Source organism: Magnolia sinica, chromosome 15 (genome assembly GCF_029962835.1).
Source record: "Magnolia sinica isolate HGM2019 chromosome 15, MsV1, whole genome shotgun sequence".
In the NCBI taxonomy this organism is placed as follows: domain Eukaryota; kingdom Viridiplantae; phylum Streptophyta; class Magnoliopsida; order Magnoliales; family Magnoliaceae; genus Magnolia; species Magnolia sinica.
Genome location: NC_080587.1, coordinates 42,789,389 through 42,933,567, shown reverse-complemented (window position 1 = coordinate 42,933,567; position 144,179 = coordinate 42,789,389). Strand labels below are relative to the sequence as shown.

The 144,179-nt window shown below is 40.0% G+C and overlaps 3 protein-coding genes and 3 long non-coding RNA genes across 10 annotated transcripts; 1 reads left to right on the top strand and 5 right to left on the bottom strand.

Moving 5' to 3' along the window:
* The first annotated feature begins 32,011 nt into the window (after nt 1-32,011).
* Nucleotides 32,012-76,097, top strand: LOC131227153 (uncharacterized). 2 transcript variants are annotated; one of them, XM_058222877.1, is made up of 4 exons: nt 32,012-32,177; nt 35,183-35,330; nt 37,784-37,911; nt 75,798-76,097. In XM_058222877.1, exons 1-3 carry the CDS (start codon nt 32,123-32,125, stop codon nt 37,860-37,862), a joined length of 282 nt encoding a protein of 93 aa, XP_058078860.1. In that variant the 5' UTR covers nt 32,012-32,122; the 3' UTR covers nt 37,863-37,911; nt 75,798-76,097. The 2 variants fall into 2 exon arrangements, with proteins under 2 accessions (XP_058078860.1, XP_058078861.1); XM_058222878.1 differs by lacking the exon at nt 75,798-76,097 and adding an exon at nt 75,443-75,765.
* Nucleotides 76,098-85,883: 9,786 nt separating this feature from the next.
* LOC131227367 (uncharacterized) lies at nt 85,884-87,846 on the bottom strand. Its single transcript, XR_009162228.1, has 4 exons — nt 87,691-87,846; nt 87,478-87,593; nt 86,227-86,404; nt 85,884-86,048 (listed from the first exon to the last, which is right to left on the bottom strand). It is a non-coding gene; the product is annotated as an uncharacterized LOC131227367 (long non-coding RNA).
* A 3,508-nt stretch (nt 87,847-91,354) lies between these two features.
* On the bottom strand, nt 91,355-91,856 carry LOC131228210 (uncharacterized). The gene is made up of 2 exons (XR_009162754.1): nt 91,805-91,856; nt 91,355-91,715 (listed from the first exon to the last, which is right to left on the bottom strand). It is a non-coding gene; the product is annotated as an uncharacterized LOC131228210 (long non-coding RNA).
* A 15,025-nt stretch (nt 91,857-106,881) lies between these two features.
* LOC131226916 (pentatricopeptide repeat-containing protein At4g19220, mitochondrial-like) lies at nt 106,882-109,222 on the bottom strand. The gene is made up of 2 exons (XM_058222619.1): nt 108,661-109,222; nt 106,882-108,461 (listed from the first exon to the last, which is right to left on the bottom strand). The coding sequence occupies exons 1-2, from the start codon at nt 109,220-109,222 to the stop codon at nt 106,882-106,884; spliced, it is 2,142 nt and encodes a 713-aa protein (XP_058078602.1).
* Nucleotides 109,223-128,728: 19,506 nt separating this feature from the next.
* On the bottom strand, nt 128,729-129,238 carry LOC131227902 (uncharacterized). Its single transcript, XR_009162587.1, has 2 exons — nt 129,085-129,238; nt 128,729-128,996 (listed from the first exon to the last, which is right to left on the bottom strand). It is a non-coding gene; the product is annotated as an uncharacterized LOC131227902 (long non-coding RNA).
* Nucleotides 129,239-133,033: 3,795 nt separating this feature from the next.
* LOC131227901 (uncharacterized) lies at nt 133,034-135,010 on the bottom strand. 4 transcript variants are annotated; one of them, XM_058223738.1, is made up of 4 exons: nt 134,832-135,010; nt 134,170-134,323; nt 133,933-134,032; nt 133,034-133,202 (listed from the first exon to the last, which is right to left on the bottom strand). In XM_058223738.1, exons 2-4 carry the CDS (start codon nt 134,214-134,216, stop codon nt 133,062-133,064), a joined length of 288 nt encoding a protein of 95 aa, XP_058079721.1. In that variant the 5' UTR covers nt 134,217-134,323; nt 134,832-135,010; the 3' UTR covers nt 133,034-133,061. The 4 variants fall into 4 exon arrangements, 2 of the variants coding, with proteins under 2 accessions (XP_058079721.1, XP_058079720.1); XM_058223737.1 differs by lacking the exon at nt 134,832-135,010 and having other exon boundaries at nt 134,170-134,441; XR_009162585.1 differs by lacking the exons at nt 133,933-134,032; nt 134,832-135,010 and having other exon boundaries at nt 134,170-134,441.
* Nucleotides 135,011-144,179: the final 9,169 nt, after the last annotated feature.

Here is a 144,179-nt window from a genome sequence, read left to right as displayed (position 1 = left end):
AGTCTGTGCTCCATTTTAAGCTAAGTGTGCATATTTAATATTCTCTTTCTTTAGCTTTCCTTATTTGATTTTGTTCCTGTATTCCAATCTTATTTGAAAAGTAGAATTGTTGTATTCTGTCTTCTTGGAATCAAAATCAAATAAGAGCTACGCCCAATTGGTTTAATTTAAAATCTGTTAGAACTTAGAACCATTATAAAGAGAGTATTGGACATTGAACTTTGACATTCAAATCTCTACTCCGACTTGGTTCTTCTGGGCTGCTACAACGAAGGAGAAACTCAGGTATTTTACATTTATGCAATTTACTTTCATTTGGTTTTTCTTTTGGAATTTGCCAGAAAAATCTCATTATATTAGTTATCTGAGGAGAGCCAGGAAACTCAGAAGAGGGGTTTTTTTTATTGTGTAAGCCCATGGAGAAAAACACAATTGTGAAGGTTTTTGGTGAACCTGAAAAACCTATCTTTAATAGTGAACATTGATATCCCCTGTGTGAGGATATTAGGAGTGGAGTAGCACTGTGTGGCTGTTGTTGAACAGTTGGTGTACACACAGGCGAACCACTATAGCTCTTTGTCTTATAGTTTGAATGCTTGCTTAAGTTATCTCTTTTCATTCAGATTTGTGGAATATATGTGTGGATGTGAATGTTGTAAAATTTACATTTCAAGCATAGTGGGAATGTTGTAATAATTTAGTTTTAAATTCCTGCAATTTATTTCAATTCCTTGCTATTTATTTATTCCTCTCCAGTTTGAGTTTTTGATACAAAGGACATTCTAGAAATAAGGTTGTCCTGCCATAAACCCTTGGTTTTTATGGTGTAAGGTTGTCCTTAGAATTGAATTCGTATCAACCTCTCAATACTTGTTTAGTATGGTTGCTTTTATTTCAGCATTGTGATTTGATTTAGTTTATTTGGCTATCTATCTTTCTTTATTCCACTGTTAAAGTTTTATTTTGGCATTGTCCTATTCACCCCCCCTCTAGGACATATAGCTAGGCCATTTCAGTATGTAATAGCTCAAAGGAGCTCATAGTGGCGAAGCTCCCTTCCACCACGTGTCTCTCTCTCTACCTCTCTCTTTCCCTATTGATGGCCCACCTCGATGCATGAGTTTCATCCACGCTATCCACCCAAGTGGGACGCCCACTGTCTATCAAAGCAGGGCCAACCTGTTGCCCATTTTTTGGGCCTGTGTGACTGATCAGTCACACAAGCTCGAATGAAGGGAAAACATAAATATCAGCATGATCTAGAAGCGGGGTGGCCCACTCACGTGGACCCCACCTTGATATATGTGTTGTATCCACACCATCCAGCCCAAACAGGGCCAGCGGCCGAGCAAGACTGTCCATCCAAGTGAGCAAGGCCCACCATTACTTCCAATTTCCAGCAGCCCACCTGGCCGTCCATTTTCAGATAGGCCCCAAATGAAGGGAGATCACCAATATCAGCTTGATCATGGGCTGGTGGGCCACGCACACATGGACCCACCTTGATGTATGCATTATATCCTAGTTGTCCGTCAGTGGGACACTGCTGGACTACCGTCCAGCAGCTTTAGGGCCCACCTGATGTATGTTTTATCCACACCGTCTAGTAGGTGGGACTATGGGACCCAACATGGTATGTATTATCCACACCATCCAGCAGTGGGCTGACGCCCACCATTGAAACTTTCTGGGGCCTACGGTGAAGTTTGTGGGAGGCCCAGCAGCCAGCCCACTTCTGGGTGGCCCACATCTAATGGGACCCACCATGTGTAGGTGATCTATCGAAGCTGTCCATTAGCTAGACCGCTGGCAGGCCCAGCCGTTGGTGGGTTGGCCGATCACCGAATCGCCCACCTAATGCATGTATTCTATATCTACACTATCCATCTGGTGGGGCCCATCTGCGATATGAAGGCCCACCATGAGGCGTGTGTTTTATCCAGGCCATCCATCAGTGGACCGTCCAGTTGGCCCACTTGCTGTATGTGTGAGACCCACCTGCTGATGTGTGAGGCCCACTTGCTATCTGTGTGGGGTCCACCTACTGATGCGTGAGGCCCACCTGCTGATGTGTGAGGCTCGCCTGGTGATGTGTGAGGCCCACTTGTTGTATGTGTGAGGCCCACCTACTGATGTGTGAGGCCCACTTGTTGTATATATGACGCCCATTATGATGTGTGAGGCCCACCATGAGTGTCTGTTGTATGCACAATATCTATTCATTTATACGGACCGCCTTGTGCAGGCCCACCATGATGTATGAGTTATACGCCCATTATAGGGCTACCTTATGAGGCCCACCATGTATGAATGATGTGCTCATGCGATCCATCCATTTTCTAGATATTTGGAGGGCCGTGGGCCCCGTTGTGATTCTGATTCCAATCCCAAATGGACTGCACATTAGGAGACAATGGTGGTTAAATGTCCACCATTGTAAACCTCCCTGGGCCCATTTCCACCCTTACCTTATTGGGCTAACCCAAACCGTTGGGTCCTCACTTATGTTAGTGATGCCCATTGGGCTAACCGAAACCATTAAGTCCCCATTGATGATGGTGCTTTCCACCATGCCTTGTAAGAATTATCCAAACCTTAGAGCCCACCTTGTGTACAGATCGGGCCCCATAGGAAGGACCAGTTTATTGCATGCTAGAGAGGGCGAGGAAGTGCACTTGTTGTACATAGTTTCACCCTCTCAACTCACCTTGTTGTATAGCCATTAAACTCAACCATGAGGCCCATTCTTGATGTAAGTATGACACCTAGGCCATCCATTGATTAGTACGTCATCACCTCTTATTATAGATGGCAGAATATGTGGTATCAGATTTGGTATATCCACTGTTTAGAGACTATCTGAATGTTTATGCTAGATCCGCCGTCCCTCTGTGGACCCTACCATGTCTTTAGGCCGAGTATTACTTTTACTTGATAGTCATTCTAGTGTACTTAGTCTAGTAGGACACACTGAGAACATGCTTAGTATTACATCATGATACATGCCCATACGCATCATTTGTATGCTTGTTGTAAGAAATGATTAATCATAGCATTGCCGTTGGGCTAAGTTATTTAGGGGACTCTATGTGAGACAGAGTTGCCCCACATGATCACACGGTACGTGCAGGTGTGATGCATAACTGGATGGTATGACTCATCCATCTCACATTTTATCTGACATAATCACTTGACACCCTAGCGATATCAGGGTTGTGGCCTCCATAGGCACATCATGGATGATCATATTGGATACCAAAAATATTTAGTTCTAGCACTGTGGGTACTTAGGATGTCCTTGGGTGAAAGTTTCAGAACCCTTTTGGTGCCAAGAGATGCTCCAACGTCTAGACCGAGTGGACATATGAGTGCACAAGTACCGAATACTAATAAGTCGCATCTCCCACTGTGTCGTGGTCGGTTGTGAAGGGGGTGTAGTCTTATCCTCTCGAGTGAGGGGGCTGCAAGCTATGCTGAGTTTGACCAGCTCGTAAATGGGTCTGTTATCGACGAGGCGAGTAAGTATTGGTAGACTACTAGCTAGGCGGATAGTGAGGTCTTTTTCACTCGCTGGTTGCATGGCTAGAGAGGCGGCAGCCATTGTGTAGTGTACTAGAACCCGATGATATTCCAGAGACGAACTGTATTGACAAATGGACTCAATGAGGACTGGTATGCATGCGTTGCATCTTACATATGATATTTGGCTACATAGGTCTTGCATTACATAGCCTTGGTATGGCTGATAGCACTCATGGACTTGCCAGTATTTCTACTTATTCTGATATCACATGCTTGGTACATGGATTGCGCACATACGCACACAACCTTTAAGCTTCGTTGTAAGCTTATGCACAACCGTTGCATGCAAGTGATGTTAGGTCGCAACAGCATTGAGGTAAGAGCTTGCGGTAGATCATTTTAAAGATTTTATTATTTATGTATTTCCCTTTTAGCATTGTAATTAACTATTTATGTTAGTGGATATGTGATGATGATGTTTTACTTGTGATTTGGGTATACTTGTGGTTATGCTTCTTTATAAACAACAAAAATTTCATATAAAAAATTCTCCTTATAGGATCCTAGGATCAAAATCTGGCATATGGGTGCCGGGAGCCGAGAATGAGGTACTATAGAGGCTATCGGCACCAGATTCGGCAATTGGGAATTTTGTGAGTCCAATTTTTGAGTTTGAAGCGTGATAGTATGGGACACTAAACCCAAGTTGTCAGCCTATGCTAGGTGACAAGCCCCCATAGTTGAAATTGCAGTTTATACCATTAATACTGAAGAATGAACATGAGACAATGTCCTAGATGGGGGTGAATAGTATATTTCAAATATATTTGTCTATTTAAAGTCTTGATTACCTAACTTAAATAATCATTTAATTTAAAGCAAGTAAGGCAACATAACTCTACCTGTTTCCAAGCCAGTTAGAGGTTAAATCACAAAGGCTATTAAAGATATGAAGAAACAACAACTAGCCTAGTGTTGTGAGCTTGTGTGTAGAATGTGCTTCCTATCAATTCATAGCATTCATTCAATCATATATGAGAAGTTAAAACATTTAAACATATATAAGCAAGATTAAACAAAAGCGCAAATGACAATTCCAAATACAAGCATTTATAGTGGTTCGGCTACATGCCTACTCCACTCCCGTCATTCACGCTCAATCCCAGAGTGCACTGGATTTCAATATCAATAGTTTGAAAACAGGTTCACCAATAACCTTTACACTCCTACACTAAGGACAAAAATTTATGCCCTCCGCAAGAGTAAAGGTCCTACACTAAGAACTCACGTTTAGGCCCACCGGCCCAAGTCCCACACTAGGCACCTACCGTTTAGGCCCACCGGCCAAGGTCCCACACAAGGCACCTACGTTTAGGCCCACCGACCAAGGTCCCACACAAGGAACCTAAACGTGTTTGTTAATAGCAAACTCTTAACCTCAATCCTTCATGAGGAAAGACACTAAACTTTGAACTCTTAACTATGACACTTACTTGTCGGATAGAGTTCTCTTTTATAACTCATCTTAGAATGCTTGATCTTCAGGCTCTCGTGCTGGAATAAGCTTCCCGATTGCATCGCTTAGATTTACCTGTTAGGTTCGGCTTCATGATACAAGAACTTGTATAAGATGTACCTATAAAGGTGACCAAGGTAATGGGAGTTAGTTGAATCTCCTATCTATGATAATGAGTGGATTTTCTAAGGGATTCAGCCTATGGATGCTCTAGAGTATCAAAGAACTAAAGATTTTCCTATTGGTTTGGTCTTTGTACTCTAAAGAAGGCACGATTTCATGTTCTTCATTAATCAGAGCTTTGAATGCTCATATAAGTGAAGGATCACAATGAAGAGAACATGAAACTCGTATAGATAGAGTCTAGATAGGTTAGGATAAGCTTGGGATACATTAGAGTCTCTATAATGCCTATTACTTTGGTGGTACCAAAATATCTTTTGGTAGTACCAAATTAATTCCCCAATTTGTTGTCTAAAAATAATCCCTTTCGGTAGCACCGAACATTGGTCGTTGGTGGCAGTCGGTGAAACTGAATTAACGTTGTAAGCTTGTTGGACTATTTTGAGCCCCTTCAGTAACACCGAAGGTATCTTCGGTGGTACCGAAGGCACTATTCGGTGGCACCTTCGTCCCACCGATAGTGGACATATTTTTTTGTGTTCCCTGTTTTGTCCAATAAATCTTTCACCAACTTGGGACTTGCTTAGGCCAAGGCTAAATGATAAAAACTATGAGTTTGAACTTGACTTTGAGTAGATGACCTAAGTAGGTTTTCCTATTTGGGTTGGGATCATCTATTTACAAGGTTTAAGGTCGTAGAAGCGGTCCTTTGTCTTCAGTATGGCTTCGATACTTTTGATCCAGTTGTGTTGCTAGTCTTCATTTACCAAGAACTCATCAAACTACAAGACACAACCAGTCACATAATTAACAAACAAGTGTGCAACATTGGGTGCACTTACAATCTCCCCCTTTGTCAATTACATGATAAAAACAACCTAACCTATGACTGTGTCATGGTGTATACCAATGACAAACCAAAACTATAAGAATTATATATCAAACATAAAAATTTACAACTCAAGACTTGACATGTAATACAAAATCATGCTGCTCCCTCTTAGTATTTGTCAAGAATAACCTGTAACAAGGGAAAAAGTAATTTCTTAAAAAACAAACATTGTTTTGGTGGGTAGGTTTCTTCTCCCCCTTTTTGTCAGTTATTGGCAAAGGATTTACTAAGAAATAAATCAATAACATAGAGATAATAAGCCAAAGGGTAAACAAGATAGATCATATAATGATATAAGTGTAAAGATCATCATCCGAACAAGGAAATATATCATCATAAGCAGGCAAATCATATGTTAGATAGAAAAGATGATAATAAAGAAAGTATCTAACATGAGCAGAAAAGATAATACCATAAATTCATCAAAAATTATTACCCCAAGATTGGGTAGAATAAACTATTATCCAAAAATCAACAGGCCCTTAAGGGCACAATTATCCAAAAAGAAATGTACTATGATTCAGTAATAACACAGTAAAGATCATCGGGACGATCCACCCTCATACGAAAGGATATAAGAACAGCGAGTCAGAAGCAGTTCAGTGATGTGCTCCCCAGTATGTTGAAGAGCATCAAGATGCAGTTCAATCCCGGTGAGTCAATTTTTGCGCTGCGGTAGGCAAGCTTCTATATTGGACTACCCTTTAAGAAGTTGACAAGCTGGATCATTCTGATGATGGAGGCACCCAGTGATGACAGATAGTGGGGTTGGTGTAGGAACTGGGGTGTGACAAGAGTCCCAGCCAACGTCCATGGGAGTGTCTTGAGCATGTTCGCTGCTTCTGCATTCCTGATTCTCCTTAAATATAGTTACGAACACATTTAGTTGAATTAGAGTTTCCTTGGTAAAGCACACAACAGGATATACCGTATCATGCATAGATGGTAAGCCAAGGAATTTTGAGAGTTTGCATATAATACTTGAAAAGGGAAGGCTAGTACAATGAACACCCTCAACAATTGGGATCAATTGTTTCAGGATAAGGGTTGGTAGGCATATTTCAAACCCCTGAAAGATGTCATACAGAATGTTTAGAACAAATGGAGAGGTAATATCTCCAGAGACTTCACATGGTGTAATGACCCAGAAAATTTCGTGCCAAGACCCGAGTACTACCTCTATTTTTCTTAGAAGTTATTTGTGGGTTAATTAGCGCTAAACTCGATTGCTTGTGAAATTAGCATCAATCACTTTAAATTTGATCTGCATGACTCAAAACCTGTAGAATCGTTAGCGCTATGTTACTCTGAAATCTGGGATTCATCGCTAAATCCAGTTGCTCTTGGGAATTTTTGGAAGTTCTGGATCGGACCTGGACCATGCGTCGAAAGTCTGATGGCGATGATCTTAGACAGTTATGGTCACCATGTTGGACTTGACCATCACCTCAAAAATCAAGTCCAAATGATGTTCTGGGTCGATTTGATTGAGTCCGGAGTGAAGAGTGTGAGAACGGTGAGAAATTAAATATGATTTTATGAAATCTGAGTCGTGTCGCTTGCGCGACGATTTTAAGCAATTTGACCATTGGATTCTGACCCAATTTCACCCTCTGATCAGGGAAGGTGGCCCAGGCATGTCATTATGCTTATGGACCTGATCGAGATTCGGTGACCGTTGAATTGAGTGTGGTCCGCCACGGCTGATCTGTAAATCCGATCGGTACGAAAACTCAATCTGACCTAGATCCATGGTCAATGAGCTTAACTCCGACCGCACTTGGGAAAAGGACCACCAGAAGTGCTCCGTTGGATCAAGAGAGGCCTGTTTTGGTTATAACCTAAGTATACCTTGGCCCTGGGGTTGTTTTCATCAATGTTAGGCCTATATATAGACCTTAAAACCCTCACTCTCTTTTCCATACGAATTTCCTAAAACCTAGCTAAGAAAGAGAGAAGAAAAGAGAGAGCAAGTGAGAGAGAAGTTGGTGAATTATTTGAGATTCTTTCCTGTTACTCTACATCCTTAAACCATCACTTTTGAATCGTTATTCCGGCGATTCTAAGTTCATCTTTGGGTAAGTTAACCTAACCCTAATCTATTTTAGAGCTTAGAATAGTTTATGTGTATTGTAGCTCATTTATATTCTTGCCTTAGGTTGTCTAGTCACCGTTGACGAAGACATATCGTCTGAATCAGTTCGGTGCGCTATTTCTGGTTTAAGGTGCGGACTATATTCGTATAGGTTATGGTTTTCAAGGCTTTCAATGTCAGCTAATGATTTATTCTTGTTATGGATGAAATTTCACATGCCAAATGCTATGTTTATTATGTGTTCCTGATATGTATATGTTATATTGAGATTTGTGTATTCTATGTATATGTAGAAAGTACCGTATATGTATAAAATATGAATATGTACTTGCCATGATTATCTGTCATGTACTTGTGCTAATTGTATGTGTGTCAACTCCTTGGCAAAAGGAATTGTCCAAATGTGTGTATTCCAACATACGTCATGTATGTTGACCTATGTAGTCTAAGTGTTTGTAGAAATGTCTGAATGGTCTAAAGGGTAATATATTAACCTAATTGTGGGCGTTGAGAAGTGATTCTCAACACTCCTATTAATGTGTATGATTTACTACATGCAAGTCACATTCTTTGTTGTTTAACTTCCAGTATTACTTATGTGAAAATCCATGGTAAGTTGATATTCTTCAAATGCTCACATATTACATAGTTGAATTGTTGTTCCAATACTGTTCTAAATTGTTGATATGAATATCTGTTGTAGTGGAATGTGTTTGGGACTATGAATTAGTCCAGGAAATCGGTAATCGGCCTTGAGTTCGTGGCTGAGGTTGCTTTCGCCACAAAGGACGTGATTTGACGAACCCGAGTCGTATTAGAGTTGCCGGTAGTGGTTTGGCCATACAAAGTGTTTATGCACTCTATGTCGTTCAACCCAACGTGCGCTCGTGCTAGTTGAGTTCATCAAGTAACCCGATTGTCCGATGTATGTTCACCATGTATGGACGCTATTGTTTGAATCTAGGATACCAAACTTACCGATGAAATCCAGTTAACCGTTATACCTTGATCCGCTAAGACTCATGAGCCAGACATGGTGGTATGGGACACCGTGGTCAAGCTGTCGGCCTACACTGGGGTGACGAGCCTCCCCGTAGTGACCAGTGAGCAACCAAACTCGTGAGCCGATTATGGTGGTATGGGACACTATATTCATGTTGTCGGCCTACATTGATTGGTGACAAGCCCTTTGTAGTGACCTCGAGCATACCTGGATACCGCATTGAGGTGACGAGCCTTATTGTAGTAATGAAGGTATGATAGGCGTGCATTGATTGGTGACGAGCCCTTTGCAGCGACCTAAAACCATATGATCGTATGAGATTGCATAGGACTGACGACCCGAGAATGGATCACTGTGTGGAAATTGATATGAGGAAGGTACCTTAGCTTCCCAATCCTGGTGTATGAAAAGGACTAATAACAACTTGGTAATCATGTTCATGCACCGCATTGCATGTGCCTGGAAGAGGTGGAGCACTTGAGGTGATGTCATGCGTAACATAAGATGAAGATGCTGAGGGTGTACAAGCGAGGGCACGCATCATTCTACATACATCCTTGCACTAACAAGAGTACTTGGGACATGTTTGATTGTTCTTCTTTATCATTACTGCTTGATTAAATTGATAACATGTTAACCTTTGCTTTATTGTTCCACTGAGTTGATCACTCACTCCCACGTTCTGGGGCGGTGTTTAAACACCAACCAGACTCTGTCTTAGATGCAGATATTGATGCGACCCCTGAGGCAGAGCAGGAGTTCGAGGATGATGAGGCTGCATTTTCTTTCATGCAGTTTTCAGGAGGGTTCTTGTGAGCCATGTCCTGATGCGTGGGAATTCTGAGTTTTCTTTTGGAATAGATAATGTCATTTAATACTTATATTTTTGATAGCAACACTTGTAATATGACCTGGTATGTATACGTATTTCAGGGGCTTGCACACGTACACCTATGTTTTTTTAAGTCTTCCACTTGCGTCTATCACTTATCCCTGAATTATGTTTGCAGTTTGGCTTGATCTATTCCATGTTTTATGTACTCATACACACAACATACATCCATCATTAAATATGTTGCATAAGTGATGTTTTGAAACTCGGGAGCTGAGTTATACTCGACCCCCGAATTTCAGGGCGTTACACATGGGTACGCATTTGTACTCATAATGTTATGCAATACTTTCGTGGTTGAGTCCAAATGTGATAATGAAAGGAAGTTTCTTTCGTTTTGGGGGATTATGGCACCATTACACAGTACTCAAGTGATTTCACCCAAAACTCCGAGAAGATTGAGAGAATGATCAGTTGGGGGAATTTGTGTTACTCTTAGGTGCAATAGTTGACTCAACACCAAAGGAGTGACCTCCTTAGTTTGGTTCATGAAGTTGATGCTAATGGATGGAGGATCATCATGAATATGATGATAAGAATTTAGGAATTGATAAATGAGATCGTACTGGACCTCTCCTTCAAAGTATAGTAGGTTGTCTCACCCAATTAATCCTAAGTAGAGATCAATCCCATATGGTTCGATGAGTAGGGATCTGATCAGTCTATCAAAGATTGTTTTGTTTGACATAGCCATTTCAGTAAGGTTGGAATAAGGAGAGCGAATGTTAGTTCGTCTACTAGAGTGTTCTCCTTTTGTAGGAGCCTTGCCTTTTTCTTTAACCATTGTTGTGTTGTAATCATATATTGGAAATATTAATGGAATGGTTAACAAATTTTAACAGTATGCATATGAAGTTTCATATTTTTCAGATATACCAAGAAGAGCAGATGAAATATTTTAGTAAGAATTAAGTTATGCATATGCAACTTTAGATAATCTTATCTTCAAAATAAAGTACCAACTATGAATCAATAAAACAATAGGTTAGAGATTTTTAATTTTCTTGGAAAATCAGTTATGAATGATTGATATATCAATATAACAAAATAAGTCTCCAGTTGTAAAATAAAAGATACATACAACAAAAATAATCCTGATACACAGTTAATCTAAGATCTATCAGTATCTTCTTCAGGGCATGACATATGTGCCACAATCTGTTCCACTGATTGTTAGAGTGAGTAGAGCTTTTCTTCCATTGACTTCATCATCTCGCCAAGTTTTGATTAATCCTCTAAAAGTTGCATAAGAGCATTCTCCTGAGGAGTAGAAATTGTAGGAGCTGAAGTTGGTGAATGGGTTTCTAAGCCTTCTCCAACCATTTCATCTTCCTTCCCCAGAAGCTCTTCTTCTACCGATATTGGAATATTGGTTTCATTCACAGAAGAGAGATTCATTTTCCTGATTCTATTCTCATTGATTTCTAGGGCTGATATGGATTCTCCTTCAGGCACCCTGAATCCACATTAATGGGTCAACTTGCACAACAAATGGCTTAAAGGTATTGTTGTGAAGTTAAATTCAAAACTTGAAATTATTTCATCGTATATCAAGGTAGGTAGACACAATGGTTCCCCTTTACCCATATGATATAGGGTTTCCACCATGAATGGTGTAAGCTCAGTATGATTTCCGTATCTAGGATAGATATTGGAAATGCAAATCAAATGAAGTATACGATAATCATTTGATATATTTGTGGCCCGTAGTGCGTTCCCGTGATGCTAAGAGACATTCTTCCCATTGCACAAAATTTTTGTCCAAACAGCTCTTTTTTGCTTCAGTGGGTTATTTGGAGCTTAATGGTATTCCTGTAAGGGTTGAAATGCAATATGGGGTGATTTTGACTATACAACCATCGTAGTCAACTTCTTCTTCTTTTTTACACATGCACACACACACCCACACACTCACACCGTAGTGGAATTTCACCACCCATGGGTACTCGAACCCTTAACTAGGTGTTGAAACTCCTAAGAGTCTACCACCAGAGCAAGAGTAAGGACCCGTACCTAGAATCTCAAATCGCATTCAACTTCGAAACCCTTAGAGTGCAATGAGACAAGAATGATTGGATTAAGATTTCATTCACTAGCCCTCCAATTGATAGAACTTGTAACCATCCTCATTGTGAAAGAATTTCCTAAACTTTAAATTTTTCAAGACATTTCACATTTACTTTTCTTTCATATACAATCCTTCTCTTCAAAAATCTAGCAGTAATGGGACTGGTAGAATCAAGGTTTGAAGAAGACGAAGGTCTAGATGATTGGTCAGAAGATTGTCCATTGTTCGAAATGCAAAGTTTTTACCTAGTTTTGGTTGAATCTTCTCTGTTATGCTTCCTCTTGGATCTATTTTCTCTAGGTGGTGATGACTTCATTTGGAGAAATGAAGTAGAATGACAAAGACCTATCAAGAGAAGACAAACCTAAGACAATTGATCCCATTTTTGAGATGTATAGAGAAAGCACTAGGAAATACCTTGGTTTTTGCTAATTTTGGTTGTACAGCCCTTCAACCGAACTTTGGAAGAAATAAGAAAAGTGAGAGTCTAAACAGAAATGGGCAGTGAGGGATTTAAGTAACCTAACGCAGCTCGATTTTGGTAGTACCGAAGCTAGGTTCAGTGGTACCAAAATATCCCTAGAACTCAGAAATTGCTATAATAGATTTTCCTGATATAGACATTGTGTTCATGATAAAATTAGCATGAAATCACCAAAAATGTTTAGAGGCCAGAAATCCTCAGATATATCAATTTGGCCAATCATTAGGCTCAATCCTTTGATTTGACTCTAATGTTCATATGGGAGGCATGATCCTTAGATGTAATAATTTCAGCTCAAGTTGACCTTTGGGGTCGCTTTTCACCATTCTTGAGAGGATGATATGATGTGAGCTAATAAACAGCACATTTGGCTCTCATCCTTTATATTTATGTGTTTTTCTTCTATTTTGTTCTTCATATTAGGAATGACTGTAGTTGTAGATGCCATAAGTATTTTTAGTAACTTTCGGTCATCTTCATTTTCAGATTCACTGTTTTCAGAATTGGATTCATCTGTGTCATCCCATGCTGTTGTCAAAGCTTTTTCTTTTGATTTCTTAGATGGACACTCAGTGGATATATGTCCATACTTTTGGCAATTATAACATTGGAGTTCTTTGGACTTTCTAAAGGTTTTACCTATTTGGCGTTTGTGGTCTAGTTGAACTCCTTTGTTATTATATGGTCTCCCACAGTTCTTGTTGAAATTTTTTTTGAACCGTTGGGCCAAAAAGCTACCTCCTTATCAACATCTTCATCTTCATTTTCTTCTTCCTCAATTACATCCATGTTTTTGACAATTTTGAGTGCATTGTTTTTTATTTTTGTAGAAGGTTTAAAATGTAGTTCAAAGGTTTGCAGGGAACCAACAAGTTCTTCTACTTTCATTTCTTCTATATTCCTACACTCTTCTATAGTAGTGACCTTGGTGTTAAAATGTTCCGGTAGGGATCTCAGAATTTTCCTACATATTTCAGGTACCGAAATTCTTTCTCCAAGTCCACCAAGTCCACCCATGGAGTTACATATACCATTCAATCTTGTAAAAAACTCCATGAACGTCTCATTTTCTTTCATCTTCATGTGTTTAAACTGAGATATTAGAAGTTGAAGCCTTGACATTTTTACTGTGTTGGGTAGTTTCTGATAACTCCCATGCTGCCTTAGAGTTTGCACACATGCTTATTTGATGAAATACTTCCTGTGAAACTCCGCAGCAAATTGCATTCATGGCTTTGGCTTCACACATCCTCATCTCTTTGTCATACTAGGTCCATTTGGCCTTTGGTTTTGGTTTGGTGATTGTTGTACCATCTTCAAGAACAATTTGTTCTGAAGGTGCTCTATATCCATTTTCAACAATCTCCCATACATCATCATCTAAGGCCTGGAGAAAAAATATCATTCTTGCCTTCTAGTATGCATAGTTTGTACCATTAAAGATGGGTGGTCATGAGACGGATGGTCACTCTCCTTTGACCATAATTCTTTCTTTAGTCAAGATCTTCCTCTAGGTTATTAAACCTTTTTGAGAGGAACCTCGCTCTAATACTAATTAAAATTGCAGTTTATACCACTGATAGAGGTGGGCATCGAGCTAAGTCGAGTCAAGGTGGGCCAAGCTCAGCTTGGCTTATCCATGAGGTACTCGAGTTCGAGCTCGAGCTCGAGCTTGGCCTTGAGCTCAACATTGAAGCTTGGCTTGTTTGCCAAAGTTGTCAAGTCGAGTTCGAGTCGAGCTAGTGGCTTGAGTCGAGTCGAGTTTACCTCAAGTCGAGCTCGAGCTTGTTTATATCATCATATGTTATATTATTAAAATTTTGGCTAAAAAATACAAATTAAATATCTCATATGCTAATGCCACATTACTAACTACTAAGACATAAATGAAAAACCTCTATATACTATCAATATCATACCATAAAACCATATTTTGTCCTCAATAATCAACATCAACATCAATTCGAAAGAGTTAAAATATATCAAAAATTATAAAACCGCTCATGAAAATTTTTAAAGTTTTCCTTCCTTCAAGCATTCTGACCCACGTTTTCAATTTCATTATCCTCTTCATACTCTTCAGCATCGAAACTGCTACCGCCCCAAACTGGATGTAACCAATCTTGCGTACATATCAGTGCTTCAACTGTATTCGAGGCGAGTGAGCTTCAATACTTGCTAATTACCCTGCTACCAGTGCTAAAAGCTGATTCTGATGCCACGGTCGAAATTGGAATTGATAAAATGTCTCTTGCCATCAACGAAAGTCTTGGGTATTCACGAGCTCGAGACTTCCACCGTTGCAAAACATCGAAATCATTATCTTTTAGCCTTATAACTAGCTCCTTTAGATACTTTCCCACTTCAGATTCAATTTTCTGCGTATCTGTTTCTTCTTCATCTAAGAAAGACATAAAGTCACGAAGTCGCTCGCCCTAAGCATCAGTAGAAGAACTACCCGTAGTTTAAGAAGTACCTATTGCACTTAATGTTTCGGCCGAATTATCAACATATGAAGCAAACAACTCTTCAATCGTAGCATTAATAATGGCGATCTCTGTTGAAACTCTTTCGAAACTGGAATAAAGTGATTTGAAAACATATCTAACCATTGTCATCTTATATCGTGGATCCAGGACAACTGCAATGGCCATTAACAAGTGGCATTCAACACAATACTTATCAAATTTCAACTGCATTCCTATAACCATCGCTTTTAAAAATTTCGGCCCATCACCAGTACACTTTTTTAGTGCTTTCATAATGAAAATAATTTTAGGAAGAAATTGATTTGCCGTGGGATACTGATTTCCTAAAAAAATCTTCATGCAGTCGTAAAAAAACTTTGAAAAATCGATAAAAATCTTCAGCTTTCTTCCAGTCTTCATCACTTGGCATGTCTGTGTACATTTTATCACGCGCTGCAAGTTCAAGAAAATGTAACTTTAAATTGTAAAGCTGTATCCAACATTTCATAAGTGGAATTCTAGCGAATGCAGACATCTAACTTCAACTGTTATTTAGATTTCAAATCCAAACGTTGGATTATATCATTCCACGTACTCAGTCTTGAAGGTGACCCCCTTATGTATTTAACGCTATCTCGTATGTTTATAATTATTAAATCAATTGCTTTCAGCCCTTCTTGCACAATCAAGTTGAGTATGTGAGTACAACATCTAACTTGGAATATTTTACATTCGAAGAATAAATTTCCGGCAGATTTGAACTGAGTACGTAAAAAAGAAACCAAAGTATCATTGGACGAGGCATTATCTAAAGTAATTGAAGAAATTTTCTTTTCAATGCCCCACTCGACAAGATAATTGTAAATGCAATCGGACATGACCACACCGGTATGAGGAGGAGGAACATGGTGGAAGTTTAAAATCCTCTTTTGTAGTTTCCAATCCGCATCAACAAAGTGTGCGGTCAATGACATATATCCCTTTCTCTGATTTGAGGTAGTTCACATATCCGAAGTCAAACTTAATCTAGATTTGGATGCCAGGAGAGCTTTTAAGTTAGCTTTCTCAATAGCATACATCTTCATATACTCTCTTTTCACAGTACTACAAGAAGCCTTCTCACATCTGGGATTTAGAAATTTACAAAATTCCATGAAAACCTTACTTTTTACCATGCTAAATGGCTTCTCATTGACTATCACTAATCTCGTAAACCACTCATTCATTTTATCTGGATCATACTTATATGTTGAAAGTGCATCTTTAGAGTCGTCATCTTCAGAAACAGTTAATGAAAGCAGTTGCCGAACTCCACCCTTTAATGTTCTTGGTCTCTTCACACATTTATCAAGATACCTCTAATAGTGAGTTGTAGAAGAAGCAGAATGCTTGTCGTAAAGAGTTTTACAATACTTGCATCTAATCTTGACTGAACCATCTAGTTGCATGATCTCATCAAAAGATTCTCATATCGCCGATCTTTTTTTCCTTTTCACAATACCTGAAGCTATTTCAACTTTGTTATCTAATTTTTCTTCATCCACCACGGCTAAAGGAGAATTAATTGACGTACCAGGGCCAGGAGTACTTGGATTTTCTTCAGTAGTCATCTAAAAATCAAAAGATAATAAGGGTAGGGTAAGATAAGGGTTTTTATAGGTTGAAGGAATCAGTCAACGATATTTATACTTATATATAAATATATAATACAAACAATATCGGGCCCCTCCATAAACTGCAAGACACAAGTGTCTCAAATAGTCCCCTAATAAATAAATCCACCGAGATACATACATATACATAACTATAAATTGTTCATAATTGTTTCAATTTTTGTTTCCTAATTGTTTCTAAATATCTTATTCCTACTTGTCTCCATCTAGAGGTGCTAATTATCTCTATCCCATTCGGTAACATACCATGTACTGTCCCCATACAATTTACATGCGAGCCAAAATTTTGACAGCAGCTCCCTATATTCTCCAGATATATATAAAATTCAATACTAATTAGTTACCACACCCACATGTAATCCAGTACACATGTAGTGGAAACCAACTAGTAAAGAATCACATATCCGGAGAAAACATAGGGAAACACCATCGAAATTCCAACCACATGTAAATTGAATGATGACAACCTAAGTACATGTTATGGTACCGAACTGTCCAAAATGGGACAATTTAGGAATCCATAAAGAACAAGCATTTTCAGTGGAATGATTGTACTTGTTCAATGTAAATTCCTAAATGGGGAGTATATTGATAAAGCACTAGGTGGCCTAAATATTAATTAACAACATCAGATGATAAATAATCATCAGCATTAACATCAATATGACAATATGTAAAATAATTTAAACAGTTTGATTTGCACTAATTGTAATACGGGAATAAAATTACTAAGGGCATGCATATCATCAATGTAACTCTACAAGAGTATCAAAGCTTTTATATCTTATTTGCTGCGAAGTTCTGTCCTTACCCTGAGATGAAACAAATGGACAAAATCAAGAGAAAAGCATTGATACTCTGGTATGATGTGATAAATGATACACACCTACTTTGATTTTATTTTTTTTAATCTACTTTTATATTTTAATTTTTTAATCTACTAAGATGAAAGTTGTATTTTCAGACTAAGGAGGAAATCTATAAATTATACAAATTCTAGGTATATCTATAAAATGTTTTAAGTTATCTACAAGATATGCACATCTATAAGATATTCTTCCTTATCTATATGATACTAATATAGCTTATGCTAGTCTACTCTCTGGCAAATTATTATGAAAAAAAATATATATATTATGTTTATTTAATTATTTGATTATCACATTGGTAGAGATATATTGGTCCAATGCTCTTATTTCAACAAATAGGTTTCTCATTTCAACAAATAGGCATTCATCAATAGAGGTTGGAATTGTCCAATTTTTCTTTTGCACTATTTTTTCTATAAAAATATTTAAGGTCAATGGTGTAATAGAAAAAGTCATCTCTCAATATCTTAACCGTTAAAATCCTCTTTTGAAGAGGCTTCTTAAAAATGATTTTTGTAAAAGAAAAATAAAAAAAGGGAAATGATATGAAACCTTTTTTCAAACAAACACATTAGAGGAATTTATTTTTTCCTACCATTTTTTATGAGTTTCTTATCAGAATGGGCTCATGATTTGAATGGTTCTCATTGGTGTGCACGTGGACCTTTCTTGGCAATGCAGTTTTTAGACATGGTGATTAGGACAGTTCATCAACTTTCCTATTGTCTTGTGTACTAGAAAATTACATTCGGAGGACCCTGACCGTCTGATTGGAGTAGTTCCGCATGGAAACGGATTGGCTACTCCCCCTGACACCAGCCCCGGGGCTGGTGGTAGGTGCTCTGTGGGCCCCACCATGATGTATGTGTTTCATCCATTCTATTCATCCATTTTTAAAGATCATTTTAGGGCTTGATCCCAAAATTTAGAGATATATAAACCTTAGGTGGACCACACCACATGAAAACAATAGTGATTGGATATCCACCATTAATATCCTCCTAAGGCCCACTGTACTGTTTATTTGACATCCAATCTATTGATTAGGTCATATAGGCCCAGATGAAGGAAAAAAACAAAAATCAGCTTGATCCAAAACTTTTATGGCCCCCAAAATGTTTTTAATGGTCGACGCTCATTAAACACTGTTTCTTGTAATGTGGTCCAATTGAGATTTAGATATATCTCATTTCTGGTCTCATACCTTAAAATGATCTATAAAAATAGATGGACGGCATGGATGAAACACATACATCATGGTGGACCCCACAGAGCACCGACCACCAGCCATTGGCTGGTGTCAGGGGGAGTAGCCAATCCGTTTTCGTTCCGCACATTGAGAATGTAGATCGCACTTACATTTGCTTATATGATGGTGCGACGATCAATCAAACATTTAATATATCGTACCATTGAGTTTGATTTATTTTTTTTAACAATGCAGACCTTCCAAGGTAGGGACGTCTCACCCATGCTGCCACGTGTACAATACCAGTCAAAGAAACAGGATGCAGATTTCCTACGAAAGCCTTTAGCAGGAAGTTCTTGCGCAAGGATTCTAGGTGGGGCACACCGTGATGTTTGTGAGAAATCAAACCCGTCCATCCGTTTTTCGACCTCATTTTAAGACATTCTACCAAAAATGAGTAGGATCCACAACTCAAGTGGGCCATAGGAGATGAAACAGTGGGGAAAGGAATGCGTACCATTGAAACCTTCATAGGCTCTACCTTGCTATTTATATGCCATCTAAACCATTTATAAGGTCATTTTCACTTAGATAAACCAAAAAAATTATATCATTAAAAACTTTTATTGATATATAAATATTTCAACGATGGTCACTAAATCTCCACTTTTTCCTCTCGTGTGGCTCATTTGAGTCTTTGATCCTCCTCGATTTTGGTCCCATGTCATAAAATGAGCTTAAAAAATGGATAGAGGGGTTAGATTTCACATAAACAATTAAGTAGGACCCACACAGAATCTAGCGCAGGAAGAAAGTCTTTCGCTGGAAATCCGTGTCCAAAGTAACCATTAAAAAAGGACGCAGATTAGCTACTGACAGGTTCCCGTGGCTCCCACCATGATAGATGTGTTGTATCCACACTATCCATCCATTCGGAGAGATCATTTTAAGGTATTATTTAAAGAACTAGTCAAATCCAAATCTGTAGTGGACCCCACCACAGAAAATAGTGGAGAGAGTGACGACCACCGTTGAAACTTTCCTAAGGTCCACCGTGATGTTTATTTGAGATCCAACCTGTTCATAAGTTAAAAAAGACATTATATAAGGGAAAACACATGTATCAGCTAGATCGGAAACTTTTGTGGCCCTTAGAGTTTTTTAACGGTGGGCGTCAGTCTCTCCACTGTTTTCTGTGGTGGGGTCCACTTGAGATTTGGATCTCACTCATTCTTTCGATCATGCCCTAAAATGGTCTCTCCAAATGGATGGACGGTGTGGATACAAAACAGACATTATGTTGGGACCCACTGAACCTGGTGATGTCACTTAAGTAACGATTCTCGCTACTCAATCTGTCAGTAGGTAATCCACGTCCATTAAAAAAACGCCCATACCCTGAACATGCTATTCTCAGAATGAAGGTAGGATTTGAAGATCCACTGACATTTCTTTTCATATCCATCATATCTATCATGGAACTGTAAAGATGAGATTTCATGTGGGCCCCACCATTAGGATGACCGCATAGAAATAGGCTTGTCTAGCCGATCTTGCCCATACCCTAGAATATGCCGTTAAAATTTGCGAGATCGGGTGGATCTCCAATGGAATTAAGAAAAAGAAGAAGAAGAAGTAGAAGAAGAAGAAGAAGAAGAGGAAAAGATGCACTCACCTCGTCGGGCGGGCGTGCGGCTATCGACGATCAGCGGGCTGGGTGGGGTAGAGATGGAGAAGAAAGGGGAAAGGGAGAAAGGGAAAGCTGCGGCGAGTGGGGTAGCCGTGTAGGTTTTTTGGAAAACATAAAAATATTTTACTTTTTCTTATTATATATATATATATATATATATATATTATATTATTATATTTATATATAATATATAAATTATATATAATTTAGCCTATTTCTAATCGAGCCGAGTCGAGCTCGAGTTCCAGCTTCGAGGTGAGTCAAGCTCGAGTCAAGTTAAAACGTCCTATGGTCGAAACTCGGCTCGAACTCAACTCGAGCTTCCATATTTCATCTTGACTCGACCCAACTTAGCCCTTCAAGCCAAGTCAATCCGAGCTGACTCGAGCCGAGTCAAGCGAGTTAATTGAGCTAACTTGACTCGTGACCAGCTCTAACCACTGATACTGAAGAATGAATATAAATGTCCCAGAGGGGGGTGAATAGGACTTTTTAAATATATTTGCCTATTTAAAGTCCTGATTGCCTAACTTAAATAATCATTCAATTTAAAGCAAGTAAGGCAATATAACTCTACCTGCTACCAAGCCAATTAGAGGTTCAAATCACAAAGGCTATTAAAGATGTGCAAAAACAACAACTAGCCTAGTGTTGTGAGCTTGTGTGTGGAATGTGCTTCCTATCAATTCATAGCATTCATTCAATCATGTATGAGAAGTTAAAATATTCAAGCATATATAAGCATGATTAAATAGACAATTCGAAACACAAGCATTTATAGTAGTTCGGCTATATGCCTACTCCACTCCCGGCATCCATGCTCAATCCCAGAGTGCACCGGATTTCACTATCAATAGTTTTAAAACAGGTTCACCAATAACCTTTACACTCCTACACTAAGGACACTAATTTATGCTCTCCGCAAGAGCAAAGGTCCTATACTAAGAACCCACGTTTAGGCCCACCGGCCCAAGTCCCACACTAGGCACCTACCGTTTAGGCCCACCGGCCAAGGTCCCACACTAGGCACCTACTGTTTAGGCCCACCGGCAAAGGTCCCACACAAGGCACCTACGTTTAGGCCCACCGGCCAAGGTCCCACATAAGGCACATATGTTTAGACCCACCAGCCAAGGTCCCACACAAGGAACCTAAATGAGTTTGTTGATAGCAAACTATTAGCCTCAATCCTTCATGAGGAAAGAGACTAACCTTTGAACTCTTAGCTATGACACTTACTTGTTAGATAGAGTTCTCTTTTGTAGCTCATCTTGGGATGCTTGATCTTCGTGCTCTTGTGCTTAAATCATCTTCCCAGTGTTCTCCCGATTGTGTCACTTGGATTTACTTGTTAGGTTCGGCTTCACGATAAAAAAAACCTTGCATAAGATGTACCTATAAAGGTGACCAAGGTAATGAGAGTTAGTTGAATCTCCTATCTAGGATAATGAGCGGATTTCCAAAGGGATTCAACCTATGGACGCTCTAGAGTATTAAAGAACCAAAGATTTTCCTATTGGTTTGGTCGTGTACTCTAAAGAAGGCACGAGTTCATGTTCTTCATTAATCGGAACTTTGAATGCTCATAGAAGTGAAGGATTACAATGAAGAAAACATGAAACTTGTATAGATAGAGTCTAGATAGAGTAGGATAAGCTTGGGATACATTAGAGACTCTATGATGCCTATTTCCACTCATTTTGCAAGTTTCTACAAGCCGCTTTTATAGATAAAAAGTTTCAATAGATAGAAAATGGCTATTTTACGGTGCTACCAATGCTAACTTCGATATCACCGAATTTGCTTCGATGGTACTGAAATATCTTTCGGTAGTACCGAATTAATTCCCCAAGTTACTATCTGAAAATAGCCCCTTTCAGTGGCACCGAACATTATTCGTCGATGGCATTCGGTGTCACCGAAATATCCAATTGGTGACACCGAATTAGCATTGTAAGCTTGTTGGAATGTTTTAAACCCCTTCGATAACACCGAAGATGCTATTCGATGGCACCTTCATCCCACCGATAGTGGACAGATTTTTTTATTTTTCCTATTTTGTCCAATAAATCTTTCACCAACTTGGAACTTGCTTAATCTAAGGCTAAATGATAAAAAACTATGAGTTTGAACTTGGCTTTGAGTAGATGGCCTAAGAAGGCATTCCTATTTGGGTTGGGATTATCTATTTGTAAGGTTTAAGGTTGTAGAAGCAGTCCTTTGTCTATAAGGCCCATATCCTAGTCCGTACCGTTCCTTAGACTTCCACGATCCTCCTTGTTGAATTCTAGCACCCCACGATATGTAATCAACATTTGCACGCAACCCTAAGTCGCACTGAGTCGACCCGACTCGAGACTTATACCCTAACAACCATGCCGTCTCCACGATTCCAACGTCGCAACTTGCACACTGATGCGATATCCGAGCCAGGAGTTGTAAACCCGCGTTTATTTTGAGGAAAACACTGCCCGTTATGAATCCCAAGAGAATCCCTACCATCTATCACATTAATCAATCAAATGCAAGTCAAGTACACAACCCATCCCTCTCTTACCAACAAAGCATGACACCTATCTCTCTCCCATTCCTAAAGTCAACCAAGCTCATCCCTTCCTTACGCACACCCATCCCTCTCATCCCATCCCTCTTACAACACCCTCTCCTCTCTCATTCTCTTTACCATTTCCCAAGCTTCCATGAGAGAAAAGCTCTAAGGAGAGAATAGCCAAGTGTGGCCCACTTCCTACCCCCTCATCTCACCATCCAACCCTTTAAACTTCATCATCCACCCTTAAAGAAGAAGGTTAAGAGCTAAGGAGTCCAAGGAGCTAAAGAAGAAGACAATCGATGAGTGTTCATAGTACTAGATCTCAATTTTTGATTTAGGGCCCACATGATTTGGGACCCATCTTGATGTATGCATTGTATCATATATGGGAGCTCATAGTGGCGGAGCTCCCTCCATCACTGCACATCTCTCTCTCTCTCTCTCTCTCTCTCTCTCTCTCTCTCCCCCGCATGTATTTTGTACCCCACTTGATGTATGATCCATGCCGTACCATCCGTGGGGCCCACCTCACTGGCGTCCAGCAGACAGCCACTGCCTGTCCGCCAGGATGGGCCTGGACAGTGAAAACACAAATATCAACCTCATGCAAAGCAGGTGGGCCACACGTGGGACCCACCATGCTTAGAAGTGGATTGGTTTATGTACCTTACAGCAGCTATATAGCTACTGTATTGACGTCAGCAAGTTCTGTGGGTTTGGACATGAGGTATGTGTTATATCCAAACATCCATCCTCACTATCCATGTGGGACCCATTGATGATGTGTTGTATATCCAAGTCATCCACCTCAGGACGTGGGGCCCACCGCGATGTACTATCCTCATCGTTCATCTGCTGGCTATCCAGCGTCCCTGGACAAGGAGCACATGCAAGTATTTGTTTGATCAGGTGGGCCACAACATGGCACTACCCTGATGCATGTATTTTGCTATACCGCGGGGCCTGCTGTGTTGTGTGTAGTAGTCCACACTGTCCAGTAAGGATGGTGGGACGCACCAGATGTATTGTTTCATCTAGCCATCTATCTGTGGGGACGACCGTGATATATGATGGACGGTGGGAAGCATCTTGACTGGAGTACCCCACACCACCTATATAGCTGTTGTATTAACGTCAGCAAGTTCCGTGGGTCCCATCATGAGATATATGTTATATCTCAACCGTCCATCTGGACGGTGGGTCCCATGTAGCAGTATAGCTACTGTTTGGAAGTCTGCAAGTTCTGTGGGCCCCATCGTGAGGCACGTGTTATATCCCAACCGTCCATCTGGATAGTGGGGACTACCCTCCTACCCAGCTGCTGCACTAAGGTCAACAAGTTATGTGGGTTTGATCATGAGGTCTGTGTTATATCCCACTGTCCATCCATAGGGCCACCTTGCACGTGCTGCATGTGCAGGGCATGGGGCCTACCCAAATGTATGTATTTCCCAGCCATCCGTCCATTTGCTGGACGATGGGACCCATCTGCATGTGGACCCCACCTTTTATGTATGTGCCTTGCATCCACGTCGTCCACGTGGGGCCACCTTGATATTGTGGTCCATCCACACCGTCCGTCCGTGGGCCCCCCACAATGATATATGTATTTCAGCCACGCTGTCCATCTTAGGATGTGGCCCAACTTAATGTATATATTTTGTATCCACACCGTTCGACGGTGCTGTGGGACACATCATGATGTATCTGTTTCACCCACGCCTTCCATCTGTTGGCTGGACGTGTGGGACCCACCCCACACGTGTTGCTCGTGTGAGGGTGGAGCCCACCTTATATGTATGTGTTGTACACACACGGTCCCTCCAAGATACCCCTTCGATGTATGGGTTTTATTCATCCTGTCTGTCCTGATGGGCTGGACGTGGGCCCATCATGATGTACATGTTTGATCAAAGCTGTCCATGTGGGACGTGGGGCCACCGTGATATATGTGTTGTACATTCACACTGTCCAAGGCAGCGGCCCACCCTAATGAATGCATTGTACATCCAGGCCACCCATCCATTTTTCCTGGATTATGGGCTGCCCATTAGGCCCATTTTGTGGTGTATTAGGCCCACCTAGATGTATGTAATGTAGGCCCATGGGATGTGGCCCATTGTGATGCATTTGTGACCCATTTGGTGAGGCCTAATGTGATGTATTTGTGGCCCATCTGGAGAGACCCATGTGATGCGGCCCACTTGATGTATATGAGGCCCATGTGATGCGGCCCACTTGATGTATATGAGGCCCATGTGATGCGGCTCACTTGATGTCTATAAGACCCATGTGATGCAGCCCACTTGATGTATATGAGGCTCATGTGATGCAGCCCAATATGATATTTGTGTGGCCCATATGTGCGGCCCAATATGATGTTTGTATAGCCCATATGTGTGGCCCAATATGATATTTGTGTGGCCCATTGTAATGTATGAGAGGCCCATATAATGAGGCCCACTGGGATATATGAGAGGCCTATGTGGTGAGGCCACAATAATGTATGAGATAACATAAGAGAAGTCCATTTTATTCCCAGCCATTTGAGGGCTATGGGCTGTTTCATTAGGCCTTTGTGTGAGGCCCATTATGATGTATATGTGGCTCATGAGTGAGGCCTAATGTGATGCATATGTGGCCCATGGGTGAGGCCCTTTGTGATGTATATTTGGACTCTTGTGTGAGGCCCATTATGTTGTAGTGAGGCCCTTATGTGAAGCCATGGGCCCCACTATATGTTAGGCTCTATGTGGGCCACTTCTTAGGAGAAATGTTGGTTAAATGTCCACATTAATGGGCAATGATGGTTAAATGTCAACATTGTGACCTTTCCTTAGGCCTTGTTAGGCCCATTCTCATATTCTCTAAGTGGGTTGACCCTAATCATTGAGCCCCATTTGCATGATTCATCTATTCTCATTGGGCTATCCTAAGATGTTGAACCCAAATTGGTTGTTAGTAGGATTATTTCTTTTATCTTGGAGTCTATCTAGGACTTACTTGGGCCCCCTAGGGCATCTAGCAGGCTATAGATAGTATGGAGAAGGAACCCTTTCCGGATCCTTAGGTATATAGGTAAGGCCACATAGGCCCAACCTTTATATAAGGAGAGTTCATCTTCACCATAGACGAAAGGATCCATGCTATTAGATTTGGTATATCCACAGTTGAGAATTGACTCTCATGTTATGGATCTACTGTCCATCTATGGACCCCGCCTTGTATAAAAGCCGGTTATCGATACTAATTATGAGTATGTGATAGTATAGCATTATGATTGTATGATGCCCATTGTGCTTATGTGAGACCCATCGTGATTGTATGAGGTCGATTAGGAAGGCCTATTATATTTGTGGGGCCCATTGTATGTGTGAGGCCCAATTGTGATGCGTGAGGCCCACCACGTGTGTGTGTGTGTGTGTGATTATGTGCACACCACTCATTCATTTACATGGGCCATGGACTGCCTTATATAGGCCCACCATGATGTATGTATGATCATGCTAAGTATACTTCATGATACATGCCCATACGCATCATCTGCATGCTTGTTATGAGGAGTGATTGAGCATAGCATGTGCCTTTGGGCTGACTGTTTATGAAACTCCCTGAGCGATGGAGTTACTCCACATGAGCGTACGGTATACGTAGGTTTAATGCATGACTAGATAATATGACTCATGCATCTCGCATTGTGTGGCATGATCACTATACGCCCTAGCGACATCAAGGTCGTAGCCTTCACAATCGTGGATGGCCAGATGGGATACCAGAAATCTTTTTCTACATGGGGTGCCATAGATGTCCCTGGGTAAAATTCCTTAAACCCTCTTGGTACCAGAGGACACTTCAACATCTAGACTAAGTGAAAATACATGAGCGCATGAGGGCCGTATAGCAGTAGGCCGCGTCTCTCATTTGTGTCATGGTTGGTTGGAAGGGAGTGTGGCCTTACCCGCTCAAGGGAGTAAGCAATGTTAGGCTGAGTCTGACCAGTTCATAAATGGGTCCGCTATCGATGAGCCGGGCTAATATTGGTAGGCAGATAATGAGGTCTCTTCCACTTACCCATTTGTGCGCTTGATGGGGCGGCAAGTTGACGTAGAGTGTAATAGACCTCGCTGATGATCCCAGAGATGTACGGTACTGATATGTGAACTTATTAAGTAAGAGTTACATACTTAGCATTTTACTCATTCATTCATTTATTCAATATCCAATCGGGCTGGTGGTGCACAACTAATTTGTTATGTGTACCTTCGTAATGGCCAGGATTTCGGTTGGGGCGTGCGACTAACCTGAGATCAGGAGTTTACCATATTGAGTCTAGCTATCCAAATTTAAGTATGAGACTTGTTTGGATAGAAGTCCCTTGTGATGGACCCACAACTTACGATATTACGTACCATCATCCCGACTTCACACTCTAGTTTGGTCATTTCTTTCGCACCACATATTGCATTGCATCCTTAGCACATAGCATTTGGTTTACTATACTTCTGTATTGCATAGCCTAAATGAGGTTGATGGTATTATGGACTCGCCAGGATCTACATATTGCATTACATCCGCGACATACGGCATTTAGGTTGCTATGTTTCTGCATTTATATCGCCTAGATGAGGCTGATGGTATTCATAGCTCTTCAGAATTGCATTTGTATTGCGTCCTCGGTATCTAATAATTGGCTCATTATGACTCTGCATTGCATAGTCGATCTGCATTGTATACTCTAATAGTAAATGACTTATAGGTTGCCAGTATTTCGCTTATGCTGATATTTGTGTGCTTGGCACTTATCTTGCGCACACATGTACACCACCCTCTAAGCTTTCTATAAGCTTATGCACGATAGATGCGTGCAGGTGATGATAAGACGCAGTCGAGCTGAGATAGGAGCGTGCGGTAGAGCTTTTGGTGCTTTGGCATTTATCTTGTATTTCTCCTTCATATATTGTATTCAAGTTTTTTATATTAGTGGATATGTGATGATGATGTTGCCTTTGTGATTTGGGTACACTTGTGGTTATGCTCCTTTATTTACAAAAAGAATTCACACTAAAAATCCTCCTTGTAGGATCCCAGGATCGAAACCTGGTGAATAGGCATTGGGAGCCAAGAATGGGGTACTATGGAGGTTGTCGGCACCAGATTCGGTGATCGGGAATTCTGTGAGCCCATTTTTCGAGTTTGGGGTGTGACAATGTCTTTAGTATGACTTCGATGCTTCTGATCCAGTTGCGTCGTCGATCTTCATTTGCCAAGAACTCATCCGACTACAAGACATAACCAGTCATGTAATTGACAAACAAGTGTGCAATGTTGGGTGCACTTACAATAGTGACATTTAAGCCTTCCTAAATTGGCTGTTTGTAATTGAAATAATAACGGTTGGGTTAATCATGCATTCATATTATACGAGTTATGACAGGTAGCTAATTCTTAATGTTATAGCACGGTCATTTGTCATTGTATCATTTTGCTAGCTCACAAATTACTAACAATACGGATGACTAATTCTGGATGTTGTAGCATGTGCCCTTAGTCGTAGTATTATTTAACTAGCTCTCAGACCACCGACTATCGACCTACTTTTGGTGAGCGGGTCACTACGCACGCACGTGATGTACTTTCACTGGTGGTGGCTACATGCATGGGTTTTGCCCAAAAGCCGACTGGATGAGCATCCCCAGTTGATGTGCATTCACGCATCCATGTATTTAATAAGATTGCATTTGGATTATTTTATATGATTTCTTATTTAAACTATACTTAACTAATGTGATGGTGTGTAATCTTGAGGGGAATTCACACTAAGCTGGCCACTCATCCTTCAAATATATAACCGTATAGGTAGTGCAGGTAGTTAAATAATACTCATATTCAAGTTGATGAAGAGCAGGGTACAAATACCAAGGATGTATGGTTGTATTCGCCCAATAGAAGTTGTGTGATCTTGTAGCTCAAGTTTAGTTGCATTTTATTCATTTTCATATGTTAAATTATCTCCCTCCTGTACTTGTTAGCATTGAGACATTAGTTTGTATAAGCCTTCCGGGTAGCCGCTCATATATTCTAATTATGTATGCAAACTTTCTTTTATGCTTGATTTGTTTTTCTTCCATTAAATTTCTTACTCTGAAAAGAAAAAAAAAACGTAAAATTTGGCTATCTTTAAAGGTTAATGCTTAAGTTTTTGAAAAACGAATCACATACTCGGGTTTCAGAAATCGGGGCATTACAAAAACTTTTTGTGGTTCCACGTCCATCAATGAGGAATTGAGGTCGACCAAAAATAGTGCAAGTTATAGAGTGTTTTTTCCACTAGTCAAATTCAAGGCTAGAGAAAAATTTATATGGCAAGAAGAACATAAGGCTGCCTTTGAGATCAAGTAGTACTTGGCGAGGCTGCCAGTGTTGATCTCTCCAAAGGAAGGCTGACAATTTCACCTTTATATAACAACAACTAAGGAATCGGTCAGGGCATTATTAACTTAAGAAAATGACGACTGAAATGAGTAGGTGATATACTATTTATCTTAGACTTTACATGAGGTTGAATGACGATATTCGACCATTGAGAAGATATGCTTATCACTTTATTTCACCGCTTCTAAATTTCAACAGTACCTATTAATAAGGACGATCCAGGTCATAGCAATGACCGATCTCATTAAATATATGCTTACATGGCCAATTTTAAGGGAGAAAATATGGAAGTGGGTTCTTGCTTTATTGGAATTCAATTTTAAGTGTCTTCCAAATGATTATTGAAGGACAAGCTTTGGTCGATTTCTGGGCCAACCGTCATTTGCTAGTTGATGACTAAACTACATCAGATATCCTTGGAATATATGCTCATATATTCACCTTACTTTGTGGAGGTTAGTTGTTTTGGATCAAAGACAGATGGTCATCAGACATCGGGATTATTATTATATACCTAAATGAGAAAAGAGAAGATTATGCCTTTCAGCTCGATTTCGAATGCACTAACAATTAAACTGAGTATGAGGCTTTGATCATCGGGCTTGAAATTTTGATGCAACTTGGAGCCAGGGTAGGGGGCATAGCTAGACTGAGTTTGAACTACTCATAAATGGGTCCGCTATCGACATGCCGGGTAGATATTGGCTGACTACTAGCTAGGTGGATAATGAGGTCTCTTTCACTTACATGGTTGCGCATCCAGTGGCAGCGATCGCGTATAGAGTGTACTAGGCCTCGGTGATGATCCCAGAGTTGTACAGTATTGATATATGGACTTATTGAGCAGGAGTTGTATATTCAGCATTTTACTCATTCATTCATTCATCTACTATCCACCCGGGCTGGTGGTGCATGACTAATTGTTATGTGTACCTTTGCAATGGCCAGGATTTCGGTTGGGGTGCACAACCAACTTGAGATCAGGAGTTTACCACATTGAGTCTGGTTATCCAAATTTAGGTATGAACTGGTTTGGATAGAAGTCCCTTGTGATGGACCCCATAACTTGCGATACTACGTATTATCATCCCGACTTCACACTCCAGCTTGGTCATTTCATTCGCACCACATATTGCATTACATCCGCGGCATATGCCATTTTAGGTTGCTATGTTTCTGCATTTATATGGCCTATATGAGGTTGACGGTATTCGTAGACTCATCAGGATTTGCATATTGCATTGTATCTTCAGTATATGATATTTGACTCACTATGTTTCCGTATTGCTCTGATATTGTATACTTGACACTTATCTTGCGCACACACTTACATCACCCTCTAAGCTTTTTATAAACTTATGCATGATAGATGCGTGTAGGTGGCATTAGGTCGATGCAGCGTTGAGCTTGGAGCGTGTAACAGAGCTTTTGGAGCTTTTGACATTTATCTTGTATTTCCCATTCATGTATTGTACTCAAGATTTTGGTATTAGTGGATATGTGATGATGATGTTGTTTTTGTGATTTGGGTAAACTTGTGGTTATGCTTCTTATGAGATAAATGTACATTGAAAAATCCTCCTTGAAGGATCACAGGATCGGTATCTAGCGTATGGGTGCTGGAAGTCGAAAATGGGGTGCTACGGAGGCTGTCGGCACCGGATTCAGCAATCGAAAATTCTGAGAGCTCGTTTTTCGAGTTTGGGGCGTGACATACACCCTACGTACCTACTCGAGTTAGGCAACTCCTGATATGATTGGATGATTTGAGCCATCCAGACATTCTCTTTACTCCTGCAAATAAGTTATTGCTCAGTAATTGCACTTCATTGACTGATGATCTTAACCCTTGATTTTTAATGAGCACCAAAAATCAAGGGTTAAGATCACCAATCAATGACGTGTGATTACGGAGCAATATCTTATTTGTAGAGCTATACATGAACCGAGTTAGCTCGGTTAGCTCACTCGACTCGACTTGAAAACGCTCGATTCGACTTGGTCCGAAATTGAGTTCGAGCTAAGTCAAGCTGATTTTTGGAGCTTGAAAAAAATTCGAGCCAAATTTGTGCTTGTCCTAGCTCGACTTGACTCGGATCGAACCTCAACTCAAATCGATCTCGGATCAAATCAGTTTGGTGACTCGGTTATTTTGATATTGTAGTTGCTCACTAAGTGTTTGATGAAATGACTCAATGAAGTGTTGTTTCGGGTGCATACAATCTCCGCAGGATCAACTAGTGGTGGGGAAGGTATGAATACAAAACAAATCACTACGAGAAAAAGTTTACATGATAAAACTGCTATTTAATTTTGATTTTGATGCTGCCTACCTTGTGCGTTCGATGAAATACCTCTGTTTTGCATACGGTGAGAAATTAAAAGTTGCACTCCATGTGTTTGAGAAAATGCCGCACAGGCTCAAACTGCCCGAGCTGGCTGACCGATTTGAGTCGAGCTGGCCAGTCAGGCTCGGTTCAACTCGTGTACAGCTCCTGTCTCTCTCACTACTACGAAGTGCTCGATATGAGCCATTGTAGGTTTTCGATCGTGACGATCATCTGTTTAGTAGGGTCCTGAGTCGCGACAGAGACAACGATCTCTTTTGTGAGAGAGAGAGAGAGAGGGAGAGAGGGAGAGAGAGAGAGCATTGGAATGGGTTACGTGCAAGAAGCGAGAGAAAATCATGTGAAGAAAAAAGTGGAAGAAGGTAAACCTAAGAAACCCTTTCATCTTCCAATTCTACTCTCTCATTTTACTCACTTGGGCTGCGTTTGGATACACAATCGAATTGGATTGCTATTATTAGTGCAATGACGTAAAAATGGCAATCCCCCTCCTTAGCATTTACGTTGAGGGATTACCGGGCTTCAGTTGGAACGCAGCTGCAAAATTCAGGGCTTCTTTCTCAATCTGAAAAATACTAGGAAACACCATGATTGGAACTCACTTTCTCTTTGATGAAGCTGAGTATTCGTGATTCAGATTTTTTTTTTTTTTTTTGGGTCTCCAAACGCAGCCTCATCTGGATTAGCACATCATGCATGAGGCGGATGCTCAAACTTGGTTATTGGATCAATGACCCAAGACACTGATTCATCTAGAGTGGTACAGACCATGTTTCTTTCATTGGGGAACATTGTCCCTCTAGTTTGATGTCGAAGATCCAACAAGATGGGTTTATTGAGCTGAATGGTTATTTGCTTTTATTCAAATGCTGGAGTCGTGTGTACCATAGCATGATGGTATCAGGGATGGAGAAAAAGGTTGTGGCATACTGATGTGGTCTGAACTCGTGAGTATGGCTTTATGCATTTGTTTTGGAGCGACCATGTTCGGAGATTTTACAGGAGCCCCCACCAAGCTACAGGAAACTAAAGTTCAATTTGAATGGTTGGTAAATTGGACAACTAGGCTAACAAAGCCAGTCTTTCTTAGCTATTTCATTAGCAGATGGAAGGATGGATCGAATCATGTGGTACAATCTTTTCTTCCATCAACACAACGACCACAATTGGACTCCTGCGTGAGGAAAAGCAAGTCCCCTGTGTTGTCAGACAAGGCCCAACAATGCCCAATATTGTCATTTCTAACTTCAAACACCCCCAATGCTGTTATTGGTCCCAAGGCATCAGCCCACCCATCTAGTGTCGCAGTTGGTGGAGATGAAAGACCGATGTGATGAAGGGTTGTGATATATCTCTGGCAGAGAGAATATTTGGGCCACATTATTTCACAGCATGGAGTCACGGGCATATCCAAGGAAGGTGGCTTGTGTCAATGAGTGACCATTGCTAAGTCTCCAAAGGGCCTATGTGGATTTCTCGATTTGATGGGTCACTACAGGAAGTTCGGCAAAGACAATGGATGGATAAATGCTTTTCTCACCTCCTTGCTCAAAAAGATGCCTTTTCCTGTGGGGTCCCAAAGTAGATAAAGTATTCAATTTTCTTAAGATGGCCATGACGACTGCAATGCTAGTAGCCCAGCTAGATTTCATCAAAACATTTGTAATGAAATGTGACGAATCAGGAATTTGAATGGGCAGAGTACTATCCCAAGGGGGCATCCCTTGGTTTATACATGCGAAGCTAAATTAGGTATAAACTTAGGACTTTAGCGTATGCTATGGAAATGCTAACCATCATATTGTCACCACAGATCCATAGCTCAACTGGCAGACTGAGTGGAGATACCTCGTTTCAATACTTGAGGTCTTGGTATCGATCCCTAGTGGGGGTGGCTAACATGGAGTGTGTGTACTGACATGGGTGTGTACTAACAAGCTACCCCCCCCCAAAAAAAAAAAGAAAAAAAAACAACCTATGCAATCCTCATTTAAGAAATCATTTTGGATCATCGATGCTTGAGATAATTCAAATTGTTGGGTTACCACTATGAAATAAGTTGCTGTCAAGGAACATAAAGTTGGGTGTGGGTGCACCGTCCAGAAGGTTAGAACAAGAAAGTAGTATCTCAACAATTTTTACTCATAGTTCACTTGGGTGGAGGAACTCAATAAAGAGTATGAAAGTGAGTTTTGGTTATAAATACCAAAAGAGAAAGATACTCTGACAGTGTGATGGTTGAAATGCAAGCGCTAAGAATTGTACACAAGGCATACATCATCATCATTATCTAAGCGTTACCCCAATTAATTGCGGTCGGCTACATGAATGCTGTTCCGCCATTCCACTATTTGAGTTTGGAATGTCATATTTTTTGGATTCATGATGAAAGTTAAATAGTCTAGATTGTGGGACCTAAATTAGATTGATCATAAACTAAGGATGACATTGATTCAGTTCTAACTGGCTGATTGGTGGACATTTGTTGGATGATTGAAAAATAACACAAATGGGCTCCCCTTGCTCTGACTCATCATGACTTGCCTTGAGTTCGCGTGAATCATCCTAAAATATTACAATTGTGCCAAACTGTTAAGCCATCAAGTCAAAATTTGCCAAGCTCAATTCCAGTTGGGTTGGGGCTATCCTGGCGGTGCTATTTCAGTGATAACTTTTCATTAACTCGCTTTCCAAGAACTCTAACTTCATTAGGCTGTCAAATATTCCTCATGCATTGGTTGTTACATGCAAAACAGAAGACGGTAAGAGTTTTAACATATTCTTAAATAATTTAAACAATTTTTTAGGCAGAACTGTCTTATTAAGTGAACTCACTGCAGTTAATATGTGTTTAAGGCTGTGAGCTGCTGCAAGGTCTGATTTCTTTGCTATGAGCTTTTGGGTCAAATTTTGTTTCTATTATTGCCATTAATCTATAAATTATACAAGGAAAATATTACAGAATTTTTTATTGAGAAAGAACATGGAATTGATGTGGTCTCTAGATTTCTAACCTGAAGAGAGAGATAAGATGGACATTCATAATACCAAGGGTTGATATGCATATGTAGTTTCTGATGTTATCGTTCCATGTTTTTAACCTACTGTTGATATAGTAAAATAAATAGTTGTACCATCCAATCACTTGGTGATTCAGTCCTCTTGCTGCGAGGGTGAAAGAGTGAGTAGCTATTGGATTTTCCTTGGCGTATTTTAATGATATAAAGACAGATCTCTTAAAGGAAATGTCATTGGTGTTCCTATTATAAACATAATTTCATTTCCTTTCCAAGTTCATTTTTGAATCTCATATTGATCTGTTTTGGGCACATGGAGTGCATGGGCATCTAACTATTGATGTTTCCAGCTTTACGCAGCAAAATGAAGCAAAAGGCTCTTAAAGAATGTGATCAATACACGTCGAAGTATGCCGAATGTGCTGTGGGAAGAACTATATCCGTTGTTTGGCATTGTCGGAAACAAGCAAAAGAGTTGAATGACTGTCTCCATCAATAGTAAGTTCAATACTATAGTAGAATTGTTATTTTTGTTTGGTATTGTTCTGATACTGCATTGAAGCCTGGTCATACTGAGATTTGAGTTGGGGAAGCATATGGTGTTAAATGCTGTCATTTGGATGCTGGCCACAACCCATTTTTCACCAATTTATTTAAAGCTACTAGAGTGATGATGATTGCTTGCTTGAGATAGGAGGATGTTCTATATTTAACATACATTTGTGACTACCTAGTACGGCAACCTAAATTTAGGGCTATGGAATTGTAATGGGATCACCCACCCGACGAATGGTTTGGATAACAATCATGGTTCCAAATATCTGCATTTTATTGCTAGTATGGGCATATTAGATTTTTGATGCTAATACTTAATATTATATAGGAAATGGGCCACATAAGAAATCAGTTGGCATATTGGCCCATATTGGCCAGTTTGGGTCGGGTATCAGTACTGCTATGGGCCTGCGTATCGCGTGGTGGTCAATATACTTTTATAAGAGGCCATTATTTATTTATTTATTTATTTTGTATTTTCTTCATTTCAAGTGTAGAGAAGGCTCAGAACTCAGTTTTTTGACTAGATGTAAGCTATTTTGGAGAATAAAAGGGTTTGAGTATGATTTGATGGATTGAAGTTGAGAGGAACTCATCTTGCAGTTATGTTCATGATGACTGTAGATTGTGTAGACATGAAAAAGAGAAGAAAGAAAATAATTGGGTTAGGTTACATGCTCCCACCCCCTATTCTTTATATTTAATTATTAAAAAGCAAAAAATGTCAAAATTGCCCCTAATACATTAAACACAATGTCTAGCATATCCCTTAGACCAAAAAGACTAAGAAATAAGTGGGCCGTAGGCCCATGGCCATAACCATTAACACTCTCCCTCAAGCTAGAGCATAGATGCCTTGCATGTCTAGCTTGGAAACAAGTTTGTCGAACTGAGATTTTCCAAGATCGCTCCTGAATAAGTTTGTGATTTGATCATGAGATGAAAATGGGAACGACATTTCCAAGAAAAAGAAAAAAAAACAGAAATGCTATTTTCATGAAAACGATGTTTCCTCAATTTAAATTTCGGTGAATCCAAACAAGCCCTAAGGTTCTACTCCTACCATGTACCTTCTACGGAGGATCCACTCCTACTTTGAACTCTCACTTCAGAGTTGCACTTCTGCATCCTTGGCTTTTATAATTAACATTTTGAATAAGAGATGCTCCCACCCAAATACCCTTACACATTGTTTCTAAATCCATACATGAGTAACATAGCCAATATAAGAATAGCTACTAGTATTTTCTACTTGGGATGATGCACAACTTTTGAATCTTGTCGTTCCAAGGCCCTTTCTTCTCAAATGCCTAATTTACACTTGATCTCCTCTCTGCTTCATATTCTAGTAACTAAACTGCCATTGTGATAGAGAGATCATCCTTGGAATGTAGTATCATGTTATAGACAGAATAGTACCATTTCGAGGTTGCCATTTGTGTTCTTGTTAGTTTTTGCTACAACTTTTGCTTGCTTTAGGCACATATGGTTGTCAGCTTCTTGTCACATTTCCTTTGACTTTAAAACCGGGTCTTGGCTTTCTACCACACCCATATCACTTCAATTTCTTCCTTTCAGCTGTATCAAGATTTTTTTTCGTAATGGCCGACCCCATAATGCGTAATGGTTACCACCATTATGTACATAACCGTTTACGAATACCATGTGCATGCCCAAAGGGTGAGCAGGCATAATAGGTTCATGCAGGGGCAGTTGCTAGGCTAACAACTAAGCATGAAGTACCACACACATGAAGGGTCCTATTCAAGGTTACTTGGATCGTAGGTTGCTCTGGTACGTCCGTACGTGGTACAAGATTGGGTGCACACGCTAGTTCCTCCAATCTGTGGTACACTAGGGGTAGGAGTAGGATCACGTGGGTTGCTCCAATACATACACTAGTCGTATACAAATACAATATCGTTTTGTATACAAATGGATATTGTAATTTATATATAACGTCATGAATATATTATTATAGGTCTTGTGCGCATAATATATATTATATGTATATGCATGTTGTTTCATAAATCAAAGTATAAGTCTCTATGTTGTGAATGTAGATTTATATTACAAGTTAATCTACAAAGGGAGTACAAAACCATAAATTTGGATTGGTAAAAATAGCAATCTGGATCATAAATGACCCATAATCCAGATCGTAGGATTCGAAATGGAAAACGTACGGGCATTGATGATTTAGGTAACATACTCCTAATCCCGAGGTGATGGATCCATTTTCACAACTTCCCCTATGTGTATATTGTAGAAAATGTGGATTCAAGCCTAATCCATTGAAAGAAAGGAAAAACAAAAACAAAAAGTGGACTTTGCCTCTTTATTGGTTATTAATACAAAGTAATTGAAAATTTCAAAATTCAAATTCTTATTTGCAGCACCAACGACTCAATCTTGGAAGAAATGAAGAAAAACTACATGCTCCAACAGGACAACAAAAGCGCTGATAAGATTTAAGCTCATTGAGCTCCTCCAACAATCTGTAATATTGGGGGAACATCTAAAGGTAGAAACATGCTCAAACTTTTCTTTTAATGTTCATTGGCATATTATCATGAGAAGTGTGTGTTTTTTTTTTTTTTTTTTTTTTTTTTTAATAAATATTTTTTTTAAGTACCTGAAGCTTTACCAGACCATGGTATTTGAAAAGGCTTCTTCTTTCATTTTCATGTTACATTTTGATATGCATTCATGATGACTATCAGCATAGAATGTAGGTAACGCGTGCATTGCAATTTCTTAAAAACATTTTGTGTTCAAACATGTGTCGGAAACGTTGAAACTTCTACTAGGAAAAACCTTAATATATGGTTCCTATACTTCCTAGATAGTTCTTACAGTATTTTGTTTAATAGATATACTTTTTATCTTAATAGTTTTAAATACTTTTTTTTTTGGCAATAAAATGATTATAATAAATATATTATTTTATATTCTCGTGGAGAGAGGCGGAGGGCAAACAAAAATCTCTCTTTCTAAGATCGGAAGAGGCGTGGAAGCCTATTGTAAGGGGGAGTAGGTATAAGGGATCTGGATGCTATGAGCTTGGCTTTATTAGTAAAATGGTTGTGGAGGTTCAACTCAAAAGAAAAGAGCATGTGGAGAGAGGTAAGTGCTAGCAAGTGTGGGGTTTAGGAAGGGGGATGGTGGGTTACGAACTCTTCTCAATATAGGGTGTCAGGTCTGAAGAAAGCGGTTACTAGGGTGGCTCCTAAAAGAGGGGGTGCCCTTGTCCCTTGGAGATGGTATGTGAATTTGGTTTTGCGAGGATGAGTGGAGGAAGCCTGCTCCAGATGGAGTTTCCGAGATTAGCTCGACTATCTTTGGAAAGGAATATGATAGTTGTGGTATGGTTCCCCCCATGCTGTAGGGATCTATTGGATGAGGAAGTGGACAACTTTATTAGGCTCGTAGAGCTCCTTCATTGTTGTCATCCATTAGTGGGCGATAGGGATGCGATAATGTGGCATAAAGACAAGTTGGATCACTTCTTAGTTCACTCCTACAAGCTGCTTTGAAAGCCACTATGGGAAGAGAAGAGTCCACACATGTTACTCTTGGTACTATGTTGCCCCTCCCAAGGTAGTGGTTTTTGTGGTTGGTGGGTAGAAATGGGCCGCTGACAGTTGTCAACCTTCAAAGAACATCCTTGGTGTTCCCCAACATCTACGTGATGTGTGTGAATGATGCGAAGTTGATCAATTGCCTCTACATTCATTGTCCTTTTGTTCGAAGGGTGTGGGTGAGCTTCCTCGCTCTCTTCAACATATCTTAGTGATGTTGGAGTCTATTGGAGATCTCCTTTTAGCTTGGCATGGTGGAGGGGTTTGGGAAGGAAGGAAAGGTTTTATGGCAATTTATCTTTGTTCTTAAACATGTAATGGAGAGAGAAAGAGAAGAGAAATGAGAGAAACAAAGGGGTGAGAGAGGGGACTGCAATAGCCTCCACATGCCCCCACCTCTATTCTTTATTAGATTAGGGCTTCACTAATTAATGTAAAATTACAAGTATGCCCTTCACCTTTTAATTCATTGTAGTACATCAGCCTATGGACCTAAGGCTTAACCCAACACATGTTTTGGCCCAAAAACCAAACCAAATCACATGAGAACCAAACTTGGCCCACTGGACCATACGTGTGACACACCACATGTGTGATCAATATTAGACCATCAACACTTCCCCTCATGTTTTTTTTTTTTTTTTTTTTTTTTTTGTTGAAGAATGAACTAATATATATATATATATATATATATATATATATATATATATATATATATATATATATAGGGAAAAGGTACTATGCGCTTGACCTCACGATAAGCTCCCGTGAGGTAGAGTTGTGTGGGCCCCACTGTGATGCGTGTCGACCATCAACACCGTGCATTTGATGGGTCCCCTCTAAATTATGGGATATCCCAAAAATCAGCCGTATACGGAACTCAGGTGGGCCATACCATCTAAAATCATGTGAAGACATGCCAAAAACATATAAAAGCACTTGGTGGGGACCACCTGAGTTTTGAATGCTGCTGAAACTTGGTCTGAACCCTCATCCAAGTGGGACACACATAATGGATGGGCTGGATTTGCAAACCACATCTTGGTGGGCCCAAAAAATGATTATGAATGTTTTAATGGTGCACGGCCCCTCCCCACTTTTGTATGTGGTGTGGCCCACACAAGTCAAGGATTGACTTGATTTTTGAGACCTAGGCCCACAATGGAATGGTGCATCTGACTGATGGGGTAGATGTTCGAAACGCATCACGGTGGGGTCCACACAGCTCGACCTCATGGGACATTCCCATCAGCTCGAGCGCATAGTACCTTTTCCCATATATATATATATATATATATATATATATATATATATATAGTAAAAACACTCAAAAAGCTCAAAAAATGCAATAAACAAATAAGGGAAGAGAAAGCAAAACAAAAGAAAGCAAAACTTGAGCTATATAACTCGAGACCAAAAAAAAATAAAAAATGCAAAAAAAAAAAAACCTAAACTAAACAAAATGAGATCAATAGATCAAAATAAGAGAAGAAGTCGGAGCAGACATGTTAATTAGGAGTGGTGGAAATGGAGGATCCGTCTCAGAGATTTAAAATGATTGACCAGTCCCAAAGATCCCTGACGATGAGGTTCACCACGGTTGAAGCGGAAGACACACGGTCCCAGAAGCATTGTTGGTTTCTTTTGCGCTAGATAGCCGAAAGGGAGGCAATCACCACCAATCTCTAGAGAGCTTTCGAGTCATCACTGAGACGCAAGCCGTGACAGGCATGTAAGAGACCTTGGATCAAGATTGGCATTACATAGGGAATGTTGAATCTGATCCAGATAGAGGACTAGACCTCCGTAGCAAAAGGGTAAAGGAACAAATGGGGAATGGATTCTGCATCACTAAGGCAGACTTGGGGAGCACCAGACCGCGACGCTGCAGGTTATCTCTCATCAAGACCCTTTAATGCAGGGGCATTTTCACACTGGGCTTGAGTAGGGTAGCAAGTGGGATACGGGAATACACTCGGGGTGGGTGACTCATGTGATTTGGGGCCCACGGGGGAGGTCTTGTGTTCGAGACTCCTCGTCGGGGGTGATTAATGCGCATTTCACACCGGGCTTGAGTGAGGTAGCCTGTGGGATGCGGAGACGCACTTGGGGTGGGTGGCCCATGTGAGGCGGTACCCATGTGATTTAGGGCCCGCGAGGGGGGTTTGATCGAGGTCCTAGCCCATGCGATGTGGGGCCTGGGCTATGAGATAAAAGGATTGATTCGCCATGCTCTAACAGTTCGAGCTTTTAGAGCAAGTGGTTAATTGTCTTGCATCAAATTGGTATCAAAGCGGGAGGTCTCGTGTTCGAGACTCCTCACTGGGGGTGATTAATGCAGGGGCATTTTCACACTGTGCTCGAGTGGGGTAGCCCGTAGGATGCTGGGATAAACTCGAGGTGGGTGACCCATGTGATTTGGGGCCCACGGGAGAGGTCTCGTGTTAGAGACTCTTCACCTGGGGTGATTAATGCGCATTTCACACTGGACTCGAGTGGGGTAGCCTGTGGGATACGGGGATACACTCGGGGTGGGTGGCCCTTATGAGGCAGTACCCATGTGATTTGGGGCCCACGAGGGGGGTTCGACCGAGGTCCTAACTGATGCGATGTGGGGCCTGGGCTATGAGATAAAAAGGATTAATTCGTCATGCTCTAACAGTTCGAGCTTTTAGAGCAAGTGGTTAATTGTCCTGCATCAAATATTAATGTATGAACATTTTCACACCGGGCTCGAGTGTGGTAGCTCGTGGGATGCGGGGACACACTTGGGGTGGGTGACCCATGTGATTTGGGGCCCACGGGAGAGGTCTCGTGTTTGAAACTCCTTACCTGGGGTAATTAATGCGCATTTCACACTGGACTTGAGTGGGGTAGCCTGTGGGATGCGGGGACACACTCGGGGTGGGCAGCCCGTGTGAGGCGGTACCCATGTGATTTGGAGCCCATGAGGGGGGTTCGGCCGAGGTCCTAACCCATGCGATGTGGGGGCTATGAGATAAAAAAGATTAATTCGTCATGCTCTAACAATTCGAGCTTTTAGAGCATGTCGTTAATTGTCCTGCATCACCCTTCCTCTAGTGAGGAGCTAGACAAAAACAGAGACCTTTGGGGGAGCTTTGTAGAACCAGAAGGAGGGTAAGGCAGCTCCTTGAATCGAAGGAGGGTCATGGATGACACTGTAGAAAGATTTGGAGGTGAATTTGCTAGAGAACACGACCAAGAGATGCAGTCTGCTTATCCAGGAACAGGATGAACATGCACTTCCCCTCAAGTTGGATCATATATGTTATGAATGCCCAACTTGACAAAGAAGTGATTTAGCTGAACACGAGTTAGAGCCTTTGTAAACATGTTTGCCACTTCTTGAGACTTGACAAATGACGCACTCATTTCATTGTGAGCAACCTTCTTCTTGAAGAAGTGATAGTCTACTTTAATGTTTTTGCTTCTTTCATGATGAACTGGGTTGTTAGCATTGTGAGAAGCAACTTGATTATCACAATACAATCTCATAGGGATATCAACCATAAATTGAAGCTCGCACGTTAATGTCTTCAGCCAAATTAGTTCACATGTCGTGTTGGCCATTGCCTTGTATTTTGCCTCAACGCTTGAATGGGAAAATACGCTTTGCTTCATACTTCTCCATATAATAAGATTACTTGGAGAAAAACAAAAAGAAGAAAAACATTGAAGCGTACGCTACAAACGCTACAAGCTATATACTTGTAGCGTATGCTACGACCCTTGTAGCACAAGGGATTTATGCTATTTAGCTATGCTACGTAGCACTACGGCTATGATATGCTACATATTGTATGCTATTGCTACGCTACGAGTGCTATTTGAAACACTGGCAAGAATATATACTCTTATAAAGTGTGATGAGAAAGTCAACTTCAGTTGATGGTACTGGTGAAGGCTTAGAGGAATGATCTTCTAACAGGGTAGACGGATTGATAGAGGACACGTTTCTATGTACTCCATCTCTTCTCTTGGAATGTCTAGATCGGACCTACAGATGCGGATCTACACATTGCACGAGAACCTCTTCCATTAATGAAGTTGTCTTGCACTATGGGCGAAGTAATAGTGCTTTCTTCAAATTGCAATGACCATCCTCCCTCAGAGATATATGGAGTATGTTCAAAGAATGTAACATTGGTAGACACGTAACTGTTACAAGTAACAAAAATGATAATATATGTATCCTTGTTAGGTGCGAGAATGCCCAAACAAAATGCACTTCGCAGCTTTTGTTTCAAATTTGTCAAGGACATGGTCAAACTACACAACCAAATACCTTATGAGAAATTTAAAATGTTTGACTACGAGGACATAAGACAGAGAAAGGAGATTCTCCATTGAGGACCGATGAAGGCATTCAATTTATTAGATAGCATGCAGTCAGAACTGTGCAATTCCAAAATGTTTTGAAACCTTCATATTTAAAAATAATTCCCTAGCGACCTCAATTAAATGTCGATTCTTACATTCCACTATTCCAATTTGTTATAGTATGAGTGCATATTAAGTTTGGTGAATAATGCCATGGGATAGGAGATTTGAGTCATAAAGTCATGAGAAACATATTCCTTAGTATTGTCTAAATGTAAAATACACACTTTATCATTAAATTGAGTTTATACTTCCATATAAAATTCTTTTAAACAAGAGAACACTTTAGAATGATCATTCATTATTCGTTAAGTGTAAACCAATGTTTTAAATAGTAAATAGCGTGTAGCATGAAAACTAACTTGTAATGGAAGTTACAAATGGCGTGGAGTGTAGTTTATGTAGCTGTTGCATATGCAAATTATCATGTAGCGTAAGCTATTTGTGAGTTAAGCTGTTTTCATGAGTTATGTAGTGTTATGCCTATTTTATGCTAAGTAGCGTAAGCTACATGCTACGTAACACTAGTATAAGCATGCCATTCTAGAGAGATCATCCAAGAAGATAACAAAATATTTGAAATAAGATAAACTAACAACATGAATTGGAACTCAAACATCATAATATATTACATAGAAAAGTTTATCACTTCTTTGGTCCACATGAGGAAGACAATACTCTGTGATGCTTGCTTAAATAGAAAGCCTCACACTCTAGCCTAGATACATATGATAATGACGAACTGAGACTCTTTAAACTACTTAAGGACGGATGACCAAGCCTGGAAGGCCATTGACGAGGGGAGACATCTGTTCATAGTGCAACTTAAGTTATTCTACTGTAGAGTTAAAATAGTCCATTCACTTCACGTCCTCCACCAATCATCTTACTTGTCTTTAGATCCTGAAATTCACAATAGAAGGATGGAATTTGACAGAATAGTTTGAGGATTTGGTTAGTTTACTCATTGGCAATAAACTCAAAGGAAATTTAGAAATGTAAAGTACTAACAATAATGGAAGAGCTGGAGTAGGATGAGCAGTAATCAACCCATACCCACGGGTTGAAATACCATCAAATAATGTTACAGAGGAAAGAGGTGAAGATTGGACTAGTTGGGAGAACATGTTGTGCTTATCGGTCACATGATCAGAAGCTTTAGAGTTAATGAACTAAGGAACACTCCCGGAAGAAGCATGATCAATCGTACTTGACTGAGCAAGAGTAGCTAAGGAGGATGAAGCATGAGTGGAGTTGTCTTTCAGAAGCTTGGCTTACTCTTCCTTGGACAGTGTAACTGTGTCACTTGAAGTACTTAGTTTAGAATGGACGTGGACAGACTTGGAGACATAACCCTCAAAACCATCTTCCAGAGAGTGAACTTGATTTGTCCAAGCTAGTTTATCAACAAGATCCCCAACATGTATCAGTTATGTGGTTATTGAGACCACAATGAGTATACTGCCAATTACCATGACCATGACCATGACCTTCACCAAAATCTGTGCCGTGATAACCTCATGCACTCCTGCCTCCAAATGATCTCCCCCATAATGTTTACCACCAAACCGTCTGCCATGACTATGACCACCTCGACTTTTCCCTTCTCTTGTATTAAGTGCAGAGAAAAATGCAGACCAATTAGATGAGGATGAACTTTGTGCAATTATACTAGCTATATGCTGAACTCGGGCAAATGCCTCCATTGTGGATGGAATCTCACTACCTCTTAAGGATCTAAGTTTTCATAGGTTTGAACTCGAGATGAAGACTAGAGAGGAATTTAGCAACACGGAATTCCTCCCTCTGCCATTGCATAGTGTCATAATCTGTTAATAATGGTTAGTGCACATTCAGTTCTTCCAATATGCCTCTTAAGGTTGAGTAATATTCCCCCACTCTTATCTCTCTATTGGGAAACAAATATTATGGAGTAACTCATATATATGGGTTATGTTCTTCGTACCCAAATATATCTCCTTCAACTTTTCCCACACTTCTTTGGCTGTCCTGAAGAAGATGACATCCCACTGATGTGAGGTTTCATACTATTTCACAGCAATGCTCTAATCTGGGCATCTTCTATTACCTAATCTTCATATTCTGTCGAGTCTTTTGTAAGCTCAGGGGAAGTCAAATACCTTTCTATCACCTGTAAGAAAACTTCTACAGATATGGTTCATCATATGTAATTTTCTCTATTAAGTTTATTTGATGTGATTTGTAGATTCACTTAAATGGAGACAAGGGATTGCTCTTGGCCAAGGTATTCTGTAATGGTAATGATGACCCCACCACTGTTACCTTCACGATACAGGTTGTAACGGTCGTTACGGCCCCCAAAAAGGCCGTTACTATCTCTCTCTCTCTCTCTCTCTCTCTCTCTCTCTCTCTCTCTCTCTCTCTCTCTCCTTTCCTTTTTTATTGAAGAAAAAACCGAAAAACCTGTATCAGCCTCATAATGGACTGTTACGGTGTTTATGGGGGGCGTAATGGGCTGCTACGGGTTATTTATTTATTTATTTATTTATAACGGCTGTTACGACCCCTGTGATGTGTAACGGTAGCGACCGTGACCTTTATGTAACAGTCTTTTTGGCCCCGTAATGGCTGTAAAGGCACACCATGCTCTTGGCTTCATTTTTAAGATCCATATTAAGAGAAATAAAGAAATCAAACACCCAAGGGAAGAACTTCTCAACTTAATCTTACCAAACACACACTTCAGGATGACATATATCCACAAAAACAATCAATTGGGAACATTACTTGCTTGACCTCTTTTACTCATACACTTTTTCTCTAATCTTAGCCATCAACAACTTCCACACACAACTATTGTCTTCAAATCTGACTGTAAATCTGGCTATAAATTTGACTATAGACACACGATAGCCTGCTTTGACCCATCATAGTGGTAGAATATGAAAGTGGGCCTCACATCCTCACAAAACATGATTACACCACTCAACAAATGGTGATGGTACAATGACGAAATGGATTTAGGTTAAATCAGCCCTAAACATGTTAGGGTTCAATCACAAGAAGAAGAATGAAGAAACGGGAGAAAAAGGAGATGAGACAAAGTATTGGATCAATGATGCTTCTTTAATCAATGGATGCTACATAGGGTGTAGTGTAAGCTATACACCACTTCTAGATTTTTAATTAAGGTTATGCTTGGTGGTGCCAAATATCATGAAATTCTATGACATTTTGCACCAAATTAATCTGATTAATAACGAAATATAATGACATTTGGTGCAACCACACAGCCTAAAATAATAGAAAAAATATGCAATTATTAAATATAAAGGTAAAGAAAGAGCAACCTAATCGATATCATACAATTACTGGTATTATTTTAGTTAAATCTTTGAAAATATTAGCTAATATTTATTTAAAAATGAGAAATGTAACAAATCATTGAAAACCTTAATTGATTTTAATGTTTTAGTGAAAAATAATTTGAAGTGTAAGCTTGCTAGCATGTATCATAGGCTATGTAGTGTGTAGCATATGCAAAATTAGCATGGAACTTAGGCAAGATGTGACTTGAGCTATTTTTGTGATCTACGTGGTGTAAGACTAAGCTACAAGTACGTAGCATAAGCTACATGCTATATAGTGAAGCTGTTTAAAACACTGCCGCCAACCAATGTAAGGATCCACCTAAACCCATCTTCAATAGTCATGAGCAAAACGGAAACTGAAAAATCACCGATCCTTGTTTCCTTGCCTTCAGCACCTAGTCTCTTTGCAATATCCTCAGCCATTCCTTTGGGCAATATTGCAGTAGCCCCACGGTCCATGCCTCTTTAATTTTTTATTCATCCATTCTTTCTTTGTTCCCTATGTCATGTTATTTCCACCTTCCTTTTCCTAACCATATCTTTTAGAAGTCCTCTTATAACGCCTAGCCAGGGCCTCCAATATTTCACCATAAATCTTCATTGGATATCTGATGAGTTAAAAACCCCACCACCCTTTTACCTTGACCAACCTGTCCATTCCTGCTTTTCTTCGCATAGTTCACTGACGATTCAAGCCTGAGAGCCTCCCTCTTTGATCATGCTGCATTGCAGATCCTTTTCCTCTCCCCCATTTCTGTCTCTCTCAGTTCAAAGTTCCTTTGAAAACTAAGCCTAACATGTTACAATCTTCTTGAATCTTAGTGTATGAATCAATAAACTCAGCCTTTGAATTTTCCTCTAACATTGCTTCATCCTCATTCTTGATCTCCGCATCCTCTACCAATTTGCCCTCTCCGTTCACTGATGGAAAGCTGTCTTTTCATGGGAGAGTCCCATTGTCTCTATTCAAGACCTGGAATGTTCTCTCTGTCATTGTTTTCCTCTGTTCGAAATACCTGTGGTAAAAAGATACAATCTTCCCTTATAACACACTCTTGCATCTGGTATCACAGGATCGCACCCACTGTTTGTGGAACTCCATCTCCTGGTTCTCCCTTGACTCGTCTCCCTTTGAGATGTTGTCTGCCGGGTCTCCCTTTTGATTTCTTAACTGTCTCTGGAAGTTCTGCTCTACTTGAGGCACAACTATTTTCTCCTTCAGAATATTTTAGCTGGAGGTTTCTATATGCCAACTCTGTTCTCTGCCCATTTTAGCCCTCCCATTTGACTTGGTATTTAGACCAACCAAGAGAGGGTTCTGAACACTCTTGATTGATGGACTAAAGCTCGGGATTAAAATTTTGAGCCTATGCAACATGTCTTCCTCATCGGGTTGAAGATCTTTTGATGCGGACACAGGTGCATTCAAGGTGTACCAACGAAGAAAGCGCCAACCACAAGTGCCGTCCTTGTGGATAGGCGAATATTGAGGAGCTGAAGACCTTTCACATGTGATTGGACATATAGAAGACCCCACTTAGGGAAGACACATGTGAAGGAAGATTGGAGAAAGAGGACCGAGCGCCCAAACTTTCCCATACTTATGTTATTTGCACGTTTTTTGACTTAGTTAGCGGTCTTTTAGTAATCTTATATCTTTATTTGCTTATCCTAGGGGTATTTTAGTAATTTTATGTCTTTATGTGCTTATTTAAGTGGGGTAAAGCCCTAAACACGAATTTCAACTATTGATGAATGAAAAGCAAACCCTTTGGTTGCCTCCTTCCTCTCTTCTCTCTAATGGTGCTTCTTCTCTCCCCTTGATCTTCTTCTTCTAATTTCTTCTTGTGCCCCTCCAACTTCCTCAAGGTAATAACTTTCTTTCTTCTATTTTTTTGTTTTGGCTAATTCCTCTTCGATCAAAATCTTGAGAACCGATCTAAACCCTAAATCCCCAAATTCTCAAATCCCTAATCCGAGAAACTTCTTGGTTCTTCGGACTAGTGATCTTCATTGATCGATTGGGTGTGACCATGCAAGATCGGGAGGTCTCATCCTGACGGATCCAACCTAAGTAGTAATTGAATTCCATACTCCATGGTTGTAGTGATGGCCCGCTCCATTGCATGTTTCCTTTATGATTTTCTCAATTATGATGATTATTGTTAGACTTTTGGATCATTTATTCCTTTTATTTCCGCTGTTTAATTATCTCCATGAGCATGCATCATAATTAGGGTTGTCCTGCGTCAAATTTGGTATCAAAGCCTAGGCTTGCATGGTTTTTGTCTAGATCGAGTTATCAAATTAGGGTTTTGATTTTTAGGTTTAACTTGGGAAAGTTTCAAGTTTAGAAAGTTTTCAATTTTCGAAACTTTCCAATTTTAGAAAGTTTCTAATCTGGAAAATTTTCAGATTTGAGTTGTTTCCTGTTTCAACTTAATTGTGTCAGTTCATAGTAGTTTTGCATTCATCGCATTCATCTTGAAAGTCATAACACCTAGTAGTCTAGTTAGGTAGAGTTTGGTTCAAGTCTTCATTGTATGCCCACGAGAAGAGGTAGAGGTTTCGGACTTCAACCTACCATGAATAACGAGCAGTTATCTGAGCAACTTGATCAATTGATACAAAAGATAACCGCCCTAGAAGCGAGTAAAAGGCGTGAGTTTGCCCGCCTTGAGAACCAAATTACCACCACCATGACTAAGGTGGAGCAACTAGAGGCGTCCCAAAAGGAAAACCCCGCTGTAGGGGAAGATGCGCACTCCCAAGTGGAAGGAATCATTGAAGAACGTGCTGCCACACGTGGTGGTAGTGAGGATAGAGATCGTGGTAACGGTCGTGGTGTGGTGCGAGAGGCACGAACCACATGTGGTCATCAAGACCGTTATGATCCAGATGAGCGTGCGATGAAGAGTGTGAGAGTTGAGGCCCCGAGTTTTGATGGACGCTTGGATCCCAAGGCATTCCTTGACTGGGTTGCTGACATGGACCACTACTTTGAGTGGTATGACATGTCAGAAAACCGTCAAATGCGGTTTGCTAAGATGAAGCTTGTGGGTCAAGCCAAGCTCTTCTGGACCAACACCGAGCGTAGGGTAGAGAGAGTTGGTAGAGCCCCTATCACACATTGGTATGAGATGAAAGAGAAGTTGAAGGAGAAGTACCTTCCTCTCTCATACCGTCAGAAGCTTCTTGACCAATGGCAATCCTTACGCCAAGGATCAATGTCTGCCGCTGACTACATCGCTAAATTTGAAGAGTATGTGATGCGATGTGATATCCGAGAAGACCCTCTAGTAACGCTCTCGCGTTTTAAGACGGGCCTTTGTGCGGATCTTCAGCGCGAGCTTATTACTCGGCCCTTAACGGACTTAGATGAAGCATATCAAGTCGTGCAGGAGTTAGAGCAATATCTGAAGGCTCCTGTCGTTCGTCGTTTTGAGTCCCGAGACTCCAATACTAGATCTAGTTCCCAAGGAACTAGACCTAATATTGGTAATCAACCTAGGGCACAGGCGACCATTCCGCCTAGGCCTAGGGAGGACAAGGGCAAAGGGGTTCTTGGTGCCGGTCCTAGTAACATGAGCCAAGTGAGGTGCTATGAGTGTGGCAACCTTGGCCACATGTCTAATCAGTATCCTACGAAGAGCCGTGGGAGAGCCTTAGTTATAGGCGAATCCCACGAGGGTGGAGATGACCAGGGTGATTATGAAGTTGAAGAGTATCACCCTGAAGGAGGACTTACTGATGAAGAAGTGGATGGAGAAGCAACGCTTGCAGTAGTCAGGCGTGTGTTAGCTCAGTCTAGAAGTAGTGCTGACTGGCGTCGAAGCACTATCTTCTACACTATTGCCAAGTGTGGTGAAAAGAATTGTAAAGTGATAGTGGACAGTGGAAGTTGTCAGAATGTGATTTCCACTAGCACCTTAGATCGCTTAAAACTGAAATCCACACCTCATCCAGACCCGTATAAAGTTTCTTGGGTTGACAAGACATCCCTACCTGTCACCCAGCAATGTCTAGTCCCCATCGAGTTTGGGTCATACAAAGAGTCCCTGTGGTGTGATGTTTTACCTATGGTTGTGGGGCATTTTATCCTAGGTAGACCGTGGCTATTCGATAATGATGTCACGATCTTTGGCCGTTCGAATGCGTGTACTTTTATGTATAATGGTAAAAAGATCAAACTTAATCCCATGCCACCTGAGAATACACTAGGAAAGAAGAAGGATGAGAAGGCAAGTGAGCCTAGAGAAATGGGGAAATCCAAACCTAAGTCTTTACATATAATCAGCGCAAGAGAGTTTGAAAAAGAGGCTAAGGAGGATTCTATGGTGTATGCCCTTGTGGCTAGAGAAATTACACCTGAGGTTCCATCAGAGTTGCCCTGTGAGGTGATCTCAGTCCTGAAGGAATACAGTGATGTATTTCCTGAAGACTTACCGAATGAGTTGCCACCTATGAGGGACATACAACATGCCATTGACCTTGTCCTAGGGTCTACTCTACCGAACCTTCCTCACTATAGGATGAACCCTGCAGCGCATGCAGAGTTGAAGAAGCAAGTTGATGAGCTTCTGCAAAAGGGTTTCATCCAAGAGAGTATGAGCCCGTGTGCCGTGCCTGCATTGTTGACGCCAAAGAAAGACGGCACGTGGCGCATGTGTGTGGATAGCCGTGCCATAAACAAAATTACTGTCAAGTATAGGTTCCCTATACCTAGACTTGATGATATGCTTGACATGATGGCCAGGTCCACTATATTCTCTAAGATAGACCTCAAGAGTGGATATCACCAAATTCGTATACGCCCAGGAGATGAGTGGAAGACGGCGTTTAAGACGAAAGATGGGTTGTATGAGTGGTTGGTCATGCCCTTCGGCTTGACTAACGCACCCAGTACTTTCATGCGGGTGATGACCCAAGCTTTGAGGCCGTTCATGGAAAAATTCCTAGTGGTGTACTTTGACGATATTCTTATTTATAGTACCACTAAGGAATCACACCTTGAACATTTAAAGAAGGTCTGTAGTGTCCTTAGGAAGGAAAAGTTGTACGCTAATCTTAAGAAATGTGCATTCATGTCTAACCAAGTTGTGTTCTTAGGATTTATAGTGTCATCTGAAGGGATGCAAGCAGACCCTGAAAAAGTCATGGCCATAGTTGAGTGGCCAGAACTAAGGAACATTTATGAGGTGCGAAGTTTTCACGGCCTAGCAACTTTTTCTCGTCGGGTCATTAGGGGTTTTAGCACGATCATGGCTCCCATTACCGAGTGCATGAAAAAGGGAGAGTTCGTGTGGTCTAAAGCCGCCGTCAAGGCTTTTAAAGAAATTAAGGGCAAGATGGTGGAAGCTCTGTCATGCGTCTACCTGACTTTTCTACAATCTTTGTAGTAGCGTGCGATGCGTCTGGTGTCGGTATAGGTGGAGTGTTGAGTCAAGAAGGACACCCGGTGGCCTATTTCGGTGAAAACTGAATGAGTAAAAACTAAAATACTCCACTTACGACAAAGAATTTTATGCGGTAGTGCAATCCCTGAGACATTGGCGACACTACCTCCTACCGCAAGAATTCGTTTTGTTTTCTGACCATGAGGCTTTGAGATATTTGCATTCTCAGAAGAAACTCAACCCAAGGCATGCCAAGTGGGTAGCGTTTCTTCAGGAATATTCGTTTGTTTTGAAACACAAGGCCGGGGTTGAAAACAAACCAGCGGATGCCCTTAGTAGGAGAGTGGCGTTGCTCAACTCTTTGAGTGTAGAGGTAGTCGGATTTGAGCAACTGAAAGATGAATACCCCATATGTCCTGATTTTGGGGGTACTTACACGTCGCTCTCTAGTGACCAGCATATTATGGGTGGATATGTTCTTAAAGATGGCTTTCTTTTCAAGGGAGACAGACTTTGTATTCCCCGTATGTCCCTTCGTGAATTCCTCATCTGGGAGCTTCATTTAGGAGGGATAGCTGGCCATTTTGGTCGTGATAAGACCATTGCCCTCGTGGAAGATCGTTTCTATTGGCCAAGCCTCAAGCGAGACGTAGCCAAAGTTTTAGGGCAATGTCGAACATGTCAGCTGGCAAAGCAAAGAAAGCAAAATACCGGGCTGTACACGCCATTGCCAGTGCCACATGCTCCGTGGCAGGACATTAGTATGGACTTCGTGCTCGGGCTTCCCAAGACTATAAAAAAGCACGATTCCATTTTTGTCGTTGTGGACCGTTTTTCTAAAATGGCGCATTTCCTCCCATGTTCGAAGACGTCGGATGCGTCTCATGTTGCTCGTATCTTTTTTGATGGTGTGGTGCGTCTCCATGGGTTACCTAAAACCATAGTGTCTGATCGTGATGTTCGATTTACTAGCTATTTTTGGAAGACACTGTGGCACATTATGGGAACTCGTTTGCAATTTTCTACTGCTTACCACCCACAAACAGATGGTCAAACTGAAGTGGTAAACCGTAGCCTTGGAAATCTTCTACGTTGTCTAGTGGGTGAACATGTTAAGACTTGGGACCTAATTTTACCAACTGCTGAACTTGCTTATAATGGGTCAGCTAATAGATCTACAGGGTTGAGTCCTTTTGGAATTGTAAGTGGTTATAAACCTAGAATGCCCATAGATCTCTTACCTATGTCTATTACCCAAAGGTCTTCTGAGTTAGCCGATGCATTCGCACGCCATATTCATGATTTGCATACACATATTAGACAGCGGTTAAATAAGAGCAATGATGATTATAAAGTTTTAGCTGATTCTCATCGTAGAGTGCAAGAATTTCAAGAAGGAGACTATGTAATGGTGCGAATAAGGCCAGAGCGATTCTCTCAAGGATCTGCAAAGAAATTACAAGCGCATAGTGCTGGACCATTCAAGATATTACAAAAGGTTGGGTCCAACGCGTATCGGGTTGACCTTCCATCTGAAATGAGCATTAATCCAACTTTTAATGTGGAAGATCTAGTCCGTGCCCATACTCCCATTGTTGATACATCATCCCTTTCATGGCCTTTTTCGAGTTTGCTACCCAACCCCTTCCACCCCCTCCTCCACCCATTACCCATAAAGAAGCAATTGAGGAAATCTTGGATGACGAGATAGTATCCACGAGAGATGGGGGTTTCCAAAGGTATCTTGTCAAGTGGAAGAACAAACCATCGTCTGAATCTACGTGGCTGTCGGGCGACGCATTGCAGGGTATTGATCCAGATCTACTTGAGCGTTACAAAAGTTTCAACTCGTCGGGGTCGAGTTTTTCTCACCCGAGGGGAATTGATGCGGACACAGGTGCATTCAAGGTGTACCAACGAAGAAAGCGCCAACCACAAGTGCCGTCCTTGTGGATAGGCGAATATTGAGGAGCTGAAGACCTTTCACATGTGATTGGACATATAGAAGACCCCACTTAGGGAAGACACATGTGAAGGAAGATTGGAGAAAGAGGACCGAGCGCCCAAACTTTCCCATACTTATGTTATTTGCACGTTTTTGACTTAGTTAGCGGTCTTTTAGTAATCTTATATCTTTATTTGCTTATCCTAGGGGTATTTTAGTAATTTTATGTCTTTATGTGCTTATTTAAGTGGGGTAAAGCCCTAAACACGAATTTCAACTATTGATGAATGAAAAGCAAACCCTTTGGTTGCCTCCTTCCTCTCTTCTCTCTAATGGTGCTTCTTCTCTCCCCTTGATCTTCTTCTTCTAATTTCTTCTTGTGCCCCTCCAACTTCCTCAAGGTAATAACTTTCTTTCTTCTATTTTTTTTGTTTTGGCTAATTCCTCTTCGATCAAAATCTTGAGAACCGATCTAAACCCTAAATCCCCAAATTCTCAAATCCCTAATCCGAGAAACTTCTTGGTTCTTCGGACTAGTGATCTTCATTGATCGATTGGGTGTGACCATGCAAGATCGGGAGGTCTCATCTCTCGCCGGATCCAACCTAAGTAGTAATTGAATTCCATACTCCATGGTTGTAGTGATGGCCCGCTCCATTGCATGTTTCCTTTATGATTTTCTCAGTTATGATGATTATTGTTAGAATTTTAGATCATTTATTCCTTTTATTTCCGCTGTTTAATTATCTCCATGAGCATGCATCATAATTAGGGTTGTCCTGCGTCATCTTTCCATGGAGATGTAACAGTTGTTTCATTATGTGTCATCATTTGATAATTAGCAGCTAAAATGTCATCTCTCACCTCAAATGGCAGCATCTCATATCCTCGTCTCAAGTGAATTAGGGTCACTATCACTCGGCGGAATATGGCTGATGGTTCTCAATAAAATTAGTCACAATAATAGCTAAGCAAGATTTTTTTTTTTATTTTTATAGCAAGGCTACTCCACCCACTAGATGATGGGTTCCTCCATCATTAAAATCACCAGCTACCCCTCCAGCCAAACACAGACACATCCACTGTACCAGAGTTGTGGGTATGGAGAAAGTAATAAGTACCTTCGGGGTTTGAAATTTGAAAGGCAGACGTGCGTGGTTTTAAGAGAGGGATTTGGATTGACTTGTTTGGTCTTGAGTCGAGTCGTACCAGATGAGTCCTGGGTGACTTGGCCTAGTTGATGCCTATTTCCAGTTCTGACAGAAGGGGGGCCATGGTTTGGGAATCGAAACCATTGGTCTGTCAATTCACATCTTGGATAGAGCACGTCCCAACAAATTTCCAAGCTGGAACAGTAAAGCAACCTATACTAGGACCTTTTTTTCAGTTGAATGTGTGTTGTCGTTATTTCTCTCTTCTTAACTGTATAGTGTATATCCATAGGCAGCAAATCAAAAATTAGTTAGTCTCATTGATGAAAACATTTAGGCATAGGCTATCCATGGCAGGAGAACATACAGACGGTCTAGATTGCCCAACTGTGACTACCACTTGCCCAAATTTAAAGGCAGATTACAATGTACAATTTCTCAGCTGGACGAGTTGCCTGGGTTGAGTTGATATGACTTGGCTGTATGGTCTGATTCTGTAGACTCAGATGGAAGTAGGGCTGAATTGCCCCCTGGTTTTGTGAATAAAGTTGTCTAACTGGATCAGGTTTGACTGAATCCGAATCAACTTCGACGAATCACATGGGACATGCTTGACTCTTATAATTAAAACCATACACACGTGTGCTAGCTGTTTCTGGCCCACATCTGCTCCAGCTGCCTTTGGTCTAGAGGGGGCCCACCTCAACACGAACCAACAATAGTGGATCTCTGTCGCTGCTACAAAAGAATCCTTCTGGTAGAACTACAGCTCAATGGATCGAGCCTGACCTCATATCGGGGAGGGAGACTTCGCTGCGACCCTGGAACCAGCTATGTGGATGAGACCTTGACCGTAGGGGCCCACCTTGATGTATCAATTGTATAGCCACGCCGTTTATCTGTCTTTCCAGTTTATTTTAGGCCATGGTCCCAAAACTGAAGCAGATGCAAATTTCAGGTGGACCACATCACAGGAAACAGTGGTTATTGACCATTAAAAACCTTTTACAGGCCACAAAAGTTTTGGATGAAGCTGATATTTGTTTTCTTTTTCCTTTCATTGAAGTCTGTGTGACCTTATCAATAGGTTGGATGGTAAATAAAAATTAAGGTGGACACTAGGAAGTTTTTAGTGGTGGGCATTCAATGACCACTGTTTCTTGTGGTGTGGTACACCTAAAATTTGTATCTACTTCATTTTTTTGGAAAATATTGTAAAATAAGCTGGAAAAACAGATGGATGGTGTGGATATACAATGAATACATCGAGGTGGGCCCTATTCTCAGGGTCTCACCCACATGGCTGGTTCCGGGGTCGCAGCCAAGTCATGCTCCATATCGGGTTTGTTGTCCCATCTTCAACTCCTCGCCCTTTCTCTTGAATAGTATCTTGGTTTTTTTTTTTTTTCCTCCAATTTAATGCGAACCACAAAGGAGATCCTCAACAAATGGCTCCAACTCTTCTTTACCATTGAAGATCTTCCCACTGAAAAATTGCAATCTAGCATATTTGATTACCTCCCCTATTGTTTATCTTTTGGTCTACGTCCATGACCACCCCAAGGCTTGCTCCAAGGTAGTCAACATCTGCCTGAACAATGTGTGAAGACCAATGCCTCTAAATGTTATCCACACTAGTCCCTGTTGCTGCCGAGTGTGTCATTCCACGGAACTATTGCTTTTAAAGCACCTTCCAAACTAGGATACTTCAGGGAGACGAGCATCAATTTCAAATTTTAGTTTTGTGGAGAAACTTCAATCATTCTTGAGTTTTGAGGAGCTCCAAATGTTCACCTTCATCTACAACTTTTCTCATGAATTGTTTGTCCTTTTCACTGGGCATATTAGAGAAGCTGATGCAGGGTGACTTGTAAATCTGACTATGATAATGGCCAAACTGCAGAAAACAAATTCTGGCATGCAGGAATCTGATTCTTGTCTTGTAATTTCAGCTCTTGATGCAAATCAGTTCTCAGTAGCACACAACTATGCAGCAGTGGTGTGATTCCATCCAGATCTGTGCACAACAAGAGTAGCAGAAAACTGTGGTTTATGGACTAGATTGAAAATTGAGCAGCCTTCTAGCAGTGATGCTAGAATTTGTGCAGAAAATTTCCCCTCACTGGGGGGAAGAACTCACGAGAGAATTGTTTTCTTTACTCATTCATAGCATAGAAGAGTTTACATGCACCAATATGCCTTGTTATAAAGCTCACTCATAGAATCCTCTTAGATTTTGACTTACGCTATTTTTAGCTTCTAAATCTCTCTCTAATCAATATAAGATAGACACCTGGAGGTCCTAGACTCCTAATACTGACAAGGAAAATAAAATATCTTTCTAAGATCTCTAAATCGAGAGCGGAATGTTCAAAATAGCCCTCCATATGGGCTGATTCACATTCATAGCATGTATAGGGCATCTTGGTCATTTTCATTATTGCATGGGGGTCATTATGTCATTATTTGGCAATCGGTCCATGCAGGAAATCATTGAGTATTGGATTACATATCAAAGCTGATCTGCCAAACATGTTCAATCAGGTCTTTTGATTGGATTTATGGACCCAGTAGTTTGGAAACTTGAAACATTCCAGATGTGATCTTCTCTGCATTGCCACATCATTATCCGCTTCAATTTTGGGATTCCTTCCAGTGCGCTCTCACCAAAACCTATATATCTTATTAGAATTTCCAGTAACCAAGCCTCCAAGAAAGATCTGGATTGTTCAAAACTGGAAACATGCTTTCCACCTCCACCTGTCATCGTGGAGATGGGGTTTGTAGTTCCTTTCTACCAGTCTAGCTCCCTACCTTTTTCTTAGCTGCTGTCAAAGCATCCTTATTCTCCTTCTGAAGTGTTTACTTTTGTAAACTCAATGTCCATGTTTTGCTCATTCATTGACCGAGTCTCCCTAAATCCCATTGCAATCAGTTAGCTTGAGTGGCTTGGATGCGATCATATGGCAGTCATTCTTGCTTTTAGAAGTGATCTTCTTTGTGTTGCCTCATCATTTTCCACTTCAATTTTGGATTTCTCCCAGTGTAGGCTTGCCAAAACCTATCTTTTTTGTTAGCATTTCTGGTAACGAAACCTTCAAGAAAGATCTGTATCCTTCAAAACCAGAAATAGGCTTTTTACCTCCACCTGTCATCATGGTGATGGGGTTCATAGTTCCATTCAAGCAGTCTAGCTCCCTCCCTTTTCTTTAGCTGGTGGCGAGGCACCCTTAGGGCCTGTTTGGTTAGGTATAAATACCAGTAAATAGTGGTAAATAAGTAATGATTACTTTGGTATTTCCATGTTGACATGTACGAATTTTGAAAGGAGACTTGGGTTGTGTCATGTTGGTACCGTTACTACGTCATGGGCCCCACCATTATATTTGTGTTTGATCAATGCCGTCCATTCATTTTGTCGGATCATTTTAGGGCGTGAGACCAAAAATGAGGCAAATCAAAAGCTCAAGTGGACCATGCCACAAGCAGTGGTAATAAGGACACCCAATGTTGAAACCTACATAGGGCCTACTATGATGTTTATTTTACATCCAACCCATTCACAAGGTCACACAGGGCTAGGGGAAACACAAATATCAGCTTTTTCCAAAACTTCTAAAGCCTCCAACAAGTTTCCAATTATAGACATCCAATCTCCATTGTTTTCTATGGTGGTCCACTTGAGCTTTGGATCCGTCTCATTTTTGGGCTCATGCCATAAAATGATCTGAACAAATGAATAGAGGGCATGAATATAACACACACATCATCGTAGGGCCCATAGAGTTTTGGCTTGGCAGAGGTCGAGTTTTGCTCGGTTTTTGAGGTGAGATTCCGCCTCTCTTCCAAACAGTGAGCACATGTCATCATTATGATTTTACCATCATTTATCGGTATTTATAGCTAACCAAATATGTCCTTACTTCCCTTCCGAGGGATTTACTTTTGAAAACTCAATGTCCATGTTTAGATCAACTATTGGTCGAGTGTCTTCCCAACACCCAATTGTTTATTAAATTTGTACTTTGATGGATCTACCTTTGAAAGGCTTGGGCCTTGATGACCCTTAAAGTTTCCTCCACTGATGATAACTCACAACTAACAAATCTTAGTTGTTGATTGGTCTCCTCACTTCTAGGGATGATTACATCCTTTACCTCGCCGAAACTCCCAGAGACTAGCCAAAGATCCACCTTTAACATTTCAAATGGAATTTTAAAGATGAATAGGAAGACCAACTTCTTAAAGTCCAAAATTCCTAGCTTCGACAAATTCTTCCTAGCAAACCTCTGTCCAAACTTATGTGGTGAAGACCTCAAAACGTCTCGTAGAGAAAGTAGTGAGATTCCCACAGCTTGGATCTCTATCCCTATCCCTCAGGTCAACATTCTTAGGAATTCGACATATGACCTTGGTTCTGTCCTAGCTTGATGCGGACATTGGACCATTCAAAGTATATTAACGCAGGAGGCGTGCGTGACCTGTGTCAATGTGGTTAGATGACGGGTACAGGTCGGGTCTCTAGAGGTTGAAGACCATACATGTGTCCATGACGTGTGTAAGTTACTTGGATGAGATATTTGGACCGTTGGATTGTGAGGATGGTGTGATCGGATCGTTGGATTGTTGCGTCCCACCTTCATTGCCCTATCATCGGGGCTCATCAGGCATCTTGGATTTGAGTTTATTTTATACACATTTTATTTGAGTTTTGAGACTGTGCGTGAACAATTTTTTGTGCAAATCTTTTTTTTAAAAATTTTTTTTATAAGTTTTTTTTATTAGGGGTGATGCTATGCTATGTTTATTAAAAAGAGAGCTTTTGCTTCTTTAAGGCTGGACGATTTCGTCTTCGACTTCCACTGATTGGAAGAGGGCGTGAGGCCCAGGGAAGTCATTTTCCATTTTCTTCTCTTCTTTTCTCAAAGTATTCTCTTCTTTAAACCTCTTTTCTTCATTTATTTATTTATTTTTTTCTAAATTCTCTAGATCTAGAAGACAGTCTCTTTTTTTCTTATTCCAAATCATTAGATCTTAGAAGATTTTGATCCCCACATATACATATTTTGATCTTTTTCAAATCCCTTCACCCAAGGCCCTATATATTTGAAATATAATCAAAGAACCATCTATTTTTCTAAAATTTTCAGATTTCCCAATATAGAAAATTCCTATTTCTCGGATTAGAAAATCCACCTAGATCATCGGACAGATCCATTGCGAGATGAGGTTCAATATAACGTGTTTGTGATGGATGGCCGTGATCATTGCTGAATTTTCTTTACTTCCTTGTTTCATGATGTATAATGTTGAATTTTTATTGTTAATGCTTGCATAAATCTGCCACTTTTAAATTTCGCATTCATTTAGGGTTGGATTAGGCCGTCCTATACAACTGCCCCTCCAATGTCAGAGAAGAACGAGGGTTACATGGCAAAGACCTCGGTTGGAGTGGCAATGCTAGTGGTGTCGATCCTATCTAGCTTGGTCCACTAGGTGACATGTGGACAATCACATCTATGAGAAATAAACGGGTGAGAAATCTTTTGGTGAGGTGGCTCATTGCTAGACACATTTTCCACATGTTTCAGAGGGCATAAGTCTATTTAAATACCTGTCAGTAAGAGATATTTTCACATTTGAAATCCTTGGCTATGGACGTATTACCAAGGATATCTATTGATAAATTCCATAGATAGATGATCGGTACATGCAACTATGAGATGGGTTATATATGTTTCTTGTAGTGTTGGTAGACCAGGTCCTTAAGGCAATCTAACTGAGTTGATGGGAACATCAGAGGACCTACATGTGTGTACCAGAGACGGAGGCGACCATCCACATCAACGCATCTTTCTTTGTGGATGGGAGATGAGTTCCAAATGGGGCCTGTCGGGTTATTTTGAAGATCCCATATACATTGGATGTGCATCAGGAAGACCCCACTTTAAGATGATGCATGTGGGCTGCTTAGGAGACCTTTTTAGTCACATGATTTTTATTTCGTGTCGATCAGATCGTTAGATCTTGTCGATCAGGCCATCAGGCCACCATATCTTCTAGATTTGAGCCCCTTGGACTCTGATCTTGCTTTTTATTTTTTTAGGATTTATTTGATGGATGAGATTGATAATAAGTGTTTTAGTTTTCTTCTTTTGAATGATGGGCCATTTCACTTAAGTGAGTGGCATATATGTAATTATTTCGAGTTTTTAATTATAAAAGCATTTTTTTAATTATATGTAATATATGATGAGTGCCGTCAAATCGAAATTTTTTGGTGCACTGCACTCATCATATATTACACATTCAGATAGGTTGTCTCTTATTAGGGTTGTTTAGTGTATGCAAACGCGAACATGTTGTGGTTTTGGTCTATTCTCCACCATGAATTTGGATTAGATTACTGAGGCTTTCGAAAAGATTAACCACCGTTTGACGACCATTGAGATGCACAATAAGACCACTGCCGCACAATTGATTACCATCAACTAACGTATCACACGGCTAGAGGCTACCTCTCATCGTACCCCCATCACCGGGGAAGACCACCAGTCTCGACAGGAGAGGCAATGGATGAGGACCCAGTTGAGCAGGGTCCAGTTATGGTAGAACCCGTTAGGGGTCGTAATAGGAACTTTGGTCAAGGAGTAGGTTATGTAGGACTACGTGCTCACGTGCCCCATAGAGAGTCACTGGATCGTTATGACCCTGAGGAAGGGGGTTGTGAAGAGCACCAAAGTCGATGCTCCTAGTTTTGATGGTCGCTTGAACTCGAAGCATTTCCTTGACTGGTTAGTTGACATGGACCACTTCTTTGAGTGGCATGATATGTCAGATCTCCATCGAGCGAGGTTTGCTAAGATGAAGTTGATGGGTCAAGGCAAGTTGTTCTGGACCAGGACCAATACAGAACAAAAGGCAAAGTGGTGTGGAGATGAACCCATTACATCATGGGTTGAGATGAAAGAACTTAAAGAAAAAATAAGTCTCGCTCTCCTACCGTGATCGCCTTTTGGACCAATGGCAGTCTTTGAGGCAAGGAGTACATGATGCGATGTGATGCCGATGAGTCCCCTGTTGTGACCCAGTCTCTTTTTAAGACGTGCTTGTGTCCTGAGATTAGGTGTGAGCTCTTCCCTCATGATGTTAGTATACTAGAGGAGGCCTACCTTAGGGTAGAGAAGCTTGAATGATACCTAGTGCAACCGACCATGAAGCGGTTTGGGTGTTGTGATTCTAGTGGTAGTGTTGCTCCTCATGGAGCCAAACCTAACCTTGGGAGCCAGACCAAAGCCGCAACTGGTGCTCCCACCTATAACAAAGATGTTAATGGTAAGGGTCTAGTTAGCGCTAGTTTAAAGTGAAGTGAGCACATGCGGTGTATTAGTTGCAATGGTTATGGTTACCTTGCAAAGGAATGCCTAAACAAAGAAAGAGGTAAAGCTCTTATGATAGATAAGGCAGATGAGGATGACAAGAACAATTGCGACGTAGAGGAACATGAGCCTGATAGGTGCTAGTGATGAGGAGTCTGATGTCAGGAGTCCCACTCTCGCAGTAGTCAGATGTGCCTTTACCCAAGCTAAAGAAAATGATGATTGGCGTAGGAACATGATCTTTTACATTTATGCCAAGTGTGGAGAAAAGAATTGTAAAGTGATCGTGGATAGTGGCAGTTGTGCCAACGTGGTCTCTACTAGCACTGTGAGTCGACTGGGCTTGAAAGCCGAGTTTCACCCTCAGCCCTATAGAGTGTTGTTGGTTGATGAGTTCATTCCGGTCTCACAGCGATGTTGTATCCCCATCCAGTTTGGGTCATATAAGGATTTGCTGTGGTGCAATGTGGTTCCCATGGATGTCGGCCACATCCTCTTGGGTAGGCCTTGGTTATTTCACTTGGATGTTTCAATATTCGGTAGCTCGAATATTTGTACATTTATGTTTGAGGACAAGAAAATTAGATTGAGTCCTCTTCCACCCAAGAGCATACTGAGAAAGAAGGAAACCACCAAGAAGGGTGATCTTGGAACTTCGAGGAGGTCTAGACCTAAGTTTCTTCATATCACTAATGTAAAAGAATTTGAAAGAGAGACTAAGGAGGATTCAGAGGTATATGCCCTCGTGACTGGAGAAGCTACCCCCCAAGTTGGTGTAGAGTTGCCTAGTGAGGTGATTTTGGTGATGGATGAGTTTAGTGATGTCTTTCCTGGCGACCTCCTAGATGAACTTCTAGCTATAAGGGACATTCAGCATGCCATTGATCTTATCCCTGGGTCGACTCTCCCAAACATTCATCATTACAACATGAACCCCAGGGAGCATGCAGAACTTAAGAAGCAAGTTGATGAGCTTCTTCAGAAATGATTCATTCAAGAGAGCAGGAGTCCATGTGCCGTGCTCTCCCTTCTAACACCTAAGAAGGATGGCACGTGGCATGTGTGTGGATTGCAGGGCCATCAACAAGATTACTGTGAAGTACTGGTTTCCTATACTGTGTTTTGATGATATGTTGGACACGATGGGCAATGCCACAATCTTCTCCAAAATAGACCTTAAGAGTGGGTATCATCAGATTCCTATTCGCTCAAGTGATGAGTAGAAAACGGCCTTCAAGATGAAGGATGGGCTGTACGAGTGGCTAGTCATGATTTTGGGCTAACTAATGCCCCAAGTACCTTTATGCGGGTGATGAGCCAGGTGTTGAGACCCTTCATGGGGAAGTTTCTAATCGTGTACTTTGACATCCTCATTTATAGAGACGGTTCATTAGAGGGTTTAGTTCCATCATGGCTCCCATTACCAATTGCATTAAAAGGGGAGAGTTCCAATGGATTAAAGCAGCCTCCAGGATGTTCAAGGAGATTAAGGTCAAGATGACTGAAGCTCCTGTCATGCGACTTCTAGATTTTTCCAAGGTTTTTGAGGTCGCTTGCGATGTGTCTGGTGTAGGTATAGGTGAATGCTTAGTCAGAAAGGGCATGCTATTGCTTTCTTTAGCGAAAAATTGAATGAAGCAGAACAAAAGTATTCTACCTATGATAAGGAATTTTATGTGGTAGTCTAGTCCTTGCGCCATTGGCGACATTATCTATTATCGCATGAGTTTGTCTTATTCTTTGATCATGAGGCTTTGCGTTATCTCAACTCATAAAAGAAGTTAAACCCAAAGCATGCCAAGTGGGTCTAATTTCTCCAAGAGTACACTTTTGTGTTGAAGCACAATGTCGGGGTCGAGAATAAACCTGCCAATGCATTGAGTCGAAGAGTTGCGTTATCCACTCCATGAGCATCGAAGTCACCGGGTTTGAGCGTTTAAAGGAAGATAATCCTAGTTACCAAGATTTTGGAGAGGTGTACGTATCGTTGTTAGATGGTCAATATATGCGTAGCAGTGAATTTGTTTTGGTTAGTGAGTTTTTGTTTAGAGGTGATAGATTGTGTATACCCCGTACGTCCTTTCTTGACTTTCTTGTTTAAGAGCTTCATATCAGAGGGATAGCTAGTCATTTTGGGTGTGACAAGACTATTGCCTTTTTAGAGGAGTGCTTTTATTGGCCAAGTCTTAAGCATGATGTGCCCAGTGTTGTCATGTGTGATCACACATTTGCATATGCACACATTGGAGTGAAAATCACATATGTAATAGTGGCACATGCGATATGCGATCGCATATGCCACTCGTGCGACAATATGCGATTGCATATGCGATGTATGAGATCGCGCACAGGCCAACAACAAAAAATCTGACTACTTGAATATATTTTTTTTTTTTTCAAAATTCAGCCTTTTTTCTCTATAAAAAGGCATTCATACCCTCCTATTTGCATTTTACATGCACATAAACTATCTCTACTCTCATACTAATGTAGGGGCATTTTTACACCGGGCTCGAGTGGGGTAGCCTGTGGGATGCGGAGACACACTCGGGGTGGGCGGCCCCCACCCGTGTGAGGCAGTACCAATGTGATGTGGGCCCCATTGGGGGGGGGGGTGGTTCGGTCGAGGTCATAGCTCATGCGATATGGGGCCTGGGCTATGAGATAAAGGGATTAATTCGCCATGCTCTATCAGTTGAAACTTTTAGAGCAAGTGGTTAATTGTCCTGTATCACATACACTTTCAAAGTCTCGAATATCTCATTCTCTCTTGCATAATTACATTCTCCATCTTTCAACTCTCAAATTCGAAGCCTCCGAGGCCCAAGCTCCATCTTTCTTTCCAGTTTCAATCAAGATTCAAGAAAGTAGAAGCAAGAATACATCGAAATTGAATTCCAAGTCAAGTCTCACATTTCATTTCCTACATCTCTCTCTTTCTAGTTTCTAGATATAATTTCATTTTCTATATCTCATAATTCTCATTCATTTCATTTTCTACATTCTCTTATTTATTATATTCATTCTCTAGTTACATAATATTGATTCGTAATCACACACACACTCTCTCTCTCTCTCTCTCTCTCTCTCTCTCTCTCTTTACATTCAAGAGTCAAGAGATTCATAACCTTTTTTTTTTTAGTTTGTTACAACTTACAAGTTACAAGAAGATTCATAAGATTTAACTTTCAAGAATCAAGTAAGAGTTCAAAGGCAAGAATTTACATTCTACAAGAGCAACAAGACTACAACTACAAGTCTACAACATTCAAGAGTCAAGACAAGAAGTCAAGAATACATTTCCGAATTTTAGATTGTGTAATGTGTGTTTTTTTAATTGTGTAACTCTCTTTCTCTCTCTCCCCTCTTCTACTACAAGTGTAACTCTAACTCTGTCTCTCTCCTTTTCTTCTCTCCCTTTCTACTACTACTAGTGTAAGTGTAACTCTCTCTCTCTCTCTCTCTCTCTCTCTCTCTCTCTCTCTCTCTCTCTCCCTTTCTACTACTACTAGTGTAAGTGTAACTCTCTCTCTCTCTCTCTCTCTCTCTCTCTCTCTCTCTCTCCCCCTTTAATATCTATTTCAATATTTCTCACTCTCCCTTTCCCATCTCTTTAGTCTTAACTCTTTACTTTACTTTTTAGTTTTTAGTAGTTTACAACTTACAAGTTATAACAAGAAGAATTAGTACACACACCACTTCGTGCTTCTTCCCAATCCTCCTTTTTGAAACCCGAGTCGAATGAACCGGGTTGGAAGTATGGGCACTATCGTAGTGCTACGGATAAGACACATAATATGTGAGTTATATGGGTACATGGGTTTCAGTGGCATTGCGTGGCACAAGCAACAACTTGCACATTTACCGGGGTCAAATGCAAAAGCATGCAATAAAATTACTCGAAAAATCCAAAGGGAGATCATGGAGTATATGGATAAACAATAGAGAGAGATGTGATAGTGCCATACGTTACGAGGAATATATGAAACAAGATTTGTACGAAGATATAAACATAGTTGATGTAGATGCAGCTAGTCCTATTCCCCCTACTTAGACAGGTCGGTCTAGACCACCACTAATGGACTCGAAAAGAGCCCGAGGGCATGGGCCGACCGATAGATGGTGTAGACCACACTCTGAGGATGTGGTTGACTAAAGGGGTTGGGACAAAGGGTCGGTTCAAACAACTTTAGAAAACCGGTATAAACAAAAAAAAAAAAGAAAAAAAAAGAAGGAAAACCACTGTTCAACATATTATTAAATGGTTTTACTAAATCGTTATTGCTTTCAACGTAGTTAAATCGAGAAGATTCAAAGTTATGGTTGAGGCTATAAGTCAATTTGGACTTGGGCTTAAACCTTATTTCATGAAATAAGGGAGACGTGCCTCAAAGCCGAAGTTAATTATACATGATCCTTTATAGCCAAATATAAGGAATTATGGAAAACGTATGGGTGTTCACTCATGACCGATGGATGGATCGATAGATTTAGTCTCTCTCTTATTAACTTTTTGGTAAATTGTCCAACTAGGACAATGTTCTTGAAGTCTGTGGATGCATTAGGTCATTCGCATACTGGATAGTACTTGTTTAATTTACTAGATAATGTAGCTGATGAATACGTATCCAAGTAATTACAGACAACGCAGCCTCATATGTAGTTGCCAATTGTCTTCTTATGGAGAAGAGGCACCGTTTATTTTGGACCCCCTGTGCGGCCCATTGTGTTGATATGATGTTAGAAGATATAGGTAGGTTATTTTAAATGTGATTGCAAGGGCTAAAAGAATCACAGCCTTTATGTACAAACGCGCCCTTCTTCTCAATCGGATGAGAAAACACATTGGGGGTAATTTGCTACATCCAACAGTCACCCGTTTCATTACAGCCTTCTTAACACTACAAATATTACATGTAAAAAAATTAAAACATAGAAGCTTTGTAGTGTCGGCTGATTTTACAAGTGAGCCTGGTCGAAGGATGAAGGGAAACTGGTTCACTAAACAATCCTTTCGCAAAATTTTTGGACTTAAGTGGTAAAGGCGCTAAAAGCATCCGAGCCCTTAGTCATTGTGTTGCGATTGGTGGATGGGGATGAGAAGCCTTCAATGGGTTACATATATGATGTGATGGAGAGCGATAAATAATATCATTGACCATTTTAACTATAGAGAGCATGATTACAAGCATATGATGAGCAAAAGAAACTCAACGACTTGGTCTTCATCCAATATAATAAAAAATTGTGAGAACGATTCTAGACTAGAAAATAAAAGCCTGGTTTCTTTGACCCTATCTGCTTAGATGAGATGGATGTAAATAACGAGTGGCTCGTAGAGACAGAGGACCCGGTATTTGCTGGAGAGGACCTGACATGGGCACAAGTTGAAGATACCGCATACGGATCGACATCTAAAGAATGTACTTCTACTTCCACTCGAAGGTGAATGATATGGGGGGCAAGTGGTAGGAGTTAACTTGTGGAAGAGATTGAGGAGATAGGAGGAGAAGGAGATGATGGGATGATTAGGCTGAAGATCCACCGTTGGATGTTGATGAAGTATTAGTACATACAGGTGATGAAGAAATAAAAGAAAAAGAAGTGTATGTGGAAGAAGGAGATGACTTGGATGATGACGATGGTGCTGGTGATCAAATGCTACAATGGCAAATAGATCAATGTATATAGTAGCATTTACCATTTAGTATTATTTCGTTATAATAGATCAATAATAAATAAATATCTTCTTCATTTTGTTTACTTACTAAGTGTGTTGATCGATATTTATTAACTATATTGTTGAATGTTGATGACTTAATGTTTAATTCATTGTTTAATTTTACTCAAATGTATTTTAAACATATAAAATTATTTATCTATTAACTTAGGAAAGTTTTCCCTACTTATATTTTTTTCATTTTTTTTTCTTATTTCCCCCTATTTTTCTGATTTTTCAAATTTTTCGAAAAAAAATGTGATTATGCGATCGCACACGATCGCATATGTGATATGACAACATTGGATGTGGCTAACATTATAGGGCAATGTATGATTTGTTAACTAGCAAAACAGAGGAAGCAGAACAGTGGTTTATATACACTTTTGCCAGGCCCCCATGCCCCATGGGTTGATATTAGCATGAATTTCGTGCTTAGGCTCCCTAAGACGATTAAAAAGTACGATTCCATTTTTGTAGTTGTGGACTGTTTTTCAAAAATGGCTCACTTTCTCCCATGTTCTAAAACATCTGATGCCACTAATGTGGCTAAGATATTCTTTGTGTTAGATCGAGATGTGCGGTTTATGAGTTATTTTTGAAAAAATCTATGGCACATGATGGGAACTAAGTTGCAGTTTTCTTCGGCATACCATCATTAGACTGATGGTCAGACGGAGGTTAGCTGAGTTTGCATACAATAATTTCATCAATAGGTCCACAGGAATGAGTCCATTTGAGATAGTATTTGGTTACAAGCCTAGAACGACTATAGATCTCATACCCATGTCTGTTTCACATAAACCATCTGAGTCCGCAGAAGCATTTGCACGACATATTTGTGACTTGCATAGTGAGATCAAGAAGCGCATTAATGCTAATAATCAATGTTATAAAATCTTTGTAGATTCACATCATAGGTTTAAGGAGTTTCAGGTGGGTGACCACGTCATCGTCTGCATTAGGCCCGAATGATTCCCACAGGGAACCGTAAGGAAATTGTATGCTTGTAGTGCATGTCCATATAAAATTTTGACAAGAATGGGCTCTAATGCGTATGTGGTGGATCTTCCATCAGACATGGGCATTAGTGTAACATTCAACATGGAGGACCTTGTGCTTTGTGACGGACCCACACATCCATCTTCTAGCCCTCCTGTAAACCTTTATCATATTTCAGATGATAGTGTTCCTGACCCCATCCCCAGCCCATGGCCTTTACTTGACTTTACTTCTCACCCATTGCCTTCTCTTCCATCACTACCTGGTCGGAAAGAAGAAATCAAGGATGTTCTGGACCACCAAGCGGTCTTTACCCGCTATGGAGGATATCAGAAATACCCCGTGAAGTGGAAGAATAGGCTAGAGTTTGACAACACCTGGATTACAGAGGCAAAGGTCCAACGCATTGATTCCGATGTCCTCGAGTGTTATCACAGCTTTATTTCACTAGTGGTGAATTCTTCTTAGCCAGAGAGAACTGATGAGGACATCAAAGGACCTACTCTGGTGTACTAGAGATGGAGGCAACCACCCACATCAGCGCGACTTTCTTTGTGGATGAGAGACGAGTTCCATATGGGGCTTGCCGGGCCATTTTGAAAACCCCACATGCATTGGACGTGCATTAGGAAAACCTCACATTGGGATGATGCATGTGGGTTGCTTAGGAGACCATTTTAGTTGTATGATTTTTATTTCGTGTCGATCCGACCGTTGGATCTTGTCGATCAGGCCATCAGGCTAAGAGATCTTCCAAATCTGGGCCCCTTAGACTCTGATCTTGCTTCATGTTTTTTTTTATTTTTTTATTTTTAGAATTTATTTGATGGATGAGATTGAGAATAAGTGTTTTAGTTTTCTTATTCTGGATGATGGGCCATTTTACTTAAGTGAGTAGCATAGTTGTAATTATTCCAAATTTTTAATTATAAAAGCACGGGGGGAGGGGGTTGTGGACGTCCAACCTGAGTGGAGTAGAAGAAGAGAGAAGCTCTCTTGTGTGAAAGAATTTTCCTTCTTGTGTTTTATGGTTTGTGAGAAATCCTCAATTCCTATTGAATTTTAGAAGGGTAGAGGGTTGTTTGGTGGTGGATTCCCCAATGTGGATAATTCATCTTTCTCTTCTTCAAAAGAATTTTGCTTGCATCATTGTCTATTCATGTGGTTGTTGTATTACCCACGCTAGATTGAAAGTCCGTACTTCCAAGTGGGCCACTCTTGAATTAGTTTCCATTTTCGTGCATCGCGTATGTGATAACGTAAGATCTTCGTGTTATAAATCTAAATTTCTGAATCTATTATGTGAATATGCTTGATTTTACATGTTGATTGCTGAAATTAATATGTAATTGATCTCTCATCTTGCATCATAGGATAGTTTCCATCATTCTAAATCACGAGCTTTAGACAACAGTTCTCAATTTGTAGCGGTCAATACTGCGATTTTCACAAACCCTTTCATACCAAAAAAGTATCCTTGGGAGAACTATAATTCCAAATTGTGCCCTTTGTTAGCCATGATGACAAATTCTATAGGGAGATCCAGCGTGCAACTCAGGAGTTTTGTACATGCTAACCTCAATCTCTTCTTCCTTGAGTTAGTCCTCAGATTGGCTAAAAATCGATCATGTTAAGAGGTCAACAAAGTCAAGGAGTGCCTCTATATTCCCACTTCCCCCTCTCGAGTGGTGGAGAACCCAATTTTCTATTGCAAAAGTCAAAGGGTTACTATTTATTCCAACAATTCTAGGTGCAATTTAGTTGACCTTGATAGATAACTCCCTGACACTAGTTCTTCAAGTGCAGCCAAGGTGAGTCAACGAAGGTTCAGTTGGCTCTGAGGTATTCTATAACTGTAACGGTGACCATAATGACTGTTACCACTTTTTTTTTTTTTTTTTACCCCCTAAAGAAAACTTGCATCGACCTTGTAACAGATCATTATTGGGGCCGCTGTTGTTGCTATGGCCCAGTAACGCATAATGGTTACCATTGTTACCATTATGTAATGGCCATAATGGCACACTATGGTTGGCTCTGGTATCTTGGGAGACATTGCGGTCATCCATAATAGATATCTTTCTAATTCGGCATCCCTATGGGTTTAATTGAAGCTTCAGATGATGGCAAAGGTGCTAGAGCATTAAAGGCAAAAGAAGCCAACTTCATCATTATTTTCAACTGAATTGAAGCAAAAGAGACATCGTCAAACTAGAGTAGTTCCAAGAAAAGCAACACTAAGATAGCGAAAGGGATTTAGGAGATAAAGAACCTCGAATTGACAATCAATTATGGGACCAAAAAAGGAGCAACAAGAGAAGTCTACTCTCATGACATGGTTCCCAAATGATATTGGGGTCGCAGAATGTGAGTCAGGAAGTGAAGGAAAAATATTAGCAGTTTAAGAATTGACTCGCATGTAGAGGATGAACATGTGCATATTTCGATTAATGCTTAATCAATAGTGTTCAAATGGAGTGGTGACAAAAAGAGCTTCAGGAATGAAAGTTCCAGTGATTGCGAGTGCACTTTTTTTTTCTTTTTTTTCTTTTTTTTGGGGGGAGAGAAGGAGGATAAGGATTTACAGGATGGTTGGATGGAGGGAAGGAGGATAAGGATTTACAGGATGGTTGGATGGAGGTTTAATGTTACGTCCTAAAATCTGGCACCTGTGTTGGCCAAACCCCAATCCCGCATTCCAAGACATGACTCATATATAAGATGTAAGTAAACTATAAACCACAAATCATTACATCAAGCCACACCATAACATCCCACAACGCATACACTTCACAAATAATAACAAACATGAGGATGTAGCAGGGAAGGATAAGGATTTACAGGATGGTTGGATGGAGTTTTAATGTCACGTCCTAAAATCTGGCACCTGGGTTGGCCAAACCCCGATATTGCATCCCAGGACATGACTCATAAATAAGTAAACCATAAGCCACAAATCATTACATTAAGCCACACCATAACATTCCACAATGCATGCACTTTACAAATAATAACAAACAAATATTCATCATGATTCATGACTAACATGGTACACAATCACTCATCTAATAATGTTCCTTTACAATAATCTCAACCCAAAAGGAAACCACACTAGCTAAACAAAAATAATTTCTAGAATGCTGCTCCACTTGCTCTCCTGATTTATCGTTCTCCTCCACTTTAAATCCTGAAATTGAATTTTAAATCCCAACAAGGGTGAGCTGTGAAGCCCAGTGAGGAAAATTTATGCCAGATTCTGATAATACATACTTTCCAAAAATAACTAGTTTTCCTAAAATGGTAGTTGTCCAAAAATGGCAGGTTTTCCAAAAGTAGCAACTGACAGAAATGGCAGGTGTACTAAAATTAGCAAGATGTCCAAATATAGCAGGTGACTAACATTAGCAGGTCCTCCAATTATAGCAATTTACAATATTTAGCCAAATTACAACATTTTCTCAAGAATAACAATTACAACTAGAGATAACCGCAAAATGAAATGCAATTTCATGATCTCAAGTATGGGAACAACATATATGCGTGTGTACGGGATGCCATCATTCTCAATTCATCAGAACACTCGGGCCTTTTTATCACCAATAGGCCAACACCCTTCCATACAACCCTTGTCCTTTCGTTAAAGTCCACAATCCCAAATGCGCGACTTTACTCGGACCAAGGTGAGGGCCCAACTCAGTGTGGTCGAGCTAAATCACCTGTCTTCCAGTGAGAGCGCCAAATAAGAATGATGCTAATAAGATTAGGTATTACAGATTGATCATCCTGATAAGGTGCATGTACAAAATCATAGCCAGAGTCTTGGATTTGAGGATACAGGAAAGCTTCATATAGCATCATATTCCCCTCACAAAGCCCCTTCACCACAGGAGAAATGTTGTTGACAGACCTTTTATGGCTCACAAATAGTTGACGAATTGAAGGAAAGGAAAGGATTTCACGATTGCTCAGTTGGTTCTTCCGTGCTATATGATGGGCAGAATGGGATTCAGCCAAGGAGGGAGGAGATGGATTAGAGTGTGTTTCGTCAGCTTGGTTCTCCATCTTGATCAATGGATCACCCTTCAATTTCTTTAGGAGTTCCCGGAGTGTTTGCCTGGGCGATGCCATGTCACCTTTGCTGTCACGATTGTGTGTGAGGCCCTTAGCTACTAGAGAGAGTAGTTGCTTCGAGCATCATCCAGTGTATGTTTCTGGGCAACATCCCATCTCCCTGCACTAATTCCCAAGTTGTGGATGACATACTGTTGTTCGGAGACAGGCCTTCCACAAATGCTTAAGCCCTTGAGATCCTTCTTCGATGTTATGAGGTGGTATCTAAGCACAGGATAATATGTCAAAGAGTGACATATTGACATAAATCTGGAAGATCGCAAAATCATGGTGATAGAGAAGGCTGGGGGATGCGGGATCGTGAATTTCCCAAATGCAATCAAATGGATCAAGGATCACCAATATCCACGGCATGTAATCAAATGGATTGAGGATCACCATTATCCGTGGAATGCAATTAAATGGATCAAGGATCACCAATATCCATGGAGGCTTGCTAAAGAAATTGAGATAGTATCTGACATAATCTATTTGATTACTGCCTCTTCCCACATTCAACTTTCAGCAACTTCTAGGGCAGATACCAAAGTCTGTGTCCATCTAAGGGGATTAATGATCACATATCACTTGCAAGGACCGTAGCTATGGGAATGAGCCATTTTCAGCCAATTCTAGCTTTTGCTGGTTTTGGTTCTCTGAAGGGTAGTTATATATCTTTGGGTATTGTATCTTGTTTTTCCTTGAATAAAATCAAGCCATTCATAAATTAATTAAAAAAAAAAAAACCCTTCTTTCTAAACTTGTTTCTCCATTTTCGGTCGATCTCTCAGATTCAAGCGAACCAATGTTACCTAAATTACCAACCTCCCTATGTTTTCCATTCTGAATCACTTGATGCAGATTATGGATCATTTGCAATCCAGATTGCTATTTTTACCAATTTGAAATCATTGTTCTATAATTTTATCTCAACTATTATTCATCAGTTCATGTATAAATCACAATATGAATTCATATATAGAACTATATTTCATATATCTAGTGTATGTATTGGAGGGACCAGCATGATCCTACCCCTAGCCTACCATGTACCTTTAGAAGTAACATAGCGTCTACCCATTCCTGTTCTGCATGCTGGAGTGACCCATGCTGTAGGTAACCTTGAGCAAAACCAGAACAAAACCTTATGACCTGGGAAAGCCAAAAGCCACAGTAGGCATGCAATTCTTTCCCCACACCTGAAGGTCCTGATGGGACAGGTTAGATTTTGCTGTGATCTCAGGTGGCTGGTGGAAAACGAGGACTCTCAGCAGGAGTATTATTTTCCAAAAATTACCACATCCAATGTTTGTAAATAGAACAGACGCCAATTCCAACTATGATCTTGGGTTTGGGAATCCACAACAAAGATTTAAAATAATAAGTTAAAAAAAAGTAAAGATCAGAAACTAGAACTTAAGAATTGAGAAGATGATCTAGAACTTGGATGATGACTATCAAACCTGGGGAAGAACTCGACTTTTATTTTTATTTTTATTTTTATATTTAAGTAAATGTGGGAGCTCACCACCTGTAATTTTGTTGATATGAAAAATGGCTGTACAACCATTCGGGTGGGCGCCACAAAGAATCGGCTCGCACCTATCAAATACACTATACAGAGAACTGACATATGACATTGAGAAAATCCCTGGTTAAGTGTCTACTACCTTTATGAAGTTGAGAAAGTGTAAGCAGATATTAGCCCCACTGCAGCCACTACTTTTAGCAAACTAAAGGGCACCCAAAAAAATAAGAAGAACAAGAAGATATTATTATGAGGAGTTTTATTCAAGTACTTTCTACCAACACTTTGTTTTGTGTGCATTTGTTTTGAAGGACATTTTTGAAATATGGAAGTACAAAATGTTTCCAAACAAATGACTTTATGGCAATTTTCCCTGACCTTTATCATGCTATTTGTCTTTGGCTACTGCAAAGATTAAGGATTGTAGCCTCTTTTGCTTCATTGGTCTACAATCTACATTTTAATTAATCTCACCGCAGCATTTGATCAGGAATGCTAGTTCTGAAAGCCCCATCTTCAAACACTGAAGACAAGTGCACAGCATGTGGTGCCACAACATGTGTCTTCACATATGCATATTAAATGTCAGCCATTGGTTATCACTTCTAACCATCTATTTCTTTGTACATACATGTGCGGCCCACCTGCCAAAATGGGCTGGAGGATTTTACGATAAGGATCTGTCTCTGTGGGGATCACCCACGAACATTATTCTTGTTGGTTCATGCACACATGCTGTCTGGTGCATTTGTTTTTGGTTCTTGAAGATAATCCGATCTACCTCCCAGATTTTGCATATCCAAAGAATACCTTTCTTCTTCTCATTGATCTCCACGTGATGACAGGGCTTCGTTACCACCTGATGGTTCCATGGACGTGTGGAAATTTTGAAACACCATGACATCACCCGCAGAGTAGGTGGAATGGAAATTTAGGACTTTACATCATTCCTTGTTGACTCTTGGTTTAGTACATTTTATGGTAGTTGAGAGTGGAATAGGAGGGCCTTCATTTGGCTACTGAAATAGGGGCCACAGATTCCATCATGGTGGGGCTTGTAATCCTTACAAAATACATTTGTTGATCGCTCTTCCTTTTGTGTTAATTAGAGTTCCCATTGCAGTGGGGATACCATTTTCACTAAATTGTCAATTTGGATGCGCCCATGGGAGCTTTACTTTCTTGTGAAAGGCTATTGATCTGATGGGCCGGATGAGAATTGATCCAAGCCCAGTCTGCAAGATGAAACTGGACTGGAAACTGGCCTGAACCTGTATCAAGCCTAAGCATACAGGGTCGAGCCCAGTCTGTTGTAATGAGGACCACCGTGAATCTCGAGCCCAGCCTGATTTCAGCTTGGGAGATTTGTTAGATGATTTACAGGTTCTGATCACCGGCGAACTTTGGCGACCACTTGTTTGCTTGGCCAGTGTCTGGATGGCCATGATTTGGTTGAATGTTAGTGTGCACTGTAGAGTCAAAAGTCATGCATTGGACCTGTTGTCAAACGTCTTCTCCCATAGGATTGCATTTTTTTTTTTTTGGAGGGGTGTGTGGGGGGAATTTTGGACCTGTTCTATTAAGTCTGCTGTCAGGTGCAAATCGACCCATTCTTTTTTTTTTTTTTTTGCCCTATGTCTTTAAACTTCTTTCGGTTGAATTTATTGACGAGCTTTGAGCGGTCGTCTTGAAAATCTGTCAGAGTTGGGAGACTCGGAAATTTCTTACAGATGGCGATAAGGATCTTTGCGTGGGGAAAATTGCTATTGAAATCCTTTGAGATGTTATAAAACATGACGAGAAATATTTGTTTTTAGTTTTTAGGATTTTTAAAAAAAAAATTTATTTATTATTATTATTATTTATATTCATTTGATTAGAAAGTGGGTTCTAAGTGAAATCGGATTGCCTACCTGAGTTACTCAGTAGGCTCTTATGGTACTGAGTAAACTCTGTTGGGTCCACCGTGAATGTACGTGCCCATTCAAGCGGTTGAGACCAAAATTGAAGCATATCCAAAGCTGGAGTCGACCATACCATAGGAAACAGTGAGAGTAATGATTTCCCCTTGTTGAAACCTTGCTGGCCCCACAGTGATATTTATTTGTCATCCAACCTATTAATAAGATAAATTACGGATGAAAAGGGTAAATCCAAACATAACCTTGATCCAAAACTTCTATGGCCCTCAAGATTTTTTCAACGGCAGATATTCAATTCACACTATTTCCCATAGTGTGATCCATTAGAGCTTTAGATATGCTTTATTTTTAGGCTCAGGCCCTAAAATTATCTGGTAAAATGGATGGAAGGAGTGGATAAAATATATAAATCATGATGGACCCCACAAAGTTTACTCAGTACGCTTAGCGGACTACGCAATCCGCTTCCGTTCTAACTTCTAAGTGGCTCGGGTACAAATCAAGTTCTTCAGTTGATAATGAGTGGGGGTCAGATTGGTAACCTGGACTCTCTGAAGAGATTTAACACTTAAAAAAAATAAAAAATAAAATGAAATAATCTTCATGAATAGGCATCCTTTTTAAACAAATACAGTTCGCAAAATAAGGCAATGGTGATGGCCCACTGCTCAACTTCCTCCAATCCAAAGGCCATTTACATTCGCTTACCAGTAGTACTGACCATTGCCGAAAACTGATATGCTCAGATGATTACTTCTCTAGTTCCTATTACTAAATCGACGCCTCTGACAGGCGAATGCATGGTCGTGCCCTTTTCTAACTTGTTCCTTCATGGCCATGATGCACCTTTTGCTGTACAATGGCCCTTTCCATTTATTGGCATTTGCCTCCTAGCCAAGTTGCCTGCCCATTCGTCGTGGAACTTGTTTTGGACTAAATTGTATTTCTGGGGTTTTTTTTACCTTGATCAGGAAGAGCCTGTTGCAATTACTTGTATGCTCCTGACTAGGGCTGAAAGTCGGGCGGGTTGGGTTGGTGCTCAACCCTAGCCCAACCCAAGGTTCCTATACCTCAACCCAACCCAACCCAACCCAACCCAACCCAACATCGGGTTGGGAATTCTCAACCCAAGCAGGCTTGGTCAGGTTAGTTGGGTTGGTCGGGTGGATACATGCTAATATTTTCGTTATTACAGTATTCTATTATATTTCAATACAGGACTTATTTTTTGTACCTATAAGCTTATTAATTGTATATGTAGTTATTTATTGTAAAAAATTTCATTTTTTCTAAACAAACAAGATAAAATATAGGACATCTACTCCTTTAAAAGTCGTGTTGGGAGAGAAATCCGGCATATCTTAGTAACTCGAATCATCGCAAATGGCGTGGACCAATGAGACCCGATGGCACTGTGCCTTCAACACAAACAATCCACAATCAATTATAATTTGCATGTAACTTATATATATATATATATATATATCAATTGGGTTTGGGTCAGGTCAGGCAACCCGAGACCTCAACCAAAGCCAGACCCAAGTTTTATCGGGTTGGTGTTTATATAGCCCAAGCTCGATACATCATACTTGAGCCCAACCCAATGTCAGCTCGGTCATGGGTCGATCGAGTTGAACTCGCCCAACTTTCAGCCTTACTCCTAACTAAGCAGAATGAACATGATATACATACATAGTCCCTTGCAAAATCAATTCACCATTTTCCAGAAACCAGTTGATTTAGTTTTTGACTTAGTCACTCCCCACCACCAAGTATTTCCATTCCGTGTAAATTCATCATAAGATCAAAGCTTTTCAGATGAGATCAAAATCTAATTTTGAAAAAATAAAATAAAAAGAAAAGAAAATAAAAAAGACTAATCGTAAAGCCTAACAGATTGAGGCCATGTTGGTGTGCCATTAACTGGTTATCCACATTACAAATTGTTGGGGATTGTGTTGCGGAATCACACAGAGATGAATCTAGGATAACAATCCAAGAGCACCAAGCAAACACAAGAGAATATAGAGATTTAACGTAGAAAACCCTTTCGGGAAAAAACCACGACACAAAGCGACATAAATCCACCGTGAAAGCATAAGTTACAAAGAGAAAAGACTTACTCGATTCGAACAACCTCAAATTTCACCCTTTGCTACACCATTTGAAACCCTAAAACTATTTAGAAACCCTCTGGAATAGTTTAGGAAACCTTGAAATATCTTAGAATGATTCTAGAAGCATGCTAGGAACTCCTATTTATAGTTGGGGAATTTCAACTTTCACACCGACTTGGAATAATCTGGAAATCACCACAAATTTACGCAGTCCGTGCACAATCTGCATAAGCTTCGACTAGTCGAACCATAGCTCGGGGGCTAGTCGAAGGACACTTCAACTAGTCGAACTTGTCCTTCGACTGGTCCAATTTCTTGGAAGTTTCAAAATAAATTGTTGCTAGATTTTCACCCAAACTCTCTCAGGCTAGTCAAATTTCCTCATATTTAAGACATCTATTAACAACAATATTCACCATGTCTTCAATATTTAAACGTGTAGCTTCTTGACCTATTCTCTTATCTCTATATCACATCATAGCTTCAATCAATGCTTCTCGTACACACTCCATCTTCCTTTTACACCATCGCCAAGCCCAAAGAAATTGTATAGAACTTGAACTTCTCTATAGGAATGACCTTATGGGCATGTCTTCTAGATTCACGCTGGTGTAAATCTTTTCCAAAGTTACACCTCATTCTTCAAGCACTTATCGGATAAAGTGGTGACGAACACAATGTGTTTAGTACGAGAGTGATAAACGGAAAATTTAGCCAAATTTATAGCACTTTCACTGTTACAATTAACTGGCATAACTTCCTGCCGAAGCTCTAACTGATTTATCATGCCTCTCAACCAAACACCTTCCTTAAATGCTTCTGTCGTTACTATATACTTTGCTTCAGTCGTAGAAAGAGCCATCATATACTGAAGTTTTGACATCCAACTAATTGCTCCACCCGCTAGTACAAATGAATAACCAGAAGTCGACTTCCTAGAGTCCACACTGCATGCGTAGTCTAAATCCACATAGCCTACTAGCTTTGTCCTTGTCTTCCCAAAAGTTAAGACGTAGTCTTTTGTACCTCAAATGTATTGAAATAGCTATTTCACCGCTTCCTAATATTGCTTGCCGGGGTTTGACATGTATTTGCTCACAACACCGATTGCTTGTGAAATATCTGGTCTCGTACAAACCATGACATACATTAAATGCTAATTATATTCGAATAAAGCACATGAGACATAACTTGCTTTTCCTCAATTAATTTAGGACATTGTTCTGAGGAAAGCTTGAAGTAAGCTGCGTGGGGAACGCTCACTGGTTTTGCTTGGTCTATCTCATACTTGATCAATACCTTTTAAAGGTATTCTGCTTGTGATAATCAAAGCCTACTCCTCTTCTTGTCTCTATGAATATCTATGCCGAGAACCCTCTTTGCAGCCCCCAGATCTTTCATCTCGAATATCCTTGCTAGCCGAGTCTTCAGTATGTTGATTTCAGACATATCATGACTGGCGATCAACATATCATCAACATACAATATTAAGTTGATAAACTTGCCATCTCTCAGTGTTTTGTAATAGACACAGCGATCGTATTTACTTTGATTAAACTTTTTACTCAACTTGAACGAATCAAATATCTTATACCACTGTCTAGGTGATTGTTTAAGGCCATACAAAAACCTCATTAATCTGTAAACCTTTTTCTCTACCCCTTTAACTTTTTAGCCCTCTAGTTGCTTCATGTAGATTTGCTCTTCTAACTCCCTATGCAGGAATGTAGTCTTGACATCCACCTGTTCCAGATCGATATCGTATTAGGCAACCAGTCTCAACACAAATCTAATGGATACTTGCTTAACCATCGACGCGAATATCTCTGTGAAGTCGATTCCTTCTCTCTGAGCATATCCCTTTGCTAGCAGCCTCGCTTTGTATCTATCATGTTTCCTTTTGAATAACCATTTGCATCCGATCATTTTTTGACCTACTGAAAGCTTAACCAGCTCCCATGTGTGGTTTTTGTACAACGAGTCCATCTTATCATTTGTAACCACCTTTGTCACGCCTCAAACTCGGGAACCATGTTAACAAAATTCCTGATCGCCAAATCCAGCGTCGACAGCTTTTGTAGCACCCTATTCTCGGCAACCAGTACCCATACGCCAGATTTCGATCTTTGGATCCTATAAGAGGATTTTTAGTGTAAGTTTTTTTTTTTTATATAAAGAAGCATAACCACAAGTATACTCAAATCACAAGAACAACATCATCACCACATATCCACTAATATAAATATTAGACTACAGTGCTGAAAGGGAAATACATAAATAACAAAATCTCCAAAGTGATTTGCCACAAGCTCCTCCCTCAACGCTGCTGCGACCTAACGTCACCTGCACGCAACGGTCGTGCATAAGCTTACAAGAAGCTTAGAGGGTGGTGCGTGTGTGCACAATGGATGTGACAAGCATACAATATCAAAGTAAGGGGAAATACCAGAAATTTATAAATTGTACAATATCAGAGTAAGTGGAAATACTAGCAAGTCCATAAATATCGTTAGCCTTATCCAGACTATGTGATGCAAAGATATAATAAGTCAGATGTCATATGCTGAGGACACAATGTATAAGAAGTGACAAAGCTGGAGTGTGTAGTCGGAATGATAGTATATGGTGTCGCTAGCTGCGGGGTCCATCACAAGGGACTTCTATCCAAACCAGTCCCATACCTAAATTTGGATAGCTAGACTTAATGTGGTAAACTCCAGATCTCAGGTTGGTCACGTACCCAACCGAAATCATGGCCATTGCGAAGGTACACATAATGATTTGGTTACACACCACCAGCTCGAGTGGATAGTGAATGAATGAATGAATGAGTCAAATGCTGAGTACACAACTCCAGCTCAGTAAGCACACATCAGTATCATACATCTCTGGGATATCACCGGGGTCTAGTACACTCCACACTGGCTACAGCCCTCCCTGACCACGCAACCAGCGAATGGAAGTGACCTTATTACTCGCCTGACCAGTAGTCTGCCAATATCTACTTGGCTTGTCGATAGCGGACCCATTTTCAAGTTGGTCAAACTCAGCCTAGCTTTGCCCTCTACCCACGGGCAGATAAGGCCACATCCCCTTCCAATCAACCCTGACATAGTGGGAGACGCAGCCTACTAGTTTTCGGCACTCCGGCGCTCATGTATCCACTCGGTGTAGACGTTGGAGCATCCCCTGGCCACAAGGGTTTAGAGACTTTCACTTAAGGACATACTAAAGCCCATATGCTAGAACTAAACATTTTCAGTGTCCCATCTAGCCATCCACGATATGCCTGTTGAGGCCATAGCCCTGATGTTGCTAGGGTGTAAGGTGATCATGTTACACAAAATGCGAGGTGCATAAATTATATCATCTAGTCATGCATCAAACCTGTGCGTACTACACGATCATGTGGGACAACTCCATCTCACAAGGAGTCCCCTAGATGTCTTAACTCAATGGCACATGCTAGGATCAATCATTCCTCACGACATGCACATAAATGATGCGTGTGGGCATATGTCATGACGACATTATACTAAACATGCTCTCAGTGTATCATTCATGTCACACAAAATGCGAGTTGTATGATGTCATACCATCCAGTTATGCATCAAACCTGCACATACCGCATGATCATGTGGGGTAACTCCATCTCCCAAGTAGTCCCCTAGATGTCTCAACTCAATGGCACATGCTAGGATCAATCATTCCTCACGACATGCATATAAATGATGTTATACTAGCGTGTCCTACTAGACTAAGCACACTAGCATGATTTATCAAATATAAACAATAACCGGCCTAAATACATGATGGGGTCCACAGAAGGATGACGGATCTAGTCCAAAACATCAAGATTAGATCTAAACAATGGATATACAAACCCGATACAACAGATTCTTCCATCTACGACAAGGGGTGATGAGGCACTCACCTATAGATAGTGGATGGTCAAGCTGACATACTCACATCAAGGATGGACCTCATGGGGAGAGTCAAATGGGTCTACCACAAGATGAGTGAAGAGGAGAAGTCTAAGTACAACAAGTGGGCTTCCTCATCCTCTCTATCAGATAATAAACTGGGCTTCCCTATGGAGGTCTGGTAAGTACACAAGGTGGGCTTTAAAGTTGGATAAATCCTACAAGGTGTGGTGGAAGCACTAGCATCAATGGGGGCCCAATGGTTTGGGTTAGCCCAATAAAGGTATGGGTGGAATGGGCTTAGCAACGGGCCCTAAGGAGGTTCACAACGTGGACATTTAACCACCATCGCTCCTAAGGTGCGGCCCATTTGGGATATGGAATCTAGCTCACAATGGGTGCCCATGGCCCTAATACTATCTAGAAGTGGATGGACAACGTATGCACATCACTCACACATGGTGGGCCTCACAAGGCAGCCCCTAATCATGGGCATATAACATATACATCACTGTGGGCCTCTCAAAGCGGCCCATGGCCTAGGGAATGTATGAATAGGACACATATAACACATTCATCATGGTGGGATTCATAAGATAGCCCATGGCCCAGAAAATGGGTGGATAGCTCGTACATACATCATAGTGGGCCTTATAAGTTAGTCCACAGTCCAATAAAATGGATGGGCAGCGTGTATAACACATACATCAAGGTTGGCCTCGCAGGCCAGCCTTATGGCCTAGAAAACAGATGGACAGTGTGCTTACAATACACACATCAAGGTGGGCCTCATCAGGCAGTCCCATGGTGGGACGCCCCAGCCTAGCTAGTCCCTGGTGAGCGTTCACCTGAGATTTGTATCTACTGCAACCATGTTGGACCTACACTGAAAGGTGGGCCGGGAGATAGCTGCTGGAGGGTATAGGGGCCCCACCCATCATCAATGGGCCACAGTGATGTATAGACAAGGAGGATATATAATACATGCAGTAGGGTGGGCCACTATTGGGTGGTTAGCCTAGCTGTATCACTAGCCCAGTTGTGGCGCCCAACAGATGGACAACTTGGGTAAAATACATACACACAGTGGGCCTCATGCATCATAAAGGGGGCCCCACCAGCTGGACAGGATGGATATAAAACACATATAACAGGGTGGGCCTCATGGAGCAGCCCATGGCCCGGTAAAATGAATGTACAACATGTATATAGAACACATATAATAGGTGGGCTCCAATGGCTGGACGTCCAACCCATCTAGGTCTGCTGGACGTCCAAAACTTGGATGACCTAGATAAGTCACATACATAGTGGGTCCTAGCTGGACCTGGGTCGCTAGAAGGTGGGCTTTGGTAAGGCGAGCCTAAAAAATAGATGGATGGCAAAGATAAAACAGATACATCACAGTCGACCGACCCAGCAGCTGCTGGACGCCCGTCCAGCAGTGCCTGGCCCATATGGGCATTGAATCTATTTCATAAATGGGCCCGTGGCCCTGGAAATATTGATGGATGGTGTGGGTACACACATGTAGCAAGGTTGGGTCCACGTGAGTGGCCCACCAGCTGAAACAAGCTGATATTTGTTTTCTTCTGCATCTAAGCTTACTGGACGGTCTGGACAGCAATCGTCCAATAGCTCTTGGCTAGTCACGGCCCACCTGGCCCTGCTGGATCTGGCCACTGATGCAGATGGACGGTGTAGATATAAAGGACATCAAGGTGGGGTCCATGTATGTGGCCCACCAGCGTTTGGATCAATCTGATATTTGTGGTTTCCCTCATCCTCAACGCCTGTTGCTGGACAGCAAGCGGTCCAGTAGTTCACGGTCCCTCTGGTCTGCTAGGCTCTCCATTGGACGGATGGTGTGGATGTAGTTCACATACATTAAGGCGGGGTCCATCAGGGTGGGCCACACAGTGGCTGCAAAGCTGGAGATCTAGCTGATATATGTATTTCCCCATCTAGACTATACATCTGGATGGTCAGTCCAGCAAGGTGGACAGCAAGACCGTCCCACCTGCTGGACGATTTGGATCGCCCATATCATACCAAAAAAAAAGGAGAGGAGGAGAGAGAGAGAGAGAGAGAGAGAGAGAGAGAGAGAGAGAGAGAGAGAGACGTGTGTGTGAGGGAGGAGCTCTGCCACTATGAGCTCGTCTCCAAGTGTTGCAACACATACATCAAATGGGTCCCACCACATGTGGGCCTACAAATCATAAAATCAATGGTGGAAATCCCTTTCCCACCCACAAGATCAAGGTCTAGATGACCTTCTCATAATAGGAAAAATAAACATCATGATGGGGTCCATGGAGAATGGTTCCATCATGGGATGAACATATGAATCATGGTGGGCCGTTGGCCATACCTGGGGTCCAAAGTGAGATCCATACCATTAATCAGTAGGCCCCACTTGGCCCATCATCTAAATCATAAATCTAGTCCTGTAAACGTCCACCGTTGGATCTTCTTCTTGGTTCTTTGGAATGCTTAACTCCTAGGCTTCTTCTTTGATGGAGGTTGATGAAGATTGAAGGGTTAGGATGAGAGATTAGGGGTAGGAAGTGGGCCACACACTTGGTTCTTTCCTCTCCTTAGAGCTTCCACTACTAGAAAACTGGGCAAATTAAATCCATAGCCATAGACCTATGGTTACGGTTTTAGTCCGTAGCACGACCGTCGTTGTAGGTGCCAAGCCAATAGGTCTAAAACCAATGGCTACGGATTTAATTTGTAGCCATAGATTATAATAGCTACAGATATAATCTGTAGCAATTATTTCTGTAGCCAAAAGTACCTATAGCTATGGATAGTATTGGTAGCTAAAAGTAGCATTGGATCCGTAGCAATATGCCGAATTTAATAACAGCCACGGTTGTCAGATTACCAGCTACGGTTAATATTTGTAGCAATTGCTTACATAAAAAAAAATTATAATCATTCATTCATTCAATTACCACCTGCATAATCATTCATTCATTCATTCAATTACAATCATTCATTCATTCAATTACAATCATTCATTCAATAATGAATCAATTACAATCCTTCATTCAAGCATGGAGGACAAACTGCTACATTGCTGCCTAACTGGAGAGCTCGGATTGAGGTTGATTACTCAGCATGCAAAGCTGCAGGAAGAACATTTTCCAGCCAAAAATTCATATGCATGTTAGATACTACACTGGTGATTGGATACATGTTGCCAAAAGAAAATGTATTGTTAAAAGAAGCAAAAAATCCAAGTGGCATGGACTGTAGCTGTATGTTTAGTACAAATAGACTAGTAGAGGCAGGAGTAGAACTTACATCTAGGAGGAAAAACCATTGTCAGGTTAGAAAAATCTTGCCGTATAGAAGTGCATGCTACACATACTCCCCTAGTGACTTTTGAACCTGGGCTTGAACCTTGTCTAACATCTCTCATATTTGAACTTTCAGAACTCCCATGCTGCAAATCTAAGCTCCCTGAAGACTGGTGGTCAAACTGTAAAAGACAGATCCGCAATTAGCTGATAGGCCAAATAAATCTCGATTGATTCCAATCTAACACCTTTATGACGTCCATGGTCCACCATGGCTTGCTGGTGATCAGTTCTATTTAGATTCCCTAGGACCATTTGTTGGTGATTAGTTCTATTTAGATTGAAACATACTCCACTGCTCAAAACTCAATAGTGAAAATTTCTAACAACACAAATAACAAAAGCATGTACACATCAAATTGATAGAAATATTGCTAATAGTTTTCAGTTTTATGATTGATTTGAAATGGGATTAGTCAGCAATTATTCATGGGATGCCTATAGAATTTGATTTGCTAATATCACTTTGCAAAATAAGTCCATTCAATTCAGGGCATTATTACTTTTTTTTTTTTTTTTGCAACTTCAATTTGTTCAATTCATGAATCCAACTCATCTAGTCCACAGTTACATGTTTCTTGTTTGAATCTTCCAAGCCTAACTACATCCCACCAAATGTGCTTATGTGCACAAATTGGAAACAGTTAGAATTTCTTATTAGTTAGGACTTAGCAGCTCCAAACCAACAAGCAAATTCTGATGAATACAAGAGCGTGGAATTCACTTTTAGTTTGCTCAGTTTGTTCGTTTGTTGCAAATGGGGTAAGCTAGTTGAGTTTTTTTTTTTTTTTTGAAGATTGGTAAGCCAGTTGAGTATGGAAAGACCATGTTTAAGAAAGACTGAAATAACATAAATCGCACAGACCAAGTTGCATTTGGATGCTCAATTGAATTGAAATAATTCAATTCAATGAAATTGAAATGACCGTCATGGGAATAACCCCTTTCCATCCACAATGAAGATCTAGCCCCAAATAGCAATTCAGATTATTTCAAGCCGAACTCAAACCACATGAAATTGCATTTAAGGGCAGGCCATCACAATGTATTGAAACAGTCCACCTCCATTTTAGTCCTTTCCTCTATGTTTAACTGAATTTTCACAACCAACTGCAACTAAGCATCCAAATGCATCCTTAAAATTCAAGAGAAGGATAAATAAGATCCAAATCAATGGCAAGATCGCATTCTACACTTGTAAATAGTTTAAATGCAGTCAGGACGCTCCTTCTCTGGGTAATCCAGAAGACATCTGCTTTCTTTGACATATATAGCCCTGGATCGATGATAATAGGCTTCGCCCTTTGAAATCTACAGGACCCAAAAACAAATCCAATTTCAATGCCCAACAAATTCAAAAGAAATAAATAATAATAATAATAATAATAATAAGTAAAGATTTGCATACTCCTTCCAGTCGATGTCGCTCGTGTGATCAATGAAATTAAGATCCCGCGGTATAGAGGAGAACATATAAAATAGATCTGATTCAAAACAAGACACCCATCAAATCAAAATTCAAAATTCAAGATGATAAAGGAACAAATCAAGCCCTGTCTCTAACCATCCTATGTCACAAGGTTTGCCCTCATGTTCATCCTGACATTCCCAACCTCGACAAAGATCGGGTGGCCCATGACTTGTTGCTTGTGAATATCAACACGCTTGTTGATATGTGTAGCCTTGACATATTGTATAAATCAAATTATGCATGTCTGGATTAGTATCTTGGCCTGTAGAGATGAATGCATGAGAATATATTTTCAAAAATTTTATTCCAAGAATAGTGGGGCCAACCTGATAAAGTGTTAAGGCCTACCCAAAGTTGAGCCTGGCAGTATAGTGCTGGGCCAAACAAGAAAATTCCATTTCTTTCAATCAAGCATCATATAACAGATCTGAATTCTAAGAATGGTGCTTTGATGGAAATTCGAGATCTTTGAGTAGGATGCAAAAAGGTTCACTTACCTTGAAGCATTTAAACCACCGAGCGCAACTGTTCCCAAAATCAGAAGAAAGATTTACTAATCATCCAATTTTAGCTGGGCAATTCTCCTTTTTAGTCATGTACAAAAAGACAAAAGAGATTCATAGAACTTGGGAAAAAAAATGAAACATTTGAAGTTTACAAGTGGAGACTCGGAAAGTATGTGCCTTCCACACCAAAACACACAACAGTTATCTCGTTAGGTAGCACGAATGGCCCATTGTTATTATTAGATCAGTTTTACAAGTTCAAACACCTATTAGTAAGAAAATAAATAAATAAATAAATAAGAACTTGAGAAGAACATCCAGCAAAGTTATTGAACCCACATATGCAGGCATTAACCAACTTCTGTAAAACAAAACAGGGATCAATAGAAGTCAACAGACATAATTTGGGGCTGCCTCTTTTCAGTGTCTGATAGTTCAAAATTAAACTTTTCCTTTCAATTGGGGTAGAAATAATCAATATTCTGGGACATGAAAACCTCAGTTAGTAAACATCACATATTATAATGAACATGTCATTACATCAGCATTAAGTAAGTTCATGAAATGGCCAAGCTATACGTGCTAGAGGGGGGGGGGGGGTGAATAGGACTATGCCAAATTAAAAATAAATACAGCGGAATATGAAATAAAGAATAGATAGCAATCACAGAATAGGAATGGAAAGCAACCTAAAATAGAGAAATAGAAACATAAATTGTTCTAAGGACAACCTTACACCAAAAACCAAGGTTTGTGGTAGGACAACCTTATTTCTAGAACAAATAGTGAAACAGAAACTCAACGTAATAAAGAGATAGCAAAAATATAATGCTGTAATGTAAATCTAAATTATTACAACATTCCCCATTGTGTTTGAAATGTAAAATTTACAACATTCACATCCACACATACATTCCACAATTCTGAATGATAAAAGATAGAAAATATAAATCACACATCTGCAACACAAAGAATTATAGTGGTTCGCCTGTGTGTTCACCAACTGTTAAACAATAGCCACACAGAATGCTACTCCACTCCTAATATCCTCACACAGGGGATATTAGCGTTCACTATCAAACAGGTTTTCACAGGTTCACCTAAAACCTTCACAATTGTGTCTTTTTCAAAGGGCTTACATAATTCAAAAACCCTCACTTCTGAGTTTTCTGGCTCTCCTCAGATAACCAACAACTTTGAGATTTTTCTAGCTTAACCTTAAATAAAACCAAACAATGCAAATTACACAAATTGTAAAATACCTGATTGTCTTCTTCGTTGTAGCAGCCTAGAAGAACCAAGTCGGAGTAGAGATTTGAATGTCAAAGTTCAATGTCCAATACTCACTTTATAATGGTTCTAGGTTCTAATAGATTTTAAATTAAAACAAAAGGGCTAGCTCTAATTGATTTTGATTCCAGAAAAAAGAAAACAACAATTCCTCTTTTCGGATTAGATTGGAATGCAAGAAACAAAATCAATTAAGAAAGTTAAAGAAAGAGAATATTAAATATGCACACTTAGCTTATATGGAGCACCGACTTATCTCTCAGAAGACCGAATTAATTTAGCTTAAAGTTCTTATTTTATTCTGAGATTCGTGCTCTATTTATAGGTGAGCAAATCACACCTTCGATTAGTCTAAGGACCTCTACGACTGATCGTAGAACCAACAGATATTTAAAAAATTCGGGCGCGATAAGATTTGACAGTTTTACGACTGGTCGTAGGTGGTCTACGACTGGTCATGGGTCTCCTACGACTGGTCGTAGATTCACACGACTGGTCGAATAGTCCCGACTTCACACTCCAGCATGGTCATTTCATTCGCACCGCATATTGCATTACATCCGCGGCATATGACATTTTAGGTTATTGTGTTTCTGCATTTATATGGTCTAGATACGGCTGACGGTATTCGTGAACTCATCAAGAATTGTATATTGCATTGCATTCTCAGCATCTGATATTTAGCTCTTTATGACTCCTCATTTGCATAGCCGATCTGTAATGCGTACTCTGATATTGTTTGACTCATGGACTTGTTAGTATTTTCGCTTACTCTGATATCATATGATTCATGATCTTACCAGTATTTTCGATATTGTATGCTTATGGCATTGTATTGAGTACTTGACATTTACCTTATGCACACACTTACACCACCCTCTAAGCTTTTTATAAGCTTATACACGATAGATGCGTGTAGGTGATGTTAGGTTGCAGCAGCGTGGAGCTTGGAGCATGTAGCTGACTTCTAGAGCTTTGATATTTTGACATATGTATTTCCCTTTCAGCATTGTATTCAAATGTGTATATTAATGGATATGTGATGATGATGTTGCTTTTGTGATTTGGGTAAACTTGTGGTTATGCTTATTATGAGTAAATGTACATTGGAAAATCCTCCTTGTAGGATCTTAGGATCGAAATCTGGCTTATAGACGAATGGGGTACTATGGAGGCTGTCAGCACCAGATTCGGCAATCGGAAATTTTGTGTGCCCGGTTTCCGAGTTTGGGGCGCGACAAAAGATCTTACCAAAAGCCATGAAATAAATGAATGAAAAGCTCAATTTTTTACATCCAATCGCCATGCACCCAAACATAGAAGAATTTATCTGCATGTATGACAATAACATATGCTTGAATATGAAATATGCAGCTCCAATCCTCTCACATGCAACATCTACCTAAAAGAATGCACATAATCATCATGCATGAGCAATCAATACAGGAATGTACAAGTAAAATCATAAAACCAGAGATACTCACTGCACTTTCAGGATCTTCTCCATAATTAACAATCTCATTCTAAAGCCCTTCTCCCTCCTCCTTTACTCGGGCTTGGGACCGGCAATGTAAGGAGTTGCATTGGCGGAGTTAAAAAAGGACTTAGGCTCCATTTGGTTTGAAAAAAATGTATTCATAAATATTAATGTGATGACCAAATGAAGCCTAAGACTATAAATAAGTTCAAATATAGAGTACAAAATTCATTCAATATTTAAAAAAATCAAATAACATCTAGTGTAACTAGAAAGAACATGTAGACTATAACTATGTTGAACTATAGAGTGCCAAATTAGATCAAAATTAAGAAACAAACAAGCTAAACATCATATAAAGTAACTAAAAAAAAACATGCACACTACACATGTTCAATTATAGAGTACCAAATTTATTCAAATTATTGAATTCTTAAAGCCTCTTTCCCTCATTGCACAAACGATCCTGGACTGGCCTCTCCAAGTATAGATGCGAACCCATCTTCTTTTCACAAAGGAACGCCAGGTTGTATAACCTCAGTCAAGACAACAACAAAAGCTCCATCCTCCAACGGTTCGCAATGGACAGTTGCATTTGGATTAACTTCATGTACTTGACCACGAGCAACTACACCACGTTTTCTAAAACCAAGCAAGTCGCATCTCTTACCGATATATATAATATCCGGCTACATTTACACATAAAATGTCATTGGTATTGTTAGTATTTATAGTATAATTATAAGCTCAATACAGCAAAAAATTTATACTTGCATACTGACGATGCCTGAGTAGATTTAGTGATTGCTGGTGATGAGAGATTTGGAGTATACTGTCCCTCTTTCTACATATCAACCAATGTTTTTTTCATCTCAAATAACTCTTAAGTTATATCAACCAATGATTTCTTCATGTCAAATAACTCTTGAGTTATGCTCTCTTTTTCTTTTGTCACATTCTCTACCTTTGAATGAGCAGGGGCTGACTTCTTCAGTCCTGTCTTGCTTATCGAGCAACCTAGACCCCGTATTCTCCCTCTACTGTTAGAACCAACCAATTGGAAAATATTGTAAATCAAGTTATTAGGATATTCATAATTACCATAAAACTTAAGTAATTTTAAATTTTATTAGTACTTCTGTAAGGGCATCATCCACGCCGGTCATCCTAGAAGTAGGATTGCTACTATAAAGCTCATCTAGTTTTTCCTGTGAAAAAATACAAATGAATGTAAAATAATTCAAAGTTATACATAGGCTTTTTATAAGGGTACTAGTTAGTGGTACGAGGGATGCACTTACAACAAGGTCAGGATACTGGACAACTTTGTCCTTTCTTGTATGGGCTCTTAAGTAGACTTCACATCTACTTATCTCGACATCAAAGCTAAGATTCCTCTCCATCGCCTTTGGCACATTACATATCGTTCAAATACACATCATTAATAGAGTTAGATAAATGATAAGTTAAATTTAAATTCAATTTAAAACTATGGTACTATTTTTAAATACATACCATCTTATAGCGAGTAATAGCCATGCTGCGCCTCCCAAGACACGCAGGTCCTTTTAGCTTGGCTCGATTAACTTTATTCCTTGCACTTGCCCTCTTGAATTCCTCGGTGGTATGTTGATCCACAAAGACCCTCCAATCCTCCATAGGGATACCTGAGGGGCAGGACCATCTCTCACAGCAATAGGATCCTTGTTTTAAATATATTTTGCAGTCAACATTTTCTTATATCTCCTCCATGCTTCATTGATGCGTTGTGTAACGTAATTAAGACTTGCATCCCAACATTGACCCTCAAACTCAAAAAACTTTGACAATCTTTTCGTGACCATATGAATGTGTTCAGAAGGCACCTGGCGAAAGTCCAGGTATATGATCAGGATATGAGAATGGGTGAGGACACCGACATGCAATGCAAAGTCTTTGTGATGGGAACAGTCCTCATTCGGTTGCCTGAATTCATTCGTCTTTAGGAATTTTTTCCTATCAGGTTGCACAAGTAAAGAGACCCCCTTACTAATGCCTCTCTTTCTAGATGAAGAAGAAGCTGACACAATTACATAAAAGGAATAACAGTTGTATATACACATCATTGATTACCGCCAATATATAAGGAAAATGAAATTTACATATCTAATTAAGAAGAAGTATCTTATTATCTTCGAGGTTGCTTGTATCTGTACTCCCAAGCAATTGCACACCCAATACCTCTGGTTGTGAATCCATGTGCCTATTTCTTCACTAAAATGGAAAAAAACACTAATGGTTAAGAAATAATTTAGATCACAGATAAAGTACAAATAAGTCATTATATTATCCAAACCTTGATTAGATTACCTCCAATAAATATCATTTTGTTACATGCTTAGTAAATACAAACAATTTAGTAGATTCTCTTTGATCGTTTTGTTTTCTTTGTTTTCTCGACTACAACACTGATGTCTTCAGGTTCATTGAATATCAACTCATCAATAATTGCTAATGAGGTGAGATCAGGTCTTGCATCGGCATTACTTATAGTCTTTAATCGTTCCGATAAAACTCACGTCTCTTCTTCGACAAAAATCTTTTTTGGAACCTTCAAGACCACATGTCAGTCAGGATTTTTTGGATCTTTGGAGTAGAAAACTTGCGTGGCATGCTCTGCAAGAATGAAGGGCTCATCATCGACTTTGTCTGAATTGTAAAGATTGGACAAATATACTAATCTTAGATTCGCATCGACATTAAAAAAACACCATGATGTGTCACCTTCACCCAATCACACTTAAATAGGACGGGCTTGTACCCTGTTCAATACTCTAATTGGATAATTCTACAAAGGACTCTGTAGTAAGGTTGATTTTCATCCACTGTATTCATATCTTTAGCACTTGATCGGAAGGTTGTCATACCCTCTGTCATAACCCCACTGTTTTGGTTCGTTTTATTCTCCTCATAGTCCTTAGTGATAAAGAGGAAACCATTAATATAATACTTATTGTATTGCATAGAAAAAGCTAGAGGTCCTCTCACTATGTCTTTAAATTCTTTATTGTCAGATTTAATGAACTCTGATTGCCTCTTCAACCAAGGTATGAATTCATCCTCGCTAGGCACCCTGTTGATCCTCTTGTAGCATCGCTGTAAGAAATCTTTGTGCTTCCTGTGCGATATTTGATAACATTGTTATAATGAAATCGCATAAAGTAAGGAATATGAATATATATATATATATATATATATATATATATATATATATATATATATGAGCTTATTGTACATACCCTTCCCACTCATCGTAGCTGGGATGACTCTTCAGTACCCATGTACGAGCTTGTTCGTATTCCATACCCACTGGGATAACACTTTGACCCTAACCTACTGGACTAACATCGTCATCATTATGGTCATCATCAATAATATCTTGTAACTTATGTAGTCTTAGAATCACTCTGTTAAACCATTTTTCCAACTTTTCCAATAGGCTTGTTTTCTATTTTCCTTTATATTGGTTGCAGAATATAATTGTCTCCTCTTAGATGTACCGCTTTGCAATACAACCGTTATGTCATGTCTTGTTACAGACATAGGCCTTGCATGTCTTCATGAACCTAACAAAGTTAATGATACATTATATATATATGCAAATGTAGATGTTAAGCTGATTTGTTCTTATTAAGCTCACAGCGTACCTTTTGAATGGATACATCCATCGATAGTATACAAGACCACATATGCGAGCCTCGTAAGCCAAATGGATCGACAAATGCATCATAATGACAAATATCGATAGCGGGCATATAGTTTCAAGCTGACATAACATCCTAGCCATGCCCCTCTCGAGAGTAAGGACTGTTTGAAGGTCTACGGTTGTTGAGCACAAAGCATTAAAGAAGGTGCAAAAGTTTGTAGTTATAGGACGAATGACCTTCCTATCCTTGAACGCATGCTGGATGAGAACTGGGAGTAGATGTTGCATCAACACATGGTAAGAATGAGACTTCATTCCCTTTAAATCTACGCTATCTTCTTTTACGATGGTCTTCCAATTCGCACTAAAACCGATTGGAACACGCAGCTCATGCAAAGTCTGGATGAAAAGCTTTTTCTCTTCTTTTCTTAGATAGAAAGGACCTTATTTCTGAATCACCTTTCCATTGTTCTTTTTTAGCCATAGACGCTTCTTAATTCCCAATTGTTTCAGGTCTCTGTGCGCATTAGCATCATCCTTGGTTTTGCCAAGCATGTTTAACATCAAGGTAACAAGGATTTCATACATATTTTTCTTAATATGCATAACATCAAGGTTGTGATGCACGGGAATATCTTTCCAATACTCCAGATCAAATAATATAGACCATTTGAAGAACCACGGTGATTCAACATCATCCGCTAGCTCTTGTCGGCCTCCATTAATACCCCTTATATTACTCTTCTCAGTCTTCCCCCACTGCATATTCAAGTTTGCGGTTTATCTTTTGACCTCAATCCCATCCAGACGGATCGGTTGACGTCATATCTCCACCTTCTTATTGAATGTACTAGCACTTGTGTCCTTCCTAGCCTGTTTTGACATTGGCAACCACCGTCTGTGGCCCATATAAATATATTTCTTTCCATATTGGAGTCGCAAAGAATCTGTGTTGGGACCACATATAGGACAACCCCACTTACCCTTGGTCCTAAACCAGAAACATTACCATATGCTGGAAAGTCATGGATTGTCCAGAGCAGAACGACATGCATGTTGAATTTGTTTTCATGGGATGCGTCTAAAAATCGTGACCCCTTCTCGCCATAACTCTTGCAGTTCATTAATCAATGGCTGTAAATAAACGTTAATATCATTTCCTAGTTGTCGCGGTCCCTAAATGAGCAAAGTCAACATAGTAAACTGAGGTTTCATACAAAGCTTTGGTGGAAGTTTATACATCACACACATAACGGGCCATGAACTATACGACGTACTGAAAGCACCGAATGGGTTAAACCCATCTGTAGCTAGACCCAATCTAACATTGCGAGGCTCAGCTGAAAAATCTGTATACTTGTTATTAATATTCTTCCATGCAGTAGAATCAGCCGGATGTTCCATCTTTTTATGTTGAAATTTCCTGGTTGAGTGCTAAGACATTTCTTTCACCAATCATGGCACACTGAACATTCTTTGTAGCCTTGGTTTTAATGGAAAATACCTTAACACCTTCGCAGGTATTTTAGATTGTTTTCTCTCAGAATCCATTTCAGTCTTGAACCTAGGACTTTTACAATTTGGACAAATGGTTTTCATCTTGTTCTCTCTCCAGTATAAGAGACAGTCATTTGGACAAGCATGGATTTTCACATAATTAAGACCTAACTTTGTAATGATCTTCTTCGCTTGGTAGGTATTAGTTGAGGCCTTGTTACCGGAAGGTAACACCTTCTTTAGTATTTGAAGGAGCTCTGTAAAGCTTTTTTTCACTTCATCCATTATTCACCTTTAATTTGAAAAGCTATATAATGAAACTCAGCATGGTGAAATCTTGGGCCCCAGGGTATAGCTCAGTCATCGTGTCTCGTAGATTTGCTTCAAACTCATTAGTTTCATTTTCTCTAAAGACTCCTTCGACTATAGGGGTCACATTTGACTCATCTTGTATAACTTCATCTAGGTTATTACCACCAAGTTCTTGAATGATCGCATTGTGCACCTCATTTAAGTTCGGGACACTATGGTATTGTTGGGAACTTGATTCACATACAGTATACTTAGGTGATATATGCTCCCCATGCATGTTCCAAACCCTATAGCTTGGGTCGAATCCATTTTTCATTAGATGTATTTTCATATCATCATAGGAAACTGGAAAACGTGCACATCTGCAAGTGGTGCATGGTCAAGGAACGGATTTTCTACCAGGAAGGTTTTCTTGTGCAAACTTTTTTAAACTTCTTATCCCAGAAAGAAAACGTGGGTCTAGGAAACTTAGTGTCATCCACTCCCTATTCATTATAGCCAGATCTCGATTAACGAAGGAGTCCATTTTCAACCTGCACCTTACCAAAAATTAAAGTTGAAAATTAGCCTCATGCACCATCCTCCTCAAAGTTAGAAATGAAGGAAGTGCTATTAGATGATTAAACCCAGACAGATATTATCTATCAAATATAATGCATTAAGGAGTTTGCAATCATTTTATTTTTACAACAAATTAATAATGTTGCTAACATTTTGCTCTACCCAATGTGGTTTCTATGAAACCACTACAATGGGATATTTCATAAAAAGTCTCAAAAGAAAGATACTTTCAGTTTTAACATGTTTTTGTAAACATGGTATAAATGGCTCTTAACAGAGAAAATATATATTGTAAGACGGGTCAATGTACTAACTTTATTATCATTTTTCATTTTTATATTGCAAAGGTAGTTATATACATGGGCACAACTAGATGCACTCAACACTAAGAAAGTTGCGCTTTCATATCCTCACCATTAAAAGAAAGAGGAGGGAATCCCTACGTTTTGAAGTTACGCTTTCACTTGGTTATAGAATACAACAAGCTTTGGAGTTCTCCCCACGTTTCTCCAATTTTTCTACTTCTATATTTGTAAGTGCATTATAAATTTTCACAGCAACTCCGACCCAATTGCAGGTTAGGGATGCATTAGTCCAATTCTAGTTTCATCGTCTTTCTAAAATTCTAAATAATGCATCTATACTTTCATCTTGAACCTTAAGCAAATAAAGAAGAACTGCTAGGAAGCCCTTAGGTGTCAGGAAGGAAATGTCCTTAAATTCTTCTTGATGCCCATCACAAGTTAGAAGTTCAAAATTTCATGATTTATAAAAACATGAGTGCCTCCAACATCCTACACAATTTTTTTTAAAAAAATAAAAACCATGATGCCAAGCATAAAATTTCTTAGTGCCTATGGATCAACCATAATGCTTTGCCAGAGTATCAAAGCTTTTCTCTTATATCAAATGGAGATGTTCAATTTTGTGTGGATAGGGTAGCAGAATTCCTAATAAAAAAAAAATATTTGAATGGCACTTAAAGTTAATTTTCAGTCATTTAACAGGCTATACATAGAAATTAGTAATTGTGAAGTCACTGCTGATGAATAGAATCCAACACAAGCCTAAAGTAATGTCCTAAACAATCATGCATTCAATAGTAGGAGTACCATGCTTAAAGCATCAGATTTAATAGAACGGTCACCAATTCAAGTTACAAGAGCATTCTAGTTGAGCAGAAGAATAATTTTGTCAAGGACACCTTTGCTTGTGAGCCAGTCATGGTTTATTGCCAGTCCACTGTCAACGCAGTTGTAAGGTTAGCCAAGCAGATATATGGCAGAATGACCTTCCCAATTAGCTGCCTGATCTGTGGCCATGAAAGGAATGTAAAAAAGGAAGTCAATGATCCATATTCAAAGGTCCAATCATTGTGGTTCTTGTATCCTGGACCATTCATTACAATTCCTACCCGAACTATCCATATTCACCGACCATAAAACTGCATTTACAATGGTGAGGGCACTCAACCAAGACCATTTCATGCAGGAAGATGTCAAAGCTTCTAGGGATTTTCAAGGAGTACAAGAAATATGAACAAACATTTTCTAAGAATAGAACTTCAGATCTATCTCATCCACATGTCCCAAGCATACAGTTTCAGATGTCTGACTTAAGAGTCATGTCCCTTAAACAAAAATCGGGCCCTTTATTTATTTGTTTGTTTTTAGAAACCAAATTTATCAATCATAAAATAAATAACCATGGACATTTAGGAAAACAGGAACACAAGTCCCCACTCAGAATTTTGATTTTCATTCAAAGAACTACGAAAAAGACAAGGAAGCACTCAAAATCTTTGTGTTTAATAATGATAATAATAAAATCTCAGATGCCTCAGCAATCAATAAGTGAGGATACAGAGCACAAAAAAACCAATTGAAAAAAAGAGAGGATATTTACAGCAAGATCATCAGGATTTACATGGACACAAAAAAAGTACAAAATCATAATCGTAAAACGATCATATTCCTTGAAAAACCTTTAAAAGCTCAAATGATATCAATTACCAGATGAAACAATTCCTCAATCGATAAATGAGAGAGCTGTAGAAGTGGAATAAATCAAAATAAATATACACTTCACTCATCAGGAATTACAAGCAGAATGCCATACCTTCCAAGAAATCCTTTAAATTCTCCAGAAAACTGAAATCCATTCACAGCTCCCAATAAAATTGCTCCAAAGGGAGTTATCCTAACATGAAATCTAAATAAACTAAAATTTAAAATTCAATGAAACACAAATGAAAAATTACTGAGATTTCTGAAGACTTACCTGAGAAAACATCAACGAAACTGCATTATTTCTTCAGAAAATCTCTAGACTGGACTATAGAGTACTATTGATTTCACGACATCAAGATTTCTCTGTACTATGTATTGATTTTCAACGAAAAATGAGAAAAATCACTTTAAAGCAAAGCAAGAAAAAAAATGAGCAAAATTATACAACGAATTCAAACAAAAGGTAGGAAAACTAATCTGAAACTTCAGATTCTTAAAAATCTCAATGAAATTACTTCAAACAAGTCATTGAAATCGCTCCTTTTCAAATTTACACCTTTTTCTATAGAGAATCGCTTGATCTTAGGGCCAAAGAGCATGCATTTTCACATGGGAACATCTTGAAGTCTGTCTATACAGAGATCTTCTTCTCCTTCTCCTTCTTATTCTCCTTCTTGTGGCGAAAGGGAGTTTTGAAGATTGAGAGATGGGTTTTGGGAGGTCTGCTGCGTGCAGGAGAAAAGGGCGGATCGAGATGGAGAGGTTGAGCACATGAGGGAGAGCGGGAGATCGAGGGAGGCGAGGGAGATGGAGAGGCTGAGTGCGAGAGAGAGATGGGGAGAGAGATTGAAAGATGGGTTTTGAGAGGTTTGCTACGCGTGGGAGAAAAGGGAAGATTGATTTCATTTTGGGAGGGCGTGTTTCGTTTTGGGAGGGGCGCATGACAAATAATCCCACAGAGACTTTGGGTTTTAGGACCGTGGGGCTCACCGTGATGTATTTTATTTATCCACTCTGTCCATTAATTTTAAAATATTATTTTAAGTGTTGATGCAAAAAATAGATAGAATGAAGCTATAAGAAGACCACACAATATATTAATAATAGAAATTTAATTTTTATTATTTCTTATGGTGTGGTCCACTTAGACCTTTAATCTACATAATTTTTGGGCTCATCGACTAAAATTATTTATCAGAATTGATGGGTGGCTTAGATCAAACACATATATTCCAATGGGCCCCATGGAGCCTGTAAGTGGTATAGTTTATATCCCTGTCTGTTGTCAAATTTGTGATGACAAAATCACTGTTATGTTATATATAACTTGCTCTTTCAAGGATCAACATTCATGAACAAGCTAAGTTCACAACAAGCAAAGCTCACAAGACAAGACTCAAGATCTTGAATGAAAGAACTGCTCACAAGACAAGACTCAAGCTGCAAGACTTCAAGAAGAGTTCAAGACAGTTTGTACACTTTCAAGATTGAGCTACATCAAGGTTTGATCTACATCAAGACTTCAAGGCTCATACTTCAAGGGCTCTTGTTCCTAATGTTTCAATGTCCATACTTTATGGTTGAGGTTTGATTGACCATAGGTTGACCTTAGAAGTAGGTCATTTCGGATACATAAACCGAATGTTTATTTTACATGTGATTGGTCTGTTCTTCGACTTGTCCTAGGCCTTCTTCGACTAGTCCTAGACTTGCTTCGACCAGTCTAAGAAATTCCTCGACCAGTTGTGAGTTTGTTACAAATTCCGGATAAAATCTGTTAGCCTTCGACTAGTCCAGGAATCTGTTCGACCAGTCGTAGGAACAGTGTCGACTGATCTTCGACCAGTCGTACAATCTTCGACTCGAAGTCCAGCAAAGATTTTCAGGACCTACGACCAGTCGAAGGAAACCTACGACCAGTCGTAGGTGACCTACGACCAGTCGTAGGAGAGCTTTGACCAGTCGTAGAATGGTCAGAGCATATCCCGCCGGATTTTTCAAATATCTGTTAGTGCTTCGACTAGTCGAAGAGCACTCTAGACCAGTCGAAGACCCGATCTTCTCACTTATAAATAGTGCACGAATCTCAGAAGAAATCATCGATTTAATTAATTCATTCAAGCCAATCTTCGTCGAACTTCTGAGAGATAATTCTGTGCTCCATCTAAGCTAAGTGTGCTTATTTAATATTCTCTTTCCTTAGCTTTATTTAATTGATTTTGTTTCTACTATTCCAATCTGATTTGATAAGAGGAATTATTATTCCCTTTCTTTGGAATCAAAATCAATTAAGGCAAGCCCTATTTGGTTTAATTTAAAATCTATTAGAACTAGAACCATTGTAATCGAGTACTGGACATTGAACTTGGACATTCAATCATCTACTTTGATTTGGTTCTACCGGGCTGCTATAACGAAGGAGATATTCAGGTATTTTACATATTGTAAATTCCTTTCTATTATTTTGGTTTCTTTCAAGATTTGCCAGAAAAATCTTATTATATTGGTTATTTGAGGAAAGCCAGGAAAACTCAGAAGTGGGGTTTTTTTAATTGTGTAAGCCCACATACAAAGACACAATTGTAAAGGTTTTGGGTGAACCTGGGAAAACCTATTTTTAGTGAACGCTAATATCCCCTGTGTGAGGATATTAGGAGTGGAGTAGCATTTTGTGTGGCTGTTGTATAACAGTTGGTGAACACACAGGCGAACCACTATAAACCCTTATGTTGTGGTTGAATGATTTATAATTCTAATCTTTAATTATTTTTGTGGGATGTATGTATGGTGGTGAATGTTGTAATTATTTAATTCAAGCTTTGTGAGAATGTTGTAATAGCTTAGAATTTATTTTCTGCTATTCCTTTATCGCTTGATTTTCAATTTCATTTGAAAGTTGTTCCAGCAAGGTTGCCCTGCCATTTTTATGGTGTATGGCTGTCCCTAGAACAATACATTTTTAATTACAAGTCATTTCAATTCAGTTTATATTTATTATTGTATTCCTCTTCGATTTGAGACTTGATACAAAGATCTTTCTAGAAATAAGGTTGTCCTACCATAAACTCTGGTTTTTGGTGTAAGGTTGTCCTTAGAACAACGTTTGTATCAACCTCTCAAGATCTGAATTTTGAGGTCATTTTAATTTACTGCATTGTGATTTACTTTGGCTATCATATTCATTTTAATTCTGTTGTTATAAGTTTTAATTTGGCATTGTCCTATTCACCCCCCCTCTAGGACATATAGCTTGGCCTTTTCAGAGCCCCTTAAGCTTCATCAGTATCTAATAAGGTTCTAGTGAGATGTAGGTTTTAGCTACAGATCAATTAGGTTTTAGCTACGGATTAAATCTGTAGCATAATTGTTACAGATTTAATCCGTACCCAAAAACTTTCAAAGTTCATGCCCTTTACTCGATTTTTTGGTAGTGTTCTCCTTGGACATCCTCTCTCTTGGCTTGCTTGGAAATGATGGAGAAATGAGAGAGAAAGGGGATGGGATGGGTTGCTTGTGTAAGAGAGATGGGATGGAGTGATGGGTGTGAGTGATAAGTGGAGTGACATGAGGGTTGACTTGGGGGTAGGTTGCTTGTCTTAGGGAGAAAGAAAGCATGGGTTTGAAGTAATAGTGATGGGTTGTGTACTTGACTAGTTGATGTAAAAGGTGGGTAGAGATTCTTTGGAATCTCTCAAAATTCGTAACTCGCGGCGTTTCCTCGATATATATGCAGGCCTACAACTCCTAGCTAGGGTATCGCACGGGTGTGCAAGATGCGGTGTCGGAACCGTGGCGACGGCGCGGTCGCTAGGGTATAAGGTTCGAGTCGAGTCGACAATGATCTACGAGATGCGATTTAGGATCACGTGTAAATGTTGTCTACAGGACATGAGTTGCTGGGATTCGACTGGGATGATCGTGGGGGTTGGTGGAATGGTACAGACTAGGATATGTGCTTTACAGCCTTTCACTTTTATGCATCAGGCTCACAAGAGCTTCATAAATAGTTGACGAGTTCCTCTCATTTGTAATGAGGGCATATGCGATATTAGAGATTAGAGTCATCCTTGTATCTTGCCAGTAACTTGCGATCACGTGTTGGGTTCCTTCTCACAGGTGGCTGCTCCACCTACTCTTGTACCTCTGTCTGTACATCTATCTCTACCTGAGTATCATCTGTGTCAATCTGGTCATCTACGATCAACCTTTCTGGTTCCTCTTACTTCTCTTCATCATTCTTGCGGAATAGGGAGCTTTCATTGAATTTGGTGTCACGGCTAGTGATGACATTGCGTGTAACCTTGTCGAATAACCTGTAACCTTTCACACCAATACCATAGCCAACAAAGATGTATTTTTTGGCTCTATGGTTTAGCTTATCTCTATCAATTGATGGTACATGAGAGTAAGCCTCACAACCAAATATGCGCAAGTCTGAGTAGTCAGGCTTATGACCACTCTATACTTTCTCTAGGATTTTACATTCAATTACCATAAATGGGGATTGGCTCACCAAGTAACAAGCCATGTTAACGACCTCAGTCCATAAGTCCTTGCCCAACGCAGCATTACTTAACATGCATCGGGCCCTCTCGAAGAGAGTCCGATTCATCTGCTCAGCCACGCCATTTTGTTCGGGCGTGTGGCGCACTATGTTGTGCCTAATGATCCCTTCAGTTTTGTAATATTCATTAAACTTAGTGGAAGTGAATTCTCCACCATTGTTAGTCCTTAAAACCTTTATTTCTCGCTAGAGGTGTACACGAATCGAGCTAGCTCAATTAGCTCGATCGAATTGACTCGAAAAAGCTTGATTCGAGTTGGTTCGAAGCTGAGTTCGAGCCGAGTTGAGCTGATTTTTTGAGCTTGAAAATGAGTTCGAGCCAAGTTCGAGCTGGCCCTAGTTCGACTCGACTCGGATCAAACCCATCTTGAATCGAACTCGGATCGTACCAGTTCAGTGACTCGGTTACTTTGATATTGATGTTGCTCACTAAGTGTTTGATGAAATGACTCAAAGAAGTGTGGCTAGTGGCAAGGAAGGTATGTATATGAAACCAACACCCTTTTTTCTTAATTTTTATGTTTCTTAGAAGGTGTTTGATAAAATACCTGTAAAACCATTGCTGTTGTCTCAAATACAGTGAGATTTTGAAGGTGCAGTCCAAGTGTTTATGAAAATGCTGTAATGGCGAACTTATCTTGATCTTGGTTCGAACTAGCCCGAGCTGCTCGCCAAACCGAGCTGAGCTGGCCAATCAAGCTTGAGTACCGAGTCAAGCCAAGCCGAGTTCAAGCTGAGGTCAGTTAGTGGCTGAGCCGAGTCGAGCTGAGGCCAGCTCGACTCAGTTCGACTCGATGTACACTCCTATTTTTTGCCCTGCCTATTCTTCCACCATTGCTTTCCATTGTTTGAATATGGTGAAAACTTTGGATTTATGTTTTATGAAGTAAACCCAAACTTTCCTAGAGTAGTCATCAATGAATGAAACAAACCATAATGACCCCTCAATGGAAACCTCTGGTGATGGCCCCCATATGGCAGAGTGCACATAATCAAGCACTCCTTTACATTCATATTTTCTAGATTTAAATGATAATCTATATTGTTTACCATATATACAATGCTCGTATATATCTAAATCAAAATTCTTAAAAGTTAGAATCAAACAATGATAGATAGTACCTTCATGCCCCGCTCGCTCATGTGGCGTAGACGAGCATGCCAATATGTACAGACGTAGAATCTATAACAGCCATTGCCGCTCTACCTGCTGAATTGCTCCCGATTAATCTATAAAGGTTTCTGTACCTTTGCACTCTTATAACCACGAGTGCCCCTTTTGAAACTTTAAGGACACCATCAATACCAGTGAACTTGCACCCTATAGCCTTGAATGTACAGAGAAAAATCAGACTTTTCTTCATATCAGAAACGTGCCTTACATCAGTCAAGGTATGCTCCATCCCATTAAACATCTTGATGCTCACTGTACTAATAGCCACAACATTACAAGCATTGTCATTGCCCATAAAGACCTGTCCACCATCGCATTCCTTGTAACTAGTGAACCAACTCCGATGAGGAGTCATGTAATATGAAGTTCCACTCATCTCTAAGATTATCATGCAAGTGTCCGACCATAGACATAGACAAAACATCACCTCCACTTGTTTCTTCATCAGATGTGACAACATTGGCCTCCCTGGAATGAGCCTCCGAGTTTTCTCTCTTCGCTTTAGGATTTGTGCAATCCTTCTTCATGTGTCCATTCATCCCATAGTTCTAGCACTTTAGTTTTTCTTTGCCCTTGCCCTTGGATTTGGATCTAGATCTTGAAGATCCTATACCTTGCTCAATATTTCTTCCCCTTGTAAACAGTACATCAGAAGATGACCCTAAGCCACCGTTCATCTTTCTCATGACCTTCCCTTGAAGGGCTAAGATAACAGTGTCCACACATAGGGTTTTATTTCTAGTGCATAATGAGTCCCTGAATGACTTATACGATGACGGTAGAGTATTCAACAATATACATGCCTGATCTTCATCTTTGATCACTTCCTCCATGTCCAGCAATTTGCAAATTAGTTTATTAAAATTACTGATGTGGGCCTCCACATCTCCACCCTCTGTAATCTAAAGGTGAACAACTATAGCTTCAAGTGTAGGCGATTCTCAGTGGATTTTTTAGCATAAATATCCTCTAACTTTGCCCATAAACCAGCTGTAGTTTTCTCCCTCAAAACATTATAGAGGACTTCATCCGTGAGACATAAACAGATCGAGGATAAGGCCTTCTTATCAAGAGTATTCCATTCATCATCAGTTATGGTAGACTTTCTCTCCTTAAGAGCACCATCATCACTTTGCTTGGTTAAAGAACTGATCATGTTGAACTTCCAGAACTCAAAGTTATTTTTCCCTGAGTACTTCTCAATATAATGCCTAGTGCTTCCCATTGATGCTAATCTTGTCGATTCAAATCTGTCCCAATGATTGCTCTGATACCACTTGTTGGGGATTGTGCTATGAAATCATACTAAAATGAATCTAGGAAAGCAGTCCAAGAGCACCAAGCAAACATAAGAGAATACAAAGATTTAACGTAGAAAACCCTTTTGAAAAAAACCATGGCACAAAGTGACAAAAATCCACTATGAAAGCATAAATTACAAAGAGAAAGGACTTACCTGATTCGAACAACCTCGAATCTCACCCTTTGCTACACCCTTTGAAACCCTAGAACTATTTAGAAACATTCTAGAATAATTTAGGAAATCTTGGAATATCTTAGAATGACTATAGGAGCACCTTAGGAACTCCTATTTATAGTTGAGGAACTCTAACTTTCACACCGACTTGGAATAATCCGAAAATCGCCTCAAATTTACGCAGTCCGCGCACAATTTGCGTAACATTCGACTAGTCAAACCAGAGCTTGGGCTAGTTGAAGGACACTTCGACTAGTCGAACTTGTCCTTCGACTGGTCGAATTTCTTTGAAGTTCCAAAATAAATTGTTGCTAGATTTTCACCTGAACTTCCTTGGGCTAGTCGAATTTCCTCAGATTTAAGACATCTATTAACAACACAAATTACCAATTGAATTAAACTTTAACCAGGCAATTACGATACATATCGCCTATCTTAATGCCAATTCATAATGAGTGTAACAAAAGCAATTGACATTTTTCCATATCATAGATCATTATATAAAGAAAAAGGGTTTTTCACCCAAGGCAAACATCGATCAGACTGCAATCGGGTGGTTTCTTCAATCCCTTATCTTCAGCCCTTGTCCTTACCTTGACTGCATTGGGCCACTTTCCAACAGCTGCAAACATGATGCTCGGTTGTCTGATTAATGCCAAATTCCTCTATCATGAGATTGTAATAAAGCTGTCCCTCATCAACCAGCCCAGAGTGGCTGCAAGCTGATAACAAACTAATGAATGTGCCCCTAGTCCCCCTGATGCCTGATTCACACATCTCGAAAAACAGTTCAATCACTTTTTTGCCGTGCCCATGAAACCCATATGTAGAAATCATTGAATTCCAAGATGCAACAGATTTATCCATCGAATTCCTGAACGCCCAGACAGAAATTTCCAATCTTCCACATTTACTATACTTGTCTACAAGGGTTGCCGATATAAAAGCATTCTGATGCAGCCCAAACCAGAATGCATAACCATTGATTTCCATGCCATGTCTCAAAGCTCCTAATTGTGTACACGTAGATAGAATACTAACAATGGTGATTTCATTTGGATCAAATTCCATGTGATGAAAGAATTTTAAGGCTCTTTTACCATTCTCGTTCTGTGCCAAGCCAGAAATCATACAATTCCATGAGCGAAGGTTCCTACTACAATGACTTCTACAGAATATTGATTCTGCACTTTTAATATCATCACATCTGCAATACATAGTTATCAATGCGTTTCTCACACGAAGATCTGGCTCCATTAATGTTTTAAGTATGAAACCATGGATAAACTTTCCATAGAACACCAATCCAAGATTGCCACATACTGATAGAATGCTTACCATTGTGATAGGATCCAAGTTTACACATGAAAGCTGACGCATTAAATTGAAAGCTTCTAGTCCTTCCCCTAGATAACCATTTTGCACACAACCTACTATGACAGTGTTCCAAGAATCCACATCTGCTATGACCCAAATGCTCTGAAACAATGAGAAACAAGCTACCATGTCTCCACAGTTCATGTACATGAACATAAGTGCATTAACAGTAAAAACATTGTTCAAAAATCCAGATTTCAGAATCGAGCAGTGAACTAATTCACCAAAATCAAGCGCTTCTTGGCAATCGCAAGAGGGTAGAATGGCCAAGACTATAGACATACCGCATTGCATACCTGAACCAATCAATTCTCGGAACAAAACCCGGGCTTCTTTTGAGAACCCATTTTGCGTGTACCTAGCAATCATTGTATTCCATGAAATCAAATCTCTATTGGGCATGGCCTTAAATAGAATCTTTGAAGATCTCAATATGTTGCATTTCGAGTACATGTTCATGAGGCTGTTCATCACCGCCAAATCCAACCACAATCCTCTCCACATTGTGAACCCATGAATCCACCTTCCTTGCTGTGGGAGATTCAATTCGGCACAGAGTGGAAGAATTGTATTTGTTGTGACCAAATCAGGTTGAACCATCCCATCTAACTGCATTTTTCGCAGAAGACCCAAGGCTTCTGAAACTCTTCCTTTCTCTGCAAACCCACCAATCATCGCATTCCATGAGACCACATCTCTTACAATCAATCTGCAGAACACCTTCTCAGCGGCATTGACATCATTGAATTTTAAGTAGAACAAAATAAGTGCATTGACAACTGAAAGATGAGAAATCTTATCATAGTTAGATTTGATCCCCTAACCATGAACAGATTTGCTAGCACCCACCTCTTCCAGACAAAGAACAAGTTGAGATAAAGCAAGATAGACTCACTGCATCGGCTTGTATGCCTGAAGAACTCATTTCCCTAAAATAACTTAGTATTTTTCTAGGATACCCATTATAAAAATACACACCCATTATTGAATTCCAAGATGTGGTATCTCTATATTCAATCCTCAAAAACATTGATTTAGCAGAGTTCAAATCACCTAACTTCCCGTATATGTCAGTAAGAGCATTAACTAAAAAAGAATCCAAATCCAAACATAGCTTAAAGCTTATACTATGTAGAACACGACATTGTTTAAAGCTATTCGATCGAGATAAAGCTGATAGAACAACTAGAAGAGTTGTCAAATCGAATTCCCCTATATCTTTCATCATTTCTCCAAATAGAGCCAATGCAGCTTGGACACGATGATTATAAATATAGGAACTAATTATCACGTTCCATGAAACCACGTCTTTAGTAACAATGTCATTAAAAAGTGCTTGAGCAGAACCCAAATCGCCGGCTCTTGAATAGACAGTTAGGAGCGATGTGGAAGTGGGGGTATCATCTACAGACCCTGTTTTCAGGGCTAGACAATGAAGGGCGTTGACAATGGAAATGTCGGGTTTTTGGGAGGAATGTTTAGTGAGATAGAGAGCCTGAGAGAGGGATGGCTTTTGAGAAGATGAATCTCGATTCAACATTTTATCGAACATGTGTTTTGCAGAGTGGAATGCAGAGGTGCAGACTACCCTAGGGAAAGACTGGATGGTGAGTAATATGAAGACATTGTTGTATTGTATGGAATTGCTGCAAGGAACAAGGGTTGCTAGAATTTTAAAGATTTTCAATCTTATTAGCATTTGCGAAAATGTTGCTGACGGTTTTAGAATTTGAATAATTGAATGGTATGTTTGAGGAATTATAGTCCTTAGATGACTGTGGTTGTAAATGGTAGGGTGAAGCAGCTATACAATCCGAATGGCCCCATGTCATTCCTATGATACGCCAAACAGTAGGGGGGGGGGGGGGAGACGAACCAGAATTCCTCCAGATATGAATGAAGATCCAATCCAAGTATTTTTCCTTGGATCACTGCTTGACTATCTGTTTATTAAACAGTGAGCATTGATTAGGAATTGTGGCACCCATCACATAGTGATTAGGATGAGAAAACCGTTGCCCCACCTGTACATACTTGCACATCGGGAGAGTAAGTCGTTGTGCTTTTGACGGAAGCTGATTGACACCACCGACCTTGGTGATGTCTTGATGTCTTCCGACCATGATATATGTATTATATCTACACTGTTGATACATTTTGTGAGGTCATTTTAGGACATGAGCCACGTCCAAAACTCAATTGGGCTACACCACATGAAGCAGTAGCGACAATGATTCCTATCATTAAAACCCTCCCAGGGTCTACCATGATATTTATTTGCCATTTGACCTGTTCATCGTGTCACAGAGACCTAAATGAATGGATTCATCATGTCACAGATACCTAAATGAATGAAAAATAACAAATATCAAATCAATCCAAAACTTCCATGACCTTAAAAGAAGTTTTCAATGGTAGAGGCTCACACTCCACTGCGTGCTGTGATGTGGTTCATTAGAACTTTGGATCTATCTTACTTTTTCTCTCAATCCCTAAAATGATATATTTAAATGGAAAAATAGTTTGGATATAACACATACATTGTGATGGGGCCATAAAACTTTTTTTGGTTAGCTTGTTAGTACACCCCATTGTCAGTTCACACTTCACTGTTAGCCACCCCACTAGGAATCGATACCAAGACCTCGGTGTTGAAAGGAGGTATCTTTCACTCAGTCTACCACTTGAGTTATGGATGGGGCCATAGAACTTGGTGACATCAGTACCCCACCAATGTGGGTGGTGTGTGGCATACCAGGCAATCCGCTTTTACCGTTGACCGAAAACGGATTGGCTACTCCCCCTGCCACCAGCCAATGGCTGGTGGTCGGTGCTCTGTGGGCCCCATCATGATGTATGTGTTTCATCCATTCCATCCATCTATTTTTCTAGATCAATTTGTAGTAATATACAAAAAATGAGGTATGTCCCAGTCTCAAGTGTACCACATTACAGTAAACAGCGTGGAATGAACTTTGACCATTAAAAACTTTTTGGGAGCCATAAAAGTATTGGATCAAATTGATCTTTGTTTTCTTCCCTTCATCTGGGTCTTTATGACCTAATCAACAGATTGTATGTCAAATAAACAGTACAGTGGGCCTTAGGAGGGTATAAATGATGAATATCCAATCACTATTGTTTGCTTGTGGTGTGGTCCACTTGAGATTTATATCCCTCTCATTTTTGGGATAAAGAGCTAAAATGATATTTAAAAATGGATGAACGGAATGGATGAAACACATACATCATGGTGGGGCCCACAGAGCACCGACCACCAGCTTAGGACTGGTGTCAGGGGGAGTAGCCAATCCATTTCCCCATTGACCACCCGATTCGGATGCGGATTTACTGTGAAAGGCTTTCACAGGAAGTTCATGCGCTAGGAACCCAGGTGGGGCCCACTGTGATGTTAGTGAGAAATCCTACCCGTCCATCCATTTTTTGAGTTTCGTTTAAGATATGGTGCCAAAAATGAACCGTTTCTAAAGCCCAAGTGGGCCGAAAACATGATAATTGAATGTCCACAGTTGAAATATTTGTGGGCTACAGAAGTTTTTAATCATGCTAATATTTATGATTTCAGTTCATCGTAGTAGGAATGAAGTTATTAACGGTATGGACGGCATGTAAACATCATTGTCGAACCTAGGTAGTTCTCAACGGTAGGAATTTCCCTAACCACATTTTCCTTTAGCATGGCCCACTTAAGCTTTAGACACGGTTCATTTTTGGGATCATGTCCTGAAATGAACTCACAAAACTAATGGAAGGGGAGGATTTCTTAGAAACATCACAGTGGGCCCATTTGAGTTCCCAGTGCAGGAACTTCCAGCGAAAGGCTTTGCCAGGAATTCCGCATCCCCCCGATTCATCCCTCACCTAAAATGAGCTGGTAACACAAAATTTATATGTTTAGCATATATTTCCTACAATGTAAACCATCTAAATCGTGTAAACCATCTTAAATTTCTATATTCCAAAAACTATCTCATTTTCCATTGAATTTGGACCATTGATCCTATGTCTTTAGGACCATGAACGTGATGATTAGCATTCTCTTTCATTTGGAAGGTAGACCCCTTTAATTTGTTGGGAAGATCTTCTGTTAAAACTGAATGGAGAATGGAGAATTCTCACCTCCGGTTAATGGACCATTTTGACCTTCCATTTGATGGACTCCATTGAAGAAATTACCATCACTCTTTCAATGTGGAATTTTATATATTTATCATCCATAACTTGCCCCACAATTTCAACGATATAGATTTGTATATAGTCGTACAGTGTGCAGTTTCTAGGGGATGAGCATGAAATTTTGTACTGCCAGAGTATAAAATAACTCCTGATGTTTTTAACGTAGGAGTTGGTAGGTTCTTAGGATGGTTGGGGAAGCGGATTGCTTCCTTCCCAGGCTTGGATGGAATTGGTTTGGGATTGGTCTTGTCGATGAAGATATGAGTAATATAGGAAGCATTCATGAAGAGATCTCGAACATGCTCATGCGGACCACCGAGTTTGGGATTGGTCTTGTCGATGTCTCGAGCCTCACAGTGGATTTCACATGGGATTTCATCAGAAATCGCCGAGCTAAAAGAGGGAAATCCCATTTGCAAGGCGGAAGATATCAGGTGCATTTACACCCTTATCAAACGAGATACGGGGTTATTATGGTGGAATTCCCTGCACTTTCACCACACGCAGAAAAGCAAACAGGTCCTTAATGAAGCTTTAATGTAGCGTAGAAGACATTTGTTGTCCCAAGAAATAGCATCAGAGGGAGAGTTTGTAGAACCTTAGTTTTGTCTGTCTTCTTCTTCTTCTTCTTCTTCACTCTCTTCTCCTACCCATCTCCACTTCAGGGTGGTCATTTTGACCTCTGTTGGCCACTCGTCATAGCTGCATGCCACGGTAGTGGTGCAACACCACTTTGCAGTAACTTGATGAGATGATATAATTTTGGATTTTTAGTTTTATTGTTTATCTTTTATTTTGTTTGGTTATCTTGAGTTATCTGAATTGATTTGAATTTTGAATGTTTTTGTGAGGAAGTTGAGTGTGTTGTCCCTTTTTCTCGGTTTCAATTTCGGTCACATGATTTGTGCGAGCGTGTCAGAATTGAATGGGTGGCTTAATTCAAACCAAATAATTATGACCCCAACTGCCAAGATAGGTAAATACATTGGAAATCAACTGTATATGACTGAGATCGAATATGATTAGTCGCCTATTTAGCCACTCGTACAACATTTGTTGGAAAAATTTGTTAGAAATACCGAAAAATAAAATAAAATAAAATAAATTATTTTCTTTCACCAAGTTGAATCACGTAAAATATATGCTGTCCTTAAAGCTTAATTTGCCCCCTTATCAAATTACTAATGGGTTATAGGCGAATTGCTTCCAAGATAAGAAAAACTTGTTTGGATCCTGCGTTCAACAATCACGAAAGGTCCACCTAGGAATAATTTTAGCGCAACAGATCTTTCGGCAGAATCAAAATGACGATGTGTTAACATTATTCTAAAATAGAGATGCAAGAAGTACAAAGTGTGCCAACTAGCGCAACTACTGCTCACTCTCTTGCCCGAGCGTGCTCCCGTGCGTACGCATTGGAACATGCAACTCGAGTGTCACAATTTCCAAAGCTCCAAGTAAGAATACTACACAAACATCCTTATATAAACCATGATTTTCTTCTTTTCATTTCCTATGTGGGACAAAAGCACACACCGCACTTTTCGATTTGAAATTCCTAAAAAGCGTTTTGGCGGCAAAATCCCAAAATTTTAAATATTTGATTTTAAAAAAAAACCACAAATCTCAACAATCCCCCACTGTTTTTTTTTCAATAATAGAAAATATCTGTCAGAGATGAAGAACAATTATTATGCATAAAGAAAGATATCTTATGATTTGAATCTTTCATTAGTGTAAGTATTTTAAAGTTATGTCAAAATTTCTGGTTACCGCGGCATTGAATCAGGTATTCTTAAATGATATAATTGAAAATACTACACACATAATAGCTTCTGCATTATATGTTCCTTTATATTAATCGCTTAGTACTTTTAACGGCCATGTGCTTATCCTATTTCGTAAATGATCTTAGGATAACTCTGACTCTCATGAGAAGCGGCACCACTTTTATGTTCACATAGGTGAAATCCTTTCAGTGTTTTCATTACTTAAAACACTTGTTCTATTTGACTGGATTTCATTAAGAGTTCCAAGACTCAGCCCTCTTGTTTGTAACGGCTAGCACTTTCATCCTGGATGAGGTTATTTTTAGATTTAGTTCTGAAACTTTTCACTTATTAGTGATTTGTTGTTTCCCATTGAACCTAATCTTTAGAGATTTTCTCAGTTTGGGTTGAGTTTTAATCACTTGTGGAACTTTGATTAAAGAGTTTCAACCCCATCCCTCTAGATGTTGTCCTTACTACCTCTCTCGTTAGAGGTTTAGTAAAAAGATCAGCTTATTACTTGACTTCACAAATGAGATCACAATGATTCCATCCTGAATCAATTGCCTTATATAATCATGTCTTAAACTTATGTGTCTGAAGTTTCCATTATAGGTATCGCTATAGGCTTTCGCTAGAGTGGCTTCACTGTCGCAATGAAGTGAAACAACGGGTATAGGCTTCGTATAGAATGAGATTTCTAATAGAAGATCCCTTAACCACTTAGCCTCTTTTCCTGTTATAGCCAATGTTATGAACTTAGATTTGATTATTGACTAGGTTATACAAGTTTGTTTCTTAGATCCCCAAGATACAGTTGCGCCTCCTAAGGTGAATATCCACCTTGTAGTGGACTTATTGTCTGTTACACTCGATATCCAACTTGCATCGGTATATCCTTCTAACACTGCTGGAAATTCTGAGTAAAATAGCCCTAGTTCTTTGGTTTCTTTTTGTAACGCCCTGAAATTCGGAGGTCGAGCATAACTCAGCTCCCGAGTTTCAAACATCACTTATGCAACATATTTGATGATGGATGTATGTTGTCTGTAAGAGTACATAAAACATGGGATAGATTAAGCCAAACTGCAACATGATTCAGGGATAAGTGAAGGACGCAAGCGGAAGACTTAAAGAAATATATGTGTACATGTGCAAATCCCTGAAATACATATACATACCAGGTTGTACTTACAAGTATTACTATCAAAATTACAAGTATCAAATTACATCATCTATTCCCAGAAAGAAATCCTAGAATCCCACGCATCAGAACAAGGCTCACTAGAACCCGCGTGAAAACTGCATGAAAGAAAATGTAGCTTCATCATCATCGAACTCAGGCTCTGCCTCAGGGGTCGCATCAATATCTGCATCTAAGACAGAGTCTGGTGGGTATTTAAACACCGTCGCAGAACGTGGGAGTGAGTGATCAACTCAGTGGAACAATAAAGCAAAGGTTAACCTATTATCAATTCAATCAAGCAGTAATGATAAAGCAGAACAATCAAACATGTCCTCAGTACTCTTGTTAGTGCAAGGATGTATATAGAATGATGCGTGCTCTCACGCGTACACCCTCAGCGTCTTCATCTTACGTTACGCATGACATCGCCTCAAAGTGCGCCACCTCTTCCAGGCACATGCAAATACGGTGCATGAACATGATTACCAAGTTGTTATTAGTCCTTTTCATACAGCAGGATTGGGAAGCTAAGGTACCTTCCTCATATTAATTTCCAAACAGTGATCCATTCTAGGGTCGTCAGTCCTAGATCATCTCATACGATCATATGGTTTTAGGTCGCTGCAAAGGGCTCGTCACCAATCAATGCACGCCTATCATACCTTCGTTACTACAATAAGGCTCGTCACCTCAATGCGGTACCTAGGTATGCTCGAGGTCACTACAAAGGGCTCGTCACCAATCAATGTAGGCCGACAGCATGAATATAGTGTCCCATACCACTATAATCAGCTCACGAGTTTGGTTGCTCACTGGTCACTACGGGGAGGCTCGTCACCCCAGCGTAGGCCAACAGCTCGACCACGGTGTCCCATACCACCATGTCCGGCTCATGAGTCTTAGCGGATCCAGGTACAATGGTTAACAGGATTTTCATCGGTAAGTCTGGTACCTTAGATTCAAACAATAGCGTCCATACATGGTGAACATACATCGGACAATCGGGTTACTTGACGAACTCGACTAGCACGAGCGCACGTTGGGTTGAACGACATAGAGTGCGCAAACACTCCATGTGGCCAAACCACTGCCGACAATTCTAATACGACTCGGGTTCGTCAAATCGCGTCCTACTTGGCGAAAGCAACCTCAGCCACGAACTCAAGGCCGATTACCGATTTCCTGAACTATTCATAGTCCCAAACACATTCCACCACAACAGATATTCATATCAACAATCTAGAATAGTAATGGAACAACAACTCAAATCATGTGGTATGTAAGCATTTGAAGAGTATCAACTTAACATGGATTCTCGCATAAGTAATACTTGAACTTAAACAACAAGGAATATGACTTGCACGCGGTAAATCATACACATCAATAGGAGTGTTGAGAATCGCTTCTCAATGCCCACAATTAGGTAAATATATTATACTTTAGATCATTCAGACATTTCTATAAACACTTAGAATACATAGTTCAACATACATGACGTATGTTGAAATACACGCATTTGGACAATTCCTTTTGCCAAGGAGTTGACACATACAGTTAGCATAAGTACACGACAAATAATCATAGCAAGTACATGTTCATATTTTATACGTATATGGTACTTACTACATATACATAGAATACACAAATCTCAATATAACACATGCATATCAGGAATGCAAAATAAAGATAGCATTTAGCATGTGAAATCTCATCCATAGCAAGAATAAACCATTCACCGGCATTGAAAGCCTTGAAAACCATAACCTATACAGTTAAAGTCCGCACCTTAAACCAGAAATAGAGTACCGAACTGATTCAGACGTTATGTCTTCGTCAACGGCGACAAGATAACCTAAGGCAAGAATAGAAATGAGCTACAACACACACAAACTATTCTAAGCTCTAAAACAGATTAGGTTTAGGTTAACTTACCCAAGGATGAACTTAGAATCGTCGGAATAACGATTCAAAAGTGGTGGTTTAAGGATGAAGAAGAACAGGAAAGAATCCAAGGATGATTCACCAACTTCTCTCTCACTTTCTCTCTCTTTTCCTCTCTCTTTCTTAGCTAGGGTTAGGAAATTCGTATGGAAAAGAGAGTTAGGGTTTTAAGGTCTACATATAGGCCTAACATTGATGAAAATAACCCCAGGGCCAAGGTATACTTAGGTTATAACCAAAACAGGCCTCTCTCGATCCAACGGAACACTTTCGGTGGGCCTTTTTCCACGAGAGGTCGGACTTAAGCTCACTGACCATGGATCTAGGTCAGACTAAGTTTTCGTACCGATTAACTCTACAGATCAGCCGTGGCGGACCACACTCAATTCAACGGTCACCGAAATTCGATTAGGTCCACAAGCACTATGACATGCCTGGGCCATCTTCCCTGATCAGAGGGTGAAATTGGGTTAGAATTCAACAGTCAGATTGCTTAAAATCATCGCGCAAGCGACACGACTCAGATTTCATAAAATCATATTTAATTTCTCACTGTTCTCACAGTCTTCACTCCGGACTCAATCAAATCGACCCAGAACATCATCTGGACTTGATTTTTGAGGTGATGGCCAAGTCCAACATGGTGACCAATACTGCCTAAGATCATCGCTATCGGACTTTCGACGTGCGGTCCAGGTCCAATCCAGATCTTCAAAAAATTCCCAAGAGCAACTGGACTTATTGATGAATCCCAGATTTCAGAGTAACATAGCGCTAACTATACTACAGGTTTTGAGTTATGCAGATCTAATTTAAAGTGATTGATGCTAATTTCACAAGCAATCGAGTTTAGCGCTAATAACCCCAATAAGCTTCTAAGAAAAATAGAGGTAGTACTCGGGTCTTGGCACAAAATTTTTCGGGTCATTACACTTTTAGATAGCCTAGAACTTTACTTATGGCTTTCCAGTGTTTAATACTTGGATTACTAGTAAACCTACTTAGTTTACTCATAAGTTATGCTATATTTGGTCTTGTGCATTACATAGCATACATAAGACTGCCTATAGTAGTAGCATACTCTAGTTGTGTAACCGCTCTTCCACTATTTTCTTTCAACTTGATACTTGGATCAAATGGGGTTTTTGCCTCTTTGATTTTCAAGTGGTTAAAATTATTCAATATTTTCTCAATAAAATGAGACTGACACAATGCATAACCCCCACTATGTTTTTTAACTTTGATGCCTAATATAGTATCCACTTGTCCAAGATCCTTCATTTTGAAAAATGAAGAGAGAAACTTTTTTGTTACAATTACACCTTCCATTTTGTTACTGATTATTAACATATCATCTACATACATGCATATGATTACAACATAATCAGTACACACTTTTAAGTATATGCATTTATTAGCAATGTTATGTGCAAAACCATAAGACAAAATTTTAGAATCAAATTTATCATGCCACTATTTTGGTGCTTGTTTTAATCCATACAAAAACTTAACAAGTCTACACACTTTCCTTTCATTGCCTGATAGAACAAACCCTTCTGGTTGCTCCATACATACCTCCTCATCGAGGTCTCCATTTAGGAATGCTGTCTTCACATCCATTTGATGGATATGAAGTTGATGTATGGATGCTAGAAAGACTACAATCCTAATCATTGTTATTCTAGTCATTGGTGAATACGTGTTAAAATAATCGATTTCTTCTTTCCGTAAAAAATCCTTAATAACTAATCTCGCCTTAAAGGTTTGAATTGTATCATCAGTGTAATATTTTTCTTAAATACCCACTTACATCCTATCGGTTTAGAACCTGGAGGTAGATCCACCAGTTCCTATGTTTGGTTTGATATAATCGAATCCATTTCATCATTAATGGCCTCTTTTCAAAAAGTGGAGTCTCTTGAAGTTATAGCTTTACTAAATGTTTTAGGTTCATCTTCTATAGTTAAAACTATAGGTATTTTCCTAATGACTTTCTCTTTATCACCCTCTACTAGATGAAAAGAGAGATGCTGAGAGTCTATTTGATTAGGATCAAGACTCTTCTCTACTCTTGATCTTTGACTCTTACGAGGTTCAGTTGGTGTTTGAACTTCTTGTTGTGTTTCTTCTATAGTTTTATTAAGAGATTGAATCTTAGTATTCTTTTTCTCCATGAATAAAGAGCTCTCGAAGAATTCTACATCTCTACACTCTATGATTACACTGGAGTCTAAGTCTAAAAGTATATAGGCCTTACTATTTTGTGCATATCCTGCAAAGATGCACCTGATAGCTCTTGGTCCTAACTTAGTTCTTTTAGATTCAGGGGTTCTATAATATCCGAGATACCCCCACACTCTAAGATATCCTATGTTTAGTTTCATTCCTTTCCATATTTTGTATGAAGAGGTCTTGATTTTCTTAGATGAGATTTTATTCAAAACATGATATGTAGCTAATTGCGCTTCTTCGCATAGGTTTAATGGCAACTTTGCTTGTATTAGCATTGAGTTGACCATTTCAACTAAGGTCATATTTTTTTCTCTTTGCTACACCATTTTGTTGTGGTGTATAGGGTGTTGTGTACTGGTGTAATATGCTGTGTTCCTCATAATATGAAAAAAATTCATTAGAGAAGTATTCTCCTCCTCTGTCACCACGAAGGATTTTAATCTTTTTAACTAATTGATTTTCTACTTCGGATTTATAGATCTTGAATGCATTAAATGCTTCATCTTTTGATTTTAATAAATATAAATACACATATCTTGAACAATCATCTATAAATGTTATGAAGTACCTCTTCCCTTACCCACCATTTAGTTCACATATGTCAGTATGCACTAGGTCTAATATTTGAAATGATCTCTCCACACTTGGGAATGGTTTCTTAGTTATTTTAGACTGTATGCATACTTCACATTTATCATTGTCACTATCATTGTATAATAATAGGCCATTTTTAGCCATTAGTTTTGTGGTACTACAGCTAACATATGCTAGTCTATCATGCCACAACATTACAAACTCAATCATGTAAGAAGAAGATTTCTTTTCATTCAAAGAAATTTTGATCATCCTATTACAAGCATAACCCTTACCCACAAAGTTCCCATTCTTGGACAGGATTAGCTTGCTAGACTCAAACACAATCCTTATCCCAGGTTTGCTCAAGAGATCCCCTGAGACTAAGTTCCTTCTTATGTCTAGACATGCAGTACATTGGTCAGGATTACCTTCTTTATAGAGGTAAATAGTAATTCAACAGTTCCTTTGCCTACGACATTTGATTGACCTTCATTTTCCATTTAAACTTCTTATTGGTCACGTCTTCATAGGTTTTGAAGGCAGATCTATCGTTGCATAAATGGACTGTGACACCTATATCATACCACCAACCGGGGACTTTCTCTTGAACTAAGTTCACTTTTGTGACCATTGCTAGGATATCATCATCTACTGCATTAGCCTCTTTCTTAGGCTTTTTACAGTCCTTAAAGACTCGGGCGAAATGTCCGGTCTTGTCGTAGACATAGCAAGGACCTTTGGGTTTGCCGTTTTTCTTCTTTTGGATTTTCTTAAATTTCTCTTGATCTTTGTTAGTTTTAGGGTATCATTTTTCTCATAGTTATTGTTCTGGGATGGTCTTTCCACTATATTCACCTTGGATGAGGATGCACCATTTGCGTCATCCTTCTTGTCTCGGTTACGAGATTTTTCTTTAATACGAAGATGCTTTTACATTTGTTACAGGGTGAATTCTTCAGATTTATGTAGTAGCTTCTTCCCATAGTCTTTCCAGCTCGGAGGCAATTTGGCGATAATAGGTCCAACTTGAAAGATTCAGGTAGGTCTATTTTTAAAGCCTTTATCTTATTTACAATTAATTGTAATTCATGAATTTGGGCCAGCAGTGACTTATTGTCTATCACCATGAAGTTGAAATACCTGACAATTAGGAATTTCTGTGTACCTCTTCTTCAGCCTTGTACTTGTATTCCAGCACGCTCCATATTTCTTTCGCTAATGTGGTCTCCGTGTACAAATTGTAAAATCAATCAGAGCGAGTGTTGAAAATATGGCCGGGACACAACAGTTCATCTTCTTATCGCTTGATTCTTAAAGCGATCTGTTCTAGTGGGTCAGCATCTATCGCTTCAGGCAGAGGTTGGAGATTCGGGTCCAGGATGTAAAAAATCTTCAAAGCACTCGGCAGGAATTTCAGCTTGTCTTACGACCTAGTGAAATTTGAACCGTCGAATCAGTCCAATCTGATCAGATCCCGGTTCATCAATTTGACTGATACAACACTTTTGGTATCTATATTCACGCTTGAAGATTGTTGGAAAAATGTGTTGGAAATATGAAAAAATAAAATAAAATAAAATAAATTATTTTCTTTCACCAGGCTGAATCATGTAAAATATCCGTTGTCCTTAAAGCATGATTAGCCCCTTTATCAAATTGTTGATGGGTTACGGGTGAATTGCTTACAGGATAAGACAAGCCTATTTGGATTCTGTGTTCAGCAATCACGAAGGGTCCACCTAGGAACAATTTTAATGCAGCAAATCTTTTGGCAGAATCAAAATAAGGATGTGTTAATAGTATTCTAAAATGGAAATGCAATCATTAGGATCGGATGGATGAGGAGAGATGTGAGTTTGAGATGATGAAATTTGGACCGGAATGGTCTAGTTTATATAGGCACTAGGGAGTGGACCGTTGCTAGGTGGCCATCAATGGTTCAAAATGTTTGAAAAAAATTTCTGACCGTTGATCATTAATTTTAGCCGTTTCTGGTCGTCGAATCAAAAGATCTGACCCTTAGATCATCATGGCCTATCCATTTTCTGACCATTATGGCTTTTAAGGCAGCTAGTGCCACTACAGCCACACTACCCAGGCCCATGCCCTCGCCCTCGCCCATGCCCATGCATGTGCCTGAGTGCGCGTGCACATGCTCGTGTTATGCATTGGAACACGCAACCTGAGCGTCACAATCTCCAAAGCTCCAAGTAAGAATACTACACAAACATCCTCATATAAACCACAATTTTCTTCTTTTCATTTTCGATGTGGGATAAAAGCACACACCACACTTTTTGATTTAAAAGTCCCAAAAAGCATTTTGGCTTATGAGCGATCAAGTCAAGATTGACTTATGATCAAGACAAGATCGGCACATCTTCACAAAGAAATCGTCGCCTGTATTCAAGTTAAAACATAAGACAAAGTTTAGGACTAAGTTCAAGACAAGGTGACTCAGATATTTGCTAAAACACAGGAGGTACAACCCTAGAAAGACCATAGGAATATGTGCTTTAAAAAATTCTTTATCATGGATTTTTTTTTAGTGTTTTTGCTTTGGAATTCGGCTAACCTAACTTCTAGTTCAACCATCCTAACTTCCTCAGCCATCCCAACTTCAAGCTCAAGTTAAATAACAACTTCTATTAAAAATTTGGCTAGCCTAAATTCTGGTTCGGCTAGCCTAAGCTTAAAATTTGGCCAGCCCGAGAAAGTTCGGGTGAAATTCCAGCAATGCAATCTTTTGAAATTCGAGGGAATTCGGCCAACTGAATTTGATCTCGGGCCAGCCGAATTTTGGATAATTCTTATCTTGTGTAATCCAAAATCCATTTAACAGAATCTAGTAAACTCGGGCCAGTTAAAGACTATCTTAGGCTAGCTGAAGTTTTAAATTCTTTGCCTATAAATTGAGTCTTTCTTTCATTCCAAATTACAACGAAAATTTACTTTAATCCTTCTGCAAGAGAGAGAGAGAAGCTCAAGTCCTCAGCAAGCTATATGTTAGTATTTATACATTTTATTTTAATAGCTTATTCAATTCCCTTTTTCTTAAGATCATTTTAGACTTAATCTAAAAGAGTAAACTATACTCTTCTTTGAGATCTAAGAGAAATGAATCATTTAGCACTTAGGTTTTCCATTATTAAAATCTATAGAACCATACACTCTTTCTGTCTGATTGAACAATGTGCCATCTACGTTCAAGAAAGAGGTCCTTCTGCTACAAGCTTCTGCTACATGTTCTACATTTAAAGATAAGTATACTTTTTGAAATTCTTTTTAGGTTTTTCTGAGATAGCTTGTGAAAATCTCAATGAGGTTTTGTCTGATATAACATGTGAAAATCTCAGGGAGGTTTTGTGTCACGCCCCAAACTCAGAAACTGGGCTCACAGAATTCCCGATTGCTGAATCCGGTGCTGACAGCCTCCGTAGTGCCCCATTCTCGACTTTCGGCACCTATATGCCAGATTTCGATCCTGAGATCCTACAAGGATGATTTTTAGTATGATTGTTTTTGTAAAGGAGCATAACCACAAGCATAACCAAGTCACAAAACAACAACACTACATATCCACTATATCAAAAACTTTGAGTACAATGCGGAAAGAAAATTACAAATATAGATATCGGAACTCCAAAAGCTCAGCTACATGCTCCTGCCTCAGTGCTGTTGCCATCTAGCGTCACTTGCACGTAACAGTCATGCATAAGCTTCCAAAAATCTTAGAGGGTGGGGTAAGTGTGTGCGCAAGGCAAGTGCCAAGCATGCAATATCAAAGTAATGTGGAAATATGCTGGTAAGTCCATGAATACTATCAGCCATACCAAGGCTATTTGATGCAAGTCGTGAATGCTATCAGCCGTACCAAGGCTATGCGATGCAAGGCATAAGTGCTATCAGCCATACCAAGGCCATGCGATGCGAGGCTTACATAGCCAAATGTCATATGCGAGATGTAACGCAAGCATGCTAGTCCTTATCAAGTACATATATAAGTACAGTTCATCTCTGGGATATCACCGGGGTCTAATACACTCCACATTGACTACCACCTCTCTAGCCGCATAGCCGAGCAAGTAGAAGAGACCACACTATCCGCCTAACCAGTAGTCTGCCAATACCTACCGGGCTCATCGATAGCAACCCATTTACGAGCTGGTCAAACTCAGCCTAGCTTACAACCCCCTTACTCGGGCGTATAAGGCCACACCCCCTTCCAACCGAACATGACACAGTGAGAGACACGACCTACTGGTATTCGGCACTCGTGTGCTTGTGTATCCACTCGGTATAGATATTGGAGCATCTCCTAGTACCAAAAAGGTTCTGGGACTTTCACCCAAGGACATCCTATATGCCTACAGTGCTGGAGCCAATATTTTTGATATCCAATCTGGCCATCCATGACGTGCCTGTGGAGGTCACGACCCTGATGTCGCTAGGGCGTACGATGATCATGTCACACAAATGCGAGATGCATGAATCACACTGTCCAGTCATGCAGGAATCCTGCACATACCGCGCACTCATGTGGACAACTCCTATTAGTGAGTCCCATAAACAATCTGTCTAATGGCATATGCTATGATCAGTCACTTCTCAGATCAAGCATACATATAATGCATATGGGCATGAATCATGGAGTTATACTAAGCATGTTATATGGTGATGAACTATCTTCATAATGAAGATGGGCCTAAAGGGCCAACACACAACACGTATGGGCCTAGCAATGGGCCCTAGGGAGAGTTACAATGCGGACATTTAACCATCATTGCTCTTATAATGTGGACGTCAAACCATCATTGCTCACAAGGCATGGCCCACCATCAACATCATTATATACATCATGGTGGAATCACACATCACAATGGACCTCATATACATCACATTCGCCCCCACACAAGGGCCTCACATACGTCTCATTGGGCCTCACTCATGGTCCTTATATACATCACATTAGGCCTCAACTCATGGGCCTCAAATATATCACAATGGGCCTCATATACATCAAGTGGGCCACATCACATGGGCCGCACCAATGGTCCTCATATACATCAAGTGGGCCGCATTCACGGGCCGCACCAATGGGCCTCATATACATCAAGTGGGCCACATCAATGGGCCGTGCCATCTACACCATTCATCTATTTAGAGAGGTTATTTTAGAGCATTACCCAAATAAATCATAACAGAAGATCATCTGGACCATACCACAAATAGCAGTGGTGATAATGATTTCCATTGTTACAACTCCACAGGGCCCACCATAGCATTTATTTTCCATCCAATCTATTCATACGATCATAAAGACCTGAATCAAGAGGAAAAACAAATATCATATTGATCTAAAACTTCTGTGATACCAAAAGGATTTCAATGGTAGCCGTTCAACCCCCACTGATATTTACAGTGTGGTCCACTTGATGGGTAGATCTATCTTATTTTTAGTCTCAAGCCTTAAGATGAGCTCACATATAACACCTCAAATCAGACCCGCCAAACTGCTGACGTCCATGCACAGTAACACTTTGCTGCTCATCCAATAGATGGACGGTGTAGATATAACATATACTATGATTAGACCCACAGATTGCTGACGTCAGTATAACAACTGTAGGGCTGGTGGGGTCCACAGATGGACAGTGTGGATTAAACCCAAACATCTGGTGGGTCCCACCGTCCAGATAGTGGATGGTGTGGATGAAACACATACATCATGTGGACCCACAGAACTTGCTGACGTCATACCGTAGCTATCGGCTGCGTGGGTTGGCCCACCATCCATCAGATGGATGGTTTGGATAATAGACAGATGGATAGTGTTGATGAAACACACATATCATAGTGGGGTCCTCCGTCCCTGCTGGATGGTGCTAGACTCCACACATGTGGGTTCCACTATCTGGCCAGGTGGACGGTGTTGATGCAACACATACGGGGTGGGTCCCACTTATCCAGGATACTGGACAGTGTGGATGAGACCCTTACATCATAGTGGGGTCCACAGAACTTGCTGGCTAGAATACAACAGCTATATAGCTGCTGTCAGCATACACCAGCCAATCCTTTTCCATCAGGTGGGTCTCACGTGGGGCCCACCATAATATATATTATAATATTATATATATTATTTATATATTTATATATTTATTATTATTATTATTTTAATTAAAAACATGCCAGCGTCCAGGCCTAGATGGCCTGGACAGTGTGCACTCAATGGGGTCCACGGATGGACGGTCTGAATAAAACTCGTGCATCATAAATGGGTCCCACACACACATGGCCCACCTGGTGGTATCAAACTAATATTTGTGGTTTCCCCTCATCCAGGACCTTCTAAAAGGGGCAGCAAGGTGGCTACAACGTGGGCCCCAGTTAGGTCCACTTGGTGCTCAATAAGGATGAAATACATACATCATAAGCGGGCCATAAAATCAGGGAGAGAGAGAGAGAGAGAGAGAGAGAGAGAGAGAGACGGGTGTGATGGAGGGACCCCGACACTATTGGCCCTCTCTTCTATGCATTACAACATACATTAAGTGGGTCCCATTACATGTGGGCCCACCAATCAAAATCAACGGTGGAGATCCCTTCTCCACCAAAATGCAAGGTCTAGATGACCTTTCCAAACTAGGAAAATAAACATCATGATGGGATCCATGGAGAATGGCCCCATCATGGGATGAGCATATGAATCATGGTGGGCCATCTGCCACACCTAGGGTCCAAAGTGAGATCCGTACCATCAATCGGTAGGCCCCACTTGGCCTATCATTAAAAACAAAATCTTAGCCTATAAGAACACCCACCGTTGGATCTTCTTGGTCTGATGGAATGCCAAACTCCTTGGCTCTCTCTTTGATGAAGATAATGAGGATGAAAGGGCTAGGATGAGCGATCATGGGGTAGGAAGTGGGCCACACACTTAACTTATTTTCTCTCCTTAAGATTCTTCTCTCATGGTTACTTGGTAAATGGTGGAGAATGAAGTGAAATGAGAGAGGAGTGATGTGTGTAAGAAGGATGGGATGAGAGGGATGGGTAGTGTAAGAGAGGGATGGGTGTGTGTAAGAGAGAGTTGACTTATGGGGGGTGAGGTGGCATGGGGTATGGGTTGCTTGTCTTTATTAGTAAGAAAGGGATGGGAGCGGCATGGGTTGTGTACTTGGCTAGTACTTGATTGATTGATGTGATGGGTTGTAAAGATTCTCTCAGAATTCGCAACGCATCGCGTTTCTTCAAAATATATACGGGCCCATAACTCCTGCCCTGGGTATCGCATCAGTGCGCAAGACGCGGCATTAGAATTGCGACAACGGTGTGGTCGCGATGGTACAAGTTTCAAGTCGAGCTGACTCAGATATACGGGATGCAACTTAGGGTCACGCGCAAATGCTGATTACAGGTTGCGTGTTGCCGAAATTCGACAGGGAGGATCGGGAGAGTTTACAGAACAGTACGGACTAGGATATAGGCCTTACATTTTGTTTGAGATAGCCTGTGAAAATCTCAGTAGGGTTTTTATTGTGATAACCCATGAAAATAACAAGGAGTTGTATCAGGTTGTTAAGGTGACCCTGTGAAAACTTTTTTATAGTAAAAGCTAAAATTACGAGGGTAGTAATTTTGGAAGTGGAGTAGGTGTGGTTGTTTTAACCACTGAACCACTATAACTCCTTGTGCCATGTGGTGAATGCTTTATTTTTCTTTAGTAATTGGATGTTATTTATTATTTTATTCTTGTGGTGAATGTTGTAATCCTTTTATATACTTTTATTAGTTTGAAAGATTGATTTGAAAGACATTCGTGAAAAAGGTTGTCCTACCTAATATTTTAGGTGAAGGTTATCCTATGAATTATTTGGAATCAAGGTTTCAATACTCAAGCGATTGTGATTTTTATAATCTTTACATATTTCGCATTTATTTCGATTATTTGGCATTGTCCTATTCACCCCCCCTCTACGACATCACTAGCTCTCCATTTCAACCTTCCTGCATGGTGTTTCCACTTAATACATGAAATGTGGATTTCAAACCGGGAGTGATACAACTCCTTCATAAAATTCATAGACTAGACTATGAAAGTCCATACTTGCACTTAAAAGTATTCTACGAGATAGTAGATACATTACACTTCCCAAACATAACGGATGACATTGTAAGCCTGAAATTATTTTTATAAGACCCGTATCCTAGCCCGTACCGTTCTGTACTCCCTCGATCCTCCTAGTCAAATTTCGGTGACACGCAATCTTTTATCGATAGTTGTGCGTGACCGTGAGTCGTATCTCGTATTCTAGAGTCGGCTCAACCTGAGACTTGTACCCTTGCAATAGTTCTGACGCCGTGTCTCGCACGCTGATGCGATACCTGGACGAGGAGATGTGGGCCCGCGTTCAGTTCAAGAAAAATGCCGCGCGTTGCGAATACCGAGAGAATCTCTACAACACATCACATCAATCTATTAATTAATGTCAAGTACACAATCTTACCAAGCTCATCCCTCTCCCATTCCCCAAGTCAACTCTCTCTTACACAACCCATACCCATCCACTACAAGAAAAGGGGGCTTTAGCCTCGGTTCAAAACTGTGGCTAAAAAAGTTAAAAACTGAGGCTAAAGCCTTTAGCCTCAGTTTTGCCTCAATTATCCAAACCAAGGTTGAAACCCCCGTGGCTAAAGGCTTTAGCCTCAGTTTTAGCAACCGAGGCTAAAATGATTTTTATAGCCTCGGTTCTTCAAGTGAGGCTAAAAGAATCTTTTTAGCTTCAGTTATCTCGAAATGAGGCTAAATCAAAATTTTAGCCTCCATTGTTTCCAACTGAGACTAAATCCAAATTTAGCCTCAATTGCCTCCAACTGAAGCTAAAACTATTTTTAACCTCAGTTCTTAACAACCGAGGCTAAAGCCTTTAGCCACGGGAGTTATAGTCTCAGTTTATGTAACTAAGGCAAAACCAAGACTAAAGATGGATTTAGCCTCTTTTGGCATCAACTGAGGCTAAATTCGGTTTTTGACCTCATTTCTCTATCAACCAAAGCTAACAATATCATAATTAACAAATGATTGAACCTATGCATATTTCACCCATTTAACATTCATCAATACAACAATTTTGCACAATAGCAACAAAATAATTAATGGTCTATTTATTTTTTTCAAAACAAAATACAAATGCACATGAACTGCCACATAGCCTTCCACATGAACTGTTTTAGTAAGGTCCCCTTCTGGACCGATCAGATGTCTTCCTTTCCTAGCCACATCTCCTAACAGATGTCTACAACACCAACCTCACTGGCCATGATCACGCGTCCACTATGTGTGATGTAAAAGCGACTGGGGCGCAATCCATTCCAGTCCAATGTCGCTCCAAGATAGCAGCCATCAGTAACTGCATTTATACAATAAATATAAGTTCAAAATACTCATGTCGCATGCAGAATCATTAAAGCATGAAGCAATTCCAGCATAAACTTCACATGATATAAGTGCAAGACCATCTCATGGCTCCATAAGAGCTAAAAAATATTCGTATAAGGCGTTTCTATCACAATCCATGTTTTTAACATTTTGCCACGCCTCAGGTATCATCATCATGATAGCTTTAGGCAGACTTCTGCCAGCATGAATGTAATGCCCTGAAAATCGGGTGTCGAGTAAAGGTCCAACTCCCGAGTTCCAACGCATCACTTATGCAACATATTTGATGATGATTAAATGTTGTCTGTGTTAGTGCATTAATCATGAGTGGGATTATACCAAAACAGTAATTCATACTCTAGATCAATTCATATAACGCAAGTGAAAGACTGGTAAATGTATATAAATGTATATGAACCAAACAGATTACGATCGGTCTCTAGAGTATGAATACATCACTGAGTCATCATATACATGTAATAGTTCAAAATAGTTCAACTACAAAAATAAACCCTGTAGCCCCGTTGATCCAAGTGGCCTAAGCGAAACCACTGGAGAATTGCATATATGAGAACTCATCCTGATCATCATAGTAATCGGGCTCTGCCTCTTGAGTCGCATTGTCATCTGCAACTAAGACAGAGTCTGGTGGGTGTTTGAAACACTGTCCCAGAACGTGGGAGAGAGTGATCAACTCAGCGGAACAATAAAGCAAAGGTTAACATGTTCTCAATTTAATCAAGCAGTAATGATAAAGCGATACAATTAAACATCCCTAAGTACTCTGATTACTGCAAGGATGGAATATAAGCATGATGCATGCCCTCGCCTACACTCCCTCGTGCGACACCATCTTATGGTCGCGGCATGCTTTCTTTCCTCTGTGCTCTTCAACCCAGGGTAGATGCAGTGCGATGACATGAGCGTGATTACCGAGTTATTATTAGTCTTTTTCATACAGCAGGATTGAGAAGCTAAGGTACCTCCCTTATATCAATTCCCAAACAATGATCCATTCTAGGGTCGTCAGTCCTAGTAAATCTCATACGATGATACGGTTCTAGGTCACTGCAAAGGGCTCGTCACCTTATCAATGCAGGCCTAGTGTACTCTTGTTGCTACGTAAGGGCTCGTTGCCTCTACGCAGTCTTAGTGTACGCTCGAGGTCACTACAAAGGGCTCATCACCTTATCAGTGTAGGCTGACAGCTCGAATACAGTGTCTCATACCACCGTATTCGGCTCACGAGTCTGGCTTGCTCACTGGTCACTACGGGGAGGCTCGTCACCCCAGCGTAGGCCGATAGCTTGACCACGGTGTCCCATACCACCATGCCCGGCTCATGAGTCTTAGTGGATCGAGGTACTAAGGTTTAAAAGGGTTTTCAGTGGTGAGTTTGGTACCTTAGATTCAAGCAGCAGCATCCATACATGGTGAACATACATCGGGTCAATCGGGTTACTTGACGAGCTCGATTAGTACGAGCTCACGTTGAGTTAATAGACATGAAGTGTGTAAGAACTCCGTGTGGCCTAACCACTGCCGACATCCCAAGTACGGCTCGGATTCATCGATCACATCCTATGTGGCGAAACAACCTCAGCCACCAAATCAGAACCTATTACCGATTGCCTGGACTATTCCATAGTCCCAAACACATTCAATGATAATAGATAATCATCCAAACTAATCAGAACAGTAATGATCAACAATTGCAATCATACAAGCATGTGAGCATTTGATGAATTTCAACTTAAACATGAATTCACACATAAGCAGTGTCTAAGTAAAACAGACAAAGAATGTAAGTTACATGGAGGAAATCATACACATCGTTAAGGTAGTTGAGAATCTCTTCTCAACACCCATATAAAGTACAATATATTACACACTTATTCATTCAGACATTTCTATAAACACTTAGACTACACATTCCAACATACATTGTGTATGTTGGTGATAGCACACATTAGGGCAAATCCTTTCACCAAGGAGTTGTTACACATACAACTAGCATAAACATACGACAATTAATCATGGCAAACACACATTCAAATTCTATACGTATACGATACTTTCTACATATACATTGAATACACTAAACTCAATATAGTTCATATATATCAGTAACGCGATACAAAGATCGCATTTGGCATGTGAAATTGCACCCACAATAGTAATAAACCATTAACCGACATTGAAAGCCTTGAAAACCATAACCTATACGTTTATAGTCCGCACCTTTCGCCGGTAGACTTGTAACGAACTCAGTTTTAAAGCTAAGTCTTTGTCTACGGCAGATTGGCAGCCTATAGCATAAACTAGGTTAGATATTTCATAACTTACACTATATGAAACCCTAAAACAGATTAGGGTTAGATTTTCTTACCCAATAGTGGAATAGAATTCGCCGGAATAGCGATCCGGTAGTGATGAATAAGCACGGGAAGAGGCAGGGTAGAATACCAGGAATCTTCTCCAAGTTCTCTCTCACTTTCTCTCTCTTTACTCTTCTCTCTCCTAGGGTTTTTCTCAAATTCGTATGGAGTGAATGAGAGAAGGTTTAAGGTCCTTATATAGGCCCAGGTTTGATGGGAATGGCCCCTGGGCCAAGGTATACATAGGTTATATCCAAATATGGGCTGTTCCGGTCCAACGGAGCACTTCTAGTGGCCCCTTTTCCACGTGCGATCAGATTTAAGTTCCCTGACCATGGATCTAGGTCAGGCTATGTTTTCGTAGCGATCGGATTTACAGATCAGCCGTGGCGGACCAGTTTCAGTTCAGCGGTCACGGTCACTTGATCAGGGCCACAAGTACATCGACATGTGTGGGACATTCTCCTGATCCGAGGGTGTATTTGGGTCAGATTTTGACGGTCTGAATCCTTATATTTGGCCCACAAATGACACGACTCAAATTACTTAAAATTGGATTTTTATTTCTAAATATTTTCACGTTTCTCACACTCTTCGCTTCGGGCTCAAGTTGTGCATTTCTAGACACAGTTAGGACTTGATTTTTGAGGGGGTTGTCGAGTCTAGTAATGCGGTCATATTCGTATAGTTTTGGGGAAATTGGACTTTCGATGTGCGGTCAAGGTCCGATACGGAGTTTCATTGTTCTCCCGAGAGCAACCGGGTTTAAGAATGGATTCTAGATTTCAGGGTAATGTAGCATCAATGATTCTGCATGTTTTTGGTCTTGCAGATCATATTTAAAGCGATTAGTGCTAATTTTATAAGCACTCTAGTTTAGCACTTGCTAGCATTAACCTAATTTCTAAAAGGTTTTGGTCCTGGGTGATTTCTGCCTGAGGTGGTACTCGGGTCCTTGTACGGTTTTTTTTTTTGAGACGTTACAATGAACCATAAGCTCCAAGACGCCATCAAATTTCCTAAAACAATCACATATCCAATTCAGAAAACTCCAAGCTTGAAATATGCAATTAAACATGAGTGCATTCATATTTAAATCTGTGTGCACATAAACACAATCACAAGCATGCACATGTATTTGTGCACGCACATCGAAGCAAAGAGACAGAAGTTGGCCTATGCCCACCAACACACATCTATTAAAAAATGCTTGGTAAAGTCACCTGAATCTGAAGAGCTGGCATCAATGATGGGTAGAAGCTTCTTCATTTCATTCTTTGAGAAGCCCAGTTCCGTGCACTTTAGAAGACCACCCGAAAAGTGTTTGTGGAAAACGAGAATGGACCTGTAAGGAAATCAAATAACCACGACATCAAGTCCAAGTTCCATTATATTTCCCTTCACGAAAATGAAAAATTGTCTGAGAAATAAAAAACAATTTTGGATGGGTAAAAATAAAGACACTGCAGAGTCACGATCCATTCGTAAGATGGCTGAAACCAGTTTGATTAATAAAGTAACATACGCTCATTGAATGAAGAGAATATATTTTCAAATATGCAAACAACAATGAAGTGGTATAGTAAGTCACGATCCTACTTTTCCTTTCTCATGATTGGTCTTCAATTCTCAGTCATTGAACCAGAAACAACATGTTCTCAGCAACAAGAAAGGTAGTTCAATACCTCATCAAAGGCAGCACCAATCATTTGCAGTCCAATAGGAAGGCTAGCGGGTCCACCTTCAATCAATCCACATGGCAGCACTAGTGCAGGCAGTCCAGCCAAGTTAACATTCACCTGCACCAATAATAATATCACTTGGTTTTATTTTATTTTATTGATGGAATCATTAAGGAAAAAAAAGCGCAGAGGAAGGTGACCCTATTGTCACTCCACAGCGAACAAGATACAAAACAAAACAAAAGACAAACACACACAAAGCAAATGCATCCTGAACTGAAACACAACCAGTGGCCCAGAAATTCAGCCAGTCACCCAAGAACATGCCATCGATGTTCCAGAGAGTTCTACTTGAATGCAAGCTACTAGTAGGAATAACTAGATTTTAGGTGCCATCATAAAGAAGGGTTTTCCAAAGACCTATATTTTGAATAGATTGAATCTGTGAAGCTAGAAATCCTTATGAGCTACTATCTTCTGTAAATTGACTAGTTCAGAGTAAGCACCATGGAACAATCTATGCAATGTTTGTAGGGAATTGATATCTATAGCGATCCTGCGGGAAAGGGCTGTCATCTCCTTCAACTTTTAGAAACAACTACCCAAATACAACCAAAGACCTACTAGTTTTGGACCTAAAGCTATTCTAGTTGTCCTTCCCCAACCAATGAAAAACTGGCATGTGAACAGCCATACTGTCTTTTATTGGCCCAAGTAACCAATAGGGAGCAATACTAGTCGCAGCCCCTTCCTCTATTCAATTTCTCATGTGAATTTAATTGACATAATTACCCTTCATACAGACAAAATTCTCCCTCCAAAAATAATTCTTCCTCTATATAGTTACCTTTTCTGGAGGGACTCTTATACAAAAGACTTCCCAAAGAACTCTCACATGTGTTGCATGCGAGGCCCATCCTTTATAGATTAGTCTTTCCCATGGAATTCTGCTGATGGAATAAGCTTTTGAAACATAACCCCAACAAATTCAACTAAGACCATTTATCTACAAGTAACGGTTCATAGGAAAAAGAAAATTGATAATTTATAACTACAAAAGATAGAAAGGCAGTGATTTACTTACAAGAATCCAACAACAATTTGGTTCTCATAGTTCAAACCATCAGACATTCCTAGATCTCCAAGGCGATCACCAAGAAGTAACACATTAGTTCTCTTCTTCACTAAGGCATTGCCATCGTTTGGCTCGTCAGTATCTCCTAATTGGTGATGAAGTACTGCAGCCATATCAAGAGCATGCTCAAAATATGAACAGAAGAAAGAAACTGCAATACTAATACAATATACCGACCAGGACTAGCACTGTTTCCTCCAATAGCAGACATAACCAAAAGAAGAAAATGAATAGTTAGAGCATTTTAAAAACTTAGACTAGTTGTTGAAAGTTTGCTGATATCAGAAGTCAACATAATAACCAGCTACAAGCCACTAGCTAATGGAGTTCATTAGCAAACAAAGCATGAAGCAAAAAAGCATGGCCCACCTTTTTCCATTCTACAACCCTCATTTCAAGACCATCACTAAGGCAAATGGCCATCAGCAGCAACAACAGCTACAACTTGACCTGAAAAAGAAAGGACCAACTATTCAATGATGGTGAACTACAAAAAACAAAAGGATAAAAAAACCCATGATGGTGAACTACAAAAAACTCATGAAATGTAATAAAACATAAATATATATATGTAAAATATCACACATAAATGAATCCTAGCATAAAACTACCTATTGATTCTTTGGAACCTTCGACTGAGGTCCCTCAGCCTCGGGTCTATCCCTAGGAGTGGATATTGAGTTGACCTCTACATTTAGTACATTGCCCGAAGTTTGGTCCGTTGCTGCCAATGAGTTCATAGTATCTCTCATTCGTGCCATCATCTGCTCTGTTATTCACTCTGTCGTCCATTGCTGGATACATAATTATGATTAATTATGTATAAGAGATCATAGTCTCTAATACATAATTATGATTAATTAATGAGATGAACCCATTTCTGGGCATCTACCAAATAGGCCTTTAGATCACTCTAATCCTTAACAACACTTAGATATTAAATGAAGTAAACAGAATCTTGTCATGCTAAATGCAAGACTCCATACTTTAGTCACCTAAAAATAGATGGTTAAGAAGAACAAATACAACAAAGGTCCACATTCAACAAAAATTGGCTAACCATTAAAGTATTAATTTCTTATCTTTTTGTTGATGCTTCTAACTCAACATGTTGGGATCATTTCGAGGCAGGTGGAGCTGATGGGGGATCATCTTACAGTGACCAGCAGAGAGAAATATGGATCAACATTTACATTTGAATTGCCTTGTAAAATTTCTTTAATGAAGGAGCCTTTTGATCACTCAGATGAACTCTCAGATATGGCTAATCATGAGGCAGTTTCTGATGCCAACATCGATGAAACCAACATCAGTTATTTCCATTTTCAACCAAACAAATTAGGTTCTATGACAAGGACCAAGAACTTGCCATCAGCCAGCAAATTGTAGAATCCTCTAGAAAAGCTAAAGGGAAACAATGGAAAACAAAAGCGCTGTTTTCAGGATTTCTAACATGAAATCAATGGAAAGGGAAGACAAGCTCCAGATTTTCAGCAAAAGGAAGAAAAAAAAACCCAATGATGAAAAATGTTAAAACAAGTATATTATTTTATATTGCATGAAAAAGTGGGACTTTTCTTTTACTTTTGGTAATCTCGTGCATGCACCACATAGTAACGAGCATGCTTTGTCGAAGAACCATGATTCATTAAGATAATATAAATCTCGTGTCTTGATCTAAGTGGACCGTGGCCCATACGTGGATTATGGCAATCAGAAGATTACAAGACAACCCATTAAAATATGAACAGGAGCTCATGTGTTCCAAGTTGTTGGTTTGGTATAAACGAGATGGTGTTGCATTGAAACAAGTTGCAGGACAAAGCGTAGGAAGAGAAAATTCAGCAAATGTCTTCCCACATGGATTAAGTTGTGAATTGTCAACAATTTTAATAGCAGGGAAGCATGACCAGAGATAATTTCTAACAAGAGATCAGAGTCACATGTACTACTAGTAGATAAGAAGCAATTGAAGGTTCCTAAGAATCTGTGTTTTATTGCAGGTTCATGTATTTCAAATCACTAAAAGAAATAGAAAATGCAATGAAATCTCAAAATGTATTTCAAATACATGATATTACATAAATCAAAGATAAATCTCTAAAATCTAAATACATTCCTAGATGATCGAGGGGAGAGAGAGAGAGAGAGAGAGAGAGAGAGAGAGAGACGGTAGATCTGACGAAGATGAGAGAAATATTGGAGAAGACAGAGAGAAGAGCTAGGGTTTGATTCGGTGAGGAGCTGATATCGGTGTATATGCCCCTTGTTTATCTACCCTGCACGAAAATCGATAATGGAGGAGTAGATTTCGCAGCAAAGAACAAGCTTTTGCTCTCAGATCGAACACCAAACCCTAATCATTGATATTGCAATGCAGAAACTGCTCAAATCCAGCAAATAAGCTAGAAACGACAGGATTTTCCACTTCCTGAGAAAGATTTCAGTGAAATCAGCTAAAAAAAAACACTCCTCAGATCGAACTAAAAAATGTGGAAATTGGATTTTGAACGGCCAAATGGGGAAAACGCACAAAAATGAAGATTTTTGCCCCGATTTCTAATTTTCGATAGGATTTCAGTTGAGAAATCAGTAGAAAAAAGAGAGAGAATGAGTACCTGAAATCGGCGAAGAGATTACTGGTGTGGAGGACAGAATTGACGTTTCTAGGCATTGTAAAGGATCGAATTGCAGAAGTTAAACGCGATTTCGATCCATTTTCCTTTCATAGCTTGGGGATTTTGACAGATAGAATTGCAGAAGTAAAACGTGATTTCGCTCTGTTTTCCTTTCGAAGCTGGGATTTTGAGAGAGAGCTCTGCTTCGAGCTTCCAAGTTCCAAAATGAATAAAAGCCACGGAGAAGATATATTGCATCCGTAAGAAACAAAATATGGTATACTCATCTCTCTACGGTACATGTGGCAGGCAATGCAGAAATCGGGTCCGTTCATTTGCAGGGCCCAAAATGAGATTTGGTTCTTGCTTTAAAATTAATTCTTAATTTTATCAATTTTACGAAAATTCTCAAAAAGAAAAAAATCAAGATTCTTATTTTTTTTTAATTCTAAATTTTTTCAAGATTATAAATTTGTTGAAATTTATTAAAAAAATTTAAAATTCTCAGTTTTTTCAAAATTATCAAAAATAAAAAATAAAATTCAATTCTTAATATTTTTAGAAATTCTTATTTTTTTAAAGAATTTTTAATTATTTGAAATTTCTTAATTTTTAAAAAAAAATTCCAATTTTTTTCAAGATTCTCAAATTCAAAATTCTTATTTTTTTCAAAAATTTCAAAAATTTTCAAAATTCTTAATTTTTTCATACTTTTTAAAAAAATTCTCAATTTTTAAAAAAATTCGTACTTTTTCATATTTATCATTTTTTTATTCTTAAATTTTCAAAAAAAAAATTCTTAATTTTTAAAAGTTCATAAAATTTTTAAAAATTATTGGTTAGAAAATTTAAAATTCAAATATTTTTCAAAACTCTCAATTTTTTTTTTCAAAATTTTCAATTTTTTCACAATTTTCAAAAATTTTAAAAATTATTAGTTCTTTCAAGATTCTCAATTTTTTTTTTTTTTTTTTTTTTATATTCTTAAAGGTAGACTTTTAGCCACAGTTCCTATGCAGCTGAGGTTAAGATGTAGACTTTTGGCCTCAGTTCCTATACAACTGAGGTTAAAAAGTAGAGTTTTGGCCTCGGTTCATATGTAATTGAGGTTAAAGGGTAGACTTTTGGCCTTAGTTCCTATGCAACTGAGGCTAAAAGGTAGAGTTTTGGCCTCGGTTCCTGTGCAACTGAGGCTAAAAGGTAGACTTTTCGCCTCGGTTCCTTTGCAACTGAGGCTAAAAGGTAGACTTTTCGCCTCGGTTCCTATGCAAGTGAGGTTAAAAAGTAGACTTTTCTTCTCGATTGCTATGCAACTGAGGCTATAAGGTAGACTTTTCGCCTCGGTTCCTATGCAACTGAGGCTAAAAGGTAGACTTTTCACCTCAGTTCCTATGCAACGGATGTTAAAAGGTAGACTTTTTGCCTCGGTTCCTATGCAATTGAGGTGAAAGATGAACTTTTAGCCTCAGTTCCTTAGCAACCGAGGCTAAAAGACACATTTAGCCTCCATTTTTTCAACTGAGGCTAAAAAATTGTGGCTAAAGGCCTATTTTCTTATAGTGATCTCATTCATTTCTTACCACAAGTCAACAAGCACCATGTCCTCTCATCCCATCACTCCATCTCACCACTCCTCTCTCTCTCTCTCTCTCATTTTCTCACTCCATTCCATGCTACCAAAGAGAGGAATTGTTCAAGCTTCCCATGAGAGAGATAGTGTGGCCCACCTTCCTACCTCCCATGTCCACCATCCAAAGTCCATCTAAACAGTTGGAATCGTTTCCTTGGAGCTCTAGAGGCTATAGGCGGAAGAAGGAAGAAGAGATCAAAGGTGTGTGTTCTTTAGGTAGATCCTTTCATTTTCTTGCTTTGGGTAAGTGGGACCCACCAATCAATGTTGAGGATCCCATCTTGGTCCCTAGGTGTGGCCAATGGCCCACCTCAATCACATGCATGTATTGTAATGTAAGAGGGGCCCATAGTGGCGGGGCCCTCCCACAACCGTCATTTCTCTCTCTCTCTCTCTCTCTCTCTCTCTCTCTCTCTCTATTTTTCCTTGTATGATGGACCCCACCATGATGCATGCATTGTATATTCACAATGTCTGTCCATTTTGCCAGATCGTGGGGACCACCGTGTTTCATTCCAGGCCGCCCGCCCAGGGCCTGGGCGCTGGAGCTACATAAAAAAATATAAAAAATATATTTATATAATATAATATAACATATGATATTATATGTGGAGGGCCCCATGTGGGACCCACCTGCCTGCTGTTGGTGTCAGTGAGGTCTGTGCGCCTCCATCACAAGGTATGTGTATATCCCAACCGTCCGTCCATTTGCTGGACAATGGGACCCAGCCACACGTGTGAGGTCCTCACTGTCCAGCTAGGATGTGGCCCCCACCTTGATGATGTATGTGTCCATACCGTCCGTCTAGATTAGAGAGGCCATAGGCCTAGTCGTTAAAGAAAAACGGAAATATCAGCTTGATAAAAAAATTTTGGTGGGCTACTCATGTGGACCCCACCTTGATGTATGTATCTGATCCACACCATCCATCCCATTTTCCAGCTCATTTTAGCCCTTGAACCAAAAAAATAAGCCAATCAAAATCTTTGGCGGGCCACATCATAGAGGACAGTGATATTTACTATTAAAATCTGTTAGGGCCCATTGTAATGTTTCTGCACATCAAAACATATTGAATATTAGGCTTGTTAGGCCTGTCACGAGCCCGAGAACTCAACTGGCGGGGTGGATCCTACTGATGTGGGCCCCACCTATGAAAATCCTCACATACAAATTTTTAAAAAAATGCAGACGCTGCTGCTACCAACGTCCTCTGGACGTTACAGCAAGTAGCATCCTGCTACTTTAAATCAAGGCAAGGACGGTGGGCCCCACCATGATGTATGTCAGACATCTACACCATGCATTTGATGGGTCCCCTCTAGGTATTGGGATACCCCAAAAATTAGCCGGACATGAGACTCAGATGGCCCACACCATCTAAAATCATGTGAAGACATGCTAAATCATATAAAAGCACTTGCTGGGGTCCATCTGAAATTTGGATGCATCTAAAACTTGGTCTGACCCCTTGATCAAGTGGGACACACATGATGGATGGGCTGGATTTGTGAACCACGGCTTGGTGGGCCCCACAAATGATTGTGAATGTTTTAATGGAGAGTAAACCTCTCAACTATTGTGCATGGTGTGGGCCACACAAACCACATATTGACTTGATTTTTAAGTCCCAGGCCCACCATGATAGGTGTGTTGCTTACACACTGTTCATCCATTTATATATATATATATATATATATATATATATATATATATATAGACCTTATAGGGTCGTAGGCCCCACATAAAAGAAGCATATCCAGACATCAGGTGGATGCCCACCAGCAACACTTGGGGCGTCCCACTATGGACTGTATTGTCAGGCCCACCATAGTGTATGTGTTGTATATTCACGCCGCCAAGCCTTTTCCAATTAATGCAAGGCCGTGGGCCCCATTGAGAGGCAGGCCTAAATCCCAAGTGGACCATGCTATAAGTAGTGGTTATTGAACATCCACCGTAGGGCCGACTTGAGAGGCCCACCATGTTATATATGTTGTATGCACGCTGTCCATCCATTTCAAAGCGTGTGGGCTGTCCCATTAGGCCCACCATGTTATATGTGTTGTTCATATGCTATTCATCCACTTTTTTTTGGGCCATGGACTGCCCCATGAGGCCCACTTCGATGTATGCGTTATACATACTATCCGGTCATTCTTCAGGCCCACTTTGATGTATTTTATGACCCATTTGAGAGGCCCACTTTGATATACTTATGGCCCATGTGTAGGGCCCACCTATTGTGTATTTAAAGACCATGGGTTGTGGCTCATTGTGATGTATTCTAGGCCCATGGGCAAGGCCATGTGATGTGTTTATGGCCCATGGGTTGAGGCCCATTGTGATGTATTTGGGGCCCATGGGTCGTGGCCTATTGAGATGTATTTTCGGCCCATATGTCGTGGCCTATTTTGATGTATTTCCGGTCCATTGGTAAGGCCCATTGTGAAGTATTTTCGGCCCATTGTGATGTATTTCTGGCCCATATGGCGTGGCCATTGTGATGTTTTTTGTAGCCATTTAATGAGGCCCATTATGAGGCCCATTATGATGTGCATTAGGTCCATGGGTTGTGGCTCGTGTGATGTATCTAAGGCCCATGTGCAGGGCCCACCTGTTGTGTATATGAGGCCCTAAGACGTGGCCTAATGTGATGCACATGTAGCCCTTGTATGAGGCTCATTATGATATATATTACGCCCTGTGAGAGGCCCATTGCAATGTGTATTAAGCTCTTGAGTGAGGCCCGTGGTGCTCTATATTAGGCCCTTGTGTGAGGCCATGGGTCCACGATAAGTTTGGCTTTATGTGGACCACTCTTTGGAAGCAATGTTGGGTAAATGTCCACATTGATGGACGATGATGGCTAAATGTCCACATTGTGACCTTCCCTTAAGCCTGGTTAGGCCCATTCTCATCATTCTCTAGTGGGTTAACCCAAACGAATGGGCCCCATTGATATTGCTTGGACCATCATCGGCCGTCCATCTATGGACCCCGCCTTGCATCGAGATTGATTACTGATTTCGATTATCGAGGTTGATTGTATAGGCTGATTTTGATTATTGAGGCCGATTCTGATTGTCAAGGCTGATTCCAATTGTTGAGGCTGATTGTCGAGATCGATTATGATTGTCAAGGCCGATTCCAATTGTCGAAGCTAATTCCGATTATTGAGGCCGATTTCAATTGTTAAGGCTGATTTTGATTGTCGAAGCTGATTGTTAAAGCTAATTCCGATTGTTGAGGCCGATTTCGATTGTCAAGGCCAATTCCGATTGTCGAGGCTGATTCTAGTTGTCAAGGCCAATTCCAATTGTTGAGGCCGATTCCGATTATCGAGGCCGATTCTGATTATCGAGGCTGATTCTTATTGTCGAGGTTAATTATCAAGGACGATTCTGATTGTCGAGGCCGATTGTATAGGTCGATTATTGATGCCAATTATCAGTGCCGGTTGTCGATACCAATTATGAGTATAACATCATGATACATACCCATACGCATCATCTGCATGTTTGTTATGAGATGTGGTTGACCATTGCATATGTTATTGGGTAGGTTGTTATGAGACTCCCTAATGGGTGGAGATTGTCTTACATGAGTGCACGATAAGCACAGGATTGATGCATGATTGAATTGTATGACTTGTGCATCTTGTATTGTGTGTTATGATTACTGTACGCCCTAGTAACATCAGGGTCGTAGCCTCCACAGGCATATCGTGGATAGCTAGATGGGACACTGAAAATATGTTATTAGCATTGGGCTGCCATAGATGGCCCTGAGTGAAAATCTCTAAACCTCCGAGGCCAGGAGATGCCCCAACATTGAGACCGAGTAGATGTATGACCGCCCAAGTGCCAAATACCATTAGGCCACGTCTCCCACTGTGTCATAGTTGGTTGGGAAGGGGTGTGGCCTTACTCGCCCGAGGGTAGGGGGCATAGCTAGGCTAAGTTTGACCAGCTTGTGATTCGGTCCAATATCGACGTGCCGAGTAGATATTGGCCGACTTCTGTCCAGGCGGATAGTGAGGTCTCTTCCACTTGCATGGTCGCGTGTCCAGTGGGCGGTGATTGCATGTAGAGTATACTAGACCCTGGTGATGATCCTAAAGATGTACAATACTAATTTGTGGAGTAGGAGTTGCATACTCATTCATTATCCACTCGGGCTGGTAGTGCGTAACTAGTTGTTATGTGTACCTTCACAATGGCCAGGATTTTAGTTAGGGCATGTGACTAACCTGAGATCAGGAGTTTACCACATTAAGTCTGATTATCCAAATTAGGTATGGGATTGGTTTGGATAGAAGTCCCTTGTAATGGACCCCATAACTTGCGATACTCGAACTATCATCCCGACTTCACACTCCAGCATGGTCATTCCATTCGCACCGTATATTGCATTACATCCGCAGCATATGACATTTTCGGTTACTGTGTTTTTGCATTTATATGGTCTAGATACGGCTGACGGTATTTATAAACTCATTAGGAATTGTATATTACATTGCATTCTCGACACATGATATTTGGTTCTTTATGGCTCCTCATTTGTATAGTTGATCTGTATTGCGTACTCTGATATTGTTTAACTCATGGACTTGTCAGTATTTTCACTTACTCTGATATTGTATGATTTATGATCTTACCAGTATTTCCGTATTGTATGATTATGGCATTGTATTGAATACTTGGCACTTACCTTGTGCACACACATACACCACCCTCTAAGCTTTCTATAAGCTTATGCACGATAAATGCGTACAGGTGATGCTAGTTTGTAGCAGCATGGAGCTTGGGGCATGTAACTGATTTCTGGAGCTTTTATTTTGATATATGTATTTCCCTTTCAACATTGTATTCAAATGTTTATATTAGTGGATATGTAATGATGATGTTGCCTTTGTGATTTGGGTAAACTTGTGGTTATGCTTATTAGAGTACGTACATTGGAATATCCTCGTAGGATCCCAGGATCGAAATCTGGCGTATGGACGTTGGGAGCCAAGAATGGGGTACTACGGAGGCTATTGGCACCAGATTCGGCGATCGGTAATTTTTCAGCCTGGTTTCCGAGTTTGGGGCGTGACAATTTCCTTTCTCCTTGAAGGAGAAGGCTAAGTTGTGGCTACACTCCTTAAAGTCACAATCCATTAGTACATGGGCAGAGATGACCTGAGAGTTCCTTAAAAAGTTCTTCCCAATTCATAAAATAAACACTTTAAGGAGGGAGATCATGAATTTCGTCCAAAAAGAGGAAGAGACCTTCTTCCAAAGTTGGGAGAGATTTAAAGATCTCATAAATTCATGTCCACGTTATGGCTACGAAATGTGGTAGGTTATAAGCTTTTTCTATAACAGATTGATTTCGCCCATGCACCAATTTATAGAGATGATGTTTGATGGCGAATTCATGAACAAGGAGGCCAATGAAGCATGGGATTATTTTGACCAACTCATAGAAAACGCGTAATCATGGGACACCTCCCCAAGACCCACCACCTCTAAGCCTACTCAGTTAAGAGAAAATGGAGGAATTTACATCTTGAAGGAAGAAGACAACACGAGTGCAAGGGTGGCCAATCTCACATGGAAAGTTAAGGCTATGGAACTTAAGAAGGTGGAAATAGTCAAATCTAATGAGGTTGTGGAAGTTGTCTGCACTATTTTTTATAGCAACATACACTTAACACAGGATT

Bases quoted from the DNA above. Each gene is read 5' to 3' on its own strand.
- LOC131226916 (XM_058222619.1), bottom strand. From the start codon at position 109,222: ATGTTGAATCGAGATTCATCTTCTCAAAAGCCATCCCTCTCTCAGGCT. The intron at 108,462-108,660 runs GTGTGTATTTTT...CTCATCTTTCAG, and splicing joins ATCTTGGAATTCAATAATGG to TTGTCAATGCACTTATTTTG.
- LOC131227901 (XM_058223737.1), bottom strand. From the start codon at position 134,333: ATGGCTGCAGTACTTCATCACCAATTAGGAGATACTGACGAGCCAAAC. The intron at 134,033-134,169 runs GTAAGTAAATCA...TTCCATCAGCAG, and splicing joins CAAATTGTTGTTGGATTCTT to AATTCCATGGGAAAGACTAA. The intron at 133,203-133,932 runs GTAACTATATAG...TTATTGGTGCAG, and splicing joins TAAGAGTCCCTCCAGAAAAG to GTGAATGTTAACTTGGCTGG.
- LOC131227153 (XM_058222877.1), top strand. From the start codon at position 32,123: ATGGGTTACGTGCAAGAAGCGAGAGAAAATCATGTGAAGAAAAAAGTG. The intron at 32,178-35,182 runs GTAAACCTAAGA...TGATGTTTCCAG, and splicing joins GAAGAAAAAAGTGGAAGAAG to CTTTACGCAGCAAAATGAAG. The intron at 35,331-37,783 runs GTAAGTTCAATA...TCTTATTTGCAG, and splicing joins AATGACTGTCTCCATCAATA to CACCAACGACTCAATCTTGG.